The sequence below is a fragment of the Sinohyriopsis cumingii genome, unplaced genomic scaffold (assembly GCF_028554795.1).
Source record: "Sinohyriopsis cumingii isolate HCF-2022 unplaced genomic scaffold, ASM2855479v2 utg000426l, whole genome shotgun sequence".
In the NCBI taxonomy this organism is placed as follows: domain Eukaryota; kingdom Metazoa; phylum Mollusca; class Bivalvia; order Unionida; family Unionidae; genus Sinohyriopsis; species Sinohyriopsis cumingii.
Window position 1 is genome coordinate 2,308,800 of NW_028315897.1, and position 144,179 is coordinate 2,452,978.

General features: G+C 36.4%; 1 protein-coding gene across 1 annotated transcript; it reads left to right on the plus strand.

Annotated features, from left to right (window-relative positions):
- Window positions 1-10,874: 10,874 nt before the first annotated feature.
- On the plus strand, window positions 10,875-110,057 carry LOC149774073 (tudor domain-containing protein 1-like). Its single transcript, XM_089945772.1, has 17 exons — window positions 10,875-11,038; window positions 14,308-14,407; window positions 18,116-18,274; window positions 39,092-39,169; window positions 46,284-46,372; window positions 82,615-82,751; window positions 84,914-84,974; window positions 86,383-86,420; window positions 87,397-87,508; window positions 90,010-90,123; window positions 91,178-91,318; window positions 93,139-93,229; window positions 101,385-101,555; window positions 105,243-105,346; window positions 107,144-107,287; window positions 107,978-108,076; window positions 109,945-110,057. The coding sequence occupies exons 3-16, from the start codon at window positions 18,154-18,156 to the stop codon at window positions 108,035-108,037; spliced, it is 1,461 nt and encodes a 486-aa protein (XP_089801898.1). The 5' UTR covers window positions 10,875-11,038; window positions 14,308-14,407; window positions 18,116-18,153; the 3' UTR covers window positions 108,038-108,076; window positions 109,945-110,057.
- The last annotated feature ends 34,122 nt before the right edge of the window (window positions 110,058-144,179 follow it).

The window sequence follows — 144,179 nt, forward strand, 5'->3', positions numbered from 1 at the left end:
ATTTGATTATCTACAATGATATGTATATTTATGTTATCATCCCAGTGCTATACTAAAATGATTAGGCCTAATGTGATGCCCTCCCTCCATCTGTCTGTCTCTGAGTACTTCTATTCCTACATTACTGGGTGGATATTCACCAGACTTGGTAAATGGGTTTTCCTTGTAATGGCAAACTTGACAGTGAGTGGGGCATCATTTGTGGACACATATCCTTTTGTCAGCATTTAATACAAGTTTCTGCTGAGTACTGTTTCCACATTGCTTTGGCATACCTGGAATATATCCAGGTCAACTTATTACATATATTCTGGCACGTATAATTGCTGACAAATCTTTAATGAGATTATTTTTAATTTGAAATTAAAAACTAAGCATAAACCAAAACAAAAGTGAGCTAACTTAATTCTAATAATGATTAAATATATACAGTTTCCATTTCTGCCAAGAAACATTTAGACAATAAGGGTGATCTCTTCCAATACACCGACATCCATGACAGCTAGTAATTTTGTAACTTTATTTTTACTCTCAACTGAAAGATTTCAAAACAACTATTTTTTTAATCCCTTTAGCTATTTGCCAAGTACTAGACATGTATAGGTCTCCTGTAATAATTATATAAAAAAGTATCTGGCATTTATAGGTCTCCTGTAATAATTATAAAACCAAAAGCTGGCTAGCACCCCTTACGGGTGTTGGAAGTTTGTACATTGATGTCACTTTTCAAGAAACCAAGTCAGTGCTTAAAGATAAGTGGCTTCAGTATCAAAACACATGTATAAATTATCACCTTAGAAGTTGTCTTGAGTTGTATATACTTAAATATTACACAAACATGGCATGGTCAGGGCCGTAGAGAGCGATCATGGGCCCTGGGGTAAGAAACACCCGGGCCTCTCCTAGTTCTTGTTCAGAAACAATTTTTCTCTCAAAAAATTAAACATTATTGTTCGGCCTGAGCCCCTTTATGGGACTGGGCCCCGGGGATATATCTCCAGTTGCCTCCCCCTTGTTAGCCCTGTCCATGGTTAGGCTATGTTTTGAAAGTTGGTGAATCCCATATACTTAAATCTTAAACAAATTAATGATAGGCAAGGCTAGGAGTTAAACGTTGGCAAATACAATGTGCTTAAATATTACACACACTTCACATTTAGCTAGGCTAGGAGTTGAAATGTGGCAAATGCTATAAACGTGAACATTTTCCAGACTCCTTATGGCAAGTCTAGGAGTTGAAAGTTGGCAAATAATCATTTGCTTAAATAATACAAAAATTATATTGTTAGGCTAGGAGTTGAAAGTAAGCAACTCCCATATACTTAAATAGTTCACAAATGTCACATGGCAAGGCTAGGAATTGAAACTTGGCAAATAATTATTTGATAAAATATTACAAAATTTCCATCATTAAGCTAGGGATTGAAAGTTAGCAACTTCCATATACTTAAATAATACACAGACGTTCTGTGGCAAGGCTAAGGGTTAAAAGGTGGTGAGTCCTATATACGTAAATACTACACATACTTCCATGGCAAGGTTACGTGTTAAAAGTTGATGAAGTCCATATACTTAAATACTACAACTACTTCCATGGCAAGGTTAGGAGTTAAATGTTGATGAAGTCCATATACTTAAGGGGCCCCGAGTGGCCGAGTGGTCTAAAGCGCTCTCCGTTACGTATCACTGCCATCTCACCTCTGTCTGCATGAGTTCGAGTCTCGGATTCGGCTAATGTGGATATGTGAGAAAGCTTGCTGGTAGCTTCTCGTTGGTCGGTGGTTCTTTCCGGGTTTTTCCGGGTTCTTCCTCCACCATTAATACTGGCCGCCATGTATAGCATATCATGTGCTGAAAAATGGCGTTAAACCCTACAACAACAACAACAACTATATACTTAAATACTACACATACTTCCATGGCAAGATTAGGAGTTAAAAGATGATGAAGTCCATATACTTAAATACTACACATACTTCCATGACAAGGTTAGAAGTTAAAAGTTGATGAAGTCCATATACTTAAATACTACACATACTTCCATGACAAGGTTAGAAGTTAAAAGTTGATGAAGTCCATATACTTAAATACTACACATACTTCCATGGCAAGGTTAGGAGTTGAAAGATGATGAAGTCCATATACTTAAATACGACACATACTTTCATGGCAAGGTTAGGAATTAAACGATGATGAAGTCCATATATGTAAATAATATGCAACTTCTGTGGTTAGACTAGGAGTTAAAAGTTGGAACACTATATTAGCACATTGAATTAGCATATATTGTACCAATGTAATCCACATGTTGTAATCACAGAGAAAATAAATAAGCATCAACATAACAAGTCCATGCTAGATTGTAAGAATATATATATTGAAGATAATCAGATGATTTAAAAAGTAGGTCTATGTATTATGAGAAGCATATCAAAATATTTTTTTTCTTCTGCATTTTTGTCAATACCCTTAATGCAACTAGAGTCAATTACACATTCTGATGCTTGTTATGTACAATAATAAGGTATGTTTTCAGACTGCCAGCAAAATGCATATCTGGGGTCATTGATATGCATGTTCACAAGGAAAAATTATAGTTTAAAAATGACTGAAAATGTAAAAGTATAATATATACTAGCCATAGATCTTTTATAAATGTTTTCCATTCCTGATTTTCATGGCATAACATTATTACCCAATGTTATGATAGATAAGAATGTTGTAATTTTGGATCAGGGTTAAGGTGTAATGTTCTATACTCCCTGAATGTTTGAGTGAATGTTATGTAGAAAGATTAGTTGGCTTGTATGGTCCTTTGTTCCAGAATCAGTGTTCTGTGTAAGTACAACATTCTGTTATTCATTGATTGTCATTTCCGTGTTTTATGTCCACACAATAACATAAGTTTTTCACAGTGTAATGTTAACATAGTTTCTAAGTACTGGTAGCAAATGTTTAGAGCAAGAATGAAGTTCCTATATTTCTAGTCTAAAAGGTCAGTGTCATGGCTGCTAAAAAAAGGAATTATATTCCCAGTTAATATACAACTTTTATGCCAGCTATCTGAATCAAAGTGTGTGTGTGTGTGTGTGTGTGTGTGTATTTGTGTGTGTTTGAGAGAGAGAGAGAGAGTGAGAGAGAGAGAGAGAGATTTGGATTTTTAATGTATCTTTAAATAAATTTCAGTCATATCACTATGATATCTGCAGTGTGACAGTTATAGTGATTAGTCCTGATACATCATGCTGCATACATTTTTAGCATCATGTTCCAACCAGTCACATTATCCTTACGCCAGGCTGGCCAGTACTAACACTAAACTTAATGCTGAGCACCTAGCAAGGCAGCTGTTAGAACCATTTTTGTAAGTCTTTGGTATGACTTGGCCAAGGTTCAAACCCACAACCTCCAGTATATGAGGATGATGCTTTAATCACATAGACCTCCACTCTGGTGGAGTGAAAGTTTTTTTGAAAATAACTTTGATTTATGTCTGAACGTAGCACTTATTGATTTTATGCTGAAAAGATCAAAGGTCAAAGTCACAGGCTGTAGTTGGGGAACAGCTTTCAAACAACATCTTGAGTTTTTTATCATATGTTTTGATCAACAATTCTGATGACAATAATTAGTGACAAGTTAAATAATTGCTACTTTTTGGGTCAAAATGTTAGATATCTTGGGCACAGGAATTGAATGAAGAAACAATGATTTATACACAACAGCTTAACATCGTCACCACAAGCCTTCACTAAACCTTGACACAAGTAAGACCCCTGCAGATTTCAGGTTAAAGGATCAAATGTCAATATCAGAGAGACACCAAGAAAGAAAACTGTTTCCATCAAAAGTTTTGAGTATTATGCCACAAACTATTACAACCTTTGTGGATTGCTTGCATTTGACATGAGAATGGGGACTATCAGTTCTGTGGTAAATAGGCCAATAGTGAGGATCAAAGAGACTCAAAATAAACAGTGGTGTTTGGAAAATAACTGTTTCCATTGTTTACCTTGAACACATGGATATATTGAATTTTAGACCAGGCATACATTTATAGATTTTGAATTCAAAAGGTCAAGTACCCTATGAAACAAAGAGGGCCTTGTATAAGCATAGTAATGCCTTTCACTACATGGCACGTGTGTAATGTTCTATTTATTGTATTCTTGTTTTACTTGACTACATGACAGGTGTATATTGTACCATTTACTGTATTCTCATTTTAATTGACAACATGGCAGGTGTGTAATGTACAATTTATGGTATTCTTGTTTTACTTAAGTACAAGACAGGTGTGTATTGTACCATTTACTGTATTCTCATTTAATTGACAACATGGCAGATGTGTAATGTACCATTTATGGTATTCTTGTTTATCATTATTGTTTTACTAAACTACGTGGTAGGTGTATGTTGTATCTTTTTATGGTATTCTTGTTTACCAATATGGTTTTACTTGACTACATGGCAGTGGTATAATGTACCTTTTATAGTATACTTGTTTATCAGCAGAGTTTTACTTGACAACCAGGCAAGTGTACAAGATACCTTTTATGGTATTGATGTTTATCATTATGTTTTTTCTTGACAATCTGGCAAGTGTATATAGTATGGTGTTCGTGTTTATCATCATGGTTTTAATTGACTATATGACAGATGTATAATGTACCTTTTATGGTATTCATGCTTACCATTATGGTTTTGCTAATGACTACCTGGTAGTTATATATTTTATCTTTTAAGGTCTACATATTTACCATTATGGTTTTGCTAATGTCTACCTGGTAAGCATATAATGTACCTTTTATGGTATTAATGTTTACCATTATGGTTTTGCTTGACTACCTGGTAGTATATACTGTACCTTTTATGGTATTAATGTTTACCATTATGGTTTTGCTAATGTCTACCTGGTAAGCATATAATGTACCTTTTATGGTAGTAATGTTTACCATTATGTTTTTGCTTGTCTACCTGGTAGTATATACTGTACCTTTTATGGTATTAATGTTTACCATTATGGTTTTAATTAACTACCTGGTATGTATATAATCTACCTTTTATGGTATTCTTGTTTATTAGCATGGTTTCAAATCAACAAAGAAAGCAAACACTACATTGGCATTTCTAAAAAGAAACCTCAGACAAAAGTCTGCAGACATGTAGATGAACCACCTATCTAGCATTAGCAAGATCCATGTTAGAATATTCTTGTGTTGTCTTGGATCCATACTAAATTAAAGATGTTGATAGAATTGAGAAGGTTCAACGCCATGAGGCAACACAATTATATCTGGTGACTACAAAACCAGAGAAGCAGGATGTGTCACCAAAATGTTAACTGAGCTGGGACTACCAACACTCCAAGACAGGTTTAGTAGGATTATGTGGACATATCTCTATAAAGTAGTCATGGGGTTAATGCCGGCTCTCTTGCCAAATATATTTTTATAACCATTAAGACAAAAACTCCAGAATAAAGACAAATCTTTTTCCAAATTTGGAATGTCCAAACAGTTTTAGAAAAAAGTTAGCATCAAATAATAGTATATGTTTTGTAGTTGAGCAATGTAGAACAGAACAATTTAGAAATTCTTTCTTTATAAAAACTATTGTGGACTGGAAGCATCTGAGCGACAGTGTTGTGTGTGCACAGTCGTGGAGAGCTTCATGACAGCTCTTGAACAATACTACTAACTTTCTAGTTGGCTCTCTCTTCTGATGCAAATGTATGCTGTAAATGGCACTGCACTGCACACATTCACATTCAGATTCGGATTTCGCTAATGATTATATGTGCAGCAATGATTGCCAAGTACGTTACATACTGCAGACCTCTTGACTATTTTGAGAGTCTTAGCTAAGCTGCTCATGCAACAGAAGCTGTTATGCAATGGACTATTGTCTGTTGTATATTGTTCCTACTTTGGTCTCTAAGTGTACGTCTGTAATCACTTCTCCAAAACAACTTGGACGATTGCCACCATCTTGAAAATCTTGTATCCCTAAATCAAAATAATGTCAACCAGACATGCAACATGTAACAATGGCGGCCCTCTTACAAATCTTGTTGCTACTCCTACTTGTTAGATTGTCATACTGAAATAGGCATTATCACGAAAGGACTTCTTATGATGTTTCCAGTATGACATTGTGGAAGTCATCTTGATAATCTTATTATTACTCCTCATTGATACATAGTCATATTGACATGATAGTTGTCACCAAAAGACTTTACACAATGTCTAATTTGTACTAAATGACACACAATATAACCAACATGCCTGTCATCTTTAATGTTTTGTTATAAATAATCCTAATCATAATGTTCTATCAGCATGGCAGTCATCTTTAATGTTTTGTTATCACTACTTCTAATCATAAAGTTGTATCAGCATGGCCTTTTCACCATAATGATACCTATGGTATCTGGTTAGTTTAAATGGAATTGATACTGTTCTGACATACACAATGAACATAATGGCAACCAACTTGTAATTCATATTACATCCATTCCCCTTGAATGGATGGTCATATCAATACGGGTTTTCACCAACGGACTTCTCATAATATGCACCAGGTCCTAAATAAAACTTAAAAAAAAATACGTCCAATGTAGCTGCAAGAATAGTCATCTGAAAAATCATGTTGTCACTAAATCCCTTGAATGGGTGGTTTTATTGACATGAACTGTACATAAAAAGACTTCGAATGGTGTCTAGTTGATTTTAACTGAAATTGGTGCTGATCTAACATACAATATGTTTAACATAGTGTCTACTTTTAAAATCTTCTTTCCCCTCAAATATGTAATAAATTCGTTAACATTCAGCTGTTGAGAAAAAGAAATGGTCTTATCTTGGATCCCTCGACATTCTTTTCCGGCGATAGAGTGTTAATCTATTCGAGGGACGCTTGGTTTACTCATTGACCAGAGTAGCTTAATTTATGTTTTTTCGTCCGTGGTCGATCTGTCCGTTAGCTCAATGCTGTTATCTCTAGTCCACCTGAACTATTTGGAGGCTTGCAATGAAATTTTAAACAAGCGTATATGTCATGACCTACTTGGACCAAAATGAAAATTGTGCCGTTCGAACATCCAATGAGGTTGTCACAGTAGCCATCTTGAATATTATATTGTTACTGCTTCTGAATGTGTGGTGACAATATCATGGAGAATTTGTTAAAACACTTCATTTGATCTATGTTCGCCATGCTTATAAACGGTGAAGTCCTAACATTAATTAAAGCCGTCACTGATGCAATTTTATGAACCTTGTTATCGCTATGAGTGAATGTCTTATCGACATGGGCTTTTCACCAAAACATTACTTATGACGTCTAGTTGTTTCTTTGATGAAAATGGCACCGATCCGACACTATATATGTCTGCGTTTGTGGCCATCTTTATTTTCACTACTAATCATGAAAGTACATGTCTCATGAGTAATTTAAAATAAAACCGAGAAGAAATATTCCCCAAATACATGGGCTATTTGGTGGAAGTCTGCTAATCCACGGATTCTTGGTCATGTCGTAAAGGTATTTTCGCCAAAAAACTTTAATATTTAGTTGGTTTAATTGAAAATGGAGCAGATCTGACATCCATTATAGTCATCACGGTGTCCACACACACACACCAAGGGTACCAGTTTCAATCAGAAAGTTAGATATAAATGATAAATACTTCGACCTCTTCACGTTCATATATATATATATATATATATATATATATATATATATATATATAAAGAGAGAGAGAGAGAGAGAGATAACAGGTTACATACTTGCTGTTGCTTTGGCTGTGGGTTTATCGCCATTGCTCAGCACATGATAGGTTATGCATGCTAGGGGACGTCCATTAATTATGTCAACAATTTTTAGGCAATTTTTTAACCCTTCCCCCCTTTTCAACAACTGTCAAACTTTCAGTGACCCCCCCTAATAAAAGTTTACCCCACCCCCACAAACTAACAATATTTTATACGGCTGGCTTTTATGCTAAAAATATAATTATGGAAATTAAAAGGTCTGCAAATAAATTTTAATACATTTTTTTTTTACTTGTTTAACAGATTTCAAATTGACTATAACACTTTGAATTCATGAAAATATCTCGAGTTTGTATTCTAGCTTCTATCATCTTCCCATGGGGAAGCCAAATGTTCCTCAATTGTTATAGTGGGCATAGTGGATGATCCATTAATTTCTTGCGGAACCTATACACCCAACAAGTCAACATCATCTTCATCTAACCATTCTGCGCTTAACATCTCTCTATGTGCAACAATTAACATCAGGTCTCTCTGTCTTTGGCAGACACTCGTATTGGCCGAATTCTTTGCGGTTGAGGAGCATGTGGTAATTGCCTAGACCCAAGATAGCGTTGTCGGTGCTGTTTAACATTGTGGGCTGTTGACGGGCGAGCGAGTGTGTGCCATATCAACGCACCGACTAATTTCCTACTTTTTGATTTATTCAATTGATTGTAATAAGTAACATTGTTGACGTCAATTTATCTTGAACCACCCCTCCCCAATGTCAACAATTGTCAAACATCTTCAAACCCATTCCCCCCATTGTGTTGATATAATTAATGGACGACCTCCTAGTAGAATAACTGACCCACAATAAACTGCTGGCAAGCTTTCTTACGTATTCATATGTGGCTGACCCTCCTTAAATATTTGTGGCAATTTGGTGCCGTATGTCGCAGAACCAATTGTTAATATCAGTAGGGACACATTAAACATTCTCTCACAGACAACGTATATTTTGTCAAGAACATTCTGTATAGGAGTTGAAACTTGTTTGCCAAGACTGCAAAGTACTTATTTGCATTGTGTGCAAAGTGGTCAAGCACGAACACCACGGCATAGAGCCTGTAGGTGTTGCTGCATCTGAAAGGAAAAAGAGGGAATAAAAGGAGGAATTAAAAGTTGTTGATAATCAGTGCTATGCCAGCTGCATTTTCGCTTTGAAGCGGTGTGTGTGTGTGTGTGTTTGTGTGTGTGTGTGTGTGTGTGTGTGTGTGTGTGTGTGTGTGTGTGTGTGCATCTGGTGAAAGCTTGGTTTCAAATTGCAACAATCAGGGTAAAGCGATTAAGATTCCATCAGTGTGCTTGTGATAATTGACAATCATCTATTTTTAAGAGACCTCGCTTTTCTGCTCACTAATGAAGCAGAAAGATTACAGTTCAAATTTGCATGACGAGATACAGAGGATGGGATTAATATTACACCATGGTATATATTAATATTTAAATTAATCTGATTTTATTTCGTGTATAAATGTATTTACTGTATAGTTGTTTGAACTAGGAATGCGTCCTAGATCTCCACTTGCACTCTTGACCTTTCTTTGAAAGATCTTGACTTTCATGCAACATTTAAATTGTACCTTTGCCATTTTGGCTTTGATTTTGATAATAAATACTATCAAGGTGAAGAAAACAGCGTATATAATTTATGAACTTAGCTGAGTTACGAGTAATTGTTGGAACTACTACTACAACTGCTACCACTACTACTAAAGAAATATTCATCACCAGTTAAATGTTATATATGATCTATTTACACGCTTTCCTGAATGTATACGCGTTCGTGCATGTACCACATAGATGTTATAAGTATATGCTTTACAGGTGTAAATATTGGGCGTCTACATGTATGCATTTCATTACAGGTACTAAGCATATACATTATATATAAAGGGTGATAATACGATCAATAAGTTACCTTAAACGGTGATTTCCCTTGGAAAGATATTTTTATCGCATATTTTGTTATCGACTTCGGTATCTAGGTCAGTTCGTCGAACAGTAACATTGAACGTCACCACTCCTTAGATTGTAACTTTTCTGAAAGCGCGGGTGTTTTTGATAAAGACAAAAACTAGACCAATAACAATGAAGATGAATGGATTATTGATTGGAATAGACACGTCATAGCCCTATGTTGTATTGGTCAAAACACAGTGAAAGTACTTTCCATAATGGCGACAGGACGACATGAGTGCAGTATATGTATGGATAGTTTTAAGAATCCTAAGCTAATATCATGTCACCATAGTTTCTGTTACAGGTGTCTGGAGGATTATGTACGTATTAACCTTCGCAACGGTCGATTTAATTGCCCTATCTGCAGGACAAGTGTAGATTTGCCGGTGGGTGGGGTGCCAGCTTTTCAAAGTAACTTTTACATCGATACTGACGCCGGTGACATATTTGCCTGTAGCATCTGTGGTCCGAAAAACGTGGCATGCAGTAGATGTGTAGACTGCGAAGAGAATTTGTGCCTGTCGTGCTGTAATGTCCACGAAAAATTGAAAGTAAGTCGACATCACAAAATACGTGATTTGGAAACTCTCGATTTTGAAACAAAAGGCAAAATTAGACAACGTGTATTTTGTCATGAACATCCTGAAGAGGAGATGAAACTTGTTTGCCAAGACTGCAAAGTAGTTATTTGCATGGTGTGTAAAGTGGTCAAGCATGAAAATAAGGGCACAGAGCCTGTAGCTGTTGATGCATCTAAAATGAAAAAGACCATACAGGCCAAACTGAATGAATGCTCAGACAGACTTAAACTTATCGATGCTTCTAAGCAAAAGGTAAAGGAGATTGATGGGAGGATCAATGATGCAGAGCAGGAGGAATTAAAAGCAGTTGATGATCAGTGTTCGCAGCTGCACAAAGCCATTGACCAAGAAGGGGCAAAAATTAAAGCCAAAATAAAACATGTGTACCAGGACCTAAGACAGAAGAACACAGTATTAACAAGAGATATTGAGAATGAATTTAAGACATTCTCGAAAGCAAAGGACATTGCGCTGACGGTAGGTGATCAAGAGACAGACATCGATATAATATAAAAAGGATATGATCTTAAACAGTTCATTTATGCAGCCATTCCAAAGACTGATCACTCACCTAGTACTTGTATGGGGAAAAATCTCTTTTCGCCAGCTCAAATCCAGTCAAAGGAACTGGCTTCTTTGGTTGGAATGATCCAAGATTCCACTAAACAAAGTGCCGTAAGTATCAATTCTCGTTTGTATAATTTTAAATCCTTCATTCGTACATTGAATAATTAAGTAATATTTGTAGTCGAGACGAAAGCAACAGCCAGTTGTTTTTTTTTTTTTTTTCTCTTACATATATTGAGTTAAATTCCTGTAGAGATATTCTGGAAACGTGATGATGAGTTCGAAACTATACCATAGTATAACGTGTCAATTACTGATGAGGCTTCCAGAAATTATCCCATAAACCCATTCAAACAAGAAACTAAAACAGAGAGCAAAACAGAAATACAAAAAATTAATTTGCAATGTGTTATATATTAGATGCATATACCTTGGGTCATTTAAGAAAACATTTGTTTTATAATTTTAACATATAAATATTATAAATGCGGCTAAATGCGTGGAGATGAGTCTAAAAGCAAAGGAAATCTATTTCGTGTGCAAAACATGGACACAGTAATATACTTCATCTTTATATATACCTAGATTATAAAACCAGTGATATATAGTTCCATGACTAATTGAGCATGATGCATAAGGTTACAATGGTTACAATATTCGTACACTCATATATATATATATATATATATATATATATATATATATATATATATATATATACGCTAGTGCATAAGTCTCTTTGCACATGAAATGAAATCAGTTTTACAGATGTAATACAATGTATTTGCTTTTGCTTATTTATTCAAATTATCTACTTTCTTTTTTGTAAATTTTTATGCTAAACCAATATGATCGTACTTAATCGTTACCAGAAAAAATAAAAACAAAAGTTTTCTAGTTGGTTTTCATTTTTTTAAAATAATGAAAAAACTATCCATATGTGCATATTCTCTTATAATAAATCATGACGATTCAACTGTTGACACATATTTGAACTGAGTGGAATTAAAGAGCGCAGGCTATATAGATGAAAAATCTAATTTTGGCAAGTTCTCGACATTACTTCACGGGATAGTGTGCTGATTTTGTCACAAATTAAGTTAACATTATCAGTCAGTGGATAGAAGGCTGTGAGATGGGGGAGGGTAAACCTCTAATAATAATAATAGTAATAATAATAATAATAGTAATAATGAGGACTTTGTATAGCGCCTAATCTTTAGAAGCTCTAAGCACTTTACAAACCGCTCCGGTGGCCTAGTGGTTAGAGCGTCCACCTCGGATGCGGGAGGTAGTGGGTTCGATCCCCGGCCGAGTCATACCAAAGAGTTACAAAAACGGTACTAACAGCTGCCTCGCTTGGCGCACAGCATTAAGAGGTTAGTGTTAGGACTGGTCGGGCCGGTGTCAGGATAATGTGACTGGGTGGGACATCATGCTACATGTCTGCGGCATGATGCCCCAGTGCTAGACATCACTATAAACTGCCACACTGCAGACATCGCAACGATATGACTGAAAAATTTTTAAAGCTACGTTAAAAATCCAAATCACAACAACAACAACAACAACGCTTTACAACATTAGGCAACAGCTATAAGATACAAAACTTACATAATTATATGATTACAAAAACAAACACCATGACATTAGAAAACATACAAAAAACATGCTGAAAATATTTAAGGTAGGAAACATTATTAGGTCTTTAAGTTTGTTCTTGCAGTCGAAATAAGTGAGTTTTGAGAGCACTCTTGAATGGGATGACTGTGTCTTTGTGTCAAAGTTCAGTGAGCAATTCAATCCGCTTTGCTGAACCCTGGTATGCAAAATAACGCTGTCCATATGACTATTTTTCATAGTGGGAATAATGAGTATATGATTGTCAGAAGAGGAGCGTGCATATCTTGCTGGTGTGTACACCTGGGTGAGGTCAGATAGGTATGTTGGAGTCCGTCAGTGAAACGTAACACAGAGAACAAAGTTTGTGTTTGATTCTAGGGTAAAGAGCAGCGGGTAGGTGTGCTCTGATCGTGGTACTCTAAGTATGATCCGAGCAGCTGCGTTTTGAACATTTTGAAGTTTCTGGGTAGATATTGAGATAAACCAGAAATAATTGAATTACAATAGTCCAGTCTTGAAAGTACTAATGAACACACAATTATTTTAGTCGCACCAACAGAAAGATAATTGCGAATGGAGCTGATGCATCTCTGCTCAAGATATGCAGCCTTGCATATGTTCATGACATGTTGGTGCAATATGAGAGTAACGTCCAGAGTAACACCTAGGTTTCGTACTGATTGTGTGAATTTAATGTTGGTGTTGCTGAAAATTATTGTTTGAGGTAAAGTATGTGAATGAGAAAGTCTTCTGATGTGATCAGAATGGTCTCAGTTTTATCAGCATTCATGTGCAGATACACTTGGATTGACGAATTCCGCCTGAGAAAGCACATAAAACATTTAATTTCTTCTGCTTAGCCAATCGAAATTAACTTTACCTAACCACCAACATTTTACCACTGCCATCATAGTCAGAATTAGTCTCTTTAGTTCGAATTTATTAATAACCATTCTGTTCAAATATCATATTATGACCCCTATTATATTTGTCGTAATATTTCCCAAAATTTCTGGCTCGTCTCAACTGTGTCATTTTCAACTACTTGACGTTACATTAAGTGTGATATTGTCTTTCTGTCTCATTGTTATCAGAGCGAACTCTAATTCAAATTCTATCATTCCTCCAAAGAAGTGATGTTGACCATGGCAAGCTGCGTTTTTTATTTAGACCCTAACCCATGCATCAATCTTAACGGTTATGTGTCACGCTACCCACGACAAAATGTTCTGCGAAAATATATACCAAACTGTACAGTATTGTAGAAACAAAGAGTGATATTTAAATTTAGATCTCTATAATTAGATGATTTTTACAGATTATATAATTATGTTATTATAATTTGATACAATCTTATATAATGCCTTAGCAACAGTTACAACATAAAATAATGCAGACAACAGACAAAGATAAAGAGATAATACCAGAGCTATACAATTATATATTAATAATGCTATCGACCTGAGGTATATTCCTTTTATTGTGAGAAGAAATAAAAAACCTCCATGGGTGACGTACACGCACGCAAAATGATATATATTATTAAACTCATATGTTCCGTATTGTAACCTGGGTGTAATAAAGAATTTGTCTTGTCTTGTACTGAGTTTATTCCTTTCCGTCCATGTAACCTGTATAATACTCGCTATGGTAATTCTCAAAGAACTTTGACATGCAATTTTCTAGCATTTGTTTTTCCTATCTTTTTCATGACTTCATTTAATTTAATTTCATTATTTTCATACATTTTTCAGCAAACCACATTTGGAAGCAAGTATAAGGTACCTCTACATTTTCGCCGAGAGAAAGCTCAAACACCTAGTAGCATGTTTGAGAGTGATGGTGCTTATGGAGGTACAGAGTCAATTTATTAGACCTCGAATGTTACGTAATAATATTTTATTTTGTCAGGACGGCTCCGCTGGTCTTAAAATACTTGCTTCAGATGTGGGAAGTCACGGATTCAAACTAGTCCGAGTCATATCATAAAATTATAAAAGTTTTACTAACAGCTGCCTCGCTTGACACTCATCATTAAGAGGTAATTAATATGACACGTCAGTATTATGTGACCGAGTGGGACATGATGCTACGTGTCTGCGGTATGAAGTTCCAGATCTAGACAACACAAGAAACTGCCACACTGCAGACATCATGGCGATATGGCTAAAATTGTTAAAGCTGTGTTAATATCAAAACCACACAATAACACACACATGTTTTGTCAAAACTATATTTCCCTTCCCACCAACAATGATTCCAAAACTCTTTTAAAATGGTCTAATAAATATTTGAAATATTGCCATAAAAAGGTTACTAAAATTGAAACATGTAGACATTTGATCCAGATCTTAGTACCTGTCCACTAAGATCCTTAGTGGGAAATGGATCTTTCAGGAACCGTGGGTGGATATGTTTATATAAATTGTACCCATCCATCCACGTAGTCTCCTTCAGGGACATTAACTGTCCATTAAGACAATGATTGGACAAAGAGTGGACCCATTCCTAGTTTCAAGAACATAACTTGACACATTCTGTAATGACCGGTTAGAAGCATTGAAATATTTACCATATTTATTCACTTATCAGTCGACTCCAACTGCTAACAACATGTTCTGACCCGCCATTGTATAATGAGCCAGCAGATCAGAGTATGAATCGTTCGCCTTACTGATTAGTCCTTAAAAAAAATCTGCAATGATTAAAATCTGTCATAATGCTAAATCAGATATAGGTATGTACAGTTTGTAATTGGATATGACTTATAAGTTTGTATATATCATACTTGTTGCCTGTTATAATACTGTGACTCGATGTTCAAAAAAATCATTCTTTAGGTTGACAAAAACTGACACATGGTGTAACTATTGAAACCGATGTGAAATGTAATTTAGTTTCACTACTTTCAGGTGTTAGTTCAAGATTTTAAAAAAAATTAATCTATTAGACTTTTCTTGATTAAGTAGTATTTAAAAAGACTTGAAAACATTTAGATTTATTACATACAGTATAGCATTAATAAAGTTTCTGAGGCACTGGCATTGTGTAAATATTATCAAAGTTTGTTTTGGTTGTATGCATCACATATTATCTTTGTTAGAACTATAAAATATTATAATTAACTGAATGATCTTGTTTTCCTTTATTAGAAAATAACAATTAGCTCCAAAACAAAAAGGCATTCACTAAGTGTCAGAACAGATGCAATTTTGTTTCACTTTTCATTTTTCATTTCAATGGAAATGCATTATAAATGGATATTTATGTTTCAAAATGGTATGATTTATCAAATGAAACTTTGCTGCTTCCTGAAATGTCTGGTATTAAACAAATTTTCTTGTCATTATGATAGGTTAATGTTATCTAAAACTATATTTGAAAAAAATATAAACATGTTCATTTATTTATATGTCCAAACAAATACATAAATCAGTGACTAACCATATACTCTCTCTCTCTCCCTCTCTCTCTCTTTCTTCCCATCGTGAGAAGTTGTGGCAACTTGGGATGCACGCACACATGCCATCCGTTATGGTTTTGTCATAATAATTATGTTTTTTCACCAAAACGCGTTTTATGCTTTACCTGAATAAAGATTAAGCTTTAACAAATTTCCAACAAAAAAAAAAATTAAGAATAAAAAAAGTTGAGATGTTTGGTCATTTTTATTATCATCTCTTTACTTCCACTCATATAATTTTGATCCATTTCCAAGAAAATGGACATGTTTCTTCAAATGTGAACTTTACTTCATGGTGTGTGTGTTTGTGATTTTGGACTTTTAACGTAGCTTTAACATTGTTTCAATCATATCACTATGATGTCTGCAGTGTGACAGTTTGTAGTGATGTCTCGCACTGAGGCATCATGGCAAAGATATGTAGCATAATGACCAACCCACTCACATTATCCTGACACCAGATCAACTAGTACTTACACTGACCTCATAATGATGAGTGCCATGCGAGGCAGCTGCAAGTACCATTTTTAAAAGTCTTTGATATGACTCGACCTGGGCTTGAACCCACTATCTCCCACATCGAAGGCGGATGCTATAAACACTTTGGCCAACGGAGTGGTTGAACGTTGCCTCACGGATTCATTATATTGATTGGCTAGTTTGTAATCGGACCAGTCTATAGTTTTAAAGAAAATGACAACAGATGTTTTAGAATATACTTTACGGTGTCATTTTGTGGATGTTATATGATATGGATACTATATGATGGAAACTGTTAGAGCAAACTTCAGAATGTCAGGGCAGAAAAGAGGACGAATCAATGCCTCTTTACGAACGGTAATAGAATATCTGAATAATGTAATAAAACACTCTGAGCACATGATCACACTTTATTGCAGAAATTCAGTTCGCAATCATTCAACAAACGCTACACACGTAGACTAGTGAAAATGAGTGCTAAATATAAGTAATTTATCCAGTATATTTTGTTTTTGTATTTTGCTTTTAATCCATATGGATTTCTTCCTTGTGACAAGAATTTTGACTAGCAGTTAGTAGCAAAAATAGGTGTATGTTTCTCATGCATGCTGTAATTGTGGCATTTAATGTACGGAAAACACTTTTTACGGCCAAATTAGATTTTTGCCACCTATACTATCAGTAATTTTGCTTATACCGGGGCGGGAGGGGAGCTGTCATGTATGTCCATAGTGAGATGGTGGAAGGTTGTTTTATTGATCCTCTCCAAAATCTCCACACCCACCACAATGCATGGAGAATGGAAATTTTGTGTGAGCTGTACTGTATCATTATTACCTGGTGAAGGCAAAACATTGAGAAACAAATAAAAATAGGAACAACTAAAACTGGCTTTGGCTTAGTAAATACATTTGCACTTAGTCTTAAAATTGTTTGCTTTCTACAGTAAGCAATGTCAAGTTGTCAGTAAGCAATTCCAAATTGCTTTATTCCTTTAGATAAAATGTAGTGTTTATTATGCTGTTAGGTCTTTCATATGTTTTACATTCATTGGTTAATAAATCAAAGAAGACGAAACAAGTTATATATATATATATATATATATATATATATATATATATATATATATATATATATATATATATATATATATATATATATATATATATATATATATATATATATATATATATATATATATATATATATATAGATTTAGTTAAATAATTTGGATACTCTTGTTGGTATAGTCATAAAACGTGATGAATGATTTCAACTTTGAGGGTACTTTTCACTACAGGAAACATTAGGTCACAGTGACCTATTGTTTTACTCTACCAACATTGCATGAGTTTGGATTATATCATCTCATTTCCTGTTAGAAAGACTGAATTATGCTGAATTCATATTTATATAAGCTGAGGGTATCATAATAAATACAAAATAATATATCATGAAATTAGCCTCTATGGAACTTTTTTGTTTTTTTTAAATTACAAGAGAAAATTGCATTTATCATATTTTGCTGATAAAGTTTATATTGTTGAAGTTATTGAAGAAATCACATGATTTGATCCAGTTATAACACATCACCCCAAAATGAACTGGTCTTGTTGCAGGTGATGATCAACAAAGGGAAAAGTAAGTGCACATTGATATGTACAGGGCTTACTGCAAGAATAATAATTTGCCACCATCAGCCTTCAACACATACAGAATTAAGGGGTCTGGCTTTGTCAGTATGATCACATTGTACGGCATGACATACGGAAATGGAGGTTAGTATCTAAGATGATATACAGTGTAAGTGAGAATTCCTTACGGTGTACAATGCTGATTATAAATATGAGTTAATTAGCAAAAAATAAATTAGTATCCTTGAATAAGTGTAACGTCATTTGATATTGCATATATATTTGCTTACAAATCCAACTGCAAATAACAGAGACTCTGATATGCGGTCACATAATGCGCTGGCAGATTGGGGTATGTTTATGTTCTTTTTATTATAATATCTACTCCAAATTGCATAAACCCATTATGTTGTGGCAGATCTGGGTCTGTGCAGTTTGCAGTTGGACGTCAAGTTGCTAAAAGCTGCTAGACACTATTATTTGCTAAAACTGATACATATGTATGCAATACTATTTCTGTGATATTGCCAAGATCAATTTGTTGATATTGGTAGAGAAGCTAGAATGTGTTTGAATTATGATCTGTTACCTTTTGCATTGAGGATTGGGGACCTTATTTGACCGAGTGGTCTCCAGTGCCAATCAATGCCATGTCATCACTGTCTGCATCTGTTAAAATCGTGAGTTTGCGAGAAAGTTTACTGGTAGCTTCCTGTAGGTGGGTTGTTCTTAATGGGTTTTCCTGTAATTGTCATCCATCAGTTATACTGGCTGCCATATATAGCCTATACTGGGCTGGGAAATGGCGTTAAGGCCAAAAGAACAACATATTTGATAAGCTAAATGCTTGAATTTGCCAAGGATTATACATTTTACTTGCAACGGTTCTTTCAAGACCAAATAGTATATAAACAACCAAAACATTCATTTTTACACAAGACGAACAACATTAACCTTTAATGTCAAAACCACGCCTCTTCTGGACGATTTTATTATTGAAGTGGAGATGCACCAAATGGAAGTTACTGTTAACATATAGATTACTAGGATATGCATCTGGTATAACAATATATGTAATAGTATCAGAAGCTTGCTTGTTGTGTTAATTGAAACTTGTCCTTGATTTTTCTAATCTTAAGCCTCTGACATGATGATTATGTTTATTTAAATCAAGTCATCTTCGTTTTTCTTTTCTCTTCTTGCCTCTATTATACCTCTTGGAGGGATTGTGAAGTGTTTGCATGGAGGGATGGTTTCTTAATCCTCTCCACACTCTCACTCCAACCCACCACAATTTTTCGATACATGAAAACTTGTGTGAGCTGTATTGTATCTGTATGCCTTGGCAATCACAGAAAATTGAGAAACAAATGAGAACACGTAAAACTAGCATAGTAAACACATTTACTGGAGGCACATTTAGACTTAAAATAGTTGGTTTTGTACTTTAAGTAGTGCCATATTGTCAGTAATCAATGTCATATTGTCAATAAGCAATTTCAAATTTCAATAAGCAATGTCAAAGTACTTTATTCTATCAGATCAAATGTAGTTTATAATATGCGGTTAGGTCTTTCGAATACTTACATTATTGATTAAAAGTCCTAAAATGACAGAAAAAAACAGTTTTGTTGATTTAGTTAAAAAAACTTGGACACTGTTGTATGCATAGTCATGAAACTTAATGAATGAATTCATCTGTGAGAGTACTTTTCACTACAGGAAACAGCATGTCACATTAACCTAGCGTTTTACTCTACCAACATTGCATGAATGTAGATTATGTAATCCCATTGCATATGTGGAAGATTGCAACATGCTGAATTCTTATGTATATCAGCCGAGAGTATCATTGTAAATAAAAGATAATATATCACAAAGTCTGCCTCTATGTCACATTTGTTTTCTAAATAAATCATTACAAGAGAAAATTGCATTATGATGTGGCAGATTCGGGTCTGTACAGTTTGCAGTTGGACTGGACTTAAAAGTGGATGGTGACTAATTTTGGCTAAAAATGATACATATGTATGTAATACTGTTTCTATAATATTGCCAATATGTAATTGTCGAAATTGGCAGAAAAGGTAGAATGTGTTTAGGTTTATGTTCAGTTACCATTTAGATCAATCTGAGAATGAGGTCTCTTTGGTTGCTAAGTTGTCTCATGTGCTCGTCATTACCAATCAATGCCATAACACCTCTGTCTGCGTCTGTTCGAGTATCGGGTTTGTGAGAAAGTTTGACAGTGGCTTCCAGTGAGTGGTTCTGACTTGGATTTTCATGGGTTTTCCTCTATCAGTTATACTGGGTGCCATATATAGCCTATCTTGGGCTGCGAAAAGGTGTTAAAACCACAATAAGAAAACATATCTGAGAACGTTAAGGCTTTCATTTTCAAAACATTAATTTTTTTTAACTTGCAGCGCTTCGTCAAAAGAAACAGACGTTAATAAATTCTGCATTTTTGCACAATATTAACACCATTACCTGTAATGTTAAAACCACACATCTTCTCTAATCTGAAGCTTTTTTATTATTGAAGGTGAGATGCACTATAGGGAAATTACTGTTAACATATAATTTACTAGTAGATTCAACTTGTGTAACATACTGTACGTGTAACAGAAGTATATGAAGGTAGCTAATTGTGTACCTTAACCTTGTCACACTGACGAGGACAGAGTCCTTAATTCATCAAATAAAATCCAGTTTTAGGACTAAAATCTAGTCTCTTATGTGAGGCCTCTGAGAAGAAGATTGTACTTATTTAATAAAGTCAGCTTCCTTCATTATTTGCCTGTTTTACCTTTGACATGAATCATCATGATTTGGTCCTATCATCTTGTCCATCTCACACATCTGAGAGGATTGTTAGCAAGATTGCATTAAAGCCAAGATAAATGAAATTGTGTGAGCCTGGACTGAACCCTATATAAATGACCTGACTGGACGCTCAAGATGTTATTGCAAGTTTTTCATTTTTAAGACATTTTTAACTTTTAAATTCGTTTAGATTGCATGAAAACTGCATGAGGTATGCAAATGAAATTTCATGAGACATTTGTAGTGACCTGATAACATTTACAGACAGTTCTTGCTAAGTTTTTACTATCGTTTAAACATATCCATTTTTACAAATATTTTTATATTTTGAGGCAATATTGTTGTATTTTTGTATAAAGATATTGTTATTGCAATGAAAGAAAATAATTTGAGATGGAAAATTAAAGTTTGGTATCAGTGTTTGTATTCGTATGTAAAATATCTTATTCCAGTTACGGCTAATTTGTTAAACTCAATTTCATCTATTTTGGACATAGAGCTTTTTGTCTGCAGTGCAAGCAGAACAAAAATATAGTTACACAATGAATTGATTGCTTTCAAAATGAATAAACTTTTGCAAGGCAAGCAATTAAGGGGGCAGTTGATTCGCTTTTGTCACAATGGACATAGGGCATCGGTGTGAGCATGATATTGTTAGGACACATCATGTGGGACAGGTTATGGGCTGTTTAAGCCATATAACATGTCTGTATGTATGCTGATTGAGAGGGATTTTGGCTGTTAGTACTGTCCCACGCTGTTCTGCAGTAGGAATCAAGTCCGTCCCAAAGGAGGCAAGGCATAGGTAGATGCCAACAATGCTGAGTCATGTGGTTGTGATCTGGGTGTTGCAGCTGTTACAGAGCATGCTCATGTCCTGCACTTTGTAGCTGAAGGGCAATTTGATTTAGCTCCCTTGTCCGCCAGAAATTTCATGTTAAGGAAAGGTCATCGTGCAGGCTGATGTGCTTTTGTCTTTGTGTTTCTATGTTTTGCCGACAGTTCTAATATGTAAGACATAAAGCAAAACATTCAAAACGGTAGCCCTGTACCTGTCTTTTAGAATGCAATGTCTGTGCATAGCTAAATCTTAACAAGTTGACCCAGAAATTGATAAAAGACTGTATATTAGAGCAATGAAGCATACATGTAAGATATAATGGCAATACCACCCATAAGGAGGAAAAGTATAAACTTGTGGGCCTGCATAGGTGACGTTGAAATAGAGTGTGGGCGCAGGAAGGACACAGACGGTAAGTACAGGTATAATCATTGAAGTGTAGTGTAGCAGCAGGGAAGTTCTACAGACCAGACGGTTCCAGCAAAATAAAGCCTCCTACGCAAACTTTCTCCGTAGAAGCCTCAGATTTCAAAAATAGACCTTCCCACGAAAAACAATTTGCGTAAATTCGACCCAGAGTGCATTTTTTGTGTGCAAATTATATCATTCTGGACAAGGAAAAAAAACAGGAATTTGGGGGGGGGGGGAAATATCGGGTGTCGATGAAGTTTGCAAGGATCCAGCTGCGGATGCTAATTTTATCTCGCATTAAAACAATATAGTTGAAAATAAGATGAGTCCGAAAGCTAGCACAGTTGGAGAACCTCATTCTGCAAGATTAGCGCGAGAACAATTAGCGGCATTAAGGAAGTTCATTCCGACAAAACGATTATTTAAGAGAAATGTTCGTGGTTACGAAGATGTACAACATGGAATTTCCGAAACTTCGGCAAAATGGTTGAAGCCAGTGACCGGAACAATTGAACAAGTTGTATATGGTGACAAAAAGGATCCAGATACCAGGAAAAGTGGAATTTTTCGCGCGTTGAAAAGTATTGAGGATCAATCACGAACATTACCCGAGCGATTAGCAATAGCAGCAGCAGCACAACAACTTGCAATTGCTGCTGGAGGAAAACCTGGAGATGGAAAACCTGTAGTAGGAAAACCTATGATGATAAAAGGAAAGTATAATATTGATAATTTAAGAGAAAATTTCACCGATGAGGGATGGAACATAATATCACAGCCACTTTATGAAATGTATCCTAATATAGATCATTTTGCTCGACTTGTGGAAAATATGTTTGAAGATCGAAGGGAATTTTTGACTGAAATAGGAAAAAAAAGATATGGAACTCGTGAAGTTTGGTATGATTTACTATACAAAATTTACACAGAAACAACAACAATAAAAAAGATAGAAGATAGGCTTTACGTAAGATATACAGCTGCAGCAAGAGCAACACAAAAATATAATAAGGAGCAGAAGGAAGAAAGAAAACAACAGGAAAAGGAAGAAAAAAGCGAGAGAAAGAAAGAAAACAACAGGAGAAGAAAGAAAAAACTAAAACACGAGGGAGAAAAGTAGTACCACAGGAAGATATTCAACCAGAGGAACCAATATTTCAACCAGAGGAATTAGGAGCTAGACCAAAAGAAAAAACTCCACCTCAGAAAAAAGAGAGAAAATCGAAAAAGAAAAAAGATCAGAGTGATGAACCGATAATTGTTCCCGAACATATATCATCACCGGTTACTAGTTTGTTTTCAATTAATCCTAAAATATCTGCTAGAAATTATTTGGATAAAAACATGTTGCATTTACTCCGCAACTATGATTCAGTAGTTCAGATGGCTGCGGATAATTCTTCGGAAAATAAAAGATTACTTTTGCGAAAAGATATTGATGTTGATAAAATTGAAGAAATTGATTGGCTAGCAATAATGTATTTTGGTAGTTTAGAAAAACCGATAATATATGATGATGAAAATTTTGGAAAATTTTCATCAGATGTTATTAAATACAGATTTGCGGGTGCGAAAAAGACAATTTCGCCACCTGAAAGTAAAAGTTCGCCACCTAAAAGTAAAAGTTCGCCACCTAAAAGTAAAAGTTCATCACCTAAAAGTGATAGTCCTGAATCATCCTCCTTTGATATTCGCCATCCTCCTCTCTCTCCTACATTATATCCAAGGGATCCTTCTGCACTTCCCTCCTGGCGCACCGCACCTTTAGAACCAACATCGACAAACTGGAAGGGTCCCACTGAAAAACCATTAAGACGGGGAATCCACCCCGGGGAGGGTTGGGCATTTAGGGGATCCCCCCAATCTTCACCAGAAGTATATTCACCATGGTCGTCTTCAGGGACATCACCAGGGTCAGCAGAGGAGGAGAAGAAATCTTCAACGCCGTCAGATGAAGTATTCTACGTAACGCCATTACAAACTCCAGAAACAAAAAAAACAGGAAGTGGATATACAGTTTGTCCTGACAGTGTTGTCAACGATGTATCTCGCCTTGAAGTATTAATCGGAGGAAAACGAGCTGGAAATAACTCCCGTGAAGTAGTCAACGAAGCATCAGATATTTGTCAGCGATTATTTCGCGGTGGTATCATCGATTCTCACATTTACAAAGAACTCGTCGATGAACTCATCGATTAAAACAATACAATTGAAATAACATGATTGTTCACAAACATCAGAGCAGACCCAAACAGGTCCGCATAGTAAACTCTCGATTGCCAGTGTACAAATATATTCACGGTAACGGATTCGGCGATATCATTGGAAGTCTTGTCACACGAATAGTACCTAAAATCGGACCCATGATTAAGCAATTAGGATTGAAAGCAATAGGAAAGATCGGCGAGACTGCCATTTCTGGTATTGGTAATTTGGCCAGTAAGGGATTCAACGCTGTCAAAAATAAAATATTAAATTTAGTACGTAAAAAGCAACCCGTCAATTTACCTAGCACCAGAGAAATGCCACCCGAAGTCAGTAAGGCCATAAATGATGCGGCAAATAAAAAAATAAATGATCTAGCGCAGGAAGTTGTTAATACAAATTTAGCTCAGGAAGTTGCTAATACAAATCTAGCAAATACAAGTTTCGTTTCAGGTGATGGTCTTCGTTTTAGACGATATTATTAATAATAAATGTTCGCACAAGTGTCAAATGAAGTATTTGACATGGATGAACCCGTAGGTAGGGATACATCAGTGCGAGATTTTCAGTATTTCTCGTACGATGTAGTTGAGCCCGATTCAAGAAATCGGAAGGAAATTCAAGTCCACGATACAACAAGATATTTTCTTCCATCTGAGGCGTATATTGAATTTGTTGGGAGAATTGTAAAAACCGACAATACCAACTTTGGAGCAAATTTTAAAGTTGGATTTGTCAATAACGGTATTATGGCATTATTCAAGAGTGCCACTTACATGATCGATGGAAAAGAGATTGAATCAATCACGAATAATGTTGATATAGCAACAACGATCATAGGACTAGCAAGATACTCTGATGATTTTACCAGATCAGCCGGTCCTAGTATGATGTTCGCGAAGGATAACTCTGATCACCCTGATAATGCCCAATATGAATTCAGGAGACCTAATGATCGCGCTAATCCCGCTGCTCCCGCTGCTATCGAAGATATGATAATTAACACTAATGACGAATACAACCTTGGATTTGCCACGCGAAAGAAAATGTTAACTGGGGGTGAACGAAGATTTTCCTGCGCAATTCCGTTATCTCACATTTTTGGATTTTGCAGACATTTTAGAAAAGTTATTTACGGAGCAAAACATACGATAATTTTTGTTCGAGATGCCAATGATGATAGAGCCATCTGGCGAGAAGCTGGTGCGGCCGCTGATATCGGTAAAGTTGTCCTTGAAAAAATTACCTTGTGGATGCCAGCGATAGTTCCATCGATGATCGTGGAAGAAAAATTATTGTCATTTATGAATCAAGGAGGAAAGTCCATCATGTCCTGGTTGACAACGATGACCGACTCCCTCGATGTTAATATTAACGGAATATTTACCTGGCGAATTGCTTCACAGCAGGGCTCTTCCGCACCTAGACATATCTTTGTTGCTCTCCAAAACATGAATAGATACGATCAAGAACATAGTCACATGGTATTCGATCAATTCGAGGCAACAAACGTTTCGTTGAGAATAAATGGTCAACAGGAGCCATCCGAAGAAATAGCTATCAATTTTGTCCAATATTCTACTGCACGCGCGTATCATCGGTTACTAAGTTTCATGGGCCGCGATCAAAATATTGATACTGGATTGCAAATATCACAGCTGGATTTTAATAATCTTTATCCCATCTATTATTTTTCCCTGGAACATCTCAATTTGGTAAAGCAGTCGGTTGTCGATATTCATTTCAAAGCCAGAATTAACACAGGAGGAAACGCAAGAGCAGTTGCAGTTATTCTCAGTGATAGAACAATGATCCTGGAAGGCATCAGCGGTAGAATGAGAGTCATCGATGCACCCGTAGAAAACATGTAACAAATTCCAAATTTAGATTAAGTGATTATTAATATGCCATACGATCACGTCAGTGTAACTCTGACCCCGGGTCAGATGAAAAAACTTCAAGCAGCAACAACAGCGCGGCGAGGTTTGAAATTAATCTTAAAAAATAATCAACTTCACGGTGGACCTAACAAACTATCGTTAACTAAAAGTCAACATGGACATTTTAACAGAGCCAAATCAGCAAATACTGGTGTTCATGTGAGTCTTTCCATAGGTGCCATCAGAGATATGGTCAAAATAGGTGGTATTTTCCCTCTATTGGCCGCTATTCCAGGATTGATAGCTGGAGCTCTCCCCGCGATTGGAAAGGCAGTAGGATTGGGTGCACTTGGAGGGATAGGTTCCGCATTAGCAAAAAAAGTTGTCGGAGGAAGATATCTTAAAAAAAAGGGAGGGATATTCCCCCCCCCCTTCTTGCCCCCCTCCTTCTTGCAAAAGCGATGCAGCGACGACAAGGATCCGGTCTTTATCTAAGACGACCCCCGTACGGATCCGGGTTAAGTCGAGCCTACCAGCCTCAAATTTAGATTTGATAAGTGAAGCAAAAAAAAAGAAAATAAAATTTTTCAGAGGTGTATTTATGCGAGATCAACTACCAGATAAACCGAATCGTACCGAGACAGGAATAATAAATCTCGATGATAATACCGGTCCTGGCACTCACTGGGTTGCTTACGCGATTAATCCTCGCGAAGTTGTTTACTTCGACTCATACGGATTAGCACCACCAAACGAATTTATCAAGTATGTGTCAAAACTAAAACTTCCGGTTTGGTATTCAACGCTTCCAACACAAACATTAGCAGATCCACCAATATGCGGCCCGGAGTCAATTAATGTCCTTGATGCAATTTCAAAATCATCCAATCCTTATCGCAAAATTTTATTTGAATATACCGTAGATAAATATCATGGTTGACATTTACGGTAGATCTCTTTTTAGGAAAGAAAAAAAAGGAACGGGCGACATCGATACATCAAAATTTGCCACGAGGGATGATATTAACAATCTTTTATCGCTGTCAGAGGTGGATCCTGGCGAAGTTGCTGTTTTTCAAAATACCGAAGGAAGATTACAAACCAGCAACGTCAAAATAACTGATATAATCAAGCGAGACGAATACCGCGATCACATTAGTCAGTTTACTCGCCAATCGGAGATGGTATTAAAATCTATTGCTGATATCGCCGATATTATAGCGAAGTTACCCCTGAAGGCCAATATCGCGGATGTGAAAAAATCCGACAAAGAGTTATCAGCAACGTTGCTTCTGAAGGCCGATAAAGCATTACACGACGATCTTCAGGACAGAATGACAAAAAGACTTAACAAGCTAAATAACGACCTTAAAAAACTTGACGATGCCTTAGCTAAATTTAGCAAAAAATTTGACGAGAACATAAAAACATCCAGCGATACTTCCTCCGCCGCAAACGAACTAGCAAAGAAAAAAGCCGATCAAGCATCGCATGACGATCTCAGCGAGAGAATAAGAAAAATCAACGAGGATATCACTGAAATTCTCGCCGATATTACCAAAATAAATACCGCGATGGGTCAGAAAATCGATAAAACATCAATCGACGATCTCAGCGAGAAAATAAAAAAAATCAACGAGGAAATTACTAATATTCTTGCCGAAATTAACAAAGTAAATATCTCGATGGGTCAGAAACCATCAATCGACGATCTCAACAAAAAAATCAGCGAGGAAATTAATAAACTCAGCGATGTTGTTGTTCCTGAATTTACCAAGGGAGTTAAAACGATGCAAGAACAAATAAATGAGAAAATAAGATCCATCAACGATGATGTGAAGAAAGTAATTGAGCTTGTTAACACTATTGACAGTAAAAACACCTTGACATATACACAGATGAGTGAAAAAGTCGATACATCGGTGTACGATGGAGAAATTCAAAAAATCAACACCAAACTTCTCGACGTGACAACAAAAGCCAACGAAATCAACGCAAAAATAATGCCATTGAAAATCTCAAGATTGTCGAAACTTTACATACCGGATATTTTGTTAGACAGAATTTCTCTATGCGATCTAACATTTACGTTTAAAGTAACTTATCATCGATGGATACCTCAGAGTAACACATTTATGTTTAGCGCGCCAATTGCTGGCGTATACCGATTACATGTTATCTCCGATATAAAATTTAATGTACAACCGGAAAAAAATAGTAGATTTCAATTATATCCTGGATTTATTATTATTTTGTTAAACGAATATAGCGATACAACATTCACGCTAGAACCGCCAGACAGAACCACCATGGGACCGGTGAATTATATTGCAATTTTCGAATATTTATCGGAATTGTTTAATCTTGATCCATCTGAATAAGACGTAGTTGCCGAGGTAGAGAGAGACCTCAACCAGATAAAATTGGAAAACCAATTATCAATCTTCCAATTACAATTGGCTAGATAAATAACTAATAAATGATCGCATCGGATTATCGCTACAATCAGGCGCGATCATGGCAGGATTCGCTAAAAAAACTCCTCGACGATTATCAGATAAAAATAAAGAAATATCAACGAAGGTTAGTTACCATTGATGTTGCTGTTTACGCAGTATCTGCGGTAGTCGCTGGTGCAGGAATAATTTTATCCGTAGTGACAACAATCGCGCCAATTGTAGCAACAATAATAATCTCGTCAACAACAACAATTGCCGGTGTTTTAAATATCATCGCGAAAAAGATATCCTCGTGCACGAGTGAAAAGTTATCTTCGTACAAAAGTAAACTAACTAAGATCAATGACGCGTACTCAAAATTATCATCGTTACTTTCGGAGAGTCTTAATGACGGTATTATATCCGATCTAGAATTTTCTTCGATTATCAGTATCTACTCCGAGATTGAACAAATGAATATTAATAATGTCCGAGTTAGCCCAGATCGTGACAAACACGACACCACCGACAACGACGCTAATATCGCTAAGTTCAACGAAACCAGAATTTAGTATTAATTTTTCAACACCAATCAGTGTTAATGAAATTGCACTAACACAATTGCGCGTCTACAACAGCTGGCCCAATGTTAGATCGAAATCATTCGGTAATTTGATGTCAAATAATTCACTTGTTTTTGCAAATAAAAATAAACCCGATGGAACACCTGATTGGATCGTTGTTGGTATACCAACGGGTAGTTATGAAATTGATCAGCTGAATAATGAGTTTATCACTAGAATATCAAATATAACCGGCGATGCTACTCCGGGAATAAAAATATCTGCACATGAACCGACGTTGTCATCGATGATAGAAGTAAAATCACCGTATATTGTTGATATTTACCAATCATCGATTAGAAACATATTAGGTTGGCCAGAGGTCGCACCTCTAGTAGAATCAGAAAAACCAGATGTTATTATTCCAGGCTGGTATGATGAAACCCTTCCAGAACTACCGGAACCAAAAAAATCGGATTTTACAACCGACGAAGGATGGTACGAAAATACAAAACACAAACCTTTTATCCACAGCGCCATCAATCTCATGAATAACCACAAATTTAATCTAGTAATGTTCGCTTTCACTTTTATTAACGAAAGAATTCTCTCGTGGTTACCTCTTCCTAAAATTCCCCCAGATGTGAAAATCTTCGACGCTACCCACATTAACAGGATAATAGCCCCCATAGACGGTATCTTGGTAAGAAGAACACTCGACGAATTTATTCAAGAACACGAATCACAATTAAATTTATTGCTGGGATTATTTCATGAATGTATCCTAAATAAATCAGGTTCATGTAGCGAAATTATCAAACACGTGAAGATTTTAAATCAACTCGCGAATGATATTGAATATTATCATGATATGTTTATTCAGGCGATAGTCGACGATATATCAATTGCCGATTATGTTCTCCCTATTAGCAAATTCGAGTTGATCAAAAACTCAGGAGAAAAACAAAAATTCATGAGAGTATTTGAATTAACCGAGGAAACACTGCCAAATTTCAAATTCCCCAATTATGATGCTGATGAAATGAGAAAATCCGTCACTGATACCATCGATGATTTATTTCCGAAATTACATGCGGCGTGGACTAAAAAAATACAATCGGAATTGATTCTCAAACACAATAACGATCCGACTGGGGGTGGACGGCATATCTCGCCAGGTATCGTTAATATAACGGAAGTTATCGCGATTTATCTTCACGCGGATGTTGTTGAAGGTAGTTATAATGTTGATGCGTCAGTGTCAAATCAAGCCCATCAGGGATTTATTTTGTATTCGTTTTCACCTAGCGCCTCTCCTGGTTATTTGATAATAAAGGAGCCCGTTAATCCGTTTTACCTGCGATGTCATAATCGGTTATTGACGAGAATAAATTTCAAACTTACGGATCAGAAAGGAAATTTACTTGATATACGCGGAGAAACTGTAAGTATCAATTTGCTAGTGAAATCGTAAATCTATATCCCAGAGAAAAATGGGCGAAAAAAATAAATAAAATCCAGGGAAATTTTCAAAATTAATATATTTTTTTAATTTTTGTTTTTTTTTGTTTGCGGAATTAGGAATCGGAAGATTCCCTAACTTTACTCTCGTCTACAAGTCTTTTCAACTGCCTGACACGCGAACTTGTAATTTTTCGTGATTCATACGCGTCTGATAGAATCAATCTAGCATTCTCCACCAACATCGATAATTTAACGAAATCCTCGACGCGATCATCGCTGACTGTAGCAAGTGATTGATACATCGCGATTTGGATCTTCTTTATTAATTTATATTCTGACGGTAGCGTATATTTATATTCAAGTTTTCCTTGAACAATTGTTTCAAATTCAGATCGAATTTTATTTGTATCTAGATCCGATGGAAGATTTATTTTTTTCTTCAGATCATCAATCGCTCCAATGATGTCTTTTATAGTTTCCTCATTCATTATATTAATTTTGTAATATTCAATTATTCTTCATCGATTTCCGAATCAAATATTATTCGAGTATAGGAAAATTTAATCCACGAATCAGCATCATAAGAAAACGTTGCGTTGTATTTTCCTTCTGCCACTCGTTGTACCGAATGTGAGTCAATAACGAAATATTTTGCAGCTGCGGACATCGACTCGAAGGCGAGTTCCTCACCTGTTGTTTGATTCACTGATTTAACAGCCCTCGAATATTTCGGATAATTGCCAGTATTACCAAATTTATTATTATCACTCGGAGTTACAGCCCGGAGATTGGAAGGTTTGTTATTTAGTTTATTTCCGTCAATGTGGTCGATAACAAGTCCAATTTCTATTGGTCCGTGAAAACACTCGAATATAAACCGGTGATAATAATAATTCGTTTTTCTTTGTTTGTTTGTTTTGTTGACAGTGAAGGCAAGATAACCAAATTTACCAACGAAACCAACACGATTCTTCGTTTTTATGTTTCTGACAGTACCATCTGATGATGCCTCGTAACCCTGAATGGTTGGATGTGATCTATACTCGTTCGTGATTTTCATTACAGGAATCATCAATTTCATTTCCATATACAATATTCTGTTTGTTTAAATCGTAATTTGCTTTGAATCGATTAATATAATCTTCTTCGCAAGTTATTATCGAGGAAGATTTTCTTTCGTAATATCTCCGTAACTCACGATAATTTTTCCCTCCACAGGACAAACACAACCGTGTCTTTCCTCGAGTGCCAACTTGACAAACTAAACATCGCTGTGGTCCTTTACTACCTCGTCGAATTGCATATATGTGAGCGCCACAATATTCACCTCTGCAGGATTTATCGCATGATTTTGTTGATCCGACTGTTATCCATTTACATTGCATTATATAATTTAAACATTTGTCTAAAATATAATAATGGATGCATTTGATCTTGATGAGGCAGAATATATTATTCCAGAGGTCGATCGTGCAAAGAAAGAATTCTTCGATGATGGAGCGATTCATGTTTGGTCGACATGGAAAACTAACTCCGTTGATGCTACGATGAATTTGGAGCGAGCAAAAAAGATAATCGAGCATATAAAATCTGAATACAAGGAAGAACGATTTATCTTCGGTATAAAATTTATCGCACAAATGCCTGACGACACTTGGATAATTCGCGATAAACGAGATCCAGTACGTGGCGGTAAGAAAAATGTCATTCTTGATAAGAATTCGAAACCGGGATTGTTATTGGGGATAGACGGTCCTTATTATGCTAGGGCGTATCCTTCTAGCGCTGTTGTTTATGGAATTTATCGGCTGAATAATAATCCTGACATGAAAAATCTACCTGCGATGAAAGAATCGCCGAAAATAAACTGTGTAGCTGAGCGAGTTATCGAGCATATGAAAAACGCTCGTCGTGGATCTGGCTTGACTCAATTGAGATTGGATAAAATTAATTCATGGGCGAATACGGTTGTTGATGGTGCATCGATTGACGATGTTGCTGCGTTGAGCAAGAAACTTAAGTTTCCTATCACGGTAAAAACATTATCGGGAGAAATATTATATTCGTCGCCGTATAGTTCTCGAGGAACACCAATCGAAATTGTTGATCATAATTCGCATGCGTGGTCGCAGTCGGTAATGATATTTCCACGAGATCGTTCTGTTAAATTTTATCCCGTGGAATCTTCCACGGATTCCGGGAAAGATAATTCCGATGCAATGTTTAGATATATCAAAATATTAGCCGCGTCTGATCCAATATCAGTCTGGTTATTCTCAAGTGAAGAAAGATATGATCAATTTATCCTGCCGCGAGGAGATATTTACCGAGATGAAATATTACACGAATCGATGAAAAATATCGCGGTGAAATATTCGTCAAATCCAGATCAGTTACTGACAAATTGTTTTACTATTCCATCTGTTGCTGCTCATGCTGCCAGAGAAAGAAATTCGTGGAAACCTACGAGAAATGAATATCTCGCTGATATTCAACTTAGCTGTATCGAATACGGTCATGGAGGATTATGGAATACCAAATATTATTTCGAAGATATGATCTCCGTTGATATGAGCGCATGCTATCCTGGAAGTTTCCTCGGATATGGCGATTGTGCAGATTACTTTGCTAAATTTGGCCATCCCACCAGCGAGATGACAAGAGTGGCAATTAACGGACCGTTACCTGATTTTATCATGACAGGATTCGCTCACGTAACTTCGTTCGAACTTGCTGAAAATTTGCATAAGATTTGCTATATTTGGTTTGGTCGGCATTTATCTCAGCGAAGATGGGTACCTACGGTTTTGTTGAGATATATGCTGGATTCGTCGATGTTAATATCATTGACGGTGAGTGAAGCGATTATATCGTATAGAAAGCAGACCGAGGTGTGGTTGCCAACGAATTGTGAAAATGCGAAAGATATAGGAAGAAAAATTATTGGTAAATTTACTCAAGGAGGATCCGTTGATCATAAACATCGTCACGCTAGGTTATTTATCAATGATGCCGAGATGGATTTTATTATTGCCGATACAGTGTCACGAGGAATATTCTGCAATAGAGAGAATATTATCATTGATGGAGAAAAGTTGGGTACCGTGATTAGTTATCTCGATGGAGAATCAGCGCAATATACGCATTTGAGATCATCGATGCTAGCTTACGTCAGTATAAATTTGTTATCGATGATAAATAAATTTTCTGATATCGCGGTAAGGGTTGCAACGGATTCATTTTATATCGATAAGAAATATCAGTGTAGATTGGAAAATTTAATCACTGATGGTTCTTGGGGAACTTGGAGAATAAAAAACGAGGATATTCTAGATTATTGTGAGGACGCCGATGTTGAAGATTGCGATAAGTTTCATAAAGATAAATGCGATGAAGTATCAACAGCTGCATCTGCGTTCGATCCAATTTCGCGTAACAAATTTGTGTACATGAACGGTCCTGGTGGTAGTGGTAAAACAACAAGAGCGATAAATTTATTTTCAAACTCTGATATGGTCGTGCTGACTCCAACTCATAGATTAGCGCGAGAAATAAGACAACGCGGCGTTAATTCTTGTACGTATCACAGTTATTTCAAGTACAGTGGTGGATTGTGGGATTCGGCTCGCATGGGAAACAAATACATCAACAAGATTATAATATTTGATGAAATTTGTACGGTAAATTTGGTTGTGCTAAAATCATTCCTGGGTTGGCTGGAAGGAAAAAATACCGCTGTGATAATGTGCGGAGATCATGGTCAACCCGATCCTATTGATGGTGAATCTCCTCATGAATGGCTTAGAAACTTCGTTGATTATTATGAAGAGATTGACGCTGATTATAGATCCGATGATATTTTACTGACCGAATTTAAGAAAATAATTCGATTACAACCTAATAAGTTTCAATGCGATGTAATGAGAAAAATAATCGACGAAACTCCGATGGATATTTTGCTAAATTTGTGGCGTCCAGATCATCTGATTGTTGCTAGCAGAAAAATTATTCGCGATGCTATTCAGGAAATGTTATTCAAGCTTCATTGTGAAAAATTTCCAACCTTGCAGGTACCGTTGTGTTACAGGCCCGCTGATACCAGGAAACAAAATATTAATGTTATTCTGCCATGTGGAGAGGAAAAAATATTAGTTTTGAATGATATTATTTTCGTTGATATCAATCTTGTCAATGATGCGATAAACGCAGAAAGATCGCCATGGAAACTTGGATACGCAACAACGATACATTCATCACAGGGATTGACCGTGGATGGCCAAGTTTGGATCGTCGATGATAGAATTTCCTGGTCAAATTTAGTTTATCTAGCCGTGTCTCGAGTAAGAAAATTATCTCAGTTAGGTAGAATTAAATTTCACATAAGTGACGCTGGCGGTAGTTGAGTATCCTTCGGTATTATTTGTAATTCTTCTTTGGTAAATCCTCGTTGTGGCGCTAACGAATCTAAGAAATAAATTGCTGGTCTTCCTGATGATCTTGTTACGGCTGATATTTTATGTGTAGTAACGCTCCAGTTTGGATCGGTTGCTCTTTTTCTGCCTCCCTCGGCCTCGCCTTCCTTATATAAATACCGGACCGTGACTCTACCTAACACAGGCGGAATTGTGGAATCTCGCTTTAGGGGTATATTTGGTTTTGTAATTGCAATTGCAGGTTTCATTGCTATTGTTCGAGTTACTTCGTTATTTAGCGCGTTAATCACATGAGGCAATCTTGTTACCCAATCGTGAGATCGATTATCTTGAATAAATTCACGCGCGTATTGGTATCCGAATAATCGTTCTGCAAGAGTTTTGTTGAATCTCTCAACGATAGCTTGATTGTGATGAACACCTACAATACCGCGACGGATTTTAACATTATTCTTTTTCATCAGTGAAGTAACCGCGCCAAGAAATTCTCGACCTGGATCAACCTGGAGAAGCTTCGGCCATGTCAATGGAGATCGTGAATAAATTTTCTCAAATGCCTTTGAAATTTCCGTTGCTGTTTTATTTGATAATGATTCTGCTTCCTTGTATCTGCTAGCAATATCAACAACTGTCAAGACATACTTGTATGTGACTCCGTCGACGGTATCATGAGGAAGAAACATTAAATCAGCCTGATGAACTTCATTAGGGATACTGACGGAGAAGCTTGCATACGGTATTTTTTTAGGAGGTGGAAGATAAATTTGCCAGACTGCCTGTTTCGATAACCACGATTCAGCGGTGGATTGTTTTACTTTTGCTGCCTTAGCAAGTTTAGCAATTGCTGATTTTCCTCGCCAGAATCCTCGCGGAGAATAATATATCTGCTCCATTATAATCTACCCGCACCTAGTACTAATTTACCTTTCATCGCACCTTTTATCAACCAAGTTGCCAATTTCTCTTTGAAATTTTTATCAGGAATTGCGTCTATTGCATGAATTAGTCTGATATCAGCGAGATGTCTTTGTTGTAAATCCCCGCTACGATACGCAAGATCGTGGTAGTAGCATGCGTTATCAATGGCGTTTACTGGTTCTTCACCAGGATTTGGTTGATCATTATCGTTGAGTCTCATATCTAGCCTCGTACCGGGTCCGCAGTAATTATATCCTGGCAGATGCTTCTCTCCGGGATATTTCGCCCAAGGAGCTCCAGGTAGATTTGTTAAGGAGGTTGTGATGTCTCCTCCGGTTCTACTTTTTTTTTTACAAATCTAAACTTGATTGTCTTGCAAACTTCACATTCACCCTTAATTGCATTCCTGTTGTTGCGTGTAACGATTTCGATTGGATTTATCGTAGCAGTGCGCGTGCGACACTTAACACAATATAGATCCATGTATTTTATTAACATGAATGTAATTGATTTTTCAGCCACGAAGAAACGCGAGAAAGTGAAACATATCGCGGCATTACCAAATTCGATAAGAATGATAATAATTGGCCCGTCAGGATCTGGAAAGACACAGTTGCTGTTAAATTTGATTATGCGATGGTTGAAATGGGACAAATTGTATTTGGTTGCGCCATCCGTTGATGATCAGCGATGTTATCAAGTATTAAAAGAATTTAGCGATAATACTGATGAGGGCACAATAGAATTTATAACGGATATCAATGAAGCTCCATCGGTGGAAAATTTAGATGGCGATGTTAATAATCTTGTTGTTTTCGATGATGTGATGCTGGATAAACAGACCAACCCAGCTAGGATATTTTCACGTGGCCGACACAAGAACACCGATGTGATTTACGTGACGCAGCGATATACGCAGATTCCAAAGGTTATTAGAGACAATTGTAATATTTTATCAGTATTCAATGGCGTTGATACTCACACGTTGAGAAACATTCATCAAACTTGGTGTAACGGCGATATGGACATAAATAAATTTAAAAATTTCTTCAGTCACGCTCAGACAACACCGCACGGATTTATCACGATTAATCTTCATGATCCACGTAGTAGGTATCGAATCGGTCTTGATCAAATTTATTCATGAAATTGCAGCCTTACCCCTGCATGCACATTCGACACCCGATTATTTCCCCCCCCCCCCGAAAAGTTGTATTTTTTCCTTGTCCAGAATGATATAATTTGCACACAAAAAATGCACTCTGGGTCGAATTTACGCAAATTGTTTTTCGTGGGAAGGTCTATTTTTGAAATCTGAGGCTTCTACGGAGAAAGTTTGCGTAGGAGGCTTTATTTTGCTGGAACCGTCTGGTCTGTAGAACTTCCCTGCTGCTAGTGTTATTAGGCTAAGGGAGCCGTGGTAAGGAAAATTCGCACATATGTGCCAGAAATGACAAACTTATACATATATAAAGAATTTCTAAAGGGCATTAAACTATCTTGGTAAGTCTCATATGATACCTGTGCGTATGACTATGTGTTCTTTCAATATGATGGAATGCTTATGTAGATGAATATAACTCAAGTGGCGCCTATAGAAACATGAGCGAGTCGCAACTGAGTAGACCATGTATATAAATCTTACTTGCACTTGTCCGACCAGAGTGGATGCAATACACAAAAGTTCACAAGTGTCAATATTACACAGAAAAGCTTCACATAAGTGGACATGATGCACTGTTATAAATACTTACAAAGTAGGTGCGTTTATATCAAAAACTGGGGCAAGTATATGTAGGGAAAAATCCCACCGACTTCATTTACAAATAAAATCATTGAAATTGGCTTCCGGACGCTATGAATGCCTTCGAATATAAACTCGCCAATACATACCTGTTAGTAATAGCATTATGCATGTATTAGGAGTTTTTATAAGTGTTAGAGACTTGCACGGTCATAAAATAAGTATAGCCCATAACTAATACGAAGTAGCTTAGGCACCCATGCACTTACCTATTAAATGTGTGATGATGCCAAAGTGTTAGCAAATTGTAATATATTTTGTCGGCTTAGGAAGAGTAAAAGTTGGAAGCATACATAGGAGTATTCTTTCTTTAGCAGTACAAAACTCCTGTAAATTGTAATGATATATCTTCCATGTGGACTCTGGTGTTTGTGAAAACTTGAACAACGACGGTGTGCGTCTTGGCATTGGCGGATGTAGTAAATGATGTATTCTTGGGTTTGCCACCAAGCCTTCTACTTAAGGGGAGACAACTGCCATACCACCACATAGGTCGGCATACAGCTTTTAGCGCCCTTTAGCTAAAACTAGTATCTGGAAGGGAGGGATTTGTGAGTAGTTCTCACGAGCTATTAAGATTGGATAAACTATTTAAAAAAGCAAATATGCAGCGAATTACATATTAATCATATAATAACCTATTCCATACAACTAAAATAAAGGTGATCAAATGAAAAACACTGTACTTGTAAATAAATCGTGTTGTTATTTGTTTTTAAGCTGGTTAAGTTACACAAACTCAAAGTGTCATTGTTTTTTGGCAATAAGAGGAATATTGTTATATTTCATCTATCAACACATAGTTTTCATGACAAGTAAAGCAGACAATCCAAATTTAACTGTGGGGTGTACCATTAACCATATGTAAATGTGTATACAGCATAAATGAAAATAGCTTGCCCCTTCAGTTGCAGCTATAGAGCATTTGCACTATTGAGTTTTGAAAAGCGTAAAGAGGCGCTAATAATGTGTAAGGGCTTTATTGTTTGCCTTATTATTAGTTTTCTTTCATAGCATTTTTGTATAATTACAAATATATTTTATGTCTGATTGAAATTTCCTAGTGGATTTGTAACTAAACTTGAGAAATGATATTTTTTATATAAATTTTAACTTGGAAAATTGAAAATCATATATGATGAAATTCTTTAGTATAAATTAATTTTATTTGTTTTTAGGTTATTTTCCTACGGCAAAGGAAGCAGAGGATGCAGCAGCAAAGTTAGTTGTACAGAGTCTTGGGCTAGATAAAGCATGTAAATATTTATTCCTGTATTTTGCATATTTATCGGTTCATATATCTACTGTACATTTAATTTGTTTGTATGTACAGATATATTCTAATTTCATGGATAGTGTAGGCCACAAATTTATGGATCTGACATAAAATATCATAGTCATAAATCCCCACAAAAAATAAATATATGCACATTATCAGTATTTCTATCAATCTGTGTCATTATTTGTCGATCTCATGGCTCTAGAAAATGAAAGTATTTGTTTATTCGACACCGACTATTTGACTTGAAATGCATAAAGAAGCTCTTAGTACACCGAAATTATGTAAAACAATTTGAAACGGTTAGTAAAGCGTTGCTAACATGTTACTACTGATGTAAGTATAGTCCATGTTGTACATGATGCTGTGTTCAAAGAATACATTATGCTAGTGCTTCAAGTTTCAGATGTTCCATGCACTTTGAAATAATAGTACTTATTCAGTGTGATTGCACTCTCTTAAGTAGAGCCATATAATCAAATGTACAAAGAGCTAGTTTTGGTCACATGATGTGTTAACAAATAATTAAGATATTACGACTTGGGGTGTAGGTTTTAAGTTTTGCAGTGTTCATAATGCATTGATTGAATTTTAAACAAATATTCAGGAATATTATTGAGAAAAGAGTAAAGTTTCCAATTTATTAAATTTTTATCTGGAGTTCTGTCAGGTTTTTATTAGGTGATGTTAGGTAACTGTAGCAAATGCTCTTTGAATTTATGGCTAATCTAATGCAATATTCAAGCAATTGTACGTCTATAATAATAATGTGCGTGTTTCCTTATTTAATGGATACTGTCCTTTATTTGTGATCATTTCTACTTAACTTCATAAAACAAGTTGAATGTGACATCTCTATTATATATGTTTGGTTAAAGCAAATGTCCTGTATCATTATTTAGGGAGAATATTAATACCATTCCTTATTGATGTGTTGATGGCATGGAATGTTGGCTTTTGTTGCGTGTTTGGGATTGACGATTGGGTGCAGTGACTTAGATATTTCCTGATCTTAGCAGTATTAGTCATAGACTATAAGAGCTTTTGGGATAATTATATCGTCCATCTGTCATCACTCTCTTACCTCTGCAATTAAATCTTTATAATAAATGTTACAGTTTCAAGGCCAATGAACACATGCACGAGTCAATCCTTGGCATGTACAAAATTTGCTTTGTCAGTACCATCCGTTGTGGGCACTATATGGTCCAAAAGTGTATGGACCATTGAAAAGATAAGAGACTGACAACAGTACACAATTTTACAATTCATATAGGCAATTATAATAAAATAGACCCCCACTTATAGGCAGCCCATATGTGCAGGTTATGTTGCATGTTCTAGCATGGATTTTGGATATTATGGGTTTCAATCAGATCCAACAGATCAATCCTATCTTACTGTATTGTTGTCCATGATTGTTCAACCAGCCTTGCCATATGTCTTAGTGAGCCAGTTGAGCTGTATCGATCAGGGGATTTTACCGACATGTCTGTCCATCTCAGAACGCCTGCATGTTCATCTTTATATAATAAATGCATAGATCTTAATGATATATCAAGCCGATTCTACAGCTGCATACAAATACAATTACAAGGATGTTATTAATATATCCATCTGTCTCACCAGGTGTACGGTTACAGAAACATGTTATGACAGGGATTCTGCTAAAAGATCCATCCAACCACTCATCCTTACCCATAGTGTAGCAGACTTCCATACCAATATGATACATTTGTCTGCCAAAAGTGGCTTCCCAACTAATTAGAACATACCCACTGGGAAGTTATAATGTCTTGCATTTATTTACTTATGCATGTGTGTTTGTATTGCATCATCCATGCCAGCTTGGATGGTTTATCTTGACAGAGAGAAAGCACTATACAAAGGATGCAATTTGCAGTGAGTGTAATAACTCCTGAACAACATCCTTACTTATGTCCAACCATGGAGTTGACTAAGTTAAGCTTTAAGGCTGCCAACATAGAGACATACCAGATGGTGTCTATATCAGAATGCTTTCCACGTGCTTCTGACATGCATGGCTATAAGGTCATGGCTTAGATAGATGTCAATAATAAGGAAGAGTCTCCATACTTCTGGCTATTTATCTAGACAGTGAAGATCAGGGAGATTATTGACCGCCTGTGATAAAGAATATGTGATTTGTTGAATGCTAAATACTAATCAAGTAAAGGCAAAGACATTTTTCACATTCATATATATTCATATCATATCTCGTCACATCTACAATGTTGCCGGCCCAGCAAACTTGAACGATCTTTTATCGAGATATATCTGCATGAAATCGATAGGAATATGATTTATTTTCTAAATAGTCGTTAACATGTCTTTAAAACACTGACAGACGATGCGAAAGTAAGTCGTTGCTAATATTTGACCTGTATCTGGCCATTTGCATTCCGAATCACATCTCTGTACAAATCTCGCAACCTACATTCAATGACATTAGAGGCCATATAGTCACGTGATATCTACAATACACAAATTTCCGAAGTTGTTGTTCATAGAATTAGGAAATAGTATGTAGAAGTTACATACTGTTTGTAACTGAATATAATGCACACTTAATTCTCAATAGATTTATTCTGAGAACAATGGCCAGAAACCTGTCGGTATCGCAGCAGGGTGGAGAAAACCATTTTCAAGAAGTACCAATCACGTATCAGCGATGGTGCTGTTGGTGTCACGTGGCTACCACTTTGAAATGTGCTCTCTGCGTAGTGAATCTGGTTTTCTTCAATTGCTGCAACATTTACAGATTTTCGGTTGTTGTTTTCACAATACATATTTTAAGAAGTTTATGGTTTTCATTTTTCTATTACAAACATTACGTGACTTTCATTTATATCTTCGACTTTTTCTACATCAACATTAAAAATGTTGTATTGTTGATATCACATGACTGTATTGCCTTTGATGTCATTGACATGTAGATTTCAAGAATAGTGTAGTCACGTGACTAGGAACGCAAATGGCCAGATCCCGGTCAAATTTCTCCAACGATGTACTTTCGTCTAGTCTGTCAGCGGATTAAAGACATAACGAATGCTATGATTGCGATTTCTGAGAAAATAAATCAGATTCTTATCGGTTTCATGCAGGTATATTTTGATGAACGGTCGTTCAAGTATGCTGGGCTGGCTAGTAAGCAGCTACCCCATGTCGACACCAAATGGTATCGGCGAATTCCAACTTTTCGATAGGGAGGGTCTTCAAATATCAAAAATCGGGTGGCAAGGGTCATAGCAAGCTCTGACTAGTAAATGATTAGATTGTCTTTTTGATCAGTCAGCAGTATTAACATTGTGTTATATAATGAAGTTTTAACATACTGGAAAATGGATAGGTGTATTTCTTTCAATTTAAAAAATATTTTGTTTGCCATCAAATAATCATTATGAAGGTTGAAAATAGTTTTAAAGCCATTAAGGTACTGTTCTTCATGCCTGGACTTTTGACTCATCATTAGAGCTTTTAAAATACTTGTATTCATCCTGTTCGTTTGATGTTATTATAGTTATTACAGTACTGTTATTCATGCATATTGTTATGTATATTCAGTTGGTATTGTTGTATGCTTGAATTTTATCCATAAATGGGGATTGAGCTTTAGTGCATGCCTACCTTATGTGTTGTGTGTAAGTTATAAATATATGTTTTATTGAATCTGAGTTGAAAGATCTAGCTTTGATTATGTCCTTAGAATGTTCTAGAAATTGACTGGTTATAAATTTGGTGGAATAATGACCAACATCCTCGTTATCATATTGTCTTAGGGTTTTGACAAAGCATGTGTTAAAATAAAAAATGAATATTCTTTTCTTTAACATCAGTCTTTATTGAATCAGTATTAGTTGTGTTCATTTACAATTAGACATAACTTATTCCTGTTAAATTATTCATTGGAATTACGCAATGATCAGTGGCTGTTTGACTAACAACACTAGTTTGGATTCATTGTGAATTCATTCAAAGACATTCTGGATTATATCATTATGATGCAGCAAGATTATGGGTATGTTGGCAGATTCAAGACCATTCATACATCAGTACACTCAAGGTTTGGAGCTCATTTGGAGTATTCTATACTTTAGAATTGTCCTTGAACTTTTCAAATTTTAATTTTATAAATTACAGCATTGAATTATATCTTCAATTTTATGAAACTGGCTGCTTTGCTGTTTCTGTTACTTAGTTTAAGACAATAAAGTAGTATCACCAGGGCACCGTATCAAAAAACATGTGCCCAATATATTTGTAAGCTTTTACATACAACATTTGTATGTGATTATGGGTGTTTTATTAACCCTAGTTTCTCTTACACTTTTACAAAACTTTTCGGCAAGTACCAATCTCCCGTAAGTGGCAAGTATTTTGTAAGTATGTTTGTGGAGAGTGAGGGTCACATGGTAAGGTAATTGTGAGATGCACCTTGAAATTCCAGTTTACACCGTATAAGTTGGTCTTTCTCTAACAAAACTAATACGAAACATTTATAAATGTCCTCTGTAAAAAATAATGTAAACATTATTATGTATGTGATACATTGTACATGGTTGATTAGCCTTAAAAGTATAAACAAGTGAGACATCAAATCATTAATTTGATATGAGTTCAGATACACAGTGAGCTATTCCATATAGTGTGATATAGAAGATATTGATGTTAGTAATGATAAATAACAAGATGAGAAAAAAACGAAACCAGTAAATTAAGTTCTTTTGAATGCTTTTGTTTATGACATATACAATTTTCTTTACAGCATGTTTACCGGTGACAATGTTGACATTTTAACTCTCTGCTACTTTCACTTATTTATTTATGTATGTATTATCATAGTTTTTTTAACATATTAATTCTTAAAACTTAGTTGATACCATATATAGTTGGTTAAAACTATTGATTGTTGACATGGATCTCAAACTAATAAATATAGATTTATAAACCTAATTATTTATCAGATTGTATTTCTTTTGTAGTAATGTCTCATTAAATAAAAAATAATATAAATCATACTTCTCATATACAGTAGTTAAAACAATGATCTGATGTGGTCATTAATTTAAGTTACATTTATGCTATGAAATGCGTATATGCTTGTGTCTGTCTATGTCTCCACCCTCACTGTGTCGGTCTCTCTCTCTAAATCTCGCTTTCTCTCTCATACGTACACACACGCACATATGCACCCTTTGTTTTCAATCAGAATAACCTTTCATTCAATATAACCTGTAGGTCCAAGAATGTTTGCATGATATGTTTGGGGTCATTGTATTGTTATTGTTGTTCCTGCTGACATCTTCATCACCATATTTGTAACTTGCAGGTTCACTATTTTATTTTTCTAATTTATTATCTGCATCCCATAGAGAAGTATTTCTTAGACATATGGAATGTTTATGTGGATATCTTCATGAATCATACTTACAAAAATGCGCAAGATTAACTTACGTTTAAAACTGGTCAAGCTTGTATAATAAACATGCGTTGAATTATAAGTAGGGTACTGGTCTTTTGACAAAACATTACCGATATTAAGGTACTATTATTTAAGCCTGGTGTTTTGACAATCATTACAGCTATTAAGTTATTATTATTTAAGCCTGGTCTTTGACTATCATTACAGCTATTAAGGTACTAGTTTTTAGTCTGGACTTTTGGCTATCATTACAGCTATGAAGGTACTATTATTCATGCCTGGTCTTTTCATTCATTGTTACAACTATTAAGGTACTAATGTTTAGGCCTGGTCTTTTAATTATGATTACAGCTATTAAGGTACTAATATTCATGCCTGGTCTTTTAATTCATTGTTACAACTATTAAGGTACTATTAATTAAGCATGGTCTTTTGCCTATCATTGCAGCTATTAAGGTATTATTATTTAAGCCATATCCTTTGAATTTCATTACAGCTATTATGGTACTATTATGTAAGCCTGGTCTTTTGTCTATCATTACATATATTAAAGTAATATTATTTAAGCCTGGTCTTTTGACTCTCATTACAGCTATTAAGGTACTGTTGTTCATACCTGGTCTTTTGACTATCATTTCGGCTGTTAAGGTACTAGTATTCATGCCTTGTTCCTTGACTATCATTTCAGCTATTTAGTTACTATTATTTAATCCTGGTTTTTTGACTATCATTGTAGCTATTAAGGTGATATCATTTATGCCCGGTCTTTTCATTCATTGTTATAGATATTAAGGTACTATTATTTAACCCTGAACTTTTGAATATCATTACAACTATTAAGGTTATATGATGTATGCCTGGTCTTTTCATTCACTGTTACAGCTGTTAAGGTACTATTTTTTTAAGCCTGGTCTTTTGACTACCATTACAGCTGTTAAGGTACTGTTGTTCATACCTGGTCTTTTGAATATCATTACAGCTTTAAGGTATTCGTATTCATGCATGTTACTAATGCCTGTTTTTTTTTTTAAACTTGGTCTTCAATTTTTAACTTTGCTAATTGGGGAGTGTAAGATAACGTGAATTAAAATATTCAAATAATCACATGCTCATCACTAACTGGTATTCCCATGAAAGCATCCTTTTTAGCTGGGTCTTTAATTTTGTGCATTTTAGAAACCATGAAATCTTTACAAATTGTTGTTGTTTTAAATAATTATTTACTTAATGGCGTCAACCAAGAAAATTACCATTTGTCTACGAATTTACTGATTTTAATGGTACTTTCATTATCTTTAATATTTTATTTCCCATTTGTAAATCCGTGCATAATCCACTCTTATTTCTCTTTAAACTGTTGTTATACACCATAGACAAGGGATGTATGTGTGCCTTCTGTTATTCTTCCGTTAAGTATTTTTAGAAACCTTGTCCATTGATCAGACCAACCATTCATCCATCAATAACACCTTTGATTCCAGAGAAAACTACAGATAATTATTGCTTTCCTTTGTAAGGATGAATATCCCGCATATTAAATTTTTGACAGGACATACTGTCTCCTAATGTATCCAACATTCGGGTGGGGTTGTGCATATGACTCTTTTTTATAGTACACATTTTGTTTTCTTTGCTCTCCCCTATCCAGATGGTACACAGGAAAGGTCTACCTCATCCACAGGAGTGTCTAGTCTCTCTACTGAAGAGATATTGACCATCAAGAGTAGAATCAAACAGGTGAGTCATAATTGCTTGTCAGTAGGGTTGGGGTCACCAGGTGGATGGGGGATGGAGAGTCAGGATGGAATGTTAAAATAATTTAGCTACTCATTCTTTTCCTCAGTGGTTTCAGGCTTTCTCCCTGCTACTGGTATGTATTGGTGGTTGTAGGGTCGTGGTGGGTGGTTTGCCAAGGGATCTGTGTTTGCACCATTTTATACGAACTAATTAAGATCACATATCAGCCCCCAATACAAATATGTACAATTTTAGAATTATTGTAGATAGGTCCCTCATTTATTTTTATTTTTCGAGACTATGTACTGTAAATTATAATGTGCTTTATTATTTTGTTTTGCATGTTAAAGCTAATTTGTAAAAAAAAATATAAATCAGAGATCATGAACATTTTAGGTAGGTCTATGATTTGCAGTTGAATAGTAAACCGTATTGTCTTGATTTGATAAGTAGATAAAAATAGGTCAATCGCTAAATGTATGTCAACCCTCCCCAATTTGTTTTCATTGTATGCAATAAGATAATAGTCATATCACTAAATTAATGGGACAATGTAAAGGGTTGATATGTTTGATATGAATGTAGTCAACTTTGTTGATGATTACATTGTCATTGTAACTGTTGTTGATTTGTAGTTTTCTTTGGTACTTTATTAATGCACCCTCAGCATAAACAACAGTTTGATTTACAAGATTATTCAAAGGATGGACACATTGACTTCTATTGAACAGAATGATACATCCTTGGATAGTTTACAATGAATTTGTATCTCCAAAGTAAGCAATTACTTTAAAAAAAAAAAACATCCTTATATATTCAATATTAGTAACAATATTTAGATTGGACCTGTTAGTTGCTAAGTCAATTAAAAGATGCAAGAAAACACTGGCACGACAACTGTCCATCATCAATTTCCTTGGATATTTCTTTCACATGATGGCATCTTATGCTGTTAAGCGAAATGTTTGTATAATCTTGCAGATTCAGAATTTAATTTTTTTTCTTCGTACAGTTTGAAGTCTTTTATTACAGATTTTGATTTTCATGATTTAATTAGCACCCATAAAAAGTGAAGGATTTAGAAGGTTACCCTGTTATCGTAACATCAACAATGACAGTACATGTATCTACATCAGTATTATGTAGACGTGTTTTCTGTGATGGTTTTATTGAAAACATTTTGAATATCGTCATTGTGTAATATTTTATGTTTGTGTATGTTTGTGTTTATTTCCTTGACAATTATTAAATCTCCAAAAATATAATTTTGGCATCATTATTTGACAAAGGCTTTCAAACCATTTTATTACTGAAATTAATTCCATTTGAAACTAGCAACTCACACACAATAACCGCAAATGCTATTAATATATAGTGTGAAAAGTGGCATATATACTAAGTTTTGAGTCGATTCCAATTACAAACAATGTAGACTCTGCCATCACATATCACAGCAGATCATCATTTGTTATTTGTTCTACTGATTATTCCTATCAAATTGCAGACTTCCACATCTGCTGGCCATTCTGTCATGGCAGATATGGGTATTTTGTAGTTTTGGAGTTGGTCTAAACTTATAAATGAGTATTTATGGAAGTTTCATAGTCGTTTAGCAGAATGCTACATTACACCTAACAATAATAGTCCTTACATATAACCTGAGTCAGTCTGGGTGGAAGTTGACCAGGGAGTACGGAGAAAGATTAGATGACCAAGTAGGTTTGATACCTGAATGTCTTGGAAAAGTTGTACACAATTAGTAATTGTAAATGCCTATGGTTATTTACCCGTACGAAATTTTCCACATGGATTGAATATGGAATCCATACGTACTTTTATAGAAATATCCATATGGACATTTTTTATTCTATAGTTGAACCAATCTTATGGATTTCAGTGTATCCATATGGACATGTTATGGATATTATGTAAAATAATCATTCAAACCCAACTGAATAATGTTTTATATAGCATTCTTAGGTGCAATAAAAAAAAAACTCGGTTTATAAGCTATACAATATTGCTAGGACATACCCGAACCCCTTAAGATAATAAATCAATATTGTCAACAGAAAAATAAATTTATAATGTACATTACATAACATGCTGAATTCTGCATTTAAACTTTTGGTAGCTGTAGACTTCTTTCCTTCAATAAAAATTAAATAACATAAGACATCATCTGAACTCATTTGCCTTTATTTTGCCTTTATCGGTCAACACCTTGTAAAAATATTCAAATAACTGATTCTGTGTTTTTGGAACAATTCCCCGCCCTACTTGACTTTTGTAATGCCACTAATAGTAGTTTAAGAGCTTTAGATTTCAATTTCCATCTTGTCTGCCCTACAAAGCCACATTTGTCAAATCTATTAGACTATACTCACATATTCTACTTGGCAAAGTTTGTTAGCATACCAACCCACAGATGTGGCAACATATTAGACTGGATTGTATATAGACCTGACAATGTTATTTTGAGATTCATTATGTCTCCATTGAATTTGCATCAGACAACGTATAACATCACTTCAAAATGTATGCCTAATTAACAGAACTAAGCTGACTAATGATATTAGCAGCAGGGGGGGGGGGGGGCGAATCGGACATTTTGTCCAATCGTCATTTGGTTTAATTAATACTTTCTGCACTCAGCGGATCCGGTGTCGTCAGCGCCCGGTAAAAAAAAACGACGTCGTCGTCGGGGGGGGGGGGGTGGGGTCGTCCAATCGTCATTTGGTTTAATTAATACTTTCTGCGCGCCGATCCCAGCGTCGTCAGCGTCCGGTAAAAAAGCGCGACGACCGCGTCGATGTCATTGCCCCCCCCCCCTGCTGCTAAGAAGTTATTTACAATGATCTTACATACAGAGTGATCACTAACTCCTCCTCTTGTAGATCAATTAGGTTATTTGACTGATCGGTAAGTCTAAAATTAATTCTCGTTAAAAACCGATTATGGCATCGCATATAGACCGGATTAATCGGGCTCTCAACGATTAAGAATCCGGGAGGGGCTGTTGGTGAAAATGAATAAAGGATATACCCCTGTTGAGCTTGATTTGATTGCTTGGTATCTACCTGGTAACTCCCTTCGATAACATCGCACACTAGATTGATTGCTATCACCGATGCGATATTTACGTTGTATGGGGCAATATGCCTACCACCATCTCCGTTATCGTGTCTGAGGATAGTTGATGGACAGAAAAAATCATTAAGAGACTTTCTTAGTTCTGGCGCGTTGTATCCTGGAAACTTGAAATCGGGTAAATCGGCTTCTGTGATATTATACTCGGTTAGGAATTTTTGTTTATTATTATCGCTGCTAGCAGATATTATTTTAACGATTCGCTCATTAATATATTCCATGTCTGATATGAGTTGATTTAACACCTCAACGTGTTTTTGTGCTTTTGTTTTCCGTAGTTGTTCTAGTTGCAATCGGTAATTACGATTAATCTCGATAAAAGCACTATCGATATCATTTAAATTAACTGTGAACACGACGGACGATTCAGGAGTTTCCTCATAATGAAAATACCATTGCATGGTATTCCTGTCTTGAAATATAAACCCGCTGGGTAATAACGCGTTTTTCATAATAGACAACTTATTTCGATACCCGGGATTAATCTCATGATACGATTGCGCATTCGTGTGAAATTCCCGCGGACTTTCATGAGGTGGATTCTCGGGCCAACCTAGTATGGTTCTTATTGAACTGTTATAAATATCAACCATATACCCCGGTGTGCTTATTTCAATCGTCGACGATAACGTCGGTTCATGAACCGTAATAGCGATTTTTGATTCTTTTCCTGTGATCGATTTTATCCTGCGTTGAAATTCTTTATTGATTTGTTCTACTTGGTATGACCCAGTTGGTATTGTAACCTCCTTCCAGTCTGGGGTCCCATTGGGTTTATTTGTCCATGCAAAAACGAGCGAGTTATTAGGTTGTTGTCCGTTAAATGCTTCCGCTCGGATATTAGGCCAACTGTGATATACTCGCAATTTTGCCAGCGCTATTTCCTTCACTGGAATCGGAGAAGGGAAGTTTACACTGAATTCTGGCTTCGTTGATGTTATCGATATCATACTTGTTTGTACCGGAGTGGTGTTCTCCGCGATCCGTTGAAGTAATTGAAACCCTTCGGGGTTCAGCGACATTATTATTATTCGCTGTTTCTAGTGTTTAATTTCAACACCGAATATTAACAACCTGCTTGTTTTCAGGAGAATGTTTTAAGCCCATTGAAGTGGTTTCAGCCACGTGGTTTCCAGCTTCCAGTTGAAAATCCTCGATTTTTGACATCGCGGAGTCATACAACTGGACCATCGTGGAGAATTCAACATCGGATATAAACGAATTATCTATCGCCAACGAGATCAACCCGGATAATTTCGAGTACGCGTCGGATACTATTTGATGTTTTACTGTATACTCGTTGAGTTTTTCTGAGAACACGATGATATCTTTCTAGTGATTGCGTTGGCGACTCCAGCAATTGTTGTCGCCGCGGAGATAGCGATTGGAACAGCGATCGGGGCCATCATGGTCACCGTGGATAAAATAACACCGGTACCGGCTACTATACCTGACACCGAGTACACGACCGCGTCGATGGTGGTTATTTTTCGACGGTATTTTTTTATTTTTACACGGTATTGTTCGGAAAGCGTTTTCAAATTCGCGGAGAATTCTTTTACGGTATTGAATCGATATTGATGTGACGTCGGTGATACCTCTGATTCAATTACCTTGGTGGTCATTTTTATTTTAAAAGAGCTAGTGTTTTTAATTACTTAGATCCGCTACAAATTCCACATACCATGTAATGTTTGCCCTGGTTAAATTTCTATCAACGGCATAAATTGTAAACGGTTCAGTTGCGTCCTTGTCTATAATTGTTAATATTGTATTGTTAAACCCGGATGAACTCGACGATAATATATTAAACTGCATCATTGAAACCAGTGTTAATCGATAAATGCCCTTAACAGTTGCGGTAATATTTACTATATTCTGTGTAGGAGTCCAAGTGAATGATCCATGCCGAATCGTGTATACTGTGTTGATGGTGTTCTCGTGAGGGATTTTTATTTTTGTCATTTCCGGTAGTCTGTCTTTGATATCTGTAACATCAAGTTTGATTGTTCCTATTTCCTGTGTATGCGCGTCTATATTCCCCTTAATCGCTGCAACATTAGTTTTGATTGTTTCTATTTCCCGTGTATTCTCGGTCATACTTTTTTTGTTCGCTGCAACATCAAGTTTGATTGTTCCTATTTCATATGTATGCACGTCTATACCTTTTTTGTTCGCTGCAACATCAGTTTTGATTATTCCTATTCCCCGCCAATACGCGTCTACATTTTTTTTGTTCGCTTCAATATCAGTTTTGATTGTTCCTATTTCCTGTGTATGCGCGTCTACACTCCTTTTGTTCGCTTCAATATCAGTTTTGATTGTTTCTATGTCCTGTGTATGCGCGTCTACATTATTTATGATCGTTGTAACATCAGTTTTGATTGTTTCTATTCTCCGTCCATTCGAGTCTACATTATTTATGATCGTTGCAACATTAGCGCCGATTATTTATATTTCCCGTTCATGCACGTCTACACTCCTTTTGTTCGTTGCAACATCAGTTTTGATTGTTTCTATTTCCTGTCCATACGCAGTGATATCATTTATAGTTATTGTAATTTCATCCGATTTGACATTTTTTCTACCAAAGAATTTATCAACGGCGTTATCAACCCTGTTAAAATTTTTTCGTAACGAGGTAAATTGCCCCGACAGCGTTGTAAACTCCAAAATACTATTTTTTATCCCTACAAGATTCGGTTCGGTCACCGTCGGGGTCCCAAAAAAACTAGCAGTAGTGAGTTGTATATCGGTGACAGACTTTTGTATCCCCTCGAACTGATTTGCTTGCGCGTTAAATTTATCATAGAAATTTTTTAACGAATTCGACATGGATATATAATTGTCGCCCAGTGTATTTATTTTTCCATTTATCGTCAAGATGGATTCACCTGATTTAAGTCGTCCGTCGCCGGTATACAACGCGATAGTGTTCTCGGCGGCATTACGCTGTCGTATTAAAACGTCATCCAGCGACACATTACTGGATTTCAATTTACCCTGGCGGTCTTGAAATACAACTATTTCACCTGGGTCAACACTGGTTAGATTTAACGTATCAGCGATTTCATCCTCGATTAGTTTTTTTATGTCATCGGTGGCGAGCGTTTCCGTGGAATCTTTCAGCGCCGAAACCGGTCGTCCCCAGATATCAATCATTATTATTGTAAAAATACAGTGTTTTTAATTAACCCGCCGGGCCTCTACGACCCCACTAGTGTATTCGTTTACAACCACATGAGCTGGTTTCCGCGATGATGAAATCGCCGCGAGTACGTTCAATACCTCACGGCCGCATATCGGTGGGTCACTTAATTGCTGTGTTGGCAGCGTGGAATAAAAAACCGGGGCTGAACACGCCCGGATATACCGCATGAACTCGTTTGGCGGGGCTAACCCGTATGAATCAAAATAGACGATCGCACGCGGATCAATTGCGTATGCAACCCAATGAGTTCCCGCTCCGGAGGATTTATCGAGGTTAATTATACCGGTTTCAATATTCCTTGGTTTTGTCGGTAATTGATCCCTCATAAAAACACCTCTGAAGTTTTTTATCGCTAACGCGTTTGCGGCATCTATTAAATCAAAATTAGACATAGGAGTCATTAAACGGTTCCCGGTAGTCTTAGACCCTTCCCCGAGTACCATGAATACGGGGTTCCCGGTAGTCTTAGACCCTTTCCGGCTACGGGTCGTCCTCGTTTCTTTTTTTTATAGCCTTTCCCGGTTGCCTTCTTCAATGCCATTCCCGCCGCGGTACCAACGGCTCCTAACGCCGCCGCCTTCGCCACTGCTGGGGCCGCCGCGGCAATCAACGCTGGAATCGCAGCTAACAGCGGAAATATCCCACCGGTCTTTTCCATGTTTTTAATCGCTGCGGCCGAAAAATCTATTTGAACACCCTTTTTATTCTTCATCGCATCATTGAAATGTTTTATTTGACGCGCCGTCAACGATATCTTATGATTACCACCTGCCATCTGTGACGGCTTTAACGTTATTGTGGTTCCACATTGTTTAGCCGACTTTGATCGTAATTTCTTGACTTGACCATCGGTCAACTCTACACCGACAACACTATACGACATTTTTATTGTAAACGCGTTTGTGTTTTCAATTACATGTTTTCCACTGGTGCATCAACGATTCTCATTCGTCCACCAACACCTTCCAACAGCATTGATTTATCGCTGAGAATGACAGCAACCGCTCTATAATCAACACCACACGGGGCTATACGAGCTCGGAAGTGTATATCAACGACGGACTGTCTCGTTAAATCAAGATGTTCCAACGAAAAGTAATAAATCGGATACAGGTTTTTAAAATCAAGTTGTGATATTTGCAAACCGGTGTCGACGTTTTGATCACGACCCATATATGACAGCATCCGATGATACACGCGAGCAATATGGTTGTTGTCGTAATTAAGCTGTATATCCTCGGATGGTTCCTGTTGTCCGTTTATTCTCAGCGAAACCTCCCTGACTCCTAATCGATCAAATATCATATGGCTGCGTTCTTGATTACCCAATCGATCCCTATTCTGTAGCGCTATAAATATATGACGCGGGGCTGAAACGCCTTGTTTTGATGCCAGGTGCCATGTAAATGTATCAGCAACATTATCCTCTTTAGCATCAGTTGTTACCGCTAGCCAACTGAACAACGATTTTCCCCCCTGTTCCATAAATGATAACAATCGTGCTTCCATGGTAACTGATGGAGTTAACACCGGCATCCACAATGCTATTTTAGTTAAAACGACTTTACCGTTAGTGATGCCAGCAGCACGCCATATTGCATTGTTATCATCGCCCCTTCGCGCTAGCGCAATTGTATGCTTAGCCCCATAGATAACTTTTCTGACATTTCTACAGAATCCAAATATGTGATGGAGTGGAATCGCGCATGAAAACTGTCGGCGTTGTCCTTGTAATGTTACTACTCGTGTTGCAAACCCTAGATTAAAATTATCGTTAGTACTTTTTATAACAGTGAAATCAGCGCCTGGTTTTGCTCTGCGGTCTGGATTGGCTGCTTCAGCCTGTTGGTCAACTGCGGTATTTTCTTTCATCAGCACGTTAATGTACTGAATATGATCAGCGTTATTAGTGGTATCCTTTGCGAACATCATAGATGGGCCCGCCGATCTTGTATAATCATCTGAGTATCTTGCTAGCCCAATTATCGTCGTTGCAACATCAACCTCGCGTTCTATTGATTCAATTTCTCGCCTGTCAATAAGATATCTGGCACTCTCAAATAACGCCATGATACCGTTGTTGACGAAGCCAACTCGAACACGACCGTCATTTGCGTATGGTGCATTATCGGCAGCATTTGTTCCCTCAATTTCGATAAACGCTTCACACGGCAAAAAGTATTTACTGGTATCTTGGACTTGAAGTTCAATTCGCGATCGTAGGTCGGCTTGTGGTGGTTGATAGGAATAAAATTGATAATCACGGACAGAATCATCCCTGCGCACTGGGGCGTCCATATCAAACGCGGGATCAGCGGTTCGCGCAAACATTTTATTATTTATCATGTTGATGTTTTCAATTGCGAAACTCTTTGAGTGGAAAATCTACGATTTTCATCAACGTCGTTTTCGTCGTAAATTCTTTAAGCCACTTCCCGCTATCGCGTTCATGAGCGCGTTGGTTGTTGCATCGGTGGATGGCTTTGCCAGAGCCGCCAAGGACTCTAGTTTTTCTTCCACGGCGTTATTTATTACTTTACTGACATTTGCAGGCATCACTGTCGTCGATGGCATCACCGGTGGTTTCTGTTTTTTTTTTTCTCACCAACGATGCTAGTTTATCTCGTGGGGCAGAAAACACCCTTCCGGCAACATCTTCAATAGCACTAATACCCCTATCACGAATAACATCAATAGCCTTCATTCCTAATTGTTTGGCTAACGGCGCCACTTTTGGAGCCATTCTTGTAAATAACCCCGCAATGGTGCTACCGAGACCGTCTCCGTACCAAGCGCGGTATACAGGCAATCGTGAGTTTACCACGTAGACGCTGACTGGTTTATCATGGTTGTAGTGTATAATCATCTTTATTATAAAAACACCAGTGTTTTCCAATTAGTGATTGGTCAATCGCTGTAATGACCGTGGTCATCAAAACCGTCCACGAGTTCGTCTATGAGCGTTCGATATACATTAATGTCCATGATACCACCGGCAAATAACCGCCTGCAAATATCAGCGGCCTTATTGATTATTTCCGGAGAGTTATTTCCGGCTCGTTTTCCTCCTATTAGTACTTCCAGCCGTGATATATCACTGAGAACATTACCAGGACAAGTAACGTCTTTACCAACAGGGTATCCTTTTCCTTTTTTTGGTTTCCTACTTTTAACCTTATCGAGGAATGCTTTGTAATCGGTATCACCACGTGGTATTATATCCTTATATCTACTTGCTAAATACACCATTCTTGTCCATTTTTCCACCGAATTTACATTTTTCTCGTAGCCGCTATTGATATACATCTCTCGTGAATCCTTATCAAAATTTATGGCAGTAAAATTAACTAATTCTTCATCGTCAAGATTTCTGATTGTGTCTATTGTGCTCTTTTTAAGTACATTACGGGGTATATTCTCCTTTATCTCCTCCTGTTCTTGTATTTCTTTCTGTATTTCTTCCTGTATTTCTTCTTCTGGTTCTCTTGCGGTGGCGCCTAGTTCTTCTTCGTCGGCGATTTTTAACATAAGGTTCTTGTGGATCGGGGGGCGGTGCAATAGGTCGTGGTTGGCGCTGTTGTAGTTCTTTTAATACTCGTTCTTTTCGTTGTTGTTGCCGTGAGGTGGTTACTATATCCACGGGAAGTGTTTCTAAAGACTTTTTTGTTTGTTCGGTCTGAGCCGCTATCTTTTCAAGCGCACCGAGGACGGGCACAGTTGCCGCCGTAACATCTTTGGTCGCTTTAGTTACCGGGGCAAAGAGTTGTTCGCTTCCAACAGCAAAATCAGTTTGCATTTGTTTCCGCGTTTGAAGTTTCTCTCTCACTCTGTCTCGTAACGGTATAAACTTTTTAAGCGTTGCTAGTCTTTCACGTGCTAATCTCGTTGTAAGTGATTCACCTACCATTTATTATAAATAAAATTCTTCTAATTTTGTAATACAAAACCCCAACACGTCATTGCAATTACCAGGTCAAAGTATACGACGCAATCCGGGAAATCACGGGGAGGGTTTTAAACTAGTGGTTAGATGATAACACCACAGCAACGGCGGTGTCGCAGTAATCAGTACGCACATAGTTGTATAGGAAAATCCAGATTGATAAGAATTCTTGGAGGAGAAAATATACCTGCATACGTATATGGCAAAAAAAGAACTGTTGGTTTATTATTTTATTTGTTTTTTACTTGTACACACGAGTATAATCGGTGATTTCAATTGAGAGTTCTCTCCTCCACAGCGTCTTCGTCTAGAATCTTCCTGATGTTTTTAATTTTATTAGAGATTTCTCGACGGCGTTCAAAAGCCTGTCCGAGTTTTTGTCGTATTTTTTCAACGGTAGTAAACAATCCAATAAATGCATTTACGTCATTGCCATACAGGTTTTCATTGATCGTATATTGTAATCGCTTTATAAAAGAATACTCACGTGGCAAGGTATATCGACCTTTCTTTGATTGCTCGTTAATAATTTCATAATCGGACAATATTTTTTGGTTATCAAGCTTATCAGATAATACAATTCCTTGATTTTTTAATTTTGAAATTTCAGTTAAAATGTTATTGATGTCTTCGATATTCATATTCTTATAAACATCTTTATTTCTAATATAAAAAAAATGTTTTACAAAATGAACTCTAGGCGCATAAAGGTGCTGTTAACATCTTTACTGCCTAGAGAAATATGTGCGTGATTATGGACTCGTATAACATGAAGTTGCCACCGCATCTTCATGTTAACAGAGAGTATTATGATTGGACGGCACACCCGTTTGGCAACGCCGCTGGCGCCCTATGACGTCAGAGAGGCCCATCGGTTACATTCACATCTTGGAACCCCTTGGGTGCCTTCGCATCCATCTGAGCCCAAGGGAACCCCGAAACATACATCTCCGGGAGGGAGGCCTAGGGTGACAAACGTCATCGTAGACCGCCCAGACGATATGCTTGGGGGACGTACGGATATATTTACAATGACGGCACAAGACAGCACAAACATAAAACGGCGGGGCGGAACTCGGCCGATTCGACCAATCAAAAGCAACCCAATTAAATTAACCCGGTTGCATGATTGTGAACAAAAGACAACCACACGCCCGGGTCAAGTGCGTGGGTTAGTTTTGATTGATTGAATCGGCTTTCGAAAGCCCCAGGCTTATAACGAGTCGTCTTATATATAAGGTGACTAATACAACCGCGTCAGTCACAAGGTGTGTGTTAATTTGAATTCCCTTGAATCGTTAAATCCTTGAATACTTATTAATGGTGTTTCACAGCATTTAAATGAAACCAAATATTTGAATAAAACATTAAAAAAAAGAATACAGCTGTTAGATAACAGCGTGTATTTCATTAGTTTTCATCGTAAAATGATTAATTAATCGTAACATTAATTGGACTTCAAGGGACGTAACTCTTGTCATGCGACGCTATCACAAAACGAGTTATCTCCCTTTGATGTTATATATGAAAATCGAATTCTGTGACCCGTCTTTTTTGAGATCGCTGTTTGATATACTCGTTCTGCTACTTTTCGTACTGAGGCACTACAAATATCGAAATATTTTCCTGCCTCATTCATCGACTGAAATATTTTTTCCTGGTGCGTCGATGTATCGAACGATTTGACCCCCCTTGCTTGCTTTGAAAACTTGCCAGTTTGGCCTTTTTTATTATTTTGACTCTGAGAGATGGCTTGCAGATTACACAGGTTGTTATTTTGAGGACATCCATCAATGTGATCAATAGCAAGACCGTCGTTGATCAATCCGTTAAACGCTTCATAGATTATTCTATGAACGTAATAGCTTTTTTCCCGGCACCAAACATCAAATACCCCTGATTATTTACGGCACCAACCGGCTTCTTCAGTCTGCGGTTTCTAACAACGCCGTCGCGAGATGCCTCGTAATTAACGAGCACAGGATGCGGCTGAAATTCTTGGTTCATTTGTATAATAATACTACTTGTCTAATTCATTATTTGGTTTAATTATAAACCTTTCAATGTAGTCCTGAGGAGTTTTGATGATTTTGTCCTTGACGGAGTCAGCGGTGGGGTCAATGACGGCGTTTTTTATTCGCTTGTCATAATAGCGTTTTAGTTCCCTGTATCGTTTGCCGCCACAATTGATACATAATTGTGATTTACCACGCACCCCAACGTGGCAAACCAAGCACGGGAGGGGGCCATTTGAACCATTACGAACGCTTTGTAAATGATACCCGCAGAATTCACCTCTACATGATTTATTGCACGGGGTTGTCGACCCAATCATCAACCATTTGCAGCAGCAGGGGGGCGAATCCGACATTTTGTCCAAACGTCATTTGGCTTAATTAGTACTTTCTGCACTCAGCGGATCCGGTGTCGTCAGCGCCTGGTAAAAAAAAAACGACGTCGTCGTCGTTGTCATCGTCGAGGGGCCAAATCGACAATTGTCCGGACGTCATTTGGTTTAATTAATACCTTCTGCGCACCGATCCCAGCGTCGTCAGCGTCCGGTAAGCACAGCGACGACCGCGTCGATGTCATCGCCCCCCTGCTGCTAAGTGGTTATTTACAATTTAACCGAATATTTGGTCAAGTCCGATACGATATCGTGTCCGAGGATCATGTAAATTTATCGTTACAAATCCATGTGGGGTCGACTGAGCATGACTAAAAAAGTTTCGAAAAACATTAAAGTCCATGTCACCGCCGCACCATGTCTGCCAAATATTTCGTAGCGTGTGTGTATCAACGCCGTTGAATACAGTAAGAATATTACAGTTGTCTCTGATTACTTTTGGAATCTGAGTGTATCGTTGAGTGACATATATCACGTCGGTGTTTTTATGCCTGCCTCTGGAAAATATCCTAGCTGGGTTTTTTTGATTGTCTAACATAACATCATCGTACACGACTAGATTGTTGACGTCGCCATCAATATCATCGATACCTGGTGCATCATTGATATCTGTAATAAACTCAATAACATTTTTTTTAGCGATCGCTGATGCATTCTCGTTGAAATCTTTCAACACCTCGTAGCATCGTTGATCATCTACGCTAGGGGCGATTAAATACAACTTATCCCACTTCATCCATCTCATTATTAAATTAAGTAACAATTGCGTCTTGCCGGATCCAGATGGTCCGATGATAATCATCCGGATCGAGTTTGGTAACGCTGCAACATGCTTAACTGGTTCTCTTGTTTTAGTCGCTGAAAAGTCAATTATATTCATGTCTCTATACATAAATTATGGATCTATACTGTGTGAAGTGTAGAGTGCGTACTGGCACAAATGATATGACAACCGTTACAACAAAAAATAACAGATCGGCGCTTACTGGCAAGTGTGTACAATGCGGTACAAAGAAATTTAGATTTATTTCTATTAAACCCGGGGATGTTTTAAAAAAAAGCGAGGAGGTGATATTGCAGCCAGGTTATCAAAACTCCCCGGAACCCCGTGGGCAAAGTATCCAGGAGAAAAGCACCTTCCAGGATATAACTACTGTGGCCCCGGAACGCGATTAGATATCAGACTCGATGATCAAAATCAACCCAAACCCGGCGAGTATCCAATAAACGCTATCGATAAGGCGTGTCATGCTCATGATGTTGCCTACCACAAAAGTAGCGATCTGCAACAGCGTCATATCGCGGACGTAAAATTAATTCACGCGTTAAATGCTATTCCTGATAAATCCGTCAAAGAAAAATTGGCCTCATGGTTGGTAAAATCGGCTATGAAAGGTAAATTAATGATTGGAAGCGGAGCTTCTCGCGCTGGTAATTGAAAACGCTAGCGTTTATAATAACAACATGGAATCCATCTATTATTCTCCGAGAGGATACTGGAAGGGGAAGGCCGCAATTGGTAAGCTTGCAAGCGCTGCAAAAGTAACGAGGGCCACTGCGGCTAATTGGTTATCCAAACAGGCTATATGGCAAATCTATCTACCACCGCCTAAACAAATCAACTTCTCGCGCTTTGATATCAGCGTACCTAATGAAGTTCATCAGGCTGATATACTATTTCTGCCTCATGACAACGGTTACAAATACGCGCTAACCGTAGTTGATGTTGCGAGTCGATACAAACAAGCGGAGCCGTTAAAAACAAAGTCAGCAACTGAAGTGGCCGATGCGTTTGCGCGGATTTATCGAAGAGGTCCTCTGCGCTGGCCAAATCTATTACAAGTTGATCCTGGTAGTGAATTTCGCGGCGCTGTTTTATCAACGCTGAAACATCATAACGTCGCGATACGACGAGGTCATACTGCGCTACATCGTGATCAGGCAATTGTTGAACGATTCAATCGGACTGTTGCTGAACGGTTATTTGGATATCAATACGCGAAGGAATTCATCCAAGAAAAACGATCTCGTGAATGGGTCAAAAGGTTGCCAGGCGTAATTGCCGCGTTAAATAACGAGATTACCCGAGCAATCAACATGAAGCCCAGCGACGCGATTAAAGAAAAGTATATACCCGGAAGATCAAAAATAGATAGCGTTTCCAAGCCGATTCTCGGCGATGTCACTGTTAGATATCTGTATGAACCAGGAGAGCTTGAAGGCGGTAAAAAAAGAGCTACTGATCCTATCTGGAGTGTTACCACACATAACATATCAACGATAACACGATCAACTGGTAGACCACCGATCTATAGACTGGATTCAACTGCTCCTCAGCGGGGGTTTACACGCGAGCAACTACAAGTGATACCTGACGATACTCAATTACCCCCGTGTGGTCTTAACTAGCGCCGTTGCGTCTATTGCACTCAAGACAGGTCAACCTCACATTGTTTTTGACATGACCGAGACTGTTATCGATCCTATCCACGGTAAATTGGCGAGCGTCTTTATCCGAATAACGCCAGCGCATTACACAATTACAACTCGCGCAGTGATTATTCTGTTGTTGTCGTAACGCAATTATTAATTCGACATCAATATCAAAACGCCGCTGTTTTTTTAATCCTGTTGGCGGTAACCCGAGAGTTTTCTATTAATGACGCTTGCATCGATGATGTCGTTGGTGACTCCGTCACTGACTCCGTCAACAACAATTCTTCGAAGCTGATTTATCCTCCGTACTCGGGACACTGCAAGATAGACTAGATTCGACCATTCGATGCGATTATCAACTATCCAAACAATTGTGTCCGTGATAGTTAGTCCCTGCGAGGAATGTATTGTCGTTGCGTATCCTAGCGTCCACGGGGATTTATCAGCACGTAGCGCGTCCTCGACGACGCTGATATCAACGAGCACAATATCATTCAGGACGAGAATTTGTTTTTTTGTCCGGCCTGGAATCTCAACTTCAATGTTCTGCCGCCGTGTATCCGCGGTTCTATAACATAACGGCACTGGACGCGTTGGAAACTTTTCCTTATGCAACGTAAACAACTTCCGCTGAAGTGTGTCCCTGACTATCTTTCTACTCGCTACAATTAAATCGTTTGGTCTCCATGTTTCCCAGAATTCATTTAACGGCGTTTCCGGAATCACCTCGCGGATTATTTCACACTGAATTCTATCCGGCTGTAATCTGATTAATTTTTTAACCCCGCGCAGTTGTTCATCAAGTGCCCGGTAATCAGTATCGGTTTCTTCATAATAGTCCACAAAACCCCTTAACCAGTCATGTGGACCCTCGCCGACAAATGGTGGTGGTTGGCCATGATCCCCACACATGATTACCGCTGTATTCGCGAGCAGTAACCAATCAAGAAACATTCGTAAAACATCTAACGAAACAGTACATATCTCATCCCAAATGATAACCCCAGGAATACATTTTTCACCCATTCGATCAGGAGTCCACTCGCCACCGCTGTATCGAAAAAAGCTGTGATAAGTAACGGCGTCAACATTTCGTTGTTTTATCTCTCGCGCTAGTCTATGGGTCGGTGTAAGCACGATTATACTTGCCCGCGTTCGAAATAATTCAATTGCCCGAGTCGTCTTTCCTGACCCGCCACAGCCGCTTAAATAAACCGTCTTGTGTCTACAAATTGGATCAGAACACGATGGTGCATTAGACCATTCTGACAATTTATCACCGCGTAGGTAATTGTTCTCAACGGTGACATCTGCTGACGGGGAATAATCGCGTCGTATTTCATTTTTAATTCTCCATGTACCCCAACTCTCGTCCGGACTAGTAAACTCGGCTACGTTTTCCTTATACGCTACGTCAACATAAAACGAATCAACGGCTACTCTAACCGCGGTGTCGGGGAATCTATTTATCATCGAGAATAAATTGATAGCGGCGTAACCCAGCATAGACGCCCTCAAATGCGGGTATGCCGGGCTGTCTCCGTCGCTGTAGGTAACAACTGTACCCAACCTTGTTCCATTGGACAAGAAAGCTGTTTCGCAGTTCACGTATCTATTTTTTGCCACTGCGTCCTTGATTACGAAATCATATTCTGCGTCATCTATAATCAGCCGTGAGCAATATCGTTTGTAATCGCAGTTTTTTCCACCTTGTGTGAACTTACCGATTATTCTTCTACCGAGATCTTTTGCCTCGCGGTTTCGTTGGTTGAATATCCTCCTGGACCATTCGATGATATATTCCTCGTCGGCATCGATGTGTTTTTTGGACTCGTCAATTATGCTATCTAGACGCTCCGGTTCTGGTAACCAGACTTCAGTCTGCGCTCGGTATGATATAATCGCGTCACTGACAATCAACGATACAAGCATGCTACAATCAGTCATGTACCGTAGCAGCGCTATTGGCAACCACTTCTTTTCACCATGTGTCTACCGATCCAAATATAGCAACAGCGATGAAGTCCTGCCGCGAACTCAAATGATACTATGCGAGCGAATCCGGTTAAATCAAAATCAGGCAGTGGTCCATTAATAGCAACACGAGTCATTTCATGTCTGGGGTGTCCAAATCGTTTGAAATACTCAGCGGCGGATCCATACCCGAGAAAACTCGCTGGATAACAGGCAACCATATCAACGGAAATCATAGCGTCGCGGTTGTATTCAGTGTTCCATAGTCCACCGTGATAGTATTCCAAACAACTGGATTGTACATCCGGTAGAAATTCCTTGCGTGTTGGACTCCACGCATTTTTCCTCGCTGCAACATGAGCCGCAACCGATGGAATCGTAAAACAATTTGTTAGCAGTTGTTCATCATGCTCTTCAAATTCTATGGCGGTTTTTTTCATCCTGTTGTGAAACGCTTCAGTGCGATATAATTCGCCGTTTGGTCTTACAAACTGATCAAAGGTATCAGCGCTGCGAAGTAACCACACTGATACAGGGTCGTTTTTACACAAATAAGCGATAGCATCAAATAGTTTCCTCTCCGCGAGAAACCCGTTCTCTTCCAGGAATTCCCCCGGGATATACTTTACCGTTCTATCCCGTGGAAACACTGTGATCGCGGGCGTCCACGCGTGTTCGTTATGATCAATAATTTTGATTGGGGATCCATTTGATTTGTACTTCGATTCGTATAATACTTCACCGGTTATCGTTGTAACGGTTATTGGAAATCTCAACGACGTTTCTAATCTCGCTATGTCGCTGATGGTTGCTCCACGCTCGCGCACTGTCTCCTCCCACCGGTTGATTTTGCTACGTCGTAAATCAGTCAACTTGTTTCCTCGACACGCATTTGTAAAATGCTCTGTTACTCGTTCTGCTACACAATTTATCCCCGTTGACTGTTTCATCGGCGCTAGTTTTCCGATATCAGGTTTCTTATTTAACGGGTATATTCTATAAACAACTGCTGTTTCAGGATACGCTCGTTCATAGTATGGTCTGTCAATTCCGGTTAACAACCCCGGCTTGGAGTCGCGGCTAACAATGACTGTTTTCTTTTCGCTGAGAACTGGTTCAAATTTATCACGTATGATCCAATTACCTGATTCCACCCGGACAATGAATTTTACTCTGTAGAAATACCTTTTACCGTCAAGTTGTGATATTATCGTTGCTGCGCGGTTGTCGTTCATGGTAGCATCAACAACGCCATCAATTCGAAATGTTGACCAACTATGAGATGCACCATCACGCTTGAATTCATCGATACAATCGCGTATTTTACTCAACAGGGTTCTATCGTTTATTAACGCTTTTGGTGCGTCCTTGAGGACTCTATCGAAATTGAACTTAATATTTTTCCGGGGCTTAATTGCTGCTAATCTCTCGAACTCATCCATATAATTAAAACAAGTATTTAAATGAAAGAATATAGTATAATGAATCACTGTAAATGGTTGATGATTGGGTCGACAACCCCGTGCAATAAATCATGTAGAGGTGCATTCTGCGGGTACCATTTACAAAGCGTTCGTAATGGTTCTCTTGGCCCCCTCCCGTGCTTGGTTTGCCACGTCGGTGTAAGAGGAAAATCGCAGTTGTGTATTAATTGTGGCGGAAAGCGATACAGGGAACTAAAACGCTATTATGACAAGCGAATTAAAAACGCCGTCATTGACCCCACCGCTGACTTCGTCATCAAAACCCCCCAAGACTACGTTGAAAGATTTATAATTAAACCAAATAATAAATTAGACAAATAGTATTATTATACAAATGGACCAAGAATTTCAGCCGCATCCTGTGCTCGTCAATTACGAGGCATCTCGCGACGGCATTGTTAGAAACCGCAAACTGAAGAAGCCGGTTGGTACCGTAAGTAATCAGGGGTATCTGATGTTTGGTGCCGGAAAGAAGAAGTACCATGTTCATAGGGCGGTATTTGAGGTATTCAACGGATTAATCGAAAATGGACTTGTGATTGATCATATTAATAATAATAAGACTGATAATTCTCTTATAAACTTGCAAGCTGTCTCGCAGAGTCAAAATACCAAAAAAGGCCAAACCGGTAAATACCCAAAGAAAGCAAAACCCGTAAAGTCATTTGATACAACAACTCACGAGGAAAAAATATTTCAGTCGATGAATGAAGCCAGTAGATACTTTGACATTTGTATCGCCTCAATACGAAAAGTAGCAGAACGAGTATATCAAACAGCAATCTCAAAAAAGACCGGGCATAGAATTCGATTTTCATATGTAGATACGAAGTCACCGGCGCCTATGGCGCTGACGAAGTCGCCATGACAATAAATTGTCCATTCCTGAAGAAAACGAATTATTAAACACCTTCGGAATTGATACACGGGGTTTCATTTTTTTTTATTTAAAAACAAGATGTTTTATAGGAATAATGAATATCGAAGACATCAATAATATATTAACCGAGATTTCAAAATTAAAAAATCAAGGAATTGAATTATCTGATGGTCTCGACAGTGAAAAAATATTATCCGATTATGAGATTATTAACGAACAATCGAAACGGGGGCGTTTTACCCTGGCCCGCGAGTATTTTTTTATAAAACGATTACAACATACGATCAATGAAAACTTGTACCACAATGACGCAAATGCATTCATTGGACTATTCACTGCCGTTGAAATAATACGAAAAAAACTCGGACGTGTTTATGAACGACGCCGGGAGATTTCTAGTAAGATCAAAAACATTAGAAGGATTATAGACGAAAACTCCGGCGAGAAATTAGAAATTGCTTCGCAATTGCAATAATGGTAGGCGAATCACTTACTACTCGGCTAGCCACAGAGCGGCTAGCAGCGCTTAAAAAGTTCATACCGTTACGAGACAGGGTCCGAGAGCAACTTCAAACGCGGCAGCAACTACAAACCGATTTTACTGTTGGAAGCGAACAACTCTTTGCCCCGGTAACTAAAGCGACCAAAGATGTTACGGCGGCAACTGTACCCGTCCTCGATGCGCTTGAAAAGATAGCGGCTCAGACCGAACAAACAAAAAGGTCTTTAGAAACACTAGCGGCTGCTGCAACACGGAGGCCACCACCACTCGCTATAACCGAACCACAAGAACCTTATGTTACAATGGCCGACGAGGAAGAACTAGGCGCCACCGCAAGAGAACCAGAAGAAGAAATACCGGAAGAAGAAATACCAGAAGAAGAAATACCGGAAGAAGAAAAAGAGAGGAATATACCCCGTAATGTACTTAAGAAGAGCACAAGGGATAAAATTAGAGACCTCGACAGCAAGGAGGGGAAAGAATTAATTGATTTTACTGTCTCCAATTTTGCTAAGAGCATACGAGATAAGGAGCATATCAATAGCGGTTACGAGAAAAATATAAAGTCGTTAAAGAATTGGACAAAAATAGTGTATTTAGCGAGTAAACATAAAGATGTATTACTACGTGGTGATGGTCCCGATTACGACGCATTCCACAAGGAAGTTGAAAAAAGGGTAAAAATAAAAAAAGGAAAAGGATACTCTGTTGGTAAAGAATCCTACGGCGTTACCTGTCCTAACAGTGTTCTCAGTGATATATCACGGCTAGAGGTACTAATCGGAGGAAAACGAGCCGGAAATAACTCTCCGGAAATAATCAATGAGGCCGCTGATATTTGCAAGCGGTTATTTACGGGCGGTATCATGGACGTTAGTGCGTATCGAACGCTCATAGACGAACTCGTGGATGATTAAAAAAATTATCGTTTTTGTTAATTCTGGCTGTTTTTGACCGTTTTTTGCCATTTTTTGACCGTTTTTTGCCATTTTTTGACCGTTTTTGGTTGGTTTTTGAGGGCAAAAACCCCAGGAAATCATTTAGAGAAAATCGATGTTTTTGCTGAAAAATCGAAAAAAAAAACGACTATAGGCAACAAAAAATGACCAAAAATGACTAAAAATCAAGAAAAAACCGGAAAAAAACCGGATTTTTATCGAGGGCAAAAACCCCAGGAAATTTTGATAAAATTTATTCCGGTTTTCCACACGGCGGTGGGAAGGGGGTGGGTGATCACAATCACTAATTGAAAAACCGGTGTTTTTATAATAAAGATGATCATACACTACAACCACGATAAACCAGTACTCGTCTACGTGGTAAACTCGCGATTGCCTGTTTACCGCGCGTACTATGGAGATGGTCTCGGTAGCACCATTGCGGGGTTATTTACAAGAATGGCCCCAAAAGTAGCGCCGTTAGCCAAACAATTAGGAATGAAGGCTATTGATGTTATTCGTGATAAGGGTATTAGTGCTATTGGAGATGTTGCCGGAAAGGCGCTTTCTGCAGCAAAGGACAAACTAATGTCGTTGGTGAGGAGAAAAAAACAGAAACCACCGGTGATGCCATCAACGACAGTGATGCCTGCGAATGTCAGTAAAGTAATAAATAACGCCGTGGAAGAAAAACTAGCGTCGTTGGTAAACAATAATCAAGATGACATCGCAAACATAATAGCGGGAAGTGATTTAAAACCACGACGATGATTTAGATGCATCAGCGTATTATTAAATAAAATGTTTAAACGAACAGCTGACCCGGCGTTTGATATGGACGCACCAGTGCACAAGGATGATTCTGTCCGTAATTATCAATTTTATTCCTATCATGCAGTACAACCCGACATACGATCGCGAATTGAACTTCAAGTCCATGATACCAGTAAATATTTTTTACCGTGTGAAGCGTTTATTGAAATCGAAGGAGAACTTGTAACAGAGGCCGATACTCCTGCTGTACCAGCACCGTATCCAGATGATACCAAAGTTGGCTTAGTCAATAACGGCGTAATGGCGCTATTTTAGAGCGCAAAATATCTCATTGATGGAAGAGAGATCGAGTCTATAGAACGCGATGTTGATGTTGCTACAACAATAATCGGGCTAGCAAGATATTCCGACGATTATACAAGATCAGCGGGTCCATCTATGATGTTTGCAAAGGATACTAAAAACACTGCTGGAAACTCGCAATTTGTGGTAAGGCGACCAAGAAATAATGCTAATAACGCTGATGCTGATGTTGAGAATATGATTATAAACAACGATCCTAATTTTAACATCGGAGCTGCAACACGCATATCAATGTTAACAGGGGCGCGTAGATCTTTCTCATGCGCGATTCCACTGCATCATATATTTGGATTTTGTAGGAACGTGCGAAAAGTTATCTACGGAGCAAAGCATACCGTGGTGCTTGTGCGAAAAGGTGATGATAGAAATGCAATTTGGAGAATTCCAGCGGATCTTGCGAATCCAAATAATGACTCTGGTAAAGTCGTTTTAACTAAAATATTATTGTGGATGCCAGTAATGACTCCATCCATTACCACAGAGGCACGATTGCTATCCTTTATGGAGCAGGGAGGAAAATCATTACTAAGTTGGCTAACAACAACAACAGATACTAAGCAATCAAATATCAATGGTATATTCACATGGAACCTGGCATCACAACAAGGCATTTCGGCTCCGCGTCATATATTTGTTGCGTTGCAGGATATGACGAGAGTTGATAATCAATTATTCAGCCATATGATATTTGATCGATTAGGCGTTACTGACGTCTCGCTGAGAATAAACGGCCAGCAGGAACCATCCGAGGATATACAACTTAATTACGGTCAAAACCATGTCGCACGTGTGTACCATCGATTGCTGTCGTATATGGGTCGTGATCAAAACGTCGACACTGGTTTGCAAATATCACAACTTGATTTTAAAAACCTGTATCCGATTTATTATTTTTCGCTGGAACATCTTGATTTAACAAGACAGTCCGTCGTTGATATACACTTCCGAGCTAATGTAACTCGCGGCGCTATTGCTAATTATAGAGCTATTGCTGTCATCCTCAGCGATAAATCAATGCTGCTAGAAGGTGCTGGCGGACGAATGAGAATCGTTGATGCGCCAGTGGAAAACATGTAATTGAAAGCACAAAACGCGTTTACAATAAAATGTCGTATAGTGTCGTCAGTGTAGAGTTGACTGATGGTCAAGTCAAGAAATTACGATCAAAGTCGGCTAAACAATGCGGAACCACAATAACTCTGAAGCCGTCACAGATGGCAGGTGGTAATCATAAGATATCGTTGACGGCGCGTCAAATAAAACATTTCAATAATGCGATGAAGAATAAAAAGGGTGTTCAAATAGATTTTTCAGCCGCAGCAATCAAAAACATGGAAAAGACCGGTGGGATATTTCCGCTGTTAGCTGCGATTCCAGCGTTGATTGCCGCGGCCGCACCAGCAGTGGCTAAGGCGGCGGCGTTAGGAGCCGTTGGTACCGCGGCGGGAATGGCACTGAAAAAGGCAACCGGGAAAGGCTACAAAAAAAACGATCCGTGGCCGGAAAGGGTCTAAGACTACCGGGAACCCCGTATTCATGGTACTCGGGAAAGGGTCTAAGACTACCGGGAACCGTTTATTGACTCAGGAGTCTATGACTCCCATGTCTAATTTTGATTTAATAGACGCCGCAGACGCGCTAGCGATAAAAAACTTCAGAGGTGTTTTTATGAGGGATCAATTACCGGCGGCACCAAGGAATATTGAAACCGGCATAATTAACCTCGATGGGTCCTCCGGAGCGGGAACTCATTGGGTTGCGTACGCGATTGATCCGCGTGCGATCGTCTATTTTGATTCATACGGGTTAGCCCCGCCAAACGAGTTCATGCGGTATATCCGGACGTGTTCAGCCCGGGTTTTTTATTCCACGCTGCCAACACAGCAGTTAAGCGACCCGCCGATATGCGGCCGTGAAGTATTGAACGTACTCGCGGAGATTTCATCATCGCGAAAACCACCTCATGTGGTTGTAAACGAATACACTAGTGGGATCGTAGAGGCCCGGCGGGTCAATTAGAAACGCTGTTTTTTTTTACAATAACGATGATTGATATTTGGGGACGACCTATTTCGGCGCTGAAAGGATCCACGGAAACGCCCGCCACCGATGACATAAAAAAACTAATCGAGGATGAAATCGCTGATACGTTGAATTTAACAAGTGTTGACCCAGGTGAAATAGTTGTATTTCAAGACCGCCAGGTTAAATTGAAATCCAGTAATGTGTCGCTGGATGACGTTTTAACACGACGGCGTGATGCCGCCGAGGACACTATCGCGCTGTATACCAGCGACGGACGACTCAAGCCGGGTGAACATCTGTCGACGATAACATTAGTCAAAGACGGTTTTATAAGGTTGAATAGATCGGTGACCGAACTTGACGCGCAGGTGAAAAAATCTGTCACCGATATACAACTCACTACCGCTAGTTTTTTCGGGACCCCGACGGTAACCGAACCGAATCTTGCAACAATAAAAAATACTATTTCGGAGTTTACAACGCTGTCGGGCCAATTTTACACGTTACGAAAAGATGTTAACAGGATCGATGACAACTTTGATAAATTCTTTGGTAAAAAAAATACCAAGCTGGATGAAATCACAACAACTATAAATGATATCACTGCGTATAGACAGGAAATAAAAACAATCAAAACTGATGTTGCAGCGAACAAAGGGAGTGTAGACGTGCATGAACGGGAAATAGAAATAATCGGCGCTAATGTTGCAACGATCATAAATAATGTAGACTCGCATACAGGGGAAATAGGAACGATCAAAACTGATATTGTAGCGAACAAAAGGAATATAGACGCGCATACACAGGACATAATGACAATCAGAGCTGATATTGAAGCGAACAAAAAGAGTGTAGACGTGTATAGAGGGGAAATAGGAACGATCAAAACTGATGTTGCAACGAGCAAAAGAAATATAGACGTGTATGGACAGGAAATAAAAACAATCAAAACTGATGTTGCAGCGAACAAAAGGAATATAGACGCGCATACAGGGGAAATAGAAACAATCGAACTTGATGTTGCAGCGAACAAAAGAAATATAGACGCGCATACAGGGGAAATAGAAACGATCAAAACTGATATTGTAGCGAATAAAAAAGGTATAGACGTGCATGAACAGAGAATAGGAACGATCAAAACTGATATTGTGGCGAACAAGAATAATATAGACGCGCATGAATGGAGAATAGAAACAGTCAAAACTGATGTTGCAGCGAACAAAAAAGATGTGGACGCGCATACACGGGAAATAGATACACTCATTACTAAGGTTGCAGCGAACAAAAAAGATGTGGACGCGCATACACGGGAAATAGATACACTCATTACTAAGGTTGCAGCGAACAAAAAAGATGTGGACGCGCATACACGGGAAATAGATACACTCATTACTAAGGTTGCAGCGAACAAAAAAAATGTGGACGCGCATATACAGGAAATAGATATACTCATTACTAGGGTTGCAGCGAACAAGAATAATATAGACGCGAATTTGCGGAGAATAGAAATAATCGGAACTGATGTTGAAGCGATTAAAGACGGACTACCGAGAGTAGCAGAGCAATTCGAAAAAATAAAAATCCCTCATGAGAACATCATCAACACAGTATACACAATTCGGCATGGATCATTCGATTGGACTCCTACACAGAATACAGTAAATACTACTGCAACTGTTAAGGGCATTTATCGATTGACACTGGTTTCAATGATGCAGTTTAATATATTATCGTCGAGTTCATCCGGGTTTAACAATACAATATCAACAATTATAGACAAGAACGCAACTGAACAGTTTACAATTTATGCCGTTGATGGAAATTTAGCCCGGGCAAACATCACATGGTATGTGGAATTTGTAGCGAATCTAAGTAATTAAAAACACTAGCTCTTTTAAAATAAAAATGACCACCAGAGTAATTGAATCAGAGGTATCACCGACGTCACATCAATATCGATTCGATACCGCAAAAGAATTCTCCGCGAACTTAAAAACGCTTTCCGAACAATACCGTGCAAAAATAAAAAAATACCGTCGTAAAATAACCGCCATCGACGCGGTCGTGTACTCGGTGTCGGGTATAGTAGCTGGCACCGGTGTTATTTTATCCACGGTGACCACGATAGCCCCGATCGCTGTTCCAATCGCTGTCTCCGCGATGACAACAGTTGCTGAAGTCGCCAACGCAATCACTAGAAAGATATCATCGTGTTTTCAGAAAAAACTCAACGAGTATACAGTAAAACATCAAATAGTATCCGACGCATACTCGAAATTATCCGGGTTGATCTCATTATCGATTGATAATGTGTTCGTATCCGATGTTGAATTCTCCACGATGGTCCAGTTGTATAGCTCCGCGATGTCAAAAATCGAGGATTTTTAACTGGAAGCCGGAACCACCTGGTTGCTGAAATTAGACACTAAAGACAACGAATAATAATAATGTCGCTGAACCCCGAAGGGTTTCAGTTGCTTCAACGGATCGCGGAGAACACCACTCCGGTACAAACAAATATGATATCGATAACGTCAACGAAACCCGAATTCAGTGTGAACTTCCCGTCGCCGGTTCCAGTGAAGGAAATAGCGCTGGCAAAATTGCGAGTATATCACAGTTGGCCTAATATCCGAGCGGACGCATTTAACGGACAACAACCTAATAACTCGCTGGTTTTTGCACAGACAAATAAACCCGATGGGACCCCAGACTGGAGGGAGGTTACAATACCAACTGGGTCATACCAAATAGAGTAAATCAATAAAGAATTTCAACGCAGGATAAAATCGATCACAGGAAAGGAATCAAAAATCGCTATTACGGTTCATGAACCGACTTTATCGTCGACGATTGAAATAAGCACACCGGGGTATATGGTTGATATTTATAACAGTTCAATAAGAACCATACTAGGATGGCCTAAGAATCCACCCGCGGACGCCCCCCCATCAACTATCCTCAGACACGATAACGGAGATGGTGGTAGGCATATTGCTCCATACAACGTAAATATTGCATCGGTGATAGCAATCAATCTGGTGTGTGATGTTATCGAAGGGAGTTACCAGGTGGATACCAAGCAATCAAATCAAGCTCAACAGGGATATATCCTTTATTCATTCTCACCAACAGCCCCCCCGGGATTTTTAATCGTTGAGAGTCCGATTAATCCGGTCTATATGCGATGCCATAATCGGCTTTTAACGAGAATTAATTTCAGACTTACCGATCAGTCAAATAACCTAATTGATCTGCAAGAGGAGGAGTTAGTGGTTACTCTGTTTGTAAGATCATAGCAGCAGGGGGAGCGATGACATCGACGCGGTCGTCGCTGTGCTTACCGGACGCTGACGACGCTGGGATCGGCGCGCAGAAGGTATTAATTAAACCAAATGACGTCCGGACAATTGTCGATTTGGCCCCTCGACGATGACAACGACGACGACGTCGTTTTTTTTTTACCAGGCGCTGACGACACCGGATCCGCTGAGTGCAGAAAGTACTAATTAAGCCAAATGACGTTTGGACAAAATGTCGGATTCGCCCCCCCTGCTGCTTTTGCAGTGATTCATTATACTATATTCTTTTATTTAAATACTTGTTTTAATTATATGGAGGAGGAGGTCAAGAAACTAGCAGTAATTAAGCCCTGGAAAAATATTAAGTTCAATCTCGATAGAGCCCTCAAGGACGCACCAAAAGCGTTAATAAACGATATAACCCTGTTGAATAAAATACGCGATTGTATCAATGAATTCAAGCGTGATGGTGCATCTCATAGTTGGTCAACATTTCGAATTGATGGTGTTGTTGATGCTACCATGAACGACAAACGCGCGGCAACGATAATATCACAACTTGACGGTAAAAAGTATTTCTTCAGAGTAAAATTCATTGTCCGGGTGGAATCAGGTAATTGGATCATACGTGATAAATTTGAACCGGTTCTCAGCGACAAGAAATCAGTCATTGTTAGCCGCGACTCCAAGCCAGGGCTGTTAACCGGAATTGACAGACCATACTATGAACGAGCGTATGCTGAAACAGCAGTTGTCTATGGAATATACCCGTTAAATAAGAAACCTGATATCGGAAAACTAGCGCCGATGAAACAGTCAACGGGGATAAATTGTGTAGCAGAACGAGTAATAGAGCATTTTACAAATGCGTGTCGAGGAAATAAACTGACTGATTTATGAAGTAGCAAAATAAACCAATGGGAGGAGACAGTGCGCGAGCGAGGAGCAACCATCAGCGACATAGCAAGATTAGAAACGTCGTTGAGATTTCCAATAACCGTTACAACGATAACCGGTGAAGTGTTATACGAATCAAAGTATAGATCAAAGGGAGCCCCAATCAAAATTATTGATCATAACGAACACGCGTGGACGTCCGCGGTCACAATATTTCCACGGGATAGAACAGTAAAGTATATCCCGGGGGAATTCCTGGGAGAGGATGGTTTTCTCGCGGAGAGGAAACTATTTGATGCTATTGCCTGCTTGTGTAAAAACGACCCTGTATCAGTGTGGTTACTTCGCAGCGCTGAAAACGATGTGGATACCTTTGATCAGTTTGTAAGACCAAACGGTGAATTATATCGCACTGAAGCGTTTCACAACAAGATGAAAAAAACCGCCATGGAATTTGAAGAGCATGATGAACAACTGCTAACAAATTGTTTTACGATTCCATCGGTTGCGGCTCATGTTGCAGCAAGGAAAAATGCGTGGAGACCAACGCGCAAGGAATTTCTACCGGATGTACAATCCAGTTGTTTGGAATACTATCACGGTGGACTATGGAACACTGAATACAACCGCGACGCTATGATTTCCGTTGATATGGTTGCCTGTTATCCAGCGAGTTTTCTTGGGTATGGATCCGCCGCTGAGTACTTTAAACGATTTGGACACCCCAGACATGAAATGACTCGTGTTGCTATTAATGGACCACTGCCTGATTTTGATTTAACCGGATTCGCTCGCATAGTATCATTTGAATTTGCGGCAGGACTTCATCGCTGTTGTTATATTTGGATCGGTAGACACATGGCTGAAAAGAGATCCCTTCCAATAGCGCTGCTACGGTTTATGATTGATTGCAGCATGCTTGTATCGTTGATTGTCAGTGACGCGATTATATCATACCGGGCGCAGACTGAAGTCTGGTTACCAGAACCAGAGCGTCTAGATAGCATAATTGACGAATCCAGAAAACACATTGATGCCGACGAGGAATATATCATCGAATGGTCCAAAAAGATATTCAACCAACGAAACCGCGAGGCAAAAGATCTCGGTAGAAGAATAATCGGTAAGTTCACACAAGGTGGAAAAAACTGCGACTACAAACGATATTGCTCACGGCTGATTATAGATGACGCAGAATATGATTTCATAATCAAGGACGCAGTGGCAAAAAATAGATACGTGAACTGCAAAACAGCTTTCTTGTCCAATGGAACAAAGTTGGGTACAGTTGTTACCTACAGCGATGGAGACAGCCCGGCATATCCACATTTGAGGGCGTCTATGCTGGGTTACGCCGCTATCAATTTATTCTCGATGATAAATAGATTTCCCGACACCGCGGTTAGAGTTGCGATTGATTCATTTTACATAGACGTAAAGTATAAGGGAAACATAGCCGAGTTTACTAGTCAGGACGAGAGTTGGGGTATATGGAGAATTAAAAATGAAATACGACGCGATTATTCCCCGTCAGCAGATGTCACCGTTGAAAATAATTACTTACGCGGTGATAATCTATCAGAATGGTCTAATGCACCACCGTGTTCTGATCCAATTTGTAGATATAAAACAGTTTATTTAAGCGGCTGTGGCGGGTCAGGAAAAACGACTCGGGCAATTGAATTATTTCGAACGCGGGCAAGTATAATCGTGCTTACACCGACCCATAGACTAGCGCGAGAGATAAAACAACGAAATGTTGACGCCGTTACTTATCACAGCTTTTTTCGATACAGCAGCGGTGAGTGGACTCCTGATCGAATGGGGGAAAAATTTATTCCTGAGGTTATCATCTGGGATGAGATATGTACTGTTTCGTTAGATGTTTTACAAATGTTTCTTGAGTGGTTGCTGCGCGCGAATACAGCGGTGATAATGTTCGGAATCATGGCCAACCACCACCATTTGTCGGCGAGGTTCCACATGATTGGTTAAAGGGTTTTGTGGACTATTATGAAGAAACCGATACTGATTACCGAGCACTTGATGAACAACTGCGCGAGGTTAAAAAATTAATCAGATTACAGCCGGATAGAGTTCAATGTGAAATAATCCGCGAGGTGATTCCGGAAACGCCGTTAAATGAATTCTGGGAAACATGGAGACCAAACGATTTGATTGTAGTGAGTAGAAAGATAGTCAGAGACACACTTCAGCGGAAGTTGTTTGCGTTGCATAAGGAAAAGTTTCCAACGCGCCCAGTGCCGTTATGTTATAGACCCGCGGACACACGGCGGCAGAACATTGAAGTTGAAATCCCGGGCCCGACAGCGTCAGGGACAAAAAAAACAAATTATTGTGCTGAATGATATTGTGCTCGTTGATATCAGCGTCGTCGAGGACGCGCTACGTGCTGATAAATCCCCGTGGACGCTAGGATACGCAACGACAATACATTCCTCGCAGGGATTGACTATCACGGATACAATTGTTTGGATGGTTGATAATCGCATCGAATGGTCAAATCTAGTCTATCTTGCAGTGTCCCGAGTACGGAGGATAAATCAGCTTCGAAGAATTGTTATTGACGAAGCCAGTAACAACGATAACATTATTGATGCTAGCGTCATTGATAGAAAACTCTCGGGTTACCGCCAACAGGATAAAAAAAAAACAGCGGCGTTTTGATATTGATGCCGAATTAATAACTGCGTTACGACAACAACAGAATAATCACTGCGCGAGTTGCAATTGTGTAATGCGCTGGCGTTATTCGGATAAAGACGCTCGCCAATTTACCGTGGACAGGATCGATAACAGTCTCGGTCATGTCAAAAACAATGTGAGGTTGACCTGTCTTGAGTGCAATAGACGCAACAGCGCTAGTTAAGACCACGCGGGGGCAATTGAGTATCGTCAGGTATCACTTGTAGTTGCTCGCGAGTAAATCCGCGCTGTGGGGCAGTTGAATCCAGTCTATAGATCGGTGGTCTACCAGTTGATCGTGTTATCGTTGATATGTTATGTGTGGTAACACTCCAAATAGGATCAGTAGCTCTTTTTTTACCGCCTTCAAGCTCTCCTGGTTCATACAGATATCTAACAGTGACATCGCCGAGAATCGGCTTGGAAACGCTATCTATTTTTGATCTTCCGGGTATATACTTTTTTTAATCGCGTCGCTGGGCTTCATGTTGATTGCTCGGGTAATCTCGTTATTTAACGCTGCAATTACGCCTGGTAACCTTTTGACCCATTCACGAGATCGTTTTTCTTGGATGAATTCTTTCGCGTATTGATACCCAAATAACCGTTCAGCAAGAGTCCGATTGAATCGTTCAACAATTGCCTGATCACGATGTAGCGCAGTATGACCTCGTCGTATCGCGACGCTATGATGTTTCAGCGTTGATAAAACAGCGCCGCGAAATTCATTGCCAGGATCAACTTGTAATAGATTTGGCCAGCGCAGAGGACCCCTTCGGTAAAATCCGCTCAAACGCATCGGCTACTTCAGTTGCTGACTTTGTTTTTAACGGCTCAGCTTGTTTGTTTCGACTCGCAACATCAACTACGGTTAGCGCGTATTTGTAACCGTTGTCATGCGGCAGAAATAGTATATCAGCCTGATGAACTTCATTAGGTACGGTAACATCAAAGCGCGAGAAGTTGATTTGTTTAGGTGGCGGTAGATAGATTTGCCATATAGCCTGTTTGGATAACCAATTAGCCGCAGTGGCCTTTGTTACTTTTGCAGCCCTTGCGAGTTTACCAATTGCGGCCTTCCCCTTCCAGTATCCTCTCGGAGAATAATAGATGGATTCCATGTTGTTATTATAAACGCTAGCGTTTTCAATTACCAGCGCGAGAAGCTCCGCTTCCAATCAGTAATTTACCTTTCATAGCCGATTTTACCAACCATGAAGCCAACTTTTCTTTGAGGGATTTATCAGGAATGGTATTTAACGCGTGAATTAATTTTACATCCGCGATATGACGCTGTTGCAGATCGCTACTTTTGTAGTAAGCAACATCATGAGCATGACACGCCTTATCGATAGCGTTTATTGGATACTCACCGGGTTTGGGCTGATTTTGATCATCGAGTCTGATATCTAATCGTGTTCCGGGGCCACAGTAGCTATATCATGGGAGGTGCTTTTCTCCTGGATACTTTGCCCACGGTGTTCCGGGGAGTTTTGATAACTTGGCTGCAATATCACCTCCTCGCTTTTTTTTAAAACATCCCCGGGTTTAATAGAAATAAATCTAAATTTCTTTGTACCGCATTGTACACACTTACCAGTAAGTGCCGATCTGTTATTTCTTGTTGTAACGGTTGTCATATCATTTGTGCCAGTACGCACTCTACATTTCACACAATATAAATCCATAATTTATGTATAGAGATATGAATATAATTGATTTTTCGGCGACTAAAACGAGAGAACCAGTTAAGCATGTTGCAGCGTTACCAAACTCGATCCGGATGATTATCATCGGACCATCTGGATCCGGCAAGACGCAATTGTTACTCAATTTAATAATGAGATGGATGAAGTGGGATAAGTTGTATTTAATCGCCCCTAGCGTGGATGATCAACGATGCTACGAGGTGTTGAAAGATTTTAACGAGAATGCATCAGCGATCGCTGAAAAAAATGTTATTGAGTTTATTACAGATATCAATGATGCACCAGGTATTGATGATATTGATGGCGACGTTAACAATCTAGTCGTGTACGATGATGTTATGTTAGACAATCAAAAAAACCCAGCTAGGATATTTTCCAGAGGCAGGCATAAAAACACCGACGTGATATATGTCACTCAACGATACACTCAGATTCCAAAAGTAATCAGAGACAACTGTAATATTCTTGCTGTATTCAACGGCGTTGATAAGAAATATTTGGCAGACATGGTGCGGCGGTGACATGGACTTTAATGGTTTTCGAAACTTTTTTAGTCATGCTCAGTCGAACTCACATGGATTTGTAACGATAAATTTACATGATCCTCGGACACGATATCGTATCGGACTTGACCAAATATTCGGTTAGTTGTAAATAATTTTCATTGTAAATAACTTCTTAGCAGCGGGGGGGGGGGTAATGACATCGACGCGGTCGTCGCGCTTTTTTACCGGACGCTGACGACGCTGGGATCGGCGCGCAGAAAGTATTAATTAAACCAAATGACGATTGGACGACCCCCCCCCCCCCCGACGACGACGTCGTTTTTTTTTACCGGGCGCTGACGACACCGGATCCGCTGAGTGCAGAAAGTATTAATTAAACCAAATGACGATTGGACAAAATGTCCGATTCGCCCCCCCCCCCCCGCTGCTATATTAGTTCATACCTAACAACTGTACCTCATCCCACTGCTGAACAACACCAACTTTTTCTGTATTCAGTGCTTGATAAGTATGCCCCTACAACATCAACTCATCTCTCAGTGATGATATGCGATCCGTGGTACATCAGAAGCATAACCGACAAAACGCATGCCACCGGAAGAGAATGCAGTAAGGCCAAGAGACAGGTCTGATCGTACATATCAGGTTTGTACAGCTTACAAAAGGAAACTTACAAATATAGTTCATGCAGCACAATTCACCTCTTCACTACATAACTCACTAAGAGTATCAAACAGATATTCTGCATCATAGTCACATTATTGCTGAGGAAGAAATCTACACCACTTCCAACCAATGCCTCCCCAGACAGACTACAAGATCGGTTTTCTAATTTCTTCCTTGACAAAATGAAAACTTGACAGCTATAATACAGACTTCCAGCAACTCTCAGTGGCAAAAGTTATTCTGAATATATGGATTTTCTACAACTATTCATCATATGCTCTCAAGTCATTTGAGCGTGATTCAATTCCTACACCACTGCTATTTTATGAGCATTATGATGTTATACTGCCTGTTCTGTCAGATATCTTAAATACCACTACGTCTCTTTCAACAGGTGTTTTTCCATCACTTTCTAAACTGCTATTGCAGAGCCCCATACAAAAAAGTAAACCCTTGCCCATAATGATTTGATAAATTCTTGTCCTGTCTCTAACCTTGCAGTCATTTCAAAATCTTAGAAAAGGTTATTTTATCTCAAATATCCTATCACTTAAATTTGCATAACCTCTACAGTAATTTCCAGTTGGTTTATCATCATCCATATCAGTGCACTGAAACTTCCTCCTAAGAGTTGCTAATGACCATCTCACTGCTTTGGATGATGATAAAATCTCAGCAGTTAGACCACTTGACTTATCCACAAGACTTTGACACAATTGACCGTGATATCAGACTTCATTGTCTGCAGCATGTTGTATGCATCCACAGTACTGCTTTATCATGGTGTAAATTGTACCCAACTGAAATAAAAATTGTTTCCGTACATGATAAACATTCCCCAGTCCAGATAAATTTTGTAACGTCCAACAGGGTTCTGTTCTAGGGCCTATCCTTTATTCTTTACACCTGGCCAATATCACATGTCATAAATTGTCATTATGTGTAGTACCATCTGCATACTAAAAACACTCATCTGTACAATTCTAGGCGTCCAAATAAATTGACTCCACAATCTAAAGCATAGAGAAGTTCATATCTGATGTTATGGTTGAGGTGCAATAAGCTGCAAGTGAGCAATGATAAAACTGAAGCTATGCTTGTTGCCTCACACATCATTTCTAAAGCCCAACATTTACCAGAATATGTTAATGTCAGTGCCACACCATTAAATTTAGACAGTCACTTTGAAATTTAGGTGGTACTTTTGATAACTCTCACTCACTACAGTAGCATGTATTAAACACTTCTAAAGCATCATACTTGGAATATAGACTCATCAGCATTTGTTGCAGTCGTCTCACAGTTGATGCCACATAAACACTTGTGTGTTCATTTGTATTCCCTAGATTTGGTTATTGTAACACCCTTCTTTCTGATCTACCAATATGTCTTCTGTAGAAATTTCACAAGGTCCAAAACACTGCAGCTAGGAACATTCCTACAGCACCAAGAATAGACCATACCGTCCAGCTTCTTAATGAATGCCACTGGCTACGTGTTTGCAGTAGAATCAGACACAACATCTTTCGGTTACATTTCATTGACTTCCCTATGGTATGAAATACTTTTCTGACCACACACACGTGCAGGCTCAAGCTCTTGAGACACAGTTTATCCACCAGCCACAGCAAAAATAATTTTGATGTTCATCCATTGTCATTTTTTTATATTGAAACAGTGTATTGTAAACTCATTGTGTGTGCTTAGGTTATTTTTATGAACTCATTTATTTGTTTCATGTGTATATGTTATGTAATAATGTGTTTGTTTTTATTGTCGTTGAGAAACATTGTCATGTGTTTTTTGTCATCTGTATGCAAACTATATTATTTTCTTATCCACTTATGTATTAACCTGATGTTATGAAGTGCTTATTGCTTCTTAAAAAATTAAGTGTCCTATTAAGTCATCGTCATTATTATTATAATTATCATGGATGTCACCTGTGTACAAAAGCCAATTTTGCCTTTCCCCAAGGGTGGCTGCTATTGATAAGTTTGACTGTGGATTTATTTATAGGCACCACATGCTTTGAAGTAATTCGACATTATATAGCAACTGACATTTCCATATGTTCTTCTTTGTTGGATGTATCTGTTGTTCATGTTTTCAATAATATTTCAGGTGTTCATTGTATATTCATTTTGGTATAATCTTGTGTTATATGCAACATTATTGTGCCTTGAAGCACCGCTGTGAGAATGCCTATAGCAAACAGAACTAAAACAAAAACTGATTGAAAGACTTATTCTTAGGTTTTAATTGACACCATGTCAGAAAATTTCTTGTTAAACCTGGTTGACAAATTTGCTGGATCTAATTATAAGGATAAATGTTTGCATTTTTAAGTTAACAGATGTCTCTTTCAGATTGTAACAGTAAAGACACATGGTATATGGGCAACCAGACTGCTACATGAGTACAAGGAGAAGTTTGGTGTCAAGGCACCTGCTGGTCTGATGGACCTAGTCAGGAATTCCTTTAAGGATATATGTACGGTGAAGCAGTAAGTTGATCTATTCAGACAGTTAAAATCGCATCTTCCAATGTGTACAGAATTAGCCTATGTCTGATAATGGGCTGAGTCCTTCGTACAAACCATGGACTATATTATTTTTATTCTTTCCACAAATGCTGTGAATATTCCTATTATTTGCATATATACATGGGGTGGGGGTAAAAATATTGCCATTCAGTGAAACTGTCCAAACATATTTTACACATAACACTTTGTATGCAATGATATCAAGTGAATAACAACAATAGTAGTTACGTCTCCGGTGACCTAGTGGTTAGAGCGTCCGCCTCGGATGCGGGAGGTCGTGGGTTCGATCCCAGGCCGAACCATACCAGAGACTTAAAAAATGATACAATCAACTGCCTCGCTTGGCGTTCAGCATTAAGAGGTTAGTGTTAAGACTGGTCGGCCTGGTGTCAGGATAATGTGACTGAGTGGGACATCATGCTACATGTCTGCGGCATGATGCCCCAGTGCTAGACATCACTATAAACTGCCACATTGTAGACATCGTAGCGATATGACTGAAAAATTGTTAAAGCAATGTTAAAAATCAAAATCACATCACATCACAACACAATAGCAGTTGTTGGACTTGTCCATCTGGGGAAAGATTAATATATTTTCTCAATCCTGTTTATGTATGACAATGTTTTAGTATAGAAGACTAGTGGAGGATAACACTGTCCATCTCATATGTGACTATTATCCTGACTTGTGGACATTTATGACCTTCTGTCATCCTGATTTGTTGATATTTATGACCTTCTGTTTTCATGACTTGGGATATGTATGACCTTCTGTTATCTTGACTTGGGTGACATTTATGCTCTTCTGTTATTTAGACTTTTTTTACATTTATGACCTTTTCTCTTCCTGCCGTGTGGACATATATGATCTTCTGTTATCATCACCTGTAGACATTTATGACATTCTGTTATCCTGACATGGGGACATTTATGTTCTTCTGTTATCGTGACTTGGGGACATTATGACATGTTATCCTACTTTTGGAGATTTATGACCTTCTGAACATAAAGCACACAAAATAGCAAGCACTTCCCAGTTACGATAATCAATTATACATTCTATTGCAGTAATCCAGATAATCATAACTGCAAAATAATTATTTACATATTAAGATGATAAGTAGTTGACATTGTGTTCAACTGGACATATTTTTAATTCATAATCTCATTATTATTCCTGAAGGGTAAATCAATTTTGGGTGAAAGTCAATTTTAGGACCATTCCATGAATTATTTGTCTGTCTCAGTTAATTTTATGGAGAAGAATGAACTTCGTTGTTTTACCTGACAGTTTCTCATTTGTACGATTGTGCAAACTGCCTGCACTACGCAGTTTAGGTGCTGTGTATTGCCATTAGCACTGACATTTCAATGACCCTTGAATGTTAAAATGTGTTTCAATGTCATTTATTTTTCACACGATTTTCTCATTGTAAACCTATCTTTATCCACTATGTGGTAAGGTACGAAATTTTCACTAGATGTTATTTTGCTTGATGATTATCTATTAAATCATCTGATGGTTATCTATTGAATCATTTGATGGTTATATATTGAATCATCTAATGGTTATCTATTAAATTATATGGCTATCTATTGAATCATTTGATGGTTAGCTATTGAATCATTTGATGGTTATATATTGAATCATCTAACGGTTATCTATTAAATCATATGGCTATCTATTGAATCATTTGATGGTTATCTATTGAATCATCAGATGGTTTTCTGAAGTCAACAGTTGACTGTTTATACAATCAACAAATGGTTCTTTATTGAATCATCTGATGGTTGTCTATTGATTTTTAGACCAGGTGAAATATTTCTTAGTTTATGTTCAGACTTGAATTTTATAGCTTTTGGTGGCATACGATAACTATCCATGGCATCCAGAATATGTATGTGATATAGAAAATTACAAGAATGTTTGAAAATGTTGGGTCCAGAAAATGTAAGGCCGGGATATTTACCTTTTGTAATGGTAGTACAAAACCATGAAGGGGATAGCTATATCATATGTAGACTGCATAATTAGTAAACACAGCAGGCCCTTTTAATATTCATACACAGGTTCCATACAAATTGTAAAGTCTGTCATAATTGTGTTGTATTCTCTTCCAGTGTTAAACATTCAGAACGAGAAGTCATGTATCCTGTGTCGGAAGATCACAACAAATGCAAGGTATATAATGCATTCTGCAGGTATCTGCTAAAGGTTAAGATATTGAAGGGATTGCAAAGTAATTCTGATTTATAGATTGATGACATTTGTGGATTTGACTGTTCATTCATCTGTCGGCTTGGCATCAGCACCATGTTTAGAGTTTGCTTTTATGCCATCAGTCTCAGATGTTATTGTTCATATTCATGTGAAGGTTTGCACTTGTGTCATTATCACAAGCATTATTGCTACTGGTCATATTAGAGTTGGCATTTATGTCATCATCTCAGATATTATTGTTCATAGCCATTTTAGAGTTTATATTTATGTCATTATCTCAGACACTATTGCTCCTAGAATCACGGAAGTTGGTAATTCGGTGTGTCATGCGGAGAACTACATTTTTCAGTGCAAATTAGGCCGTTTTTTGCATGTATTGTACAGTATGCAGTTATGTCATGAGGGCTACTGCAGCCATCACTGAAAACAATGTTATTGTGATATACATATATTATGTTTAAATCTTTTGCTAAAGTTATACTTGTGCGAATTTTGATTAAGATTTTATTTTATGTTGACGTGTTTAAATGTAATCAATTTTGTGTCCAGTTTTGGCGTGGAGAGACTCGGAGGTTTCAGTCCTATATCCTTTCTATGTTACCAGATATATTTTGTGTTGCTCAGACTAGTGACAAACTGTATGGTTATGTTCTTGGATTGTATTGCTTGCAGAGTTGTGCTTGAGTTTGTGGAATCATGTAAGCAAACACAACAACATCCACAAAAAAATCAGCTTGATCTGTTTAATGACTATGAACTGTTGTTAAATGTTTACATTTATGTCAATGCATTGGATATTGTTTGCTGTAGTGTTCTGGGTTTGGAAGCACCTTGGTGATTACAATTCCATTTCACCAGAACTAGTCACAGGTTGGGAGTGGGATAAGTAGCACATGCTATAAATGAGATAGTCTTTTAGGGAGTTGTCTAGCAGCATGGCTCTGTCATTATAGTGCATTAACACAAAATAATAGCAATTGTATTTGAAACTACATGAGGTCTAGCATGCTTGGTAACTCTACAGTACATCCACTTCATAACACTGTTGATGGGAATGACATAAGTAGCTCATGTTATAAATGACATAGTCTTTCAGGGAGTTATGTAGTGACAAGGCTGTGTCATAATAGTGATTAAAACACATTAATAGTGTTGGGCAATTTAAAACTACATGAGGTCTAGTTTACATGGTAATTAAGCAATATCTTTAATTATATGAAATAAATGAAGAGTTAATTATGATAAAACAAGGAGAGTCAGTTCTATAGTGGGAGGCCTTATAATGAAACATCGATCACATGGCTGTTTGTAGGAAATATATTAATTTACAATGAACATGTGCTTCATTGCTTTTTAAAAACAATTCCAGGATTTGAGAATACTGCAACAGGAGCTGCTGCCTATTGGGTAAGTACACATGCCATTGTAATGTATGCAAGAATAAGTAGATAGGAAAAGTTAAAATATGTTAGGAACACTTTAAAAGGCTGCCAGAGATTTCAAACCCATCACATTCTGGTCTTATTTATGGCTACTTGGACATTAATTATGGTCATTGCAAACTATTGTATTCACATTTTCATCATTAGTTAATCACATGTTTCAAATACAATCATGGAAGGAGAGGTTACCGATGGCAGCTTGAACATTTCAAATTTAATGTATTGAAAAACTTTGCAGTAGCTTGCTCATCAGTAACTATTTCATTGAAAGTCATGTTTTTGGTATTTTTTTTACAAAAGACATAATGCTATCCTTGTTGATCATATATGTTGATAGAATCATACATACATTCTTCACTCAACAGTTTAGTTTTACATAACAATCATTCTGTTTGTTGATAGATTCATACATTCGTCCTTCGTTCCATGTTTTGTTCATCACGCCTTGTCTAGTTTTACATGACAGTCAGTTGTTCATGTAATATTGGCCTCAGGTTGTATATAGCAATACACCAAAATTAAGTCAGTGTGACCAATTGTATGTGTTCCAGGTTTTGTGATAGGGTCAGTTCCACATATGGTTTTGACTGAAGGGTCATTGCTTAGTTGTGTGTAAAGGTCAAATTCTAGTTTTGATTTCAGTATCATTAAGTTTTGTGTAAGGGTGAGTTTCCTATTTTGACTGCAAGGTTCTATGGCTGTGTGTTTATGCCTCCTAGTATGTAAAACCTTTCCACACAAATTAGGTCATTGTGGCTTATATTTCATACTTATATGACCTTTTGTTAAGTTCTACAACTTAGGAGATGGTGAGGCACTCCAGGTCTCGGAACACATTCCTGGTGTTCGATTAATGGGCGTAAATCATGCAAGAAAACAATGCAGTGAAATAACCTTTCAGAACATTTTTTTAATGTTTTTTATTATTGACATCTTTTCAGTGAGAAGATAACAGTCTACATAACATACATTTACAACTGTTGCAATTTCTTTGTACAAAAGGAAGATAGTTGTATAGACCAGATCACAGAAGAACTCCAAAAAGAATGTAAGGTAACAGAGCTTTAATGTTTCAATTTTACATTTCCTGGGAAAAGTAATTTTTAAATTAGGATTCAAAACTTGAATGCCTGGTTCAATTACTTTCCGAACTTGCATGTACATTTAATGTCATCTTTCGGCAAAAGGACTATATGTTTCTATACTTTTGATTGAATTGACCAAAGATTATTCTTTTTTCGTTTTTGGACATTCTATCTTATTAGATGCTCATAACAATATACTGCAGTAAAACTCAATATTACCTTAAAATCGACGATGACTGCGTATTATGTTAGCATGACTTCATCATAATGCGCTGGGGGGCAAGGGGGGGGGGGACAGGGCAGCACAAACATTTTTGTAATGTTTGTGTGCAGAATTTTCAAAATGTATTTGATAGATATTAACAAATTTAGATGTTTTCATAATGTTGCTAAACTTAGTATTGCTGTTTTACATGCTTCACAGATGTGTTGGCAGTGTATAACAAGAACCCTATCAATTATTGTCCTCAAGATATGAAATTCACGTTGGGTTTGGGGATTCAAAATAGACCTGATAAACAATCTTCCATGTGTAAAAAGTGATTTCACTTCCAATAGGTTTGTGGATGTAAACTTGACTTGATGCACTCTTCCCTTTGTATAAACTGACTTTAAGACAGGAGCTGTAGTGGCTGAACAATTAACATGCTGGACTTGAAACCGAATTCGTTTGGGTTTTAATCCTATCATCAAATCAGCCTGGATTTGAATCATACCATGAGATCATTCTAGGTCATTTGAATCCTACCATCAAATCAGTCTGGATTTGAATTCTCCCATCAGACCATCCTGGATTTGAATCCTACCATTAAATCAGCCTGGATTTGAATCATACCATGAGATCATTCTTGGTCATTTGAATCCTACCATCGGATCATCCTGGATTTGAATCCTACCATCAAATCAGCCTTGATTTGAATCCTACCATCATATCAGCCTTGATTTTGAATCCTACCATCAGATCAGCTCGATTTTGAATCATGTATCAGATCATTCTGTGTAATTTAAATCCTACCATCAAATCAGCCTGAATTTGAATCATACTAGTAAATCAGCCTGAGTTTGAATCATATCAGATCAACGTGGATTTGAATCATACCATCAAATTAGCCTGGATTTGAATCATACTATTAAATCAGCCTGGATTTGAATCATACCTTCAGATCATTATATGGTCTTAAACTATCAAGGATAATAAAAAAAAACAACAAATTATGCAAAAGTTAGCAAATAATTTACTTCCAAAAAATACAAAGTGAAAATATGAAAAGAAATACTAAAGGTATTGTGAACTAACTCTATAATAGTCCTAACAGTTATATCACAAGTCAAAAAGTATAGTGTTCCAAATGAATTATGTTGTGTTCCAAATAAAGTCCAATCATGAATGTGCTGATATACAAGCAGCTTTGAATGTGCTAATGTGACAACAGTCTCAAATTATGCTATATTCCAATCATGTTCTTGAATGAATTCACAGTAATTCCAAAATAGCAATTTAGTCCTAAAGTATAAATGAACACTTTGTAATTTAAATGAATAATTTAATAAATTAAATCCTGTCAAATGAAAACAACTAAAATTGAATCCACTAAGTGTGATATTATGATATAGAATAAGTAAGTCCGTGTATCACTGCCTATACATACAAAACTAATAAACAGTATCAAGAGCAGTATGAGAGTCCAACGTTCGTTTCTAGAACATTCTAAGTTTTAAACAATGTCAGGTGACTTGCTAAAACTTTCATAAAAAACCATGTAAAACATCAGGTAGACATGGTTTTGCCCAAGGGGAGATACCGATTCCCTGAACTCAGATCCACATGTTTACCTCCAATTGATAATGATCTTAAAATATAATCTAAACTCATTGACAAAAAATAGCCATGTAGTACACTGTTTACAAAACAAAATATATTAGTCAAGTACACCCCAAATCCTACCCTCAGTTATGGACAGAGGTCAATCATATAATGCAAATGAAATATGTAAAACAATTATACCTGGGTATCTATTTATGCATTATGTGAAGACAGATGTGGGTTTCTCTTTGTATTCTTGCAGTTAAATGTGCATTATAATTGGTTCAGTATTGTATCTGGTTGAGCATTCTTTAATAGCAGATCAGGCTTCTTTTTATATTCTTCCAGTTACATGACCATTGTTACTGGATGTATATTTTATATGATTGAGCATTCTGTAATGCCAGGTCTGTGTCTCATTTTGCATGTCTTCAGTTAAATGTGCATTATTCCCTGGTGAAGATTGTATCTGGTTGAGCATTCTATAATGGCACGTCTGTGTCTTTTTCTGCATGCTTGGGGTTGAATTTACAATATATGTGGGAGAATATTATATATTTTAAGAATATACCATTGCTTGCAATATTTGGTGCCATAACATGGTACATACATTTCATTTTTCTGCAAAATTCACTCAAGATAATATAACTATTGTTCCTTTTCAGACAAAGTCAGCCCCTGACATAGAGCTACTGAAGATTGGACAGTCTTGTACTGGGCTTTTCAGTGTTGATAAATGCTGGACAAGGGCAAAGATCACTGATATTAAAGATTCAGAGGTAAACGGAAAGTCAGTTGATGGATGCATACGATTTGTGCAGGATATTGTGACAATGTGTTGACGTACAAGATGCTATTATAATGGGTGTTCCAGGGCTATGTATATATTATAAAGGGTGTTCCAGGGCTATGTATATATTATAAAGGGTGTTCCAGGGATATGTACATATTATAAAGGGTGTTCCAGGGCGATGTAAAAGGGTCTTCTAGAACTAAGGCTATGGAGGGTCATAATTTACTTAATTTAATAAAGCACAGATCATGGTGGTAATGCAGATGGCGTGTTTTACTGTGACATGTCCAATTTAAATTATATTGATGGTCATTGATTCTTTGAATGAATGGCTTTATATATCTCTCCCCTCCCCATTTAACTCTTGAATAGCTCTAATTGGTGATGTACTCCACTTTCATGATAGGCATTCCAATCATAAACATGTACAATAACGATTTAAGTGCCCAGGAGGCTGAAATATCACACTGACCATGAATCAGATAGAATTGAAATAAATGTCTTCACCCTTATCAATAATCAGAATTCAAAATAATAATTGCATTGTTTTTATTTTTGTATGCAAAAACAAACTAAACAAACACATGATTGTATTACCTACCACTTGACAGAATAAGTGGACGAGCAGAATTTTAAGTCCTGTTTCAAAGTGACTTTGTAATCTTCCACAATAATATTTGCATGTTGTACAGTACGATTATGCACAGTAATGTGGCCTTGTTTAGTGAAATACCTTACTTCTTCCAAGATTGATCAAAAGGGTTAGCCTAAGGATGGCATGATGTATTCATACAATGAAATATGGTATCTCTCCAATGATATAAACAAGGGACATTCTGATAATGGCATCATGTTTGTATATGGTGAAATATGGTATTTATCCTGGTATTTATCCCGTAATTAAAAAGTATATCAGTTATTTAACAATTTACATTCGTTACATGCCTAATGTTACACTCACGTCCAGTGTTAATTTAGATCAGAAGAAAATAAAAAGGTGACTTATTCTGGGTTTTAATTTGTCTTTTTTCCATTTTCAGCCCAAAATGGAATTACTTTTTGTGGACTATGGTGATGTTGAGAGAGTTTTAAGCAAAGATATCCGCTTTTTGTCAAAGAAAACTGCAGCGGCTCCAGCACAGTGTATTAAATGCAGTTTACATGGAATCCAACCACTAGAGGTAGTTGCAACAACAAGAGCAATAATTATCACAGCAACAGCAGTAATAGCAACAGTGTTTAGAACGACAATCAAAACAGCAAGAACAATGTAAAACAGCACTAATTTAAATATAATTCTAATAAAAATGTCATCATAACTTTATCACATTTACTTTGAGATTAATTGACTTTTGGATATGGTGATATTTTGGATGATCCATTAACCAAATATAAGTTTCAATAAAATATAGATATCTACCAAATATAAATATCAACCAAATATAAATGCAGAACATTTCTTATGAATTGAAATGCAGACTAGTATTTTCTTTTAATTGATTTTTTTTGCTTGTCTTCAAAATGAAATCTGGTCAATAATTATTTTTATATATGAAATGTTTGTATGGGTCTGTTGTGTAAAATGTACACTGGACTGGTTGTAATATCTAAATATATTTAATATTAGTTCATTGATGGATATATTATCAGTAAACTCCAGAACTTAATCTGAATGAAAGAAGGAATTAGTCTCATCATGAATTCGTTAACCGGTACTGTACAGATGAGACATTAAAATCAGGATTCCAGTTATATTAAAATAATTTTAATGGTGATAATATATACCTTGATAGCATACAAAATGTAATGCACAGTGGGGAACCTTACGTCGAATAACCACACATTCTTAATGTTTGTTTGATGGTTCTTAAAACAGCTGAATTTTAAGTAGATTTGCATCCTGTTAACAGTTATGTTATGCATCAATTCCACATGGATGTTTAATTTCTTTGATGCCATGTATAGCCTACAATGTGCTGAAAATAACGCAGGTAAACCCACTAAATCTTCTCAGTACTTTTGTGTCCCACAAACCATTTAGGTCAGTGTGGCCTCTTTTTTAAAATTCAGTAACTTTTATTATGGTGTCTTAAGATTAGTTTCAGATTTATTATAGGTTGTAGGCACTTTAAAATTTATTGATGCCTATAGGCAAGTGAAACAGGTTTTTCAAATAAGTTTATGATGCCATTTTTGTGCCTGTGACCAAATTTGTTTGCACTACTGTCGTTTAATAGTGGTTTCTTGAGCATTATGAGCCATAGAGGCATATAGTATTGCATATGGATTTAGTGGACTACAATACTCCCTTAAAAGGATTTCATAATGACATCGTGATGTATATTACATGTCCAGTTGACCCTAGTTCAAACTTTTCTCAGTCTTTGTGATCAGCTTTGTATGTTGATGTATCTTGGTGAGAAAAACACCGTACTACCAACGTAGATCACTTTGACTTGCATTCACTCTTTTGTGACATTGGAATAGTTCGCATTTATTTTAGTTCTGCATGCATAGGTCTTTTCGTGGTTATACAAAATGGGGCTGGTTTGGGCATTTGTGTTCCATAAGCATGTTTCTGTCTCAATCTACTTAAAATCAGATTTCCACTGTCCTACGTGAAGATCTGAGTGCAACCTCATAGGGGTCATATTCTGGTGACCTATATTATTACCATAATTGTTAATATTATAAGCCAATCAGATGAAGTCTTGTATCTTCACACTTGGGAAACTGATCAGTATAGCTGAAGAGCATCAGTTTGTGCCAAAATATTTGATTCACTTTAAAATTTCTGAAAGCTGCATTTCAATTGGCTAATTCAAAGGTCACCAGAACATGACTACTAAGCGGTCGCTATCTGAACTTCATATAGGATCTGATTTTAATCCGGTTCGGTTCTCTCTTCCGATTATTGTAATCATTTCAGTTTTTTTTACGTATTTTAATTTTTAAATATTAATTAATGTTTTAACAAATTATAATTTATTTTAATTTTTAGAATGATATAAGGTGGAGTAGCACCTCAGCTGAAGCTTTTGCAAACTTAGTGAAAGATCTGCCACTCATCGCTGTTGCAAGGACACATTATGGTGAGTGATAGAAACTAGATATAAAATCAAGCATTGATATATGTAGAGACTTGGGAAGGTAACGATTGATTAAAGTTTTGTGTTGAGGTCAAGATACTATGAAAATTTTAATATGATTTTATGCTACAGGCAAATAAATGTTGAACAGAGTATGAAATGATTTAATCAAGTGGTTAGACGAGAACTTGTTTCCAAAGGAAGATACATACATAGCTGAATCTTTAGGCCTTTTGAATTGTATCATGTACATGGGGAACATTATTTTTGTATCATGGTACATGGGTAACATTGTTTTTAGTTGTATCATGGTACCTTGGGAAGGTTGTTTTAGTTGTATCATAGTACATGGGGAATATTGTTTTTGTGTCATGGTACATGGGAAACATTTTTTAGTTGTATCATTATATATGGGTAACATTGTTTTGATGACGAAATATCTGCATCATACATGTTCAGCAATGTTTTTGATATTTTGAGAACCCAAATTTATGATTTTGAAAATCTTTTTCAAGTAATAATCATGTTCAGATGGAAGAAATTCAATTTATTAAAACAGAAACCTTTTGCTAATACTGATAATGAAAGTTTAGCAAGATTTTTGATTTTTTTGAGAACCTGAGTTGATGGTTTTGAAAATGTTTTTTCAAGTTTATCTAATGCTCAAATGAAAGTAATTAAAAATTGTTAAAATAAAAACCTTTGCTGATGCGGATAATCCCAGTAAAGTGAAAATATTACATAAACTGAAATTATGGTGTTCTAGTCCCATGTTTTTACCCTCAGTAAAATTGACACATAAAGCTTGAAATCTCTCAGCGCTGTTCCAGTAAAACATATATCCCCCCGGGGACGGCACTTCAAAAAAACTTCTGTAGGAGGATGTGTTTTGAATTATTTTGATTCTGACAGTGGAAGGTTGGTTAGGAAAATCACTTCTGTTGTGGGTTGTACTAACAAAATGAGAAATCGCTGGTGGGGTTGTCATAAAGAAGATAATAAAAAATTTATTTATTTAAAATCGCATCTACCCTCTCCTAGCGGTCTAACGTGAATAAAACATTGGGTCAGAAAATGATGCCAGTACACACGAGTGCACGTAATTTGTACGAATTTGCGTACTTTTAAAGCAGTGATACGTGTTCGGCAAATTACGTCAACGCCGCGATATAAAAGAAAATGTGTTTTGCGCAGTATACAGTTTTTATTAAACTTTAAAATTTAACTTTAAAAGTGCATTTCGCGACGAAATTCATGCTGCCGCAGCTGTTTCACATCGCTTGATGTGACATCCAGATATTTGGATACTTCGGTTCGACATGAATGGCTGTTAAACTAAATTTGATTCGTTCTTTGGCCCTGGAACAATCATTTTATGGAGTTTTAGCCTTACTTTCATCGTGGAAGTTTTACAAATGTGTGTTTCCAATAAGGGCCAAACAGGAAACCAAAATGGTTGAATCACAACACGGTATGTCTTCAAACGAAGTTTTTGTCAGCAAATACTGGCTGGTGATAGCTATGATGGCAATGAATTTCATGTATATCGGTGTGTTGGACATTGAAAAAATGTCACTGGAATGTGTGATTTGGAGCCTAAACTTGACGTTGAGTGCGAGTCCAATGTACGTGTTGGATGGACAATATACCGGTTACATTTATTAAATATACCCATGTCTAAACAAGCAGACTATGGGAATGTTGGACTTAAAACCCTAATACAGCATTATGGAAGAGAAAAATCTGGCATAAGAGGCAGAAAAACACTGATTCAAGGAAGTGAATCTTTGGCAGGGTTCATGTTAGTGAAAACTGGCAGAGGTCTCGGAAACGCTTATAATCACGCGTATTTGGACGCCATTTTTTAATTTAGGTGGGTGATAAAAATTAAAAGACTTGCCAGTCCTGCTTCAGTTACCTGTATAGTGGGAAAATGTGTTGATCAGTTAGCTGTGATGATATTTGCAATGACAGAATTTAGTGGTTGAAAGCCCCCCCCCCCCGGTCATCACCATTATAAGAGTACATCAAAAGAACATCCTGCAATAGCTAAGCGGCGGGATCAAAGGCTTTGACTAGCAGCTGGGTGGAAAAATCTACTGAAATTAACAGTGCTTGAATTCAGAGGCAGAAATACCCAGAGATGTACATGTGGTCATTTATAACAGTACATCAAATAAACAAATCTACTGATATTAACAGTGCTTGAATTCAGAGGCAGAAATACCCAGAGATGTACATGTGGTCATTTATAACAGTACATCAAATAAACAAATTTAGCTTACATTCTTGTGTTCATTTCCGAGTGTAACGGAATAAGCAGTGCACGTGACTTCGGAATCATGACATGTTGAGACATAGACTTCAGTGGGTATTTTGGGGTTCAAGGGCAAACTGACGAAGATTGTGAGATTCAGGAGAGGACTAAAGTTGCTAGAACTGATAGTTTGAAAGGGACATTAGCCAAGTGTATGAAAGTGTGTGATGCCTAGCTTAATGCTTTGAATAAAACCTTCCTTGGATCGAAAAAATTCAGACTCACTCTGATGGACAAGCAAGAGCTATGTCAGCGTTTTAAAGAATGTAGAAATTAAACTCTAAACCAAAATGGGAGCCATGGATTCCTAGTTTTAAAATCCTAACGAGACCTCTGGTTCAAAACTTTTTGGGACAGAGGTATCCAAGAGAGAATACCCATGGGACCATACGTGTGAGATGTTGAAAATTGCACAATCATAAAGAACAGTAACTTGTTCAAGCTAGTTATAATGAATATGCGTTTCAGACAGGCGATGAAAGTTCACAGCACATAATAATATTTGTACACCGAAGAGGAGGATCATATTAAATTCAGAAACAACAGATTTATGCTCGTAGGGAACATCAGATAATCCCCATACAACATAATTAAGTTTGTGTAGATCTCAAGTTGGCAGAACCACTGAGCAAACAAAGAAGAGAAAGACAAACTTTTGTATCATGCAGATGTAGGACCAAATGATGTACATGCTCTCTATGTGCACAAATTAAATGACATTAAACATAAGAGACTGACTGATCTGTGTAAACTCGAAGCAAGATGGATAAAAATTTGTCCTGTTTGTGTTCGGTTCTTCCTATGTATATTTTGATCATGGTGGTATTTTCTGCAGACCTTTTGGCTCTTAGTTCCAAGCCATCATTTGGTATTTGTATTGCAAAATGGATAACTAAAACTGTATATTATCTAGTACATTTTTAAGCAGTATCATTAACTGATGATGAAATTGATGAATAAATAATTGATGTCCTTTACTACACTACTAACCTGTTCATCCTGATTATTTTTCTTTTACCATCTTCTTTAGTCTTACTGGTGCCAGTGCTTTTAATAAAATTGTAACTTCTATTTTCTTGCAATCTAAACATTTGTAATGATGTGCTATTGTCAAAAGGTAAAATGTGCTTAGTGTTGTAAAAATCTAAAACTTAATTAGCAAGGGACTGAAGTAAAAAGTGGACAGAAATTACTGCCATATTACAAGGGGCCCCGAGTGGCCGAGTGGTCTAAAGCGCTCTTCGTTACGGATCACTGCCATCTCACCTCTGTCTGCGGCGGTTCGAGTCTAGGATTCAGCCAATGTGGGCATGTGAGAAAGCTTGCCAGTAGCTTCTCGTGGGTCGGTGGTTCTTTCCGGCGTTTTCCCGGGTTCTTCCTCCACCATTAATACTGGCTGCCATGTATAGCCTTTCGCGTGCTGAAAAATGGCGTTAAACCCCACAACAACAACAACAACAACAACTGCCATATTACAATGCTGTATGAAACAACAGGATAGTTGTAAAAGATGTATTTTCCACAAAGCTGTAGAACTAGCGCTCGTATTGTCACCACATATTCTACTTAAATAATTACATCGTTATTTCTGTATATTCCTATCAGTATTTTCCCAGTGGTAGTAATTTTCTGATCTGATGTTCATTTCTTGTGCAATTTTTACACATCAAGAATTCTCACCGTATCATTAAAAAACAATGTAATCTGCACCAAATTGAGTTGTTTGAGAAGAAATTAATTGTGTAACCCAAAAATCACTGAAGCTATGAGTTCGTGCATTAAAGTCTCACATTAAATAGCATTTGAAGTAGCCACGATAGTAGTTTAGGATGCAACTGTACCAATTTCACCTTTGGTATATCCAAAACTTAAATGTGATGGAGGAACATTATGAGCTCGAAAATAAATACATCAATTTTAGAACCTGTTCATTGACTATGAATCAAGTATCCGAGTCCAACTGAATTGCTAGAAATGTTTGAATTCTTTTGACAACATCATAATTAGCTGTCAAATATGGAGTAAGCCTATAGTCTTTATGCCATCACAACCAAGACCCCACCACAGCCACGTGACCATGCCCAATGACATCACAGTAATAATCGCTATACAACTAGAGATGACATCTCTTCGAGAAATTTGATTTCAGTACAGCTGTAACAGTGGAACAGTAGGAAAGAGTGACATATATTTAAGTGTTAGGGAGATATTTAACAATGGCTATTCCCACCACCACCACTTCCTCATTGGAGATCACACACACACAAAACTTAGAGTACATCCTGAAATCCTGTCAGCATCCCTGCAGAGGAGATAACTTGACTATTCAATTTTATTGGTCTCTGGTTATCCGATGGTATTTCTGTTACTTGAACATTATCTTACAGTGTGTCCATTCAGCATGGTCGAAAAAGGTTAACAACCATTGAGAGTTGTTCAAAGACTCACATCACTACAGATGTGAAAGGACGAGAACCATACTAAGAATCAGTGAAGATATAATAGAGTATATATGTGTTTGACTGTCCCTGATTGGTTGATAATGAAAGTAAGTTTTAGTAAAAGCAATCTTTTGAGAGATTGTCCTACTTGTAACTGAAAAAGTGAGGGACATTGTTTTATTAACATAATTTCCATCCCTTTACAGACACGAGTTTGGACGACTCATTACTGAAATCAGAAGCTGACTCTTTAGTCCAGTATTGAAAGCACACATTTAAAATTTGTATAGATCCAGAAAATGGTGGGGCTGTTATGTTTTTTTTTTCTTCTTCACAAAAGCTGTCGTCATAGATGTATCTATACTGATATAAATGTGATCATGAGCACTCAAAATTTAAAGTTACTGAATTTTAATATCGTGGTGTTTGCACAAATTTACATTGGGAACTGAATTAGTGCAGAGTCCTGAACTCTTGAGTTTTGTGCAGAAATATGGAATCCAAGCAGAATACACCCAGAAATGTAGAGGTTTTCAATCTTGGATTTAGTCTTCCCATTGTGTTTCACACTGATATGAATATTTACAGAACATTTGTATAGTGATTAGTAGGAAAAGTGAGAAATTTAGATACACATCATAAACAAGACAAACAGTGTGTGTGTGTGTGGGGGGGGGGGGAGAATATCATAAGAACAGGCTGGAATGGAGAAGTATAAAAAAAAACAATAATGAGTAGAAGTGTACCTCTTTTTTATGTGTATAACATTATTTTCTTGGCTTCAGTAAGAAATTTCATCTAAAGGAAGACAATAAAGGGTGTACAGTTAACTAAACCAATATGAATTTAGCTACTTAAAAGCTGTATCAAATTGATTTTAACCTTCTGGTCTGTTTCTGTCCATTCTGGTGATATGTCCACTGAATTAGTATGGTTGGAAAAAAATATTTGGCAAATTTAAAAAATTAAAAAAACTTTTGGCAGATTATGATTATGCCCTACTTCTGCCTGAGAGAGTGTGAATAATTTTATTTCTTGGTTTGTTGATTGTGGTTGTTGCTCAATTCAAATTCATCGTTGAAAAACATTGATGCATTCTCATACTTTACTACAAATATTTATTACAGATGCATAGCATCAGATATTGGTGAATATAGCTTGAATAAGTTATAACAGTTCTAGTTGGAACAAAGAACATTGTTAAGAGAAACTCTAAGTGAGCTAAATGTAAACCTTTCGGCAGTGTGTGATGTAGGATTGCTCAAGACTTTTCCATCTCGTATGCTCACCATGAAAAATCCATTTGCACTACTGATAATGACTTTTAGGTAACTGTCAGAAAGACATAATTGACGATATTCGACGATAGTCTAAGGTCTGCAAAAATTACTTTAGTCAAAAGTTATAAACTCGTACAGCTGTGGCAAAAATGACTGACTAGTACCTTTGCTGCTGTGGACACAGTTGATTAGTTGGTTGATTCAGTGTGGTTTGATTTTGGTTTTTTGGTGATTTTATTTACATTATATTAGGTGGAGGAAGAACCCCGAAAGACCAACAAACCTAAATTGGTTGATCTGTGACACAAACTCAATCTGTGAGATGTTTAAGTGATGTAAAAGCAAGCACCTTACTACACTTGGGCACATGGAGCCTCTGTTGATTTGATGTTTATCTCCTACAGCTGAAGTCATTTAGACATGAGATCTCCGGGGTTTCATTAGATCATTATGGCCTTTACACCATTTTTAGATGAAGAGAATCTATATATGGCAGCCAGTTTTACTGCTGAAGAAAATCCAAGTCCTTTTGAGACACCAAACACCACTTATGTAGAACCACTGACCTTCCACAAGTAACTGACAACATTCTCATTTACTTATTGGAGGCCAGTAATCACATGACAAGCATCTTGTACCACTGACATAGAAGCCCCTCTGATCTGTATCACAAGATAATTGTCTTACACCTCTCTGCCGTGAAAGCCCCTCAGACCATAGGCATAAGTCTCATACGAAAGACTAGAACTGGGAGATAGAACATATAACAACCGGACTGAAAGTGCAGAATCAGTGGCTATCAGTGATGATCATGATGCTGTTGACAATACAGTTAACTGCAATGACATTGATTTTATGAGTGCTCTGGGAAAATGTATTCTTTGACTTTCATCCATTTTATTAAATCTATGATATACTAATGTTTGACTTGCTATATTTTTTAATAACTTTATATTAGTCTTGCAACAAGACGTAAAAATAAGACATCGGTAACTGAAAAAGATGTTCTTACAAGAAATGATATAGTGTAAAAGTAGACAAATGGTGCAACATCACTTCCACAGGCATCATTGTTTTTTTCTTCTGACAAATCAAAACATTTATTGGAAAAAATAATAACAACAAATCATAGAATCTGACCACACATTTAAAGCAATACAAGATTTAACTATTACTCTAATCAAAAGCAGCATGCCTGAGAACAAAGAAAAATAGCAAGACCTATTAATCACTTTAGGAAACACAGGAGTTTAGTAAGGATACAAATTCATGATTTCTGTATTAGAATGGAAATATCTATTATAAAATCAGTATTCATGGATGTTAAATTAGTAGGTATTAAGGGACTGATCAATGACATCTACAAATAATAAGCCACCATGAAAATCTGTGATTTCACAGTATCAGAGACATACTTGGCTGACAGACAAACAAGCAAAAGGACAAAATACTGATTATAATGAATGAATACAAATAAAAATATGCAGTAGATTATATGATGTATATGAATTCAGTAGATTACCTCCAGCCAGCTGTCATTTAAATCACTTCTGTCCCCAACCCAATATTAAATTCACTTCTACCGCCCTCTAACCCATAGCCAGAAATTATGTTAAAAAATATACTTCTGTAGGGGGCAGTGTTTCTCGATTAAAACACATCTGACGGTGGATCATAATATTTTTAAATTGCTTCTGTTGTGGGTTGGTTGAATTTGAAAGTGCCTTCCCCCCGGGGGTATATGTTTTACTGAACAGCCCTCAACACTAAACTTTTAATTTGGTCAAAAGCATTAATTTTTTTTGTTGTGTTACTCCCATTAATTAATATTATTATGTAGACTCACAAATATCTATCTATCTATCTGTCTATATATCTGTATATCTCTCTGTCTGTATGTTGCTATGTCACCTAGTACCTACCTACTGTATCAAAAGAACAGATTTGGCTTTGGTGTGCAGTTGACTCACAACTCCAATTATCAAGCAAATATTGTTTCCAATATTTAACAGAAAAGTCATAGATCAAATATTTTATTGTAGATGAGATGTATGATTAGGACGTTCTGATTCATATATTGATGTGCTACGGATTACATCGAACTGACCTGTACATTTCAGATGAAACTTGTAATATAGACCTGTGCTTAGTGTCAGACCCATTCACCAGTATCAGTCACACATTAATCCAGCAGGGAGTAGTACGCAGTCTATTCCCAGTAAAGACCTATCTGGAAGAGAAGGAGGAGGAGGAGGAGGTGGAAGAGGAGGAGGTAGATGCCTCTTGTCCAGGTTTATACTCTCTCATCTTATAAATTTGACTTGAAACCTGCCTATATAACATATATACATGAAACTGTATTAAAGCTACACATAACTAGGGTCAGTTATTGATGTGACAAGTATGACAAGTCTTTGTATGGGGCATATCATTGTGAGCAGTCTATGGAGGAAGCCAGGTTAAAGAGATTGAAGTTTCACTGTCATAGGGATGGCACAATGGCTGTAATGCTTTGTGAAAAAAGAAAATTCTGACTTAAATTGGAAACTAAGCAAAGTAGAATTCAACTAAGGGCTGCAATAATGACACAGATTGACAATATGTATTGTGATACAACACTTGGTATTACGTGATTCTACACATAATAGGCTTAAGCTCTTGCAGAGTTCAATACATTGTGTTATTGGGCTGTGAAATAGAATTCTCCCCTGTTAAAATGCTGTAGTTGGGGTCTATATGGGGTGTGTTATGTATTGAACCACATCACATTGAGAACCATGATATGTATTGAACTGTGATACATTGAGAAGAGCTTCATATTCCAACCTGAGTTACAGTGAGCACTATCAAATGATTTTTAAATACTGTTGTTTTAAAAAGGAAATGAAGATGTAATACTAAGTTTCAGCTTGCTTAATTTCAACACATTGTTTTACATTGGTGTGATTTTAGTCATCTGGTCCATAGTAGTCCCCTTCTTACATAGCTTATCCTTCTGCATCAGGAAAGTGGCTGTAGAACATTGAATGTCTTTACATAGGGGGACTGTAGTTTTAATAAGTATAAGTATGTAGTAAGAAAGGTACATCATATACATTTCATGGTGTTAATATCTTCATTTAAAAGTAACATTACTTATTAAGAGATTCATTTGTCTTGAGAATAGACTTGTTTCAAGTGAACATACGTTAATAGTTATTATTCTTAAGCGCTAAATGTGAGTTTGGCACTGGTGGCATGTGCATCAGAAAATGCCGTTATCACCAGAGCTGCAGTATCACCTTTGGAACTTCTTATTTTTTCCATTAGGAAGATCTGGGATATCTCTTGCGAGTTTTTTATTGTAGTTTTTAAACCCAAAATAATGCCATTTTTCATACATTTCAGCATTCTTTCAATCAAACTAAAGTTTGGAATGAAGGAAATGATTTGTTAAAGAAAACCTTTCTGACATGTTCTTTGTAATAATCAAGATGATAGTTTAAACAACATTCAGATAGGTGCCACCTCTTAATTCAGCCATTTTGAGTTGCTCATAATTCTGTTTTTTATCGGGAAAGCTTCAAAAGCTGCGATGACCTACATTCAACAAATTCAGGTAGTAACTAATCTAATAATGTATGTACATTGGCAAAAAAAAAATTGATTCAAGAGAGAATTATTAGAGGTAGGCCTGCTTTTTAAGTGGATCTGACAAGAAAACTATGCATACGATGAAAATAAGACTTGGGGGAATATTTGTGGGTGCTGGAATACTTTGAGGGGGGTAAACTTATGCTGAAGACAAACCCAGCTGTTGAGGATTTCCTTATTATTTGTTAAGCATACGATAAGGTGTTTGTGATAAGTAATGTTCGTCAGTTATGCCATTAAAGACAAAATAATTGTAAATGCTAGGCCAAGTACTGCATCATATGAAATACCATGTTTACAACGATGTGTCATCAAATATTGTGTTCCAGCTTTCAATTGAAATTGGCTGACCGACGAATGTTGCTGATCAACATTGGATTAATTGGCTGTATTTCTCAGTTGGAGGAATACATTACATGGCTCATAATGTGATGAACCATCGATATTATCTAGCACCCAATGATGTTTAGGACCATAACCTTTCAAGACTGTGTTATTCAGATGATTTGGCATATATGACTGTTTGTATGTAACAGCAGCATTGAGGCTTTAGTATACCTTTTTGAAACTTGGTACATATTATGGTGAGCATCAGGCGCTATACATATTGACAGATCATTGTACTCACACTATTTTCAAAATGTAATGTGCTTTTGGTTAATATAGAGTCATCTTCATTGTGGGGTATGGGTGCGATTTAGGCAGCCTTGGGATATGGCTGGGATGTGGACAAGGTTGGGTTATGGATACGATGTGGACAGAGTTGTGGTATGGAAGGGATATGGGAAAGGTGCGGATATATTTGTATGAGAAAGGTGCTTATCATTTCTCTAGATTTCATCTAATTGTTATGGCCCCTACTACAACAGTATGGTATGTATTTGTCACACTGTTGGTTTTCCTATTTGTCAAACCTTGCTTTAGGTTTATGTTGAATGCTATATTTTTAGCTTTATTCTGCAAAGTAAATAAGGACCTATTGTCCTACAGTCTACCCATATAAAAAGCATACACATATGTTCAGCCTCACTGCATCTAATTCATTCTTGATTCCTACATCCTATGCAAAAGCTTGGAGTGGAGTTCCAAATGCCTGCCCCTGGAGGTCAAGAGCCTACGGTTGGTGGAGGGTAATTTGTGTTATTTGAGTTGTTTTCATTGTGTTATTTGTTTAAACGTTGTTAAATGTTTGCATTTATTTCAGTTTTTTTAGCACATTTATATAAAATGTTATACCTGGAATCATGAAACTTGGTCAATGGGATGCATCTTGACATTATAACTAAAATGTCGTCACAAGGTAGGTGACTTTGACCCACATTTGACATTTCAATGACTTCTATTAAATTGTGTATATTAAATTTATTTGTCAAACTCTGTTCATGCTAGAACTGGTCAACGTGATGGTCATATTCATTTCTGTCTGTACCATAACCTTACAAGAAAAGGTCATTGTAGCCTACATTTACAATCTTAATGCTTTAGGTGAAGCTTTTATGTTTGGCCCCCGACCACATGGAATCATGAAACTTTGTGAGATGGTGCATCTTGATAACTGTTGCACCCGTACATAAAAAAAGTCACTGACTCAATTTCACACATCACTGATTGGTTAAATTTGCTGTTTTAATTGTTCATGCTAAAATCATTAAACTATATGATTTTCAAGATAAAGGTCATTAAGACTTATATTATCATTTGACAGTCCAGATTAAGTGTCGGAGTTTAGATGACAGTCAGCAAGCTATGCTTCTTTCTGACAACTCTTCACTAAACTTAATTGAAATTTAAAGGAAAAGTATATGCTTTGAGACCTTATAGTTTTCAACATAATATGCCATATAGTTCTGGCCTAATGGAAGCAGGATATTACCCCCCCCCATCAATTATCTCCTGCCATTACCTCCCCCCATCATTTACCCCCTCATTTTATTACACTGCGGTTTATTACCCCCCCTGCCATTACCATCATTCACAAATACAGATACAAAATCGAACTAAAGCAAATACAGCGATGACGATGAGTGACGGCGAATTTACTTGCTAACTGATATTGTGTTGGCTTTACCGCAATAAGATTATATTCTGTCAAAATAAAAATTTATAATAAATTGTTTTCAATTTTTAAAAAAATGTATTATTTCTTTTGGGGGTGTAACACTTATATATTAAATAGAAATATACCGGGGAGTAACACAACGGGGTAATAAACAGCGGGGTAATATATTGAGGGGGTAAATGATGTGGAGGTAATGACAGGGAGGTAATTAACAGGGCTGTAATGTCCTAGACTCGGTCTAAGTCATTCAACATTTTGCAGCATCTTAAGAAAATCTTTTTTTCAGACCCCATAACTTTGCCAGACGATAAGACCTGGGATGTCCATATCACTTTCATAAATGACAGTACAAACTCTGTCATGATGAGGTTTGTGGGAGAATCATACAGTGTAAGTTTTCTCACAAAGACATACTTCTTTCATCATGCATCTGTCTATTGTTTATGTATTCAACTACTTTATTTGGCCTCAAAGGCTGTCTTGTTTGACGGATGCTAATAAGTATACCTATTTTGTGGATTTATTTTCTTTGATTCATTTTTCAGTGATATAGTAATGTCATCTGATCATTTTGCAAGACTTTATTAACTGTCACGTTCAAGCTTACCATATCATCAGTAGATACAATGTTCCTTTTGCAATCTTCTGTTCATTTAAGTATTAATCTTGGAATGATGCCAGTCACTCCATATTATTCATGGCAGGATTAAATTCAATTCTGCTTGTACAGGCAATTATCTATCAAATTGCTGCTGTTAACTGCTTTGCAGTGATTGGGGCTGTGAAATATGATTGTCCGAGTCAGATGGTTTCATGTAATATAAATTATACCTTTTTGAACTTATTATCACTTTCAAAAGTTATCAAACTTCAGTTACATACATTTGGAGCTGTTTAATACTGAGCTCCACGTAAGATGGCTTCATGTAATGTAAATTACAGCTAATCATGAACTATTCACGACTCTTTTGAAATGATATTTTTATCGTTCAAATAGATAATCGATATAAAGATGACTAATTCAATATTTAGTATCAGATTATAGCTCGTACAATCTTTTTGCAAAACGTTGGTCATATATTTCTGTAATGATTGCAGTTTGGTTATATTTAGAAAGCCATGTGTTGTGATTTGGTAAATGAATGTGCTTAAATGTCTTTAGATTGGATTATCACAAATCTGTTGTCTTAAACAATGTAACAAAAAATAGTGGGGAAAAAAAGTTTTGTAGAAATCAAGAAAAAAGTTTTTAGCTAGAAAAAGTGAAAATGTAAAATATAACACAGGATTGTGAATTTAATCCCAAATAATTATATAATGTGTAACACAAGTTTTAATGATTACAGTTCTGAATTAATTTTAGTAGTATTCCCAAATTAATCCAATGATGGACGTGTTGATGTGCCTGTATGATAATGTTTCAGCGGACTTTCTTTTAAATCAAAATAATGCAATCCAAGAATATATCCATATTTGAATTTCACTATATATACAAGTCTATATTGCAAAAAGTGTTATTTTATAGCACTTTGTAATTCCAAAGAAGAATAACCTGAATCTGATAATTTGAATAAATTAATACATTCTAACCCAAATGAAATACTGGACAAATAATTCAACTGATTCTGCTCAGATACTACAAACATAATTAACAATTTCTAGATAAACAATATTGTATAGTCCTATACTTGACCTCAGGTCACAATTAGCATTTTCTGTAACGACACAATTATTACCTAATGGAAAATTCATTTTGCAAGGTTCCAAATGTCGTCAGTTATAATTAGAAGGTCATTTACTAAAAATACAATATTAAATGTTGTAAACAACAAGTATACCTGGCATCTCGTGGTAATTTTATTGTTCTGGACTCTGATTGAGAAAATCATGTTGATTACAAAAACCAAACTCAACGATTCAGGTTAGGTAGAAAATGAACTTGATTTTGAAGAAGGTTAAGTACAAAATACAATTATCCATAGCATATAACGAATAATGAAAGCTAACAAACAATGCAGATTAAATGCACATAACAGGACGTGAAATGCCTAACAACTTAATATTTCCATTTGTAGTATATAGCATTATATCATTAAGTAGATTTGTCAAAACTGAGACAGTCTCCGGATATGCAAATTTCTATTTTGATTAAAATGTAAATACTCTGCATTGTTTGCTTACCTTCAGGGCCAACTTGATCAGTTTGAAAACCTGCTAGAGCAGGAGTTCAATAAGCAGAAATCAGAACCTGTTACTGCGGGAATGATCTGTGTGGCACATGACGACGAACTTTACCATCGTGTACATATCACATCGATAGAGGATAGCAAGGTATCAGATTACTGAAGAGATAACGGTGTGAATATGTTACATGGGGAGTGGTGTGTGTGGCATATGTTAATGGCGGTCACAGAGGTTTGTAGATGGAAGATCAAACCTGTTACATGCACTCAATTATCGCTTTGCAAATAATACAAAATTTTTACTACGAGAGAGTACTATAATGCTAAATTAACACTGTGAATTCATTTGAATTTGCATTGTCTTCCAGAATTTTCTGTGACAGAGTTATGACCCTTGTTTTACCTTCGCACTGCAATTTCCCAAACTTTCGAAAGACTTCATGGATTGAAACTAAATTTGGCATGAAACAGTTCAAACTTGACATGAAAAATCTCTATCAAAGGATTGATTTTCATCATTTTTCACCAAATTTGATATAAGTCTTAACATGACAAAGATCTAGTAAAGGTTTGATTTTCATCATTTTTCATTAAATTTGATTAAAGCCTTAACGTATCAAAGATCTAGTTACGGTGGGATTTTCATCATTTAAGTATAACATATAATATTATGGTCATATAATATTATGGTTATATAATATTATGGTCATATAATATTATGGTCCCTGTGTGGCTTTTGCCTTTACCCTTTGAAGGTGAGCACACAAGTCTTATAGACACTTTTTTCTTTCGAAAGAAAAGAAAAGAATTATACCATTTTTTGTCATTTATTTGACAGGTGACATGCTTCTTTGTGGACCATGGTGATACAAATACTCTGACTATGGAACAAAGATGACCACTAGAAGCAGCAATTAACAAGAAACTCCCTTATCAAGTATGTACCAGATATCGTTATATCCCACACTGCAGTGATGTGTGGGGGTTTCATACAGTTGTAGTGCATTTTTGAATTGACTAGTTGGGCCTGCATGAAAATGGTGCTGCATAGAACAAAACAGAACTTACCAGAACATAAAGTATTTTCAGAACTTTAGTCATTCAGCCCATAGTACATGACATAATAAAACATAATATAATATAATATAGTGCGCCATAGACATTATAGTAAAATACATCTGTGTAGCTGCTGATTTTGATACTTTTTAATATCTAATTTCTTAATTTCAAAGCAAAATAAAAAAATGTTGAAATATTTATGATAAGCCATTCTGATTGGGATTTAACTTTATAAATTTATATACAGAAAGGTTGATATAATAAATCTCATCAAGATATTTCAATCTTAAATTGATATAAGATTGGTGCATACAAAAATATTCTCGTCCTCTGCACCGTTTATATTTTCTTTTTTCTTTAAATTAATCATAATGTGCAAACTCTTTTATATCTTTACAAATTTAGTGTGTATTCCTCTTTCGGTCATTAAATCCTGTTTGGAACATTGAAAATATGCAAATGCTTTTTCTGAAAGAAACATGATATTTAACATGGACTTGTGACTAGGAAACCTGTTTGTGTCAATTGAAGATCTCGAATTGCAGAACATGCACTGTAACATAATCCTGGACATAATGTGCAAATGTTATGGACACTGAAACCAAATTTAGGAGAATTATTAACAAAAAATAAAAATGTAATTTTCAACATCTGTCAGCTAAATGCTTTAAAATATAACTATTTGGACATCACCATTATGTGTCTTTACTTTTTTCTGTAGTAAGCCACTTTTATACTAACGTAATGTCAGGTAACTTGCTGTTGCACAACCAGAATTACTTATGTATCTAATAAGCCACAATTATAATCGGTCCCTGTCAACATAATCGCTGTACCCTCAGCTCACCGAGCACACTAAAGGCCAGCTTGTTGTTGATAACTGTTTGTGACAGCAACATATCACTGGAAAAGTAATGATTACATTCAGGATGCACTTGAATGCCACATTATAACCATATATTTGACCTTTTTCTAGTTTAAAACCCTCCACCGCCCGCTTGGTTTATACCGTGATCACCGGTTATGAACCTTGACTAACACGTTATAACAACCATTTCAATTGGCTAAAGATGTATACATAAAAGTGCCTCAGAACCATCCTCATATGACACCCAAACTTTAGAAGGATATCAGTATTTATATTTGTAAAGTTCATTTTGCAGGACAGTAGATTTTCTGTATGAAAATGTAATTTGCTGCAATCTGTATCACACACTACATAGCTTCAATGCACATGGCAGTGTGTAACCTGCTGGAATGTGTATGACTGTGTAACTAAGGGCAGTGTGTATGACACGAAGGAATTAGCTGCATTGTGTATGGTTGTGTAGCTAGCTGCAATGTGTATGACTGTGTAACTAACGGCAATGTGTATGACACTGTGGAATTAGCTGCAATGTGTGTGAAAGTATATCTAGCTGCAATGTGTATGAATCTGTAACTAGCTGCAATATGTTGTTGCTGTTGTTGTGGGGTTTAACGCCATTTTTCAGCACAAGATAGGCTATGCATGGCGGCCAGTATTATTGTTGGAGGATGAACCCGGGAAAACCCCGGGAAGAACCACAGACCCACGAGCTGCAATATGTATGTCTGTGTACCAGAATATTTGCAGTGTGTATGACAGCATGCAACTAGTTGCAATGTGTACGAGATTATGTAGACAGCTGGAGTCTGCATGACAGTGTGTAATTAGCTGCAAAATAAATGATGCACATACTTAATCAATGAATATTTGTTTTCCAGGCTGTACAAGTGTCTCTGTACGGACTTGAGGATGTAGCTGAAAATACGATAGTCCTTTCCAAGGTGGGTGAGCTCGCTCTTGGAAAGACCTGTGTTGCTGAACCAGTAAATAGGTAATGGGTGATATGTATCATATATATATTAATTTGCAATTTGAGTCCAGATGCAAACTGCATCGATCCAGATCTGCCATTGCATGTACTGGCAAGTCGGGATCTGTCCCGTTTGCCTGGAATGATCAGTAGAAAACAACGTATACCCTGATTTACCTCAGCATTATACAGAATCAGATCAGGGTCGATGTTGTTTGTTTTTGAATCCCTCAAATAAGCAAGTGTATGCAGAATGTATTAGTTGAAATGCTGTGGTAGTAAAGGTGGAACTAAGTAAATAAAGAAGTACATGCACTATGTATTATCTGGAATGCTGTAGTGTGAAAGAAGGAATTAATTTGAAGAGTATATAGAAGTATCTGCACAATTGATTATTTGGAATGCTGTAGTAGTACAGATGGAACTGTCTGAAGGATTTTAGAGTTAATGCACTTTGTATTTTTTGGAATGCTGGAATAGTAAAGATATAACTAACTGAAGGGTGTATAGAGGTGTATGCACTATACATTTTCGGTATATATAAGTAGATGCAGAAATCCTTGAGTAATACTGTTGAATGTTAACGAACTGTATATTAGCATCATGACGTGCATTGCATCACTGTATGATGTTACAGATTGTATTAATATTGATAATACTCAGATCTAATCTTTAGGTTGTGGAAAAGTTCTTTATTAGAGAATTTGGAAAGTTACAGGTGAATGCTTCAGTAGAAAGCTACTTTGCTATTATATAACATACATTTGTTGTTTTTTTTTTTTTTTTGTTTTTTTTATTATAGGGGTGATTTCATCTCAGTCATTCTCTTCGACACAACAGGAGATTATTATATCAACATAAACGAGGAGATACTAAAGGTGGTAGGAAAGGAAGAAGGATATGCAACATCAGCCATTGGTGATTCAAGTTTACTGGTTATTGGTGCAGAGCCTGCTTCTGAAACCCTTGTGAATGAGCAACAGAATTCCTTGTCTGAAGAAAAAGCTAACAAAGAACTTGGATATGAAGTTCCAAAAGCTGGTTCCAAACAAATGAAACAAATGAATGTGTCATGCAAGAAATAGCAAGTACTGCTGAAACGTTATTGGCATCAGGAAATACAGAATCAGTAGGAAAAGATGGTTCCCAAATTACAAATATTAATACACATTCATTGGGCGCAGATAATCTTGTGCAAAATACTTCATATTCTTCTACAAACAGTCCCTAACAGTTAACATCTTTAGGAATAGAACATATAATAATGGAAACAGTATTGTCCTTAAGGATCCTATTAAAGCAGACGTTTTCTCCCTAGATTGTATTAGTTTATGCCATTTTGGTACATTAAAATATGAAGTAAAACTAAACAAATAAAAAGGTGTTTTTATCATTATTATTAGCACCTCTTAAATTATACTGATATAAATTTGAGAATATTATTAAAAAGGTGACTGCTGTGTGAGTATAACATAAAAGTACTTTTCTTGTTTGCTATTATAGTTACTGTAACCCATTTCCAAGAAAATAAATCTTTCCTTTGCTTCACGGATTCATTTTATTGATTCACTTGGGAAGTTGTGAACTAGTATATTCTTATAGAGAACATGGTGACATATGTTAAGTGAAAATCTGTATGATGTGAGTTGTAAATGACAGAAAATGTTCGAGTAGATAGATTTTTCAAACTGCAAAACATGTCAGATCAGAAAAAAACGACAAATCAACACCGCTTTACAAACTTGAAAAGAAGTATACGAGAATAATGCAACAATATTAGCAAATGACTTAATTGCAAATTCACACAGTTAATGATCATTTGGTGCAGTTTACATGTGTAGAATAGTTAATGAGTGCTGAATATAAATCATTTTTCTATATATTTTCTGTTTGTATTCTGGTTCTAATTCATATTGATTTTGGCCTTTGTGACAACAATTTTGACCAACTGTAGACTCCGGTTGATAGTAAAACGTATCATATTAATATATGCTGTAATTCAGGCATGTAATATAGAGATTACAATTTTAAGCCACAATACAGTAATACTATTAATTATGAATGAAAATATCAGCACTAATAATAAACTTTACTTGTCAACAATTTAATTTTGTTGTATAGTGTTACTTCTGGATTTGTTAGGTTAGCTTATTTAAATGTTAAAGTGTACGTGTTGATATATCTATTCAGTGTATTAATTAGCATAAAGAATGGGAACTATTTCATTATCAATAATGTCCTGTCATTTAAACTGGCCATTGGTTACGGAGCCATCCCATACCAACCATACGAAGTTTGATGAAGAAAAGGACATGAATTTCAATTAATTAGAATATAAAATAGTAACAGATATAAAATGATACACATAAAAACTGCATGCTTGCATAGTTAATGTTCAGCATTTAAGTATTTCACAGTCACATCCTTTCCACATCAGTTTCTGCGTTATGTTAAAAAACTCTGATGTCTTTGTAGGTCTATAGTTTATGTTATTTGCTAGGGGTTCCTGTCCTGACTGTCTCAATTAGTTAAGCATCATAGTAAAAATATTGAATTAAAATATTTTGAGTTACTTTATCATTTACACCAATGATTGCACTTTAATTGAACTTTAGGAGTTTATTACATTGGGTGTAAAATTTATATTTTTGTTTCCCTTATGTGCTTAATCAGACTCTAGGTTCATCCTAGTAAGCAATGGTAAAGTTGTATGATCAAGTTGTGGCCAATATCCATACAGTACTGAGGAAAGTAGAATGACAGTACCAGCCACCCTATGGGATTTTTGAGCCTCAGAAATTTGTTTTTGTTGGCAATGTTGGAGGGTACAATTGTTTGATATCACCACACACACACACGCGCACGTCTACTGAACAATCACAGTATGTTTAGATCACTTGACCAAATTTTAACACCTTCTTATAATGATCTTTCCAATGAACTTTTTATTGTATGGAATTTAACCCCCTCCTTCTCCCAAATTTCTGTCTTTAAAATTGATTGGAAAGTGGATTTCTTTCCTAAATAGGTTGAGATGCTGACGTTGTCAATAGTTTATTGATGGGTTTGAAGTTGACACAAGTGTTATTTGTGTTTATATAGGTGTCATTAGTGATGATACAATTGTTAGTGTTCATCACATAATGCTTTCCTTGCTACTGCACTTCACAAAGTCAGACTGTGCCAACCAAGAGTGTTGAAATTGAGTTTTACTAGTCTCTGACCTATCTGCAGACAGCCTGTCTTTCCGTCAGTGCTAGTTGGGTTTTGTCACTTTCCAGTAGAAAGTAAATTACAGTTTCATTACAACAAAGCAATCTTGTTTTGCATTGTATAAATGGAATATAATCTGACTCCCAAGAAACATTGAAACATTGTCACAGATCATGAACTAGTCATTAAACTTTAATAAAGATGTGTTAAGCATTCTTACTAATGACAATTAAGTGTAACAGCTTTTGTTAGGATAATGAAATGCAATAACTTGTGTTGTTGAAATAATGTGTGATACCTTTTGGTTTGGTAGTGAAGTGTAAAACACATCTTAACACAACATTGACATAGCTGTTATCAGTCATTTACGTAATGTGTGCATAAGTGGTCATTTATCTCAGACCGCCAGTATTTTTCAATCCCGTACTAAATTTTCGATATGGACTGGATATGGAATCCATGCGCACTTTTACAGAAATATCCATATGGATATTTGTATTGTATAGCTGAACCACTCTTATGAATTTCAGTGTATCCGTATGGAAATGTTATGGATTCCCTACGTCCTCCTTATGGAAAATCCCATGGAATATGCAAATTAGTCCATGAGATCTGTGGATTAGCCATATGGAATAAAAATAAGCTTCCATATATAATTTGGCAATAATCCATATGGAATTTTTTAATAATCCATATGGAATTTGGCAATAGTATATATGGAATTTGTGAATAGTCCATTTGGAATTGGGAAATATACCATATGGAATTTGTAAATGGTCCCTATGGAATTTGTAAATAGTTTATATGGCATTCGGGAATAGTCCTTCCTGTATGAAATTTTCCAGGCGTACTTAAGGCAGATTTCAGATGGGGTTTTTAACCGCTTTCTGTCTAAACCATATAAACTTTGATTTAGATTTCTATTAAACTGCTAATGATTCTTGGACATTATTGGAAATCAATGATAAATATTCACAATAATATTTAAAATGGATCATACATTTTATTTTGACAGATATTATCAAATAAAATTTAGGTTTATTTTTGTCCTCATTTTCTTTCTTGCATACAAATATACCTAATCCATGATGGCATCACTTAATATCTTTTTCATTTCATTTTATCAAAATTTTCATTGAAATTGTTGTGTGATCTCATTAAAATTTTACTGAAATATTTGTGAGACTTCACAAAAATAATTGACTAAATCTTTCGTGAGATTTCACATAAATTTTGATCATTATATATACTTTACTGATGTTTCAGTAGTTTTTCAGAATTTTCAGAAGGTTTCAAATAGCAAAATGGATATGAATTAAACAGGACTTTATTAACCAAGGTGATATATAAGTGTGCATGACAACAAATATACAGATGTTGTAATTACATGACATCCAAGTAAAGAGATATGGAAGTTAATAATGATAATAATAATAAAGGCTTTATTTAGAGAAGGTAACTCAGTTACAGAAATAATCTCCCTTGAGGCCTTCTAGCTGTTATGGACATTATATACAGTATATACAACATGATGTGAAGATTCTGGCTTGACACTAAATAATTAAGTGAGTTTAAAAATAAAAATATCAAACCTGGAACCTTTTTTCATGCACAGGCATTTGTGAACACATGAACATATATAATACATAAAATATTAATCTGCATTGAAAAATTCAGCTGTGAAATTGATACATAATTACAGAGAAGCATCCATTTGAGACATTGATTATGAAACGAAGAAATGCTAGGAGCCTTCCTTATGTCACTGTTGTACTGCAGACTTGATTTTTTATTAATGTACAAACAATGATGATGTTGTGGTCTCTTGAATTAGTCATTGTTCGATAAGCAGCCATCACACACGTTTATCAGGATATAAATATTCTTATTTTACACTGAATTCTAACACACCTAGAATATTTTGATAATATACACAATAATATCTCACGATAATGAAAGATGATTCTACTTGTGGGCCAAGAAACCTGAGCTCAGATATGATTATCTTTGATATACGTGGGTATATGGCAACAATTTCCACCATTGATCTTTACGTTATCCTTCCTTAACTGGAAGTTAATCAGTTTGGAGTTATATGACTTCGTAATCATCCTGGTTCAATTCCTTGTCATATTTAATATGTTAGCCACTACTGTAAAGCTCTTTATGGCACAAAAAGCAAAATGCTAGTCCTGACGTTCAGTTTTCATACAGTTTGAACAATTCCGTTCCCATCGATCAATCTATTCTCATTGCCGCACATTTTTCAAATGGTTATTCAACCTCGTATCCTGCTCGAAAATTCGAATCGCCATGTTTAGCAAGTATGATCATTCCAATCAGTTTCCGTTACGCTATGATTCATTGGGCAAGTACAAAATGTTGACCAATCAGAAAGCTTTTTACAACCATCATCTATTAAATTATATGCGGAACAAATACATTTTTTTTAGAAAGCTTGTTGCGGAATGGGACTGGATAGCGCATTAATATAAAATAAAGTTTCGGAGACGACATTAAAAAGAGGGTCCATATCGAGGTAATTCATATTCAGTTCAGGATAAAAGCAAAAGTCAGTTTTAAAACAGAAAACAAGAATTGAAGTTCAACAAAAATACAAGACAAATTTGAAAAAGAAATATAACAAGGAAAGATATGGAAAGAAGTTATTGTGCCCAAAATAAACAACACAATTACAGCTATCAGAAAAATGAAACATAAATGTTGCTGAAAATCATTCAAATTGTACAAGAAATAAGAAATACACTTTATTGCGTATTATTGATATATTTTATTGAAATGTCAGTGATATTACAATTATAAAATATCACTATAGTTTCAGAATGTTTTACAAACTCTGAAATTTCAGTCACAAATTCTCACTGATATTTTCAGAAATGTTGTCAAAATCAATGAAATTACATCACAAATTTACACCAATATTTTCAGAAATTTTGGTAAAATCTAAAACACCATAATTTTAGTTAAAAAGGGACATTTGAGTGAATGTCCAAAAAATGGTCACAGTGATTTTACTGACGTTTCAGTCACATTTTCACTAGCGTATGATTTGTGTATAGCATATTTTAATAGGATGCTAAAACAATTATTTTTCAGAGTAAACATCAGATCAAGTCCAAAATCAACCTTGCACCAAATTGTCTAAGTCCAAGGCTTCATCTATGCTTGTACTACCAGATATTAATATTATGATCATGTTTACATCTTCTCTACTTGTTTGGTCATGTCTTTGCCTGTTTTAAACATCTGTGGAAATAAACTAAACAAAACTGACATGCATGTGTTGTCTTCAAATTTATATGTTTATATATTCACCCTTCCACATCAACTACACTGACATATATATGTACTATAACATCCACCAATGTTTATTTTTTAATCAGATAGTTTCGGTTATTAATTCTTCAGAGAGTATTTGCCATGACACTATAACATGATTGATTCTGCTTTCCATATGGAAAAAAGTGCTTATGGCATAAAGTTGCAACCTTATTCCATATGGAATTTTCACTTACTGTGAAAAAAATTATGGAATTGATATGGAATAAATTGTCTCATTCCATAATTTTTTCAGTCCATACCTCTTCCATACGGATGCAACTTTAGCGGGTGAGTAGTCAACAAGAATTAATGAACATAAATCATAAACAAACAAAGATGTGGATATATAACCGTGGACAATCAATGTCTAGACATTAATGCAAACTGAAACAATATTGCATGTACCACCAACAGGAGCAAAAAACAAAAGTGCAAAACTATGAATACATTATGATTATTCAACAAGTATTTAATTTGTACAAATATTTATAGTTTTTTGATTCACAAGTAGGACTTACACATTTAATAATATGTATATTTCAGTCACAAATTCTCACTGATATTTTCAGAAATGTTGTATATATATATATATATATATATATATATATATATATATATATATATATATATATATATATATATATATACATATATATATATATATATATATATATATATATATATATATATATATATATATATATATATATATATATATATATATACTGAATACATTTCCCGTAAAAGAACATAACACTATAATGAATATAAATTATCTTAGGTTGTACCACTGTCGGATGATCATGGGACGTACTTGCTGTCTGCCAAAGACAAAGGATCCCTATAAGAGTCCCCCTTATTTGATGCGGACCTGTTGGTTCCAATACTTTGATCCCTCAACACGTGATTGCCTCTGCCTTCCTCCAAGCCACCATCAGCAGCAACCACAGCAGCCAGGTTATACAACAACCTACTGAGTACTACTTGTCATCTAAACTATTAGCTCTATCGCTAGATTCACACCTCCCATATCAAGACACATTAAGACAGCCAGTACAGTTTTACAGCTGCAAAGCAGACATACTCTCCAAAAAGCCAATCAGGTCAACAGCTGAATAACTTGCTCCTGTGTGGTAGACAACTTTCCTGACACAATGTTCATGTTGCAACATTACTAGGTGAATTATTTATGTACCCTGTTTATGGTTTAGTCCAAAAGCTGAAGTGTGTTGTTTTCATTGCAGGAAGTTTGAACTGAAGCCAGCTTGGACATTTGAGTCACTTTGACCTACTTTCTTAATGGAGTAGTGCTCATCAAACGCATTTCCTTCCCAGGTTTAAAGATTTAAGTCATAGATGTGTGCATATAAGATTCAAAAGACCATGTGTTTTCACAAGTTATGGCAAATCCTTGACCTACATCAGGTCATTAATCTATTACTTTTAAAGTGTGATAATAACAAATGTGTATACAATCACCAAGTTTCATGCTTGTAGCATTGACAGAGATTAAGAAATAAACTTAATACACAAAATTCAGCTAAAGTTAGAGAAGGTTGACAGATCACAGTGACTTTCTAATGTTGCAAGGGTGTGGTACTGATAGGGATGGATAAAATCACTTGATAGGGTGATTCTACCATGAGTAGAGCTTGAGAAATAAATCAAATACAAAACTTAATAAAAGCCACTGAGCAATAAAAATATGTGTCACAGTGACCTACATCATACTGAGCTTTATATTTAGTAAAGATGCAACGTTTATTACAAATTTCTCAATACTGTTTGGTTTAGACAAAACAAAATGATTGCTTAATCAAAACAATTATACATTTTTCTTAACATATATCTTCAAGGGTTACTGGACAGTTGTCAACTATTATAGAGTGAATGCAATACCCTGCTCAATTTGTGATTCTTTCCTTTGCTGTTTATAATGTCTTTTACATCTTACTATGACATGATTCAGTTTGTGACATGTCTGACCACTGTATCTGAATTATTGTATAACATCCCTAAGACTGTAGTTATATTTTTCTTTATGTTACGGATAAAAGCGACTATGAAGCCAGACATATTGCCTGGACTTGCACATCTAATCATTTGTAAGTTACTACAAGGCTAATTAACTATGCAGTGAATTACAAACTTGAATTGGCTCTTCTGTAAACTTAAATGCTGTGAAGCAAGGATTATGCTGACAAGCATGTTGTTCAGAGCTAAATTTTCTAGTTAGAAATTTGTATTCGCATTATCAGTAACGTCTGACATATTGCTTTATTTCAAATGTAATTGTTCGCTGGGACAAGAATCAAATCTAGAAAGTAGATCAGCGTTGATGGTCATTAAAGAAGGACGATGGTCGAACCATAGTAGGGTGTGCATTATTCTCATATCACTTATAGTGGAATGAGGAGATAGTGCAAAGACACAACGATCCAACCAATGGACTGCATGGTGTGTCACTTAGATAAGTAAAATTTGTTTCGTGGTCTACCCATGGTTTTAAGCTCGATATCGTATAGACATAATCATCACAAAATAGGCGAACTTCATCTCTAAAGGAAGTGGATTTGAGCGTCTTAGCATTTCAATATCCAACTACATAAACATTTAGAGTATTGTCATTCTCTAAAGTACAATTGCCCAAATAATCTAGAATGTATTAGCCCGTCGCTGATGCTGATTTGTGTGCGATGTGTTATGTATAAATACAGTCCTGCATAGGTTATTGTTCCACAGAGAATTTGATACTTGAGCAACCGTGTTATGGCTTTCCAAATCCAGGGCTGCTGCTTTGTTGTCTTTTGAAAAAGCTATTATTTGTAATGCACTTGTGCTGAGATTTAATTCATCATCATTTGAATTACTATTATTATTCTTGGATTATGTTGGTTTACTAGTTAAAACAGTACAGGCATTGTTTACACTAATCCGAGTCCTTTTATTGCTTGAGTCCGTGATTTACATACCTTCGTGTCTTATTAAAGTTTCTTTCTGTTGAACTACTGGATTTTCTTCGTTGATATGCATGATTGCCTTATCAGCTCTGGATTTGTTTTTCTGTAGTTTCGATTTGCTGATGAATTCTAGAAGAGAAATATCGCTGATTTATGGAGTCATTCGCACTTATTGTATTCCTTATATATAACCTTTGGCATACGGGTTTACTTAATTTGCATAATTATTATTCATGGCTGTAATGTGTAAATAACATATCTATTTCAGCCTATCCTACGTGGTGTAAATATTTTATGACATAGGATTTATAAATAGATGTTTACGTACCTGTTGACAAATAGTCAAAATAATTGTAACAATAGGACGTAAAATGGCATAGTTTTTTCAGCGACTGATGGGATATGGAAGTTTCGAGTACAGTTACGTGGTTTTCCATTGGTTGAGCGAGTTCACATAAATGTGCTTAGTTCATGAAAATCAATAGTGCTTGCTGTCACTTTGGGTCTGTTGCACACAGTTGCAATATACGGTGTAAATAGGGACAAGGTCAAAAAGTCTGATTTTTGGAGTCATTCACATGTATTGTGTTCCTCTTGTTAATCTGCAGACGTATACTATGTTTAACACATATATTTTTCGATGGAAAATCATGTGTTTGGACTGTTCGGTGGAAATAGAAGTACTCATTGCTTGGACTATAATATAATTAAGGAACTGTTACAAATTATTCAGAGGAAATTCTGACAACTCCATCTTGACAAAGCTACGGTTCTTGTAGGACCACTCCATTTCCGGTATTGAAATGTATAAGGAACTTTTCATGAACTTAGGACTTTCATATACATTGATAGGGGCTAGTTTGGATTTCTTTCATAATACTTTAAGTTTTTCTCACATTTTTCAATGATAGTTTTGACAATTAAATTGTTTGTTGAGTGTATAAAACTTGTTGTCTTGCTTCATTTCTGTTATTATGGCAATGTTCGGAATTATCCGGCAGTAACCGAATAAGTTGACTTACTTCACCATGCTGTCTGAGGATATGAGACTCATCCATATTGCATGCAATGTGCCGCCGTGATAGTAAGAAAAGACCATTAATCTTGAAAGGTGTGTACGATACCAGTGTTATTGCCACTCGGGTCACAGGCAGGGTAGGAATTCAATGAATGAAATTAATAAGCTTGGTGTACTATTTATCACATTAAAGTTTTCTGTTATTGACACTAGGGTACGAACAAACGGGGAGATACATGTATATATATATATATATATATATATATATATATATATATATATATATATATATATATATATGCATATATATATATATATACGTTGACATAGTCACAATTGACTATTAAGCAATGTGTGTTGTGTGGTCAAAAATAAAGTAAAGACGGATATGATAGGACAGTCAGAAGAGTAATGATAGGAAGGGCAGAAATAGGTAAAAGAGTGTCAATTTATTTTTTCGTCCTTAATACTCAGATCAAGCCGGCTACCATAACGGATATGAGATAATGAACCTCAACCGGCATAACCCTGATAATCACTAGGTCTTACTTGTATCTGACTAGTTCATTAGCCTGTGATTTTGGAACACTCCTGCTTGTGTGATATCATGTCAGGATTCAAACTATACTATAGTAAACAAGTTTGTTTATCAACGAATCTCTCATGTAGAGTTCTTTATTTTCTGTTGGTGATATATTGTTTCATCAAGAGTGAGAACTGTACTAGTACGAAAGGGACCAAACATTTACTTTTCAAGCGTATCATGTACTGACACAGAGGCATTCCATGTTCCTTTCCTTGCCTATCTGCCTTTTTAAAAATGTTCCTTTTAAATTTATTTTTTTTATGGGGGGGGGGAATAAAAAAAAAACATGAAAAGCATAATATTCTTATTGTCCTATAATGTTCATTTTGCTCGGCGCCTCTCTCAACAATCAAGTTGAAAAGGAAATGGAGAGAGAGAGACTGAGAGATAACCACTTCTTCGTTGACCCAATCTTATGACATAAATGTAAACTGTTTCGACATCGGACTATACTAATCAAGACCTTCACACAGGCGCTCATACCGCTGATATAAATTTAACTGTAGGGCATACTATTAATTTAAACTATGTGTATAACTGAGAGTTAAATATAAGCAATGCCAAGAGGCCCTAAGCATCAACTTTATTGGTGGAACGGGAGAAAAGCAAAGTCTCACATATGATAACGAATGAAAGAACGAACATCTTTTTTGTATGAATATAATAAACAATTTTATAAAGAATCTATTTGTTTTGTGCAGTTTGATCAAGTACGTATTGATATCTTCGAGAGTTAGGTGCATTAATTATCCAAGTAATAAAATCCATGTAAATATTTAATCACGCGCCAGAAATACCGCACTATATAAGCTGCATCGGGCTTAATATATCGCACTTTCTGCTGGCATCACTAGTTTATCGTTGTTACTAAATTATTTCTTTTCAAAAATCGCAAATACTACTAGTGATTTTTTTAATAAGCCGTATTAATCAGTATAAGACATTTACAATGACACTGCATATAAGCAATGTTCTGATTGGATGAGCAATAGTCATAAAACACACGCATTCTGACTGGCTAAGCGTTTGCTCACCAAGCTATCGCCATAGTAAGACCGCAAATTATGTGTATTATACAAAACGGAGTGTAGCTGCCTGTCAGACATTACCGAATTTGTGAGGATATTGTTCTAAAAATCATTTCGAGGACTTGTATGAATCCTCACATTGTAGTCACGTCCTCGAGATGTTGGTGTGCATCCCAACTCAGGTATACCTAAACACACACACACACACACACACACACACACACACACACACAAGTATGCATGTTCTTCACTTTCTTGACTGTACCCTTGATAATATATTGTGTATATCGGACTTTTTCATATAATGCAACAAATACTTTATTTCCTTAGAACACAAAGTGAAAATATAAACTAAACGAACTTAGGTTTTGCGAATTAAATTCAAAATAATCTTAGAATTTTTAATGCAATTCCTAGTGTTTAAAGCTCTGAATAAGCTTTAATGGTATTCTAAAAAACAAACTGGAAGTGATGTGTCTTTGGTGACCTTTGTCAAATTTAATGCGAAATCAGTCTTTTTTGTTTTTGATTAAAATAATACAATCCAATTACATATCCTTATTTGAATTTCACTATAAAAGCAAGTTTATATTTACAAGAATGTTTTTTTCCTTGATCACTTTTGTATTTCCAGAGAGTAACAACTTGAATAAATAAAACCCAGTTCGAATGAAACACTGGACAAAATAACAATACAACTAATTTTTATCTTAGATTTCTTGATAAACAAGGTTAAATGGTCATCGTCTTGATTTTGGTCCCAAAATACCCACACTATTACCTAGTGAAAAATTGCATTCCAGATAGATTTGAAAGGTAATTTCGGCGCCATATACACGTTCACTCGTATGAACCACTCTAATGATGCAGTCTTCTATTGTACTCGTGGTGCTAAATATAGAGCTGAGTTATACAGTAAACAGTATAGACTTTTACAGTTCTATAAATGTTGACTTTTTTCTAACGATGCGAACACATAAAGTTATATAGGGAAGCGTAAAAACTAAGATATATATATATAATATATATATATATATATATATATATATATATATATATATATATATATATATATATATATGCTGAAGCATATTTACGCATGCTTGCTTACCTGAACACAGCGCATCATATCTATGTAGAAACGTTTGCCCTGATACTATTTGTTTTATCTAAATAATCCCGAAAATGTAAAATGTTGTAACATTTTTCTAACCACGCATCCCCTAACTGTACAGGAATAAGACGTTTACATTTTCTTTCAAGGGAAACAATACTCCTGTGGAATGCTAAAATAAAAGCAAAAATATATTGCAATCTTGAGAGCGGATGACAAAATGAGAATGAGATAATAACTGATACATTTATACTGAAGAAGATATGGTGCTGTATGCATAAACTATTCCGAATGAATAATATCAAAATACGTATGCACCATGCCATTCATATAATGACCTTATATCATGCATGCATTATACTTGTCGGCTGGGGGGCCCCGAGTGGCCGAGTTGTCTAAAGCGCTCTTCGTTACGGATCAGTGCAATCTCACCTCTGTCTGCCTGGCTTCGAATCTCGGAATCGGCCAATGTGGGTATGTGATAAAGCTTGCCAGTAGCTTCACGTGGGTCGGGGGTTCTTTCCGGGGTTTTCCCGGGTTCTTCCTCCACCATTAATACAGGCCGCCATATATTGCCTACAGTATGCTGAAAAATGGCGTTAAACCTTACTACAACAACAACAACAACAACAACTTAATTACATACATACATATATAGATACATACATACATACATACCATTAATACTGGCCTCCATGTATAGCCTATCGTGTGCTGAAAAATGGCGTTAAACCCCACAACAATAACAACAACAACTACTTATTGGTTGAGAGGATATTTGTATGTTCCATCCTATCCTGTGAAGAAAAAAAAAGCAATGTTCCTTGTTTCCAAGTTGCCATGCACATGCATGTACCTATTGGCAAATACAATGCCATCCAAGTTAAATGTTGAAATGGGTATCCAAACATCTAGGTCTCAGTAATCCCGCAGAAACAATTTTCTAAGCAATGTTTCCCTCAATGGAATATAAAAAAACTTGGGAACATAGGCTTTGACACAGATTTGGAAACGAAGGGTCTTCGGGAAGTTGATACAAAAGGAAATCTAAAGTGCATACTTCGAAAACATAAACAAACAAAAGCATGGTCAAATATCAGAGAACTTTAAACTTTATACTGTGTTGCATAAATGAATACAAAGTATATGAAAAGTTATTTAACATTACACTCGCAAACAAGTACTTCATATTTTGTTTATACTTATGTTGAAACTTCAATAACTGATTATTAGCTTCTACTTGCTAATTTACCACGTTTATGTTGCATTACGTAATGTATCAGATGTTACTTAATTCAGAGAAAACCACTGCCTTTTTAGACCTATTAATTGCTTATTTATAAATGGCTACCTTCCACCAATATAACATAGTTCAAAAACAAGAATGAAAGAAATCTTTAATAAACATTTAACTTCCTATATTTTTTCATAAGTTACAGGATTTTAACGAAAAGGTTGATTTAAAATAAAATCATATATTAACTTTAACTAAATTGAAGAATAAATTGTTATAACAATACAAAAAGTGTTTCCACTTGTAACTCTACCTTCAGTATGTATGTATGTATGTATGTATGTATGTATGTATGTATGTATGTATGTATGTATGTTTATGTATGTATGTATATGTATGCGTGTATGTATATATGTATGAATGTGTGTATGTATATATGTATGTATGTATGTATGTATGTATGTATGTATGTATGTATGTATGTATGCATGTATGTATGTATGTATGTTTGTTTGTTTGCATGTATGTACGTATGTATGTATGTATGTAGGTATGTATGTATGCATGTATGTATGTATGTATATATGTATGTATGTATGTATGTTTGTGTTTGTATGTATGCATGTATGTATGTGTGTGAGTATGTGTTTATGTACGTACGTGCGTGTGAGTGTAAGTATATATGTATGTATGTATGTATGTATGTGTATTTGTATGTATATATGTATGTATGTATGTATGTATGTATGTATGTATGTATGTATGTATGTATGTATGTATGTATGTATGTGTGTTTGTATGTATGCATGTATGTATATGTGTGTGTATGTGTGTATGTACGTACGTGTGAGTGTAAGTATATATGTATGTATGTATGTATGTATGTATGTATGTATGTATGTATGTGTGTTTGTATGTATGCATGTATGTATGTGTGTGTGTGTGTGTGTAAGTATGTGTGTATGTACGTACGTACGTGCGAGTGTGAGTATGTATTTATGTATGTATGTATGTATGTATGTATGTGTATTTGTATGTATGTATGTATGTATGTATGCATGTATGTATGTATGTATGTATGCATGTATGTATGTATGCATGCATGTATGTATGTATATATGTACGTACGTACGAGGGGCCCCGAGTGGCCGAGTGGTCTAAAGCGCTCACCGTTACGGATCATTGCCATCTCACCTCTGTCTGCGTCGGTTCGAGTCTCGGATTCGGCTAATGTGGTTATGTGAGAAAGCTTGCCAGTAGCTTATCGTGGGTCGGTGGTTCTTTCCGGAGTTTTCCGGGTTCTTCCTCCACCATTAATACTGGCCGCCATGTATAGCCTATCTTGTGCTGAAAAATGGCGTTAAACCCTACAACAACAACAACAACAACAACAACGTACGTACGAACGTACGCACGTACGTATGTATATATGTACGTATGTGTGTATGTATGTATGCATGTATGTATGTATTTATGTCTGCATGCATGTATGTATTGATGTATGCATGTATGCATGTATGTATGTACATGTGTAAGCATGCTCCATTAAAACTATGGAAGGAGAAACAACCAAGTAGTTTTAATGTTAATCATATATTATTTTCTTACTTGTCGATTGTCAAATATAAAAATGCCACTAAGCTAGAAACCTATTGATCGCCAGCATGGTTACAACGAAATCAATGAGCCATGCTTTTTAATTAATTTCTATACCTTGTTGCAAGTTCATTTCAGTATACTGGAGATATATTTTAAGGTTTCCGCGGAGTGCAGAAGACGTCTTATAATACATATATCATATATATTGTACATTGTCAAGGTCCCATGAAATATTTTGTATACAAGCAATGCGTTAGTAAAAGCTAATGTCAGAAACATATGTACAATAGGTTCAAATATTGTCAAGCGCTCCAAAGTTGATGGAATTAGTTTTTTCAACATTCTTCGTAATATGTAAGTAACAATGCATTTAGTGTGATTAAATTATACATTGTTGTGCCTCGAAACGAAATAAATCTTTGTAATCATATAAGGTTGTTGTAAAAAGTAACATCTTAATTCTGACAACTATTTACGAGGTCCAGCAGTGCATTGTGTTTATATGGAAGAGATCACCTTTAGGTGCTATTAACAACTTTGAATTATTTTCCTTCATGTTAGACTACGTACCTAAATTACTGTCAAACAGCAACAGTCATTACGATATATCATAATGAACAGGCAGTGAAAACATTCCTAGTAATTATGTACAAATAGGAAGGCAGCATTCACATTATTGCAGCTTGAATTTGGAATTTCCTTCCGTTTACAGACCTGAGTTTAAGAATCTCCTCACTGAAATTAGCATCTAACTCTTTGGTGCGTAAGTGGAAACATTTTTCAAACATAATAATTTCCGATGATTTGGATGCAAAATTCAAAATTTTGCACAGGCAACAATTTTAATACCTGAAATATTTGCGGAGCCACATTGGCCATCTTGAATGGAAATCTGATCATGAGCACGAGAATTCAGAAATTTAATAGTTGTATTTGTAATGTAATTTTATTTTCTTGGGTTTACCGCGGGTCTAAAAGTAACACAGCAACTTAGTTTCAAACAGGTTCCACAATTTAATTTAGATTCCATTGCAGATAATAAGACTGAATGTGCATCAAAAGATATGTAGTCCCGAAAAAATATGCTAACGGAAATTATGGCGTTATAATGTTGGTGAGTGAAATCAAATTGTGTTGCAGTTTAATGGAATCTAGTTGTTGCATGTACAGTTTTTCACCCACTACTTACTGCGTCAAAATGAGATGACCATTTCATTTTCCTCCACATAACTATTGATACAATACTTGTGCAAATCATTATCATGTACTGCTGTGCCCTCAGGATGTTGTTAGCTATTTAGATTAGGATGATATTAGCAGACTATATGCAAGCCTTTCACTTATATTCATTTTCTCCCAGGACTTTGTTCTTATTAAATATCAAATTTTGCAATTGCACTCAACCTTAAGTAAGGCTAAGTCACAGGTCGAGTACATACTGGTAGTCTTCTAACGTTTACATTTCCTTTAATGTTTTACGAAAAATGGCAGATTCTATTTCAGTGGTTCGACAGACATTATTTATCAGTCCCTTCAAGATGATTAGTAAAATTTTGTATGGACATGAATTACACTAAGATATATTTCTACAACTTGTGCAATAACTTTAGAATGATAATTAAATTACATCTTTGCGTTGGTTTCCAAATGTGGTGAATAATGAAACGTTGTCCGGTGTGCATAGTGTTTAATATTGAGGTCTATTTCAATGCATGGTGCCTTTATGTGGACCACAATGAATGTATGGAATCTTGGCATTGAACTATACACTGCAACGTAAATACAAAGAGTACATACTCTAGATGTGTTAAATGCATTCGTTATCTGCAACGAACGACTTAGAACGTGGTCAATCGCAATGTCATAAACTAACGTTTTTTTTTTCTTTTGCTGAACGATTTCAGATTTTAAGAATATATATTTGCATTATGAGTTGCTCTCACATTGGTAAAAACGAGATCTGCAAGTAAACGTTAGCCAGAAGACAGATTATGTAAGTAGTTTAACTGCAGCAGCAGATGGGGTGAACAGACCACTTTTTGAGAGAGTCCAAATGCCGAAATAAGCCTTCGTAAAAATGATTAAACAATAACTTTATAACTTTCAAATTCAAAATATTGTAACTACATCGAGGCGTTTCTCCAGGAGTCTCTCTTGGGGGTTAGTTTATTTTTATTTTTTTCTTTGACTGAAAAGCGCGAATATATTACGAAATTGAACCAACTTGGGTCACACCTCCTCTGCTGCTATTGACCAACTATTTTATTTTATCAAGACCCACACGATATCTTGTTCTGTGATCATTTCAATGCATTGTTATAAATCCGGGTGGGGTTGACAGTGCTCGCAAAAAGAAGTTTTTAAATTTAATTATGTCCATGTTACCGCTACACCAACGCATGCGTATCAGCTCCATTAAACACAACTAAAATATTACAGTTATCTCTGATCAATTTTGGTATTTGTGTGTATCGCTGAGTAATATAGATCACATCAGTGTTTTTATATCTGCCTCGAGAAAATATTCTAGCTGGATTCGATTGTTTGTGCAGCATAACATCATCGTATACAACTAAATTATTAACAAATCCGTCTAAATCATCAACACTCGGTGCGTCATCAATATCGGTAATTAAAATTAATAATATCATCGCCATCTTTGTCCTACAATCTTGCGTTTTCGTTCAAATCTTCAAGTACATCGTAACATCTCTGATCATCAACTGACGGAGCTACTAAATACAACTTATCCCACTTGATCCATCTCATTATCAAATTAAGTAATAATTGCGTCTTACTCGATACAGATGAAACTATTATTATCATTCTGATATAATTTGGTAGCGCTGGATGGTGTTTAACCGCCCCTTGCTTTCGTGTCGTTGAGAAATCAATTACGTTCATGTCATATAAATATTATAAATATATATGGATTTATATTGTTTACGTTGTACAGTTAAAATCCCCACCACTGATGTATCCACTGTTACAACAAAAAATAAAAGAATAGCATACGGTGGAAGATGTGTAATATGTAACAGAAAGAAATTTTCGTTTTTACCTATAATTCAGCATTACGACGGTGGTGATATTGCTGCGTTAATGTCAAAGTTTCCAGGAACCCCATGGGCCAAATATTCAGGAGTAAAATATCATCCTGGATAAAGGTATTGTGGTCCTGGTACTCGACGTGTTATCAGGCTTGACAATCACGATCAACCAAAACCAGGTGAATATCCTATAAATGATATTGATAAAGCATGTCACGCTCATGATGTAGCATACAAAAGCAGAAACCTATAAGATATACATATTGCAGATGTGATAAAAAATAAACATTATCAGAGAATCAATAGCTAATTGGTTGGTAAGATCCACGATGAAAAGTAAACTAGCTGGTTATTAATTAATCAATTATTATACAGAATCGATTTATTATAGTCCAAGGGGATCCTGGAAAGGTAGAGCAGCTGTTAGTGAACTCGCTTAAGCAGCATGTGTCAAACGTCTGCCGCCGCAGCGTGGTTAGCACGACAGGCAATAGGGCAAATATATGTACCACCGCCTTAACGAATTTAGTACGCACATATCGATGTTCGCGTTCCTAATGAAGTTCTTCAGGCGGATAGTTTATTTTTACCACATGATACTATCAAAATTGGAAGAAGCCGATTAACGTACAAAAACACGTTAACTGTCGTTGATGTTTCAAGTAGATATACATAGGCAGAACCATTATCAACTAAAACAGCGACTGCAGTTGTATCTACTTTTGAACGAATGTATCAACTAGGACCATTACGATGGCCACAATTATTACAGGTTGATCCTGGCAAGGAATTTCTTGGTACAGTATCATCGTTGATGAAGCCACATAATGTCAAAATCAGACGAGGGCATGCTGCAATTCATCGTAATCAGGCAATTGTTGAACGATTTAATCGAACATTTGCTGAGCGTTTATTTGGATATCAATACGCGAAGGAAATGATTCAAGATACGAGATCTCGCGAATGGGTTACAAGATTGCCAAGTGTGATAGCTGCATCAAATAATGAAATTACTCGAACAACCAACATGAAACCTATTACTGCAATTACAACCAAAAAAAAGAAAACAACAACATATACCCGTACCACGACATGATTTTTCAGCGCAGACATTATTAGGTATTGATAATGTAAGATATTTACATGAACCCGGTGAACTTGAAGGTGGTAAAAGAAGAGCGACTGATCCTATTTGGAGTATTACAGCACATACAATTTCTAGCGTGGTAAGATCTACTGGTAGACCCGCAATCTACATATTAGATTCAACTGCTCCTCAGCGAGGATTTACACGTGAACAATTACAAGTGATTCCTGAAGATACACAATTACCACAGCGGTCACTTAACTATCACCCGTCCGCCGATTACACTCAAGACAGGTCAGTATCACATTTTCGCGTTTATGACCAAGACTGCTATCTTTTCTATCTACAGTAAAGTGTCTTGGATTATCACTCGAGTACTGCCACAACATTATACAATTACAGCTCGCACAATGATTATTCTGCTGCATTTTCAGCACTATGATAAATTCAACTTCAAGATCAAAGTCGCGTTTATTTTTTGGTCACACTGTTGATAACTAACTATTTTGTTCTTATTTTATCATAGTCAGTAACACCGCCAGTGGTTTCTGTAACGTCTATAATAACCCTCCGCAATTTAGATATTTTTCTAACTGAGACACTGCGAGATAAACTAAATTTGACCATTCGATACAATCATCGACGATCCAAACTCGCCTATCACAAATAGTTAACCCTTGAGATGAATGAATCGTCATCGCGTATCCTAACGTCCACGGAGATTTGTTCATTTTTGCGCATCCTCAACAATATTGACATCAACTAAAATAATATCATTTAATTCTAGAATATATTTCTCAGTCTGTCCTGCTATATAAAACGTCGATATTCTGCCGTCGCGTATCTGCTGGTCGACAACACATCAGCACTGGTAATTCTTCATGTAACATAGATAATTGTTGTTGAAGTGTATCACGAACTATCTTTCTACTTGTCACTATCAAATCATTTGGTCTCCACAAATTCCCAAAAATTGTTAATAGGGTTTACTGAAATTATTGTGCGCATTACTTCACATTGAATTTTGTTCAGTTGTAGTCTGATTAACTTTTTAAACTTTTTCATCAAGAGATCTATGATCATCAGTTATTTCTTCCTAATGATCAACAAAATTCTTTAGCCAATCATGTGGGGATAACGCAACAAAAGATGGTGGTTGACCATGATCGCCATTCATTATCACAACAGTATCTTTTGTTCATAACCAATCAAGAAATATTTTTAACGTTTCTAGCGACACTACATATTTCATCCCAAACGATAATCTTCGGAATGTATTTCTCTTCCATTTGATCAGGAGTCCATGCGTCACCTATGTAACGAAGAAAGCCATGATAAGTACATGATTGCACTCCTCGTTGTTTATTCCTTTTGCGATTATATGTGTAGGTCTTAAACCAACCATATCTGAATTCTGCCGAAATCATTCGATCGCTCGAGTCGTTTTACCAGAACTACCCGGTCCGTTTAGATAAACAGTCTTGTGTCTGGATACTGGATCATACACAGATGCCGCAGACAATAATTCTGATATCTCATCATTTTTATAATAAATATCCTTGATCTCAACATCTGCGGATTCGGAATAATTATATAGCATTTCTTGTTTTATTATCAATTTGCCCCATGATGCATCAGTACTTGTAAAACGAGTCAGCAGTTTTGAAATTTTTTTCGATATAAAACGAATTCGTTGCAACTCTGACTGCAGTGTCAGGGAATCTATTAACATCTATAATAAATTTACATAAACATAAGCGAGCATTGAAGATCTTAAATGACTAAACTGAGGCTACTCACCATCAAAATAACAAACAATTGTACCTTAGTTCCGTCAGATAAATAAGCGTTTTCTCGACTTACGAATACATCTCTCTTTGTTGCATCGGCGATTATAAAATCAAATTCAACATCGTCTATGATTAATAGTGCATGATGTCGTTTGTGATCATATGCTCCGTCTTTTGTGAATTTACCATTTATTCTTCTGCCGAGATCTCTTACGATTTTATCATTATCAGGTGGTGGTAACCAACTTCGGTCTGCTTCCGATATGATATAATTGCCTCACTTACAATCAACGATATTAATATTTTACAATCAAGCACTTATCGTAACAGCCCAACGTTGTTCTGAAAATTGTCTGCCAAACCAAACATAACAAATAGGATAAAGACCGTCAGCAAACTCGAATGATATAATACGAGCGAATATTGTTAGATCAAAACCGGGTAGTGGCCTATTTATCGATATTCGTATTATGTCGTTTGTGGAGTGTCCAAATCTTTTAAAATATCTAGAGCATCCTCCGTAGCTAAGAAAACTTCCCGGATAACACGCGACCACATCAACGGAAATAACGTCACTGTAATTATACTTGGTATTCCACAATCCACCGTGTCCGTATTCACAGCAAGTCAATTTTACGTCTTGAAGAAGTTCAAATCGAGTTGGCTTCTACGAATTGTTCTCTCTTGCAAAGTGAACTGCAACTGACGAAACTGCAAAACAATTATTTAGTAATTGCTCAATATTCTCTGTTGAAAATTTCTGTGCAAGATTTTCCATTTCTTCATGAAGAGATTCCTTACGATATATTTCGTTAGGTCGTACAAATTGATCATATTTTTCATCATCTTATCTTGACATAGCCATATTGACACAGAATCGTTTTTACTTATTTCGTGAATAAAATCAAATATGTCGCCGCGGTAAAATCTTACAGTTCGATCTCGTTGAAATGTTGTGACTGCTCTGGTTTAGGCGTGAGCATTATGATCAACGATATTTATTGGAGCTCCTTTCGATTTATATTTCGATTCGTACAATACTTCTTCTGTTATGTTTGTACTATCATTGGAAAATTTAGTGTTTTTTTCTAGCTTATCAACATTGTTTATTGTAGCTCCATTATCCTTAACTAATTCAGCCCATTTGCTTTTTTTGCACGTCGTAGATACGTTAACCCATTTCCACGAATCGCGTTTGTAAGATGTTATGTTACTCGTTCGGCTACACAATTTATTTTTGAAAATTTTATTGGTTTCAGATTATCAACGCTGGGTTTTACATTTATTGGATAGATTCCATAAATAACTGCTGTTACAGGATACGCTCGCTCATAATACGATTTGTCAATACGAGTCAACATTACTGTTTTGGAAATTTTACTCAGTATGGCAATTTTTTCATTATGAAGGATAGGATCGTATTTGTCACGGATAATCCAATTATCTGTATTTGATAGTACAACAAATTTTTTTCTGAAAAAAATATTTTCTATTGTCGAGATAATTAATGTTGCTGCTCATTTGTCGTTCATCGTAGCATATACAGCATCGGTGGTTTTGAGCGTTGACCATATGTGAGATGCACCATCTGTGCGAAATTCTTTCTTGGCGTCTTGAATTTATTTGATCAAACTTTTAATATTCGGATCAACCAGAGCTTTTATTGACAAGTCAGGAAATATTCTGTCAAAACTAATTTTATCTTTAGAAGGCTTTATCTTATATAATCTCTCGAATTCGTTCATATTATAATCAAGACAAACATTTAAATTGAAATATTATATATATACAATGACTCAAGCAAGAGATAAATGCCGATGGTTGATGATACGGTCTGCAAGTCATTGTAACAAATATTGCGTAAATGAATTCTGCGGACAACATTCGCAAAGTGTACAAAGAGGAACTCTTGGTCCAAAACCGTGCTTACGATATGGTGTTGGAGTTAGAGAGAAAACGCAGTTCTGTGCGTGTTATGGTGGTAAAAGATACAGAGAGCTTAAAAGATATTATAATAAAAAATAATGACAGTGACAGGGCTATAACAAGGGTAGAATATTATCTAACTAGATTTTCTAAGTAATCATTTGGACAAATCAAATTGTTATTTAAACAAATGATATTAATATATAAAATGGAATGAAATATCGGTAACCCCTCAAAAAAAAGAGTTTGTGACGCATCCTGTCATAACAAATTATGAGGCATCTCGTGATGGTGTCATCAGGAATTGTCGACTGAAAAAACCAGCCGGTTATGTTAATAATCGCGTTTATCTCCAATCTGCTGCTGATGGGAAGAAAAAGTATTACTGTCATCGATTTATATTTGAAAGTTTAAACGGATAAACCGAAATTGGTCTTGTGCTCTATCATATTGACTCAAATTCAAGAAACAATTCTTTATACATTCTGAGAGCTTTCACACAAAGTCAGAATTTTAAGTCGGCAATTCTGGTAAATATGAAAAAATCAATTGCAAAGAGGGCGGTTAAATCTACAAATACAGAGAATGGCGAAGAAATAATATTTCAATCAATGAATGATGATGATGACTTATTAACTATTTTATTTAATTTTTTTGTTTGTTTTTGTTCTCCAATTATGCAATTGTCAATTATTTCCCTATTACTCCAAGGGAGATAACTCCATTCTCCTTGAGAAAGAAATTCAACACTTATCTCCATTTCTTAAGTCAGTGACAGTTGTTATGTAATTCTGTGTAGAGTTATAAATTTTGCTCTGAAATATTTAATCCAACTTTTTCAAGGCAGAATATTACATATAGAACAGAAATAAATCCACACTGTACTGTAGCAAGTTTACTTTATAATAATTTCTAAAACGTGTGTCTGTCAGATGTTTCCGTAGCTCTTTGCTAGCGTGTATAAGTCTGACACTCATGGTCTGGCGATCGAGTCCGATGACTGACAACTGTCGGTGGTTGCGCATATTTCGAGGGCCCAGCCAAGACTCAAACCTCAAGAGGAAAATAACCCACACCTTCCCGCCATGTCATTACATGGTGGGTGCTCATTTTGCACACTCCCGGGGTTGATTATGGGGGAGGTGTGCAAAAATATGTTGAGTGTAGAGAATGGCTCCCATGTATGTTGTGCCGTCCTTGCTGTAAATACTGTAAATAATATATGTACTGTGCAGTCCTTACTGTAAATACTATAAGTACTGTGTCGTCTTTACTGTATCCTTCTGGACTTGCTAGGATGACATACGGTACCCTATAATTTCACATAAGGAAATAGTGCCGTAATTATTGTATCCTTTTGTACTTGCTAGAATTTGGTGGCGCCCTAGAAGTTCACATAAGGAAATTGTGCCGTCCTTGTATATACTCTATGTACTGTAATGTATCCTTCTGGACTTGCTAGGATGTCATATGGCACACTAGAACTTCACATAAGTAAATTGTGCCGTACTTGTATATATGTTGTGCTCTCTGGACTTTCTAGAATAGAAGTTCCCATGGGTGTTGTGTTGCGTAAAATATTTTTTATTATTTTAAATATATATTTAGTATATACTGAATTACGAAAATATTAATGCTATTATTTCTGCTATTAAAAAATATATGCATAAATATATCTGATGAATTAAATCCTGAAAAAAACTTATTTCTGATTTTGAAACATTGCAAGAACGTAGATATGAAGGTGGATCCACGCTACCATCCGAATAGAAGTTCGTAAAACGGATTCAGACGGCAATGTTTCAGACGCTAACTGCATTAAAAGAAAAAGAGGTAAGAGAATTCGTCCCACTCTATACCGCAGTAGAAAAATTAGATCAGAATTATCTCGTGAGTATGAAGCAAAAAATACCCAATTAATACTCGCATAAGACAATTAAGAAAAAATATGTCAGCAAGTAACTTTGTTACTGATGAAGCGGTACAAAATAATTTTGTTACTCGTGAAAGTGCAAATATTGACAATGAAAGTTATGGTTGTCGCTGAGCACGAGTAATCATTGATATTTCAGAAATATTTTATTATTAATGATTTTTATTTTATGAAACATTCTGAAATTTGGTTGTTTTTTTCATGAAATTTGGTCAATAATCATCGTTTTTTAACCTGATTAGTCGTTTTTGTCAAGGAAAATCTATCAGATTTCCACAAAATATTTATGGTGAAAAACCAAGCAGATCTCTTATTCATTTATCGATAAATCGATAAATTATTGCATAAAACACAGCAAAATTTATGTTTTTCATGTTACTTTTTGGCTGATTTTTGAGTACAAAAGAGAATTTATCGAAAATGGTCAAAACCAATTAGAGAATAGCTTGGGTTTTCACTCTCAAGAATGTCAAAATCTGATAAAAAAATAATTTTGTCAGGAGAATATATCACGCTGACATTGAATGAAATTTGGTCAATATTCATCGTTTTTATACCTGTTTTACTCGTTTTTATCACGAAAAATCCATCAGATTTTGTAATTCTTGAGGGTTAAACCCCAGCGATTCTCTAATTGATTTGTATTGTTGTGATTTTCGTCTTAATTTTGTTGAAAAATCCCAAATATTAATCATATTTTATTGTCTTTCAACCCAAAACCCCTAAAATCTATTAAAGAAATATGCGCGTGTTTTATTGCCCTCAACATTTAAGAAATCTAACGGATTTTCCTAGACAAGTTTACACCCAAAAAAAGAAATTATTTTGTCAAGAGAACATTTAACGCTGAGGTTGAAAATTGTTAAGATCCTAACAAAGTTAGAAATGTACTATTCTAACAAAGTTCGGGATCTACAATCTCACATACAGATATTCAATTGTCCATTTCTCAAATCAATTAAGTGTCCGGATTTGTCAGTAAGTTTGAAATTTATTCTTGATAGTATATTATTATGACACCGAAGATAAACAAGACTTATCTGTTCTTGTACAATCAAATATCCAGAACTTATTTGGGGAGTGAAAGTATATAAAATATATCCTTGTTGAGCCTGATTTGCTTTTTCAAGGTCTATTTGATAGTAGACATCAATTACATCACAAACAAGATTGACTGCGATCTTTGAAGTTATATTAACAATTCCTGATTAAATATCACGCCAGCCACCGAATGGATCATTGTCTTATTTGAGAATAACTAGAGGTGTATCTATTTTTCTCCATGACTCAAGAATTTTAGGAACGTTTTTATTGATAAGATCATTGAGTGATTTTTTTTAGTTCGTCGGATTCAAATCCTGGCAGTACAAAATTTAATAAATCTGCTTCAGTTGTTTTATAATGATCAATATATATTTGCCTGATGGTTCTTTTTCCAACTTTTGTTTTATGCGCACTATCATTTATTACCTTAACATTATCTCGATTGAGAAATTCAAGATCTGACCTAACTTGATTTAAATGTTTTATTGACTCAATATCTTTTTCTTTAGATCGTTATTAGGAGACTCAATACATAATCTTTAAATAATCACACTAATATCATTAATGTAGTTGCATATTCATTTCTAATTTCATCAGCAAATAGTTTGAACTCTACTTCATAAACATTAATATCGGACGTTTTATCATCATAATCAAATATTACAAAGTGTGTTATAAAAAATATATTATCAACAATAACAAAATATTCATCCCTTCCAGTCTATGGGGAAATACTTTTTTCTCTATATTTAGGAGTTATTATAAACTTTTTATCAGTTATTGTAAAATCATCTAACTTTTGTTCTGGTGGTCCATGAAATTCTGGTGCTACTTCAGGCTATCATAAAACAGCTATAATTGATGATTTATAATTATCAACGACATAATCTTGCGAATTTATTTCAATTGCAGAAGATAAAGTTGGTTCATGAATATTAATTGATATTTTCGATTCTCTTCCAGTTACTGATTTTATTCTGCACTGAAATTCATCATTAATTTGTTCGACTTGATACTTTCCCGTAGGTATTACAACAACATGTCAATCGGGGGTTCCATCATCTTTATTTCTCTTTGCAAATGTAAGTGAATTATTTGTTCGTAATCCACTTAATGATTTTGATCTGACGTTTGGCCAGCTGTAATACATCCGTAATTGTGCTAGTGCGATTTCTTTTCCTGGAATTGCAGTTGGAAAGTTGACGTTAAATTCAGGATTAGTAGAACTTGCTTATAACATCGTGGTTTTAAACGGAGCTGTGTTCGTTACAATGTGCTAAAGCAGTTCGCCTGACGATTATTATTATTATTATTATTATTATTATTATTATTATTATTATTACTATTATTATTATTATTACTATTATTATTATTATTATTATTATTATTATTACTATTATTATTATTATTATTATTATTATTATTATTATTATTATTATTATTATTTAAAGTGGACACATTTGTGCCTTTATTATCAGCGCCATCATGATAGAATTTAATCATTGCTGAAAACTCAAAATCAGAAATCATTCCATCATTAAGGCTCTCTGATGGTAATGCTCATAATTTGGAGTATGCTGTTTTCGCTGTGTGTAACTTTATCATATAATCATTCATTTGTGCATTTCTGCAAGTACATCTTTTTTTTTTGCGATGATATTGAGAACACCGGCAATTGTTGTTGTAGCTGAAATACAGATTGTTACAGCTATTGGCGCCATCATAGTTATCGTTGATAATAATAAGCCGGTTCCAACAACAACAGTAGTCACTGAATAAACAATTACATCAACAATAACTACACGTCTGCGATATTTCTTTATTTTTATTGTGTATTGTTCGACGGCATCTTTTAGTTGTGTTTTCCATTCACGTGTTTGATTGTACCTATAATGTTGCGATGCAGCATCACATTGAACGTCGATTGAGATACTCATTATATTTTGCTCAGTAACCAATAAGTGTGTTTCAGCTACAAATTCTAGACACCACCAGTAAGATGTTGCGGTTAATTTCTTATCAGCTGCTACCAGAATAAATATTTCTTCATCTCCGCTATTTAACACAATATACAAGTCTAGAAAACTTATCGGTTGAATGACCCCATGGATACGTTATAAATAGCTCGAATTTTGCAGCACTGAACACAGACAGTGTATATACACCAGTAACCTCTGCGGTATGTTTGAGAGTTTTATTTTGTTGTGACCATGTCGGGAATCCAGATGATACTGTGTATACTATGTTGGTAATTTACACGTGTGGGATTTTAATCAGATCAATTTTGTTAACGATCGTATGAATCCCACTTTCGACGTCTTCTTGTGATTTTTTAAAATCATGTCAGTGTTCGTCTTGATATCAGATTTTCATGTCACCGGTCAACGGAGTACCAAATAAATCATCTGCGGTTTCATTAAGTTTTCTAAAGTTTCTGCAGAGATTTGTAAACGCACTTACGTGAACATCGTACTCGGCCAGCAACGTGGACAATTCACCATTACGGTATTGTAATTAACGTTCTCACATTTTTTCGTCGCGGCATCTTCGTCGGATGATGGATCTCTTAAAACTACTATTTTATTTCCGTTCCTGCTGAGTTCACCCGTCATTGTGTCACCGGTATTCCGCAAACGATTAGCAACGCTTCTTGCAATACCATTTCTAATAGTTGCAAATGATATATTTGAGTCTCTGATTCTACCACCGTCGGTAAATACTGGAATGGTATCCGTGACCGCACCGAGTACTCGTCGAACTATATCATTCCATTTGATATTGTTCGTTTTTAAAACACCAAATTTATCCTGAACAGTAACAACTTCATCTCGGTCAACCCAGTAAGGGTCATGATATCGGCGAGTTCATCTTTATTCGTGTAATATGACAAACCTACGTCAGATTTTTTCTTACTCGCAATAATACCACCGCGGGATCTTCCGTAAATATCTACCATTATTTATTTTTTTCAAATCGTAGATTTCCAACGCTGACTTGAATAGTCAGATACAACTTTGTTAGGCGGCAACGATGATTTGTTACAGACTCGAGAACAGCAATTTCTTCACGGCCGCATATAAGCAGATCGGTTAATTTTTGTGTTGGTAGCGTTGAGTACCAAACTTTTGCGTGAAGTGGCGTGACGTACTTAATAAACTCACGCGATGGAGCTAACCCATACGAATCAAAATAAACGGTTCCACGTGGATCAATTGAGTAAGCCTCCCAGTGAGTACCAGGTCCTGAATTATCATCAAGATTAATAATACCTGTTTTAATGTTGTTTGGTCGTTGTGTTAATTGGTCACGCATAAAAACACCTCCAAAGTTTTTTATGTTTAATTTTTTTTAGCAGCATCAAGTAAAGCAAAATTTGACATCGGTAAAAAAGCTATCTAACGAAGTGTTCCTGGAAGCTTCTGACCTTTTCAGTACCGAAGAAGTGTTCCTGTTAATATTAGACCTTTCCCTCTAGTTTTAATCCTTTTCCTGTTACTTTCGTTAATGCCATTCCAGCAGCTGTTCCGTAGGTACCTAACGCGGCTGCTTTCGCTACGGCCGGAGCTCTAGTGGCTATTAACGCTTTCATTGCCGTGAGAAGTGGAAATATACCAACTGTTTTAATTGAGTCTTTATTCGCACCCGCAGAGAGATGAAGTTTAACACATGTTTTTGATTGTTTAGTGCTGTTGAAATGTTTAAGGTGACGTTCTGATAATGATAAGTTATTTTGACCACCTGTGATTTGATTTCGCTTTAGTGATATTTTGATTCCGCAGTTCTTTGCTGAATTTGATTGAAGTTTTTAGATCTGACCAGCAGTCAGACTGACACTAACCTGATGGTAAGATATATTACACAATACTCGTGTTTCTATATAACGTGGATTAAGGTAACACATAAAGATTTTCCACTGGTGCATTGACGACTCTCATTCGACCACTACCACCTTCAAGTAACATCGCTTTGTCAATGAGTATAACCGCGATTGCTCTGTAATTAACACCACCACCTGTATTCACGCTGGCTCTGAAGTGTATATCAACGACAGATTGTTGTGATAAATCAAGATGCTCCAGAAAAAAGTAATACATTGGAAACCGATTTTTAAAATCATGGTGTGCGATCTGTAAACCAGTATCTACGTTTTGATCACGTCGCATTAACGTCATTAACAGATCGAACACACGTGCAATACGATTTTGTTCATAATTCAGTATTATGTTTTCTGTTGGTTCTTGTTGTACGTTTATCAGTAAAGAAACCTTAGTAACACCCAATCTGTCAAATATCATATGGGAGTGAGTTTGTGAGTTTACTCGACTATAATTCTGAAAAGCAACCAATACGTGTCGCGGTGCAGAAACACTTTGCTGTGATGTTATGTGCCATGTAAATTGCCCGTTAATGTTAGATTGTGTACTATCTGAAGTTGTTGTCAACTATGACAACAGGTACTTACCACCTATATCCATGAAAGATACTAGTCGCTGTTCTTCTACTATCTTTGGAGTCATTACAGACATCCACATTGAAAGTTTTGTTAGTATTACTTTACCAGGATCACCAAGAGCTCTACATATAGCATCGTCATCGGTAGCTTTTCTCACACGAGCAACTGTATGCTTAGTTCCAAAGATAGCTTTTCTACCATTTCTGCAAAATCCAAAAAGATGTGATAGTAGAATCGCGCATGAAATATTTCTACGAGTCCCTTCCAACATTGCTCGGCGTGTTGCAAATCCCAAGTTGAAATTTTCATTAGCACCATGAACCACCGGTCAAACACCAGCGTCAGCGTTATTGGCATTTTTTTTTGGTCGTCTGTTTTCATACTGATTGTGGTCGGGGGAATCATTATTATCTTTCTAAAACATCATTGCAGGACCGGCTGATCTGGTATAATCATCAGAGTATCTTGCCAGTCTAATTATTGTTGTAGCAACGTCAACATCTTTCTGAATTTTCTCGATATTTTTCCATCAATCATATAGGTGGTGCTATCAAACATTGCCATGATGCCGTTGTTGACAAAACCAACTCGTACTTCATTTGCGTATACAGTAGTATCTGTTTTTACAATTTCACCTTCTACCTCAATAAAAGCCTGAGCGGGCGGAAAGTATCTACTTGTATCATGAACATGTAATTAAATTCTTCCACGTTGATCTGGTATTCGCGCGTCATAAGAATAAAACTGAGAATCACACACAGACTCAACTTTAAGGACAGGTGCTTCCATATCAAATGCTCTGTCGGATATGTGCTTAAACAGTTTTATTATTATTGTTTTCGTCTAACACGTTGATACCGCGCTCGGGGTACTCCGCTTCCTGATATTAAACTTGAAATAGTTTTCCATGCTTCCTTGATCTTCTAGCTATGCCAGTCTCTGATTTGCAGCTTGATTTATTATTTTACTAACACTTGCAGGCATGAGTTCAGTGTTTGATAATTTTACACGTTGTTGTGGTCGGACCGCTTCCTGCCTGTTTATTAATCGTGCTAGTCTTTCTTTAGCCGCTGTGAATGTTTTACCAGCAATGTTGACGATTGCACCAGGAGCTTTTTCACGAACAACGTCACTAGCTTTCATTGGTAATTGTTTTGCAACAGGTGCTACTTTTGGAGCTAACCTTCTGAATAATTCCTGAACAACATCAGCAAGTCCATCTCCGTAAATCGCTGTGTAGGCTGGTAATCGCGAGTATATTGCTCTGACCATTACATGTCCATAATGACTATTGTGTATGATCATCTTAATTTACTTACCATTTATCTAGTCACTGTGACAACTGGTCACTTAGTCAAGGTCGTCAACAAGTTCATCGATATGTTCCCGGTATATACTGATATCCATGATACCACCTTGATATAATCGCCGACAAATAACAACCGGATCATTAATTATTTCCGGGGAATTATTACCAGTTCCTTTTCCTCCTATCAGAATTTGTAGTCGTTCTATGTCGGTGAGAATATTGTTAGGACAAGCAACAAGACCACTTCCAGATAAACCACTTCCTATGGCTCCATGAGGATCATCAGGTGAAATTGGTCTTTCTAATCTCACTATTTCCTCTCTTCTTGTTGAAATTTTATTTTTTTCTTCTCTAATATCATCAATTATATCTGCATTTGTTTTGATACTCGTTTCGATTCAGGTAATTGATACAAATGATCTTGCTGTGGCAGAGGAGGTCTTTGTTTTTCATGTTCCATCTCTGCCAGCACCGGCTCCCTTTCTCTTTTAAACGCCTGAATTAACTCCTGCCTCAGTGAATGAAGTTGTCGTTTTTCTCTTTGTATAGGTGGAGGAAGTCGATATGGATCTTGCTGTGGTGGAAGAGGTCTTTGTCTTTCTGTTTTGCAGTAGAAAAGATTGTTGGTAATATATTTGTTCAGTGCCTCTTCATAAAGTTTTGTACTTCTTGAACAAGACCTCCGTATTCTAAATCATCATATCTGACTTGTCTTTTGCCCTTATATATGCGGTATATCCACTTGATAAGCGTATTATCACTTGCGCCTTGATAACCAGGCTTTAAAATTTCAGATTAATTGTATATACCAACTAATATTTTTTTAGGCAATTCTTCACTTTTAGTATGTTTAATATCCTCAACAAAACCTTCCTTATTTTTTTAAATAATATTATTTTTTCCCTTTTCTACTTTAGGTTTAGGTGCAATTTCTTTTACAAGTCGGTTATTTCAGTACGAACTTTACCAGTAACTTTAAATATTTATTGATCAACAGGTGCAACTTGAGATGCAGCTATTTCAGTTGGAAGATCTCGTAAAATCTTTTTTATTTTCTTAGTTCTCGCTGATATTTTTTCAGTTTGTTCAGCGGTCTGTTTTGATACTGGGAGAAGAGCCTCCTTAATAGCAATTACGACTTTTGCAGCAACTTTTGTGACGGGTTTAAATAACTATTCTGTGTCTTCTGCGTATGTAACTTGGACTTCTTCCAGTTTTTGTATTATTTCTTTTCTGACAGAATCTCTCACGGGGAGAAATTTTTTGATTGCTTCTGGTCGCTCTCGATTTAAGCGAGCTGTATATGATTCTGGATAAACCATTATTAATATAGCAATTAGTGGTTTTAATTAATAGCATCAGAGGAGGTGCTTCCTCAAGTTTGTTCAATTTCGTAATATATTCGCGCTTATCTTGATAAGTTTTCAGTCCGAGAACAAAAATACCCCAAATAAAAT

Excerpts from the sequence above, each read along its gene's own strand:
- LOC149774073 (XM_089945772.1), top strand. The coding sequence starts at position 18,154 with ATGTACAGGGCTTACTGCAAGAATAATAATTTGCCACCATCAGCCTTC. Across the intron at positions 90,124-91,177 it reads CTGATATTAAAGATTCAGAG|CCCAAAATGGAATTACTTTT; the intron begins GTAAACGGAAAG and ends TTCCATTTTCAG. Across the intron at positions 107,288-107,977 it reads CATCGATAGAGGATAGCAAG|GTGACATGCTTCTTTGTGGA; the intron begins GTATCAGATTAC and ends TTTATTTGACAG.